Raw genomic sequence first — 103,528 nt, 5'->3', positions numbered from 1 at the left:
ACACAAAAGCAGAAAGACGACAACATAGAAAATCCACAGAAAAAAAGTAAGCTCCCTCTTCCTCCCGTGTGACACAGACCATGGGAATGATGCTCTTGTGGTCCCCCGGGACTGATGTGAGAGCGTATGAGTTGAGCGGTGGGTCATGTGAAAGTCATGTTAACCCAGTACGCCCCCACGCCCCCCCCCCAATCTAGATGTTTGACTAAATAAATAATGCATTTCCTGCTCTTTCCTCAAGACGATGAGTTTAGGATGCAAGTGGCTGCTGTGAAGTTCCTCCCCTCCTTTATTACATGGAGCAGTGACCTTACAATGACCTTACATCCATATGCTGCATGTGTGTGTGTGTGTGTGTGTAGATATCTCACCTCTCCGGACTCTCCCGTCATCCATCTCTGAGTGTGTGAGTGCAGGCGGTGTTCTGAGGGGACAGACATGATCATGCACATTTATACAGTATGTGTGTATTAACTATAAATATAAAATAGATGTACAGGCCTATGACACAAGTGCTGTGCATGAATTACATTGCTTAGAGTCAATTTCATTTAAGACCGCTTATTCTATTCAGTGTCACAGGTGAGCAGGAGCCTATCCCAGCCAGCCAGTCGCACCTATAGGACATTCGGTGTCTTCATTGAACCTAAAATGAAATGTGGGAGGAATCTGGAAAAAACCCAAAGCAGAAAACCCAAGCAAAGAACACGCAAACTCCACACAGAGATCTGAGTGGGACCCCTCCTGGCGATGAGTCCGGCCCCGACGCTGTTCAGTTAATATGATGTTATTATTCTTATTATAGTTTACAGTGGTGTACAACAACTCAACCATTTCTAATGTATAACCCGCAAGGCATGCTGGGTAATCTAACGTTAAATATAATATGTATAATATTATTTTTTATAGATATATATTATATTTTATATAATATTCTCAACATGTAACATTGTCTTGTTATTTCGTATCCCCTCCTGACAGTCCATGCATGTGACATGCAAACCGGTTGTATCAAGTGAAACGATTTTTATTAGATGACAAGACGAGCCGACCACTCGCCTGAAAGTCAGCTGGGATAGGCTCTAGCTTACCTGTCACCCTAATGAGGAGCAGTGCTATAGAAAATGGGTGGATGCGTGGAAGATGAGTCTAAAACTGCACCCATCCACATTCACAGTCACACCTATGGACAGTGCACCCAACATGCATGTTTTTGGAACATGGGTCTGGAGAACACCCACCCTCGCACGAGGAGAACATGCAAACTCCACACAGAGATTCAAACCCCGGAGACCGACATGCTAGCCACTAGGCCTGCACAAACCACGCAACAAATAAAACAGAAGTGTCATGTCTGTGATTAAATAAAGCCAAACAGCTTCAAAGATTTAGAAAAGAAGAGTTTGTGTTGTCGTACCTTCTTGGGAGACGTCAACGGAGGTGTTGGTTGCTTGGTCTTTAAAACGCTAACTATCATCAGCATAGTCAGCATCAGTGTGGGACCCCTCTGGCCTCTGCATGTTCTCCTTATGAAGCAGATGGACCTCCACGCCGTGCATTCCTCCCATACCTTGTATGGTATACTGGAGGGCGGGGCCCCCCCCTCCACACATGACTGATGGGGCAGATGTCAGAAGACCCAAGAGCCGTCAACTGCTGACCTGTTGAGTGTGTCTGGGAAAGACTGAGAGCGACGGGGAGTTAAAACAGAGAAGGGGGGAGAGGAAGGAGGGCTGGGAAGAGGATGTGAGGAGCAGAGATGAAGAAAAAGATCGGGGAGGGAAAGTAAGAAAAGAAGGAGTGTTTGTGGAGGGCATATATTCCTTCCCTTGAAAAAAAAATGACATATTTTATGTTTCTTCTAAATTTGGGCTTTTTCTGCTCAGGCATGAGTGCAAAGCAAACATAGCATGTGGAACTGATTACAAAGAGAGAAGGAAGAGGGTCATTATTTAGGCTTCAAAGCGCACACACACACACACACACACACACACACACACACACACACACACACACACACACACACACACAAGTACTCTTTTAGTCTTTAAGACTTCCAATCAGGACGTTGCAGCACATTCACATTAAAGGTGCTGTCCAAATGACACTTTTTCACCCAAAAGATATAGCATAAAGTATATAAACACTACCACAGGCAAAATGTTACCAATACAGCAGAACCTTGGTTAGCGTCATTAATCCATTCCAGAAGGTCTGCCTCTAACCAAAACCAATTTTTCCCATAAGAAATCATTTAAATTCAATTAATCCGTTCCAGAAAGCCAAAAATATTAACACACAACACATTTTTATAGTTTTACAATTCTAGTTTGACATGCAGAAAACAATCCAAAATGCATTATATGTCATATGCGTATATGACTAATTAAAGAGATAAATGAACATTTAAGGTTACTTTTATCTTCACTGAAGACGTGATTGTTGCCAAAGACACGATGTGGCAGTGAGATCAACACGGACACCACCTTCATGTTTTGCTATGAGTTGCTATTGAATTCAATAGTGTCCCTCATCTCAAGTCTCTGCTTTTCTTTTGATCACGGCTTCAAAATGGAGCTAAAGAAAGATGGAAGTGCCAGCATTTTGATAAATAAGGCAAGAAACACGAATTAATTCGGTAAATAATAATAAATTGCTGATGACATCCTAGACTGGCGACGCAGCTGACTTACGCTTCCTGTTTCCACGTATTAGTAAGCTATTAGGCTGCTAACAGGGACGTTTTGTTGTAAAAATACATTAAGAACACATTATGGGTTATTTTGCAGCCGTGATCAAAAGAAAAGCAGAGACTTGAGGTGAGAAGCACTACTGAATTCAGAAAATAACTCCTAGCACAACACGAAGGTGATGGCTGTGTTGCTAGCGTACGCTAACCAATGTTCCACTGTTTTGGTTTCAGAGAGCAGATCGTACAAAAAATAGCTATATTCTTCACAATTATGAGTTAAACTGAATGAAATTTGTAATTTGAGCCGTAACGTATACAACCACAATCTCTGAGAAGCTATCAACAATTAGCAGTCATGGCTGAGCGGGAAGGAGGCGGGATATAGTACAGTATGTTAGAACGCTAGCGCCCCCATTGCAGTACTCAGCACTTTTGAGCACATTAAAAAAGACAATAAACTATATTTGAAATAGACTATATTGTTTTTATGTTATGTTTTGCATGACAAACTTTAGGTCAGGGCTGCCCAAACCTTTTTCACGGAAAATGTGAAGGATGCAGGTGACTTTGATAGATTTTGTGCATTAAAGATGCAAAAATCTGCCAAAAAATGCCCCCGGCCGTACTTTCCAACACCCTTGCTGTGGGTGATGGTTTCATGCCACTAAGCTTATTAATGCCAGACATGCAGCAAAGTATGTCATGAAGTGTTCGTACGATGCTGGACTTGTGTTCGGTTCCTGCTCTTCTGACCTGTGCTTACACTGATATGCAGTCATCCCTTGCCACTTTGAATTTTGCGGCTTCACCCTGTCACTCTTTTTCAAAATATAGTAATGACTAAATCCTCGCTGTTTTGTGGTTGGCTACGGCTTATAATTAGTCAAAAATATGAATATTTAAGCAAATTTGACATATTTCTGCCCAAATTAATCATTTTCAAGTGTAGAAATGACTAAATGGACTAAAATCCAAATATGAGGCATTCAGAAGACACATTCAGTGACATGTCGTAGGTACTTGTATGTAGTATTCTACACTGGTCACTAGTCAGTAATGTTACACTGATGACACAATAGCCGCCGCAGGGACTAACAGCAACGAGGAATTCTCTCAATGCTAACGTGTGAGTCCATATTATGTCTTATTTTCTCTTATTATATCTACTATATTGGGTAATACGAGTGTAAAGGTGACTCTAGGGGTGTTATTTCATGTTTAGACGGCTTTAATTATGTTAAAAAAAACATATTTGGAAGGTCATAAACAGGTTTTCTGTGCTCGAACGTTGAAAACATTCCATTTGTAACTAAGGAATATTACTTTGGGGAAATTCACTTATCACGAGCCAGTTAACCACCATAAACGAGGGAATACTATAATGAAATTCCGCACCTGAATATAAGCTGTACCCACCAAGTTTCTTTTTGTACATACAGTACAGTATACATGCTGCACTCCATCAAACTTACTTAGGATTTGTCAGATCGAAACACGATCGCTGCATGAGACTGATGCCGAAGCATCATTCGTGCTTCAGTCTCATCCGAGAAGCTTCGCACTCTGCGGCCATCCGCCCCAGTAACCGCTGAGAAACATGTAAACTCCAAGTCGGATTCAAACCAGAACACACTGGCTGAAGTGAGCAAGATATCGAAGCTCGCTTGCTCCTGATTCAGGAGGTGAATGAGGTAACCCTGCCAAAACGCTTTGAGTACTGTAAAGGTAGCATAATGTTGTTAAAAGTCAAGAAAAAGTCAAGTAAAAGCCCATCAGGACATTCAGAGAAGAGAAGAGGTAACAGTTTCTTGATGTAAAACATTTTACTTACAATACAATTCTGTACTATCTGTACTGGTGGAATGCATGCATTTTCCCTTTTGGAGAAATCAAAGATGACCAAATGAGGGTGGAAAGAGGGCTTTTATTTTTCTTTTTTTCAACTACTGACACCCTCGATTCTTTGTCACTTTCATTGTGCAGCACCGTAATACACTTTGTTTGTCATGACAGTGTTGAATGTAGATTGAATGTAGATGTCACTGTTTTTTTGGATGTCACTGGGGTTTTTTTTTCGGGGGGGGGGGCGGTTGTTTTTGAGAACACTGGCAGAGCATTCAAGAAATGTGTTTCAGCAACTGAGAAAAACTGCAATGTTGTGTCCATCAAGAAGCACAAAAAGGAAAACACAACACAATTAATAACAAGTTGGTATTAATGAATGAACCCTGGGATGAATATGACCAACACAGCCCTAATTATTCTCACCTGAACACATCAACAACAGTGAAGTTCCAACACCATATATGTATCTCCGGCTCACCAACACGTCTAGGGAACAACACTTCCTCATTTTCGAGGACACTCCGAACTACGAGCATCACAACATTTTTATGATGCTTGTATGTGTGGTCTAAATAAACAGAAAGACAAAGACGAACAATGAGTGACTATTCTTATCAGCGTTTAAAGGGTCACTGAGATGTATCAACTCTGCTTAAATATGTTCTATATTGTTCTATATGTTCTACGTTGTTCCTTTTAGGAAAGCGAACGGTAAATTCTCAAAAATTACATGACGAACTCCAGTCGCAGAAAAGGGGCGTTTCCCAAGTGACGTCAGGGCAGTCGAACTTCACTCGTAAACAAACATGGCGGTATACAAGACAGAGGATGTTTACTGTGGTTACAGTGAAGATTTGAGCCATGTGTCAATAGTTTTCGAGGAGGAAAACTTGCAAGAACATGGAATTAAGCCGTATTTATTCGAACCACTGACGATGAAACTAGCGTGTCTGATGCGGAGGTGTCCGATGGCGAAGACGCGGAGATGAAGATTGGTCGGCTTCAAAACACAGAATGGTACGTGCAAATGACCTTGGAGTCGCTTATCCTATTGTTTGAAATCGGCTTCTTAATGAACGTGAAGGGGTTTTTAAAGCCTTTTTTATGGTGCATTTCGTCGCCGCCCCGCCTCCCACCATCAACATATCGCTGTGAAAATGTTTTATGACATGTATAACGCTTTGAATGATGGTTGCTATGGTAGCATAGTGTTTAGGATACAATATGTAAATAAGACATGACTTACTCTGTTCCGTGGCCACTTGAGGCAACAACGTTCTTCTTCTCCTTTTTCCTGTGTAGCATAGCATCAGGAATAGCCTCCTACAATCCAAAATGCCTTTATACCGTACTTTCAAGCCAAAATGCTTCTTGTAAAGGTGTCCCTTCTTAGCAGTCTTCAGTGAAATGAACATTTTAAAGAACAGAACGCGAGATGAGCGTCCATTTGTCTCTCGTTCTCGGTAGTTGCTTCGTTCATTGTCGTCTTAAACCTTCGTCTTTTGGAAAATAAAACAAACTTACAGTATCATTCCGACACTGAACAGCCAGAAGCAACACAACATTTTGGCATGACTGCTATTTTGGTTAAAAATCTACCGAACGAAGTCGTCGAGCTACCTGGACAAGCTTTTGTTTACTCTGCTTTTGCTGAGAGGTTCGACTGCGCTGACGTCACTTGGGAAACGCCCCTTTTCTGCGACTCCCGCCATGAACAATAAAGGTAATTTCTGCGAATCTACCGTTGGCTTTCATAAAACAAACAACGTAGAACATAATTACAAACAATATAGAGCACATTTAAGCGAAGTTGATCAATCATGTCCGTGACCCTTTACGTATACGAACAAAACACAACACATACTCAAAACGCGTGAATTCAGCATAAATAAGCCGTGTTCCCTCACATGATAACACGGTCAACCTGCATGCTTTTAGCTTGATTTCAATTTTCAAATAATAATACAAAATAAATAAATAATCATGTCTTAACAAAATACAGCAAAAATTAGCATTTTGTTCGGTTCTGCTGTGTCGCCTCTGTCTTGCTTGTTCACGTGTAGCCATTTGCCATTTTTAGCTACGTGACTACAGGAGGACTTCTTTGTCAGCATGCTGCCTGAGTGATGATGAATTCTCTTTCCACTACTACATTTCTCAAACTTAGTCCATATTAGTCACTTTTGCTGCTTTCCTCTATTTTTCCAACTGTTTCCAGTCCTCCTAGCTCCTGTTCACCTACTCTGTTTTTGACTGAAACCGGCTGGTGTGGCGTGTGGTGATGACGTAACACATATTTCAGACATAGCCGCTAATGGTGATTAATCATGATTAATTAATATGAAAAAGGGGATTAATCTGATCAAAAATGTTTTGTTTTTAGCTCCGATTCGTGTATAGTTTTATTTTGTGTATATTTTTTTACAGGCCAATCAAAATCTATAACTTTGGACACCTCTGTTGTAAGCTGTCTAAATGATCATAAAAGAGGCATTTTTCATTTTTGATCAGTATTTATTGTCATATTCTCTGAATAGTTGATGTATGTGTTATTGGTGTATATGCACCTGTGCATGTTAGTGCCATGGAAATACGCTCATTCATGTAAATTTGTGTATTTGCGTGGCACGTATTTGTATGTTGCATGGAAGAAAGACTTCCAAGTAGACATTCGGGGAGAAGCGAGACAACTTGTGATGGCAAAGCAGAAGAAGAGTGGAGACGAGAAAGGGTGGCGATGTGAGGAGAGAGGAGGGGAGATGTCAAAGAGGGAAAGAATCCAGAAGGTGGATGTGAATGAGATGTGAAAACATGAAGAGGAAGATGAGATGCAAATGTGTGACAATAAAAGTAGAAGCGGGGAACGGTAGCTAGAGCAGATGTCAACTCGCTGCCACTTGATTAGGTACACGTAGAGCTGATGCTTTGGCACCGTCAGTGGTGACCACATATTGTTTGATTGACTTCTACTCGAGTTCAGGCGAAATGGAAAATACACGTAAAAAGATTAGTCCAGTTCATCCTGTTTTCACCGCCATCGTGCTGCTCTCCGTCCTCGGCAAGGTGATCACCGCTGTTATCCACGCATCCCTCACGGATCATCGACATCTACCACTAACGTCATATCAAGTCATCTCAAGACACTATGAAGCAGGTCTAGAACCCCGCCCCCCCGTAGGTAAAGAAAACCAGCTGAACCCATACAGCTATTGTATACGCAAAACTCCCTCAAAGGAAGTAACACCTAACCCGGGTTTGTCCCGACTCGTTCCACCGAGGGCCACATACTGAAAAAGAAAAGATACAAGGCCCACTTTGACATTTAGTGAAGCAACACATACTGTATGCTAGACATGCTAAGAAGTTACATACTTGTATATTTCAAGAAAAAACTACATCTCAGCTTTGTGCGATAGGTGATAAAGCGTATTATTAGTATGAACTTCGCTCTTTATTTTGTTTCTCATATTACAACTTTTAAAAAATAATACGGGTGAAACGATTCATCCATTACGTCAATGTATCGATTTATATTCCTATGATCCAACCACATCGATCTACATTCAGCAAATTGCCATTCCGGACGACATACAGTATATCGATCTGAAGGTAATCAATCGATTGCGTTACTCGTGTAACAGTTTGATTTGCCGTAAGTTGGTTAGTCACGCCTGTTGAGTGGGGTGCACAATAACGTCATGTAAAGGCGACTGTTGTGTTTATGGTGTGGTTGTAGGAATGTTACAATCCCCGGAAGAAAGCGACGGTAAAAATCTGACACTGTGTGCGCGCTTGATTAGGAGAGTCCGTGGGGACGTCTGTGAAAATGCAGCTTTTTCATAGCATATCGGGCGGATTTTCATTGGTATACATGTTTGTTAGGTAGATCACTTCTTCCTCTTCAATTTCGTATCGGATTTATACAGAGTGTTGGACCACATCGACTCATACGAGCGCTTTGAAAGTTAATTCCGACTTTAAGCCTTTCAAACTCATGGATCGGAGCTTCAGGACAAGATAAAAAGATGATGGTGTGAAATATGTTAATTTTGAGTACTCTACTGTATGTACTGTGTACATGCAATTTGTAGTGTTGCGTGGAAACGAATACAGTGCGATGCCTCCATGAACATTATGACACTTGATTTTCTTCCCTGGACTTGTTGATGATCAAAAAAATGTAAATGGCTACTCTGTTGACTTTTAAAACAAATGTCACAGCCCAAGTGATTATATCTTTTGTAGTACGGTTGTACTTGCCAAGGTCCGTGGGTCGATCACAGCTCTTGTCTTGACTGAATGATAAAACATTGGGAACCAAAGACACTATTTCCCAGTATGACATTTGCTCTAACTTCTTTAATACTTGAGGTAGAGAAGTGAATGAGGTATCAAATTAAAGTTCAAGACATGTTTTATCAGATAGAATAAATCACAGACTTGATTTCATTCAACCTGTTCATTCATTCATTGTTAATTCAGCCTGAAGTGTGAAATAAAATGTGAATGCATTTGCCTTTAATTGCTGTTGACGTGTTTGTTTATATCCACGCTGTGATGAATTTATACCTGATTCCCTTACAAAAAACAGTGGGAATCTAGGAAACTTCACCTGCACTGTCCATTATCCGGGTATTTCATTTCACAGTGAGACTGGTTGAATTTTTGGCCAAACAGTTGTTTTATATACGTATATATTTATTGTGCAAAAGAAAACAAGAGCTAATTCAGGTGTCCCTGCTTACGAGAGATCCAAATTAGTCTCATCAAATGATTGGCTGCTTTTACTGAATTGAATTAAACTTAGTGAATTGTTTTGTATCGTATGGAACCAATATCGTCCATGAATTGGATCAGCAACCACGAGTCGTGATATGAATCGAATCGTTATGAAAACGAATCGTCACACCCCTAAGAAATAATGTTTCTTTTCTTTAAAATTTCAACTCTATGCTACTAAAATGATGTTATTTTCCTCATAATATTACAAGTTCATTCTCGTAAAATTGCGACCCTTTTCTCTTAATATTTTGGCTTTATTCTGATAAAATTACAACTGTTTTTGCCATTTCTCTTGGTGTTGTTTTTTTGACTATTTCAACATTCTTCTTGTAATTATGACTTCCCATAAGATATGACTTCATTCTCATAACATAACTTTTTCTGCAACTTAATCTTCCAATTTTTTAAAATTTTTGTTTGTTTCTCATAATATTACTTTAAAAAAATAACGTCTTTTTTCTTTAATGTTTCAACGTCACGCTACTAAAATGACGTTGTTTTTCTTCATAATATTATGACATTATTCTCCTAAAATTACAATTTTCTCGTTAGATAACCTTACCATTTCTTACCATTTTGACTTTATCCTTATAAAATGACTGCTGATTTGTGCATTGCTGCCGTTCTTGGGTATTTTTTTGTTGTTTTCTCGTTAAATGATATTTTTAGAATGTGCCCCGAGCCCATGAAAAAAAAACAGCTTCATGCCACAAACTTTGGACACCCCTGACCCAACAAACCAAAATCAGGCAGTCAGCAGGACAGGCATCCATGCCTTTTTGGTTTGTGTGTGCTTTCACAACAAAACAACAACTACTGCATTGTTATTGTCGGTACGCTGCTGTGTTCCGACACAAAAAGAAAAACAAGTAGAAGGCTCCATGCTTTTGTTCAATACTAACGGAGGTCTGCTGTTTACTGACTGTATTTTAACGTTTGATCTTCGTGAAGACATTCTAGACTCCCGGTTGATTTAAAAAAAAAATTGGTGTGACACGTAGAAGTCGGAGAGGGTCAAGAAAGACATGCGTGAGCCAGAGCAGAACAAGCTCTTCTCTCTGTCTTTTGTGTCTTAATAAGGTAATGTTTGGACATGGTTCACTGTTTACATGGAGCTTACCAGACGGGGCCATTAGAGATGGCAACCAACCATGGACACACACACACACACACACGTTTACACATAAGGTCTTCTCCCTCATATGGACCGCTAACCTTTAAGAACAAGGAAATCTTCTTCTTTCTGTTCATGTGTAACATGATGAGTCTTTCACTAATCACTGTGTGATATTATGGAGCTCCACATGTACACAAGCAACAAGTACTAAAGTACTTTTAGTAGTAAACCCTGGATGATGCTCACATGTACTCATTCTTCCAGGGAGGGATGCAGCAACAAAGGCAGCTAGACAGAACATTTCTTTAGTTGCTCAGCTGGGAAGACTTTTAAAATAAAGGTCACACTCTCAGACAGCATGCACCATATTCCTTCAAGTGTACATCCTTTGTAGGACTCCTACTTCCTCAGGACAACATGAAAACGAACAAGGCCTTGCTTCTTTGGAGTACAATGGAATAAAATAGAAGAGACTTTTGTTGTCACTGACATAACGAAATAGTGGATTTATCTGCTGCACTGCTGTTCTCTGAGCTGAATGTGCTTCGGCGTGGCTCCCTGTGGCCCCCCTTCATGTTGTTCATGCACTGTTTGGACAAAAGTACTGGGACACCTTTGCATTTCACTGGAATATATGAAAACAGGGATCTGGTCTGCACTTTACAGCTGCTGTATAACAGCGTCCACTCTTCTGAGAGGATTATCTACGAGGTGTTTTATGGTTCTTCCACACCAAATTCGCCCCAGGTGCAGTCAGGGGAGGCAGGTGAGGCACCTATCATGATGAAAAATGTAAAAAAAAAAAATAACAACATCGTCTGTCAAGCTGTATTAAAAATGCATTTTCTGATGATTCAAATTGTTTTGATCATCAGTAAAAATGGCTGAATTTGAGTGTACTCAGCGAGTGCACTGAGTTGGATCATGGTGCCAGCCAGTTAGTGTTTGTCAGCCTGTCGCCAATAATGTAATGTTGCACGGACACATTCACTAGACCCCAGGACTTTCTACAGCCTGTGGAATCTCTTTCATGTAAGTGTGACATCATTATTCTTACTAACCACACAATAACATACGTAGAAACGTCATACAGGAGGCACACGCAGTACTCGCCTCATCCCGTGCTTGACCTGGAAGGTGCTTGTTACTGCCGTCCTTCCATAGAGAGGAAAACACAGTATTTTTTTTGGACAGCAGCACCAGCTGGATGGCAGCAAGTCAAATGCATGAAAGATATTTGTATGCTCTCCTCAATGAATGAATGAATTTGACTGCCAAGATGGAGGATTATATACCCAAACTCACCAGAAGCTAATCAGACTTTTACAACAAAGTATCAACAAAGCAATCAACAATTAGCAGCCATGGTTGATAAGCGTACAAGAGACAAAGCGACAGAAAAACTTCAGTAAATATTATTATTGGTGCTGCTTTCCTGTGGTGGAGAGATGGATGGATGCCATGCTGTATTCCTTTTGAACCGGTGTGTAAAATCAGACGTTAGGGTGACCGTATTCTGTTTAGCAAAAACCAGGACACTCACACAGGCCTGGCAATGACACTGGAGGTTTACTCCAATATGCCTTATCGCTAAAATACATTTAAAATATGCCTCCTCTGTGTGGATAGAAAATTGTTAGGTTACAAAATACTATCTATAACCAAAGACACAAATTCCAAAAAAAGAATGAAAATGATTCTAAAAACAGAACGACACAGGAACCTGAGCTCAAATGCTTTGGAATATAAGCAATACGTTGGAGAAAAACTTGCCCTCAAAAGCCCCAAGAACTTGGGAATTTGAATCGCTGTTGTGCCTGATGTCCCCAATTTTACAAGAGTTTCATTTTGGCAAGGGTCAGAGGATGAACTTTGTGCATATGTTTTGCTTTTTCTTTGGCTTTTTGGCAACACTAATTCAATCACGTCGCATGCAAACAATGAAAACCAGGACATTTTTATCACTTTCTGAAAAAAAACCAACATGATTCCAACGACACGACGTGAAAACAAGGCATGTCCTGGGAAAACAGGACTTTTGGTCACCCCATCATACGTTCTTGTAGTACAGTGTTCCCTCGTTTATCGCGGTGGATAGGTTCCCAAAATAGCCTGCAACGAGTGAAATCCGCGGAGTAGCCAACTTCATTTACAATGATTACATTTGCTTTAAGGCTGTAAAACCTTCACCAGACACTTTACACACTTTTATCAGACAGACAATAACATTTCCTCACATTTTATCTTGTTTAAACACTCTCAAAAAAGTTGAAACCTTTGTTAGAATTTTAATGAGCAACCTACAGGTCAGACACAAGGAATTATTTGGTCACTCGCACGTATTTCACTCGGGTGAGCGTGCCTTTTGGTCCTGGCGCCTAATCGCCACTAATCTGTTACTGTTACTGATATGTGACTAAACAATCCTGTCATGGATTCCACCAACAAATTGGTCTTTGCTGTTGTTATGATATGCTATAAATTCAATAATCACTAATTCTAGTAGGTCAAATTTGTCAAATTGCTATCATTAACTAACAACAAATGTGATTAATTTTCCACTCATCTGCAGTGCAATGACCGATGACGCCCATGTTCATATGTCCTTCAATGTTTCCTATTTCTCTACCAACGAAGAAGTTAATGTAATGGCTAGCGTTGCATCATGTAGCTAACACCGGCTAGTAACAAATCCTTTCTTTCAACATTGTACGTGTCATATGTTTTACCCCTGGCTCTATAACTGCAAGTACAGAAATCCCTCGTTTATCATGGTTAATTGGTTCCAACCCCTGTTGTGATAAGTGAATTTCACGAAGTCGGATTCCTTATTTATAAATGGAAATAATAGTTAGAGCATAGGAAGCCTGTTCATGACATTCTAAATGCGTTTTTTAACATTATTAAAGCCCTCTAGACATGAAATAACACCCCTATCGTCACCTTTACACCCATATCACCCAATATAGTAGACATAAGAAGAGAAAATAAGCCATTTAAGACATAAATAAGACTCATGCTCGTGTGTGTTGTTAGAAATGTGTTTTCAAGGGGAGCTGAGTGGGGCGTGGACAGGAAGTGATGTCCGGGGTTCAGAGTTGAGTTTAGCGTTGCGGCCGCAACAGTTGCCCATGTTAGGGATTATTATCCTGTTGTTCCTCCGATCAAGTCTGGTGCTTGTGTGTCTCACTGACACCTAGTGGCCAGTGTGGAATACTACATATCATTCACGGCATCCTTGAATGCGTTATCTGACTGGCTTATATGTGTATTTTAGTTCATTTAGCCATTTTTATCCTTATTAATTATTATATGTTTGACAAATGTGAGCGAGTGAAGTGAGTGATGTGGCGAGGGACGACTGCATGAGCTAAATGGTTGACTAAAGCTAGCTACTCCGTCTTGGGTGCCGTTAGATCAAGTCACCTTTTCCTGCGAGTGTGTGTTTTAAGTGGGGCGTGGCTTGCATGCTCTGAGCAGGAAGAGGGCAGGATATAGTATGTTTGAACGCTATGACTATACAAACATCATATTTGGAATGTATTGTAAAGGTCAGAGCAGAGGATATTAAAAGTGTGGAGAAACAAAGTGAGGACCCAGAAGCTGTTAGCATTACAGGAAGTCCAATGACAGAAGATGGCTGTGGGCAGTTTCACTCTGTTTATATTCACTGACAGCAGCACAGGAATTTGCTTCACTTTAGTGTGTGTGTGTGTGTGTGTGTGTGTGTGTGTGTGTGTCCTCTGTCCTCCCAAATTGTCAAAGCAGGAAGAGCAGTGATGAGTGGAGTGTAAATGAGAACAATGTGTACAGGTGTACTGTCTCCTCTCCTCATGGCTGACAGAACAGGACAGAAGCCATGCGTGTCCAGCTTCAACTTCCTTCTCCCCTTTCTACACATCCTCACGTTCACATCAGAGCGTTTAGGAGCAGGATCCAAGAGATGTGGTGTGGAACTTCCAAGGCTGACCAATTTGTTCCTATTTCCCAACAATTTTAAACAATGGAAATCCTCTCTACCAGGCTCATAAGAGCTTTTATGAACATGTTGATACTGGCAACGTCATGCAAAAACATGTACTGTAAACTAGTTAGCTTTGCTATAATGTACACAACAATATTAACAACAAGAATAGAGTGTGTGCGCTCACCCGTATCTTTGATGACAAAGGGAAGCCCTGTCAGACTGTACTGTCAGGACTTTGACTGTAAACTGGACAAGCCAGCGGTGTTCCTAAATTGACCTCTACCCTACCAGGAGGGACACCTCACCACCCCCCTAGAAACGAGTGAAGGACTGTTACCATTTCAGGATTTCATCACCTTAAGTTCATCCATCCATCCATTTTCTCTACCGCTTATCCTTCCTCAAGTTCTTACTTTCAGTAAACTGTTTTCTTCTAAATCACCTGTCAGTATTGGGAATGGCATAATTGGAATATAAATGGAGTTTATCAACCAGCTCCTCCCTTTTCATTGTGGGTTGCTACCTCACCTTTCTCAAAAAAGGTTTTACCCCACCAGCTGGAATCTTTCATGGCGCTGGAGAGCGAGGGCGATTTGACTGTTGTCTTGGACTTCTTCCATGTATCCATGATTGCACCAATAGTGAATGAAAACAGTGGTGTGCAGTCAAGGCCACCAAGGCGTCTTCTGCTGGCCTAAACACCATCAAAAGCAATGACCTACATTTACAACTTAAAGTCTAGAATTTGTTCCATAAAATTGCATTAATTTATTCCAAACAATCAATTATCTTCCTTTAGTGGCATGTTTCGTGGTTGCACTCCTCCCAGTGGTGTAGGTGTATGTTACGTTTCTTTGTCCAATCAGATTTCAGCTTCTATGTGTTGCCATATCAATGCTATCTGCCTACGGCCTTCAGAATCAGGAGTGCTGGCCCATATCACATACACACTATTAGTAATGGGGCTGTTTCGTTAACCAATCGGATTCACACTGGCCTCGCAGGGGCCCCAGCTGGCCCACAGTGACATCAGCACTTTTCTGTTCTCTGATAGGTTGATCAATGCAAAACTGTTGAACAAGCCAAGTTACGCCCACAATGGCTGACCGAGGAGGAGAAATGGACATCTCTGGTGAGTAGATGTCTGTTTTTAAAAGGTGTTACATTTTTGTCACGTTATTAGATCAAGATTGTTAGTATCACTTTTTTAAATTCAGCGTCGGTTGAAAAAAAATCTTGCCGGTTAAAGGAAAACTGCACTTTTTTTGGAATGTGCCCATCATCCACAATCCTTGTGTGAGACATGAACACACATCGTTCTCTTTTCTGTGCGTTCTAAGGATATAAAAACAGATAAAAAGGTACAGCTGAGGATGCATGCAATGGGACACACCTATTCCGCCTTTCAAGCCTTCTTAAAAAACCTCCAAAAACGGCCAAAAACGCTCCATTTACATCTAATGTGACGTACATATTAACCAAGCTACAGCGACATTGTCACTATTATTATTAACTTTGTTACGCCAAAGAACTACGTTACTGCCATAGTGACACCTTGCCACACCACACCTGCTGCCTACTAGCCGGCTAGCGACTAGCTTCACCACACACTCACAGTGCGTCAACATTCTTTTCTATGTTGCTATGTGAAATCAATGCGATCATGGAAAGACGTTCCGGTAATGCTCAAAATGTCCAAAGCACAGCCTAGCCTTTGTAGGCCGAATAGGTGTGTCCCATTACTTTTTATCTGTTTTTATATCTTGAAAGGATTTTGAGTCCAAAATGGCTGAAAGAGATAACGTTGACCTGTACGTGCCAGTACACTTAAAATGGTACATCTTTTCAAGCGTTGGTTTGTTGTAACTTGATTTTCGACTCAAAGGAAAAACACACAAGGAGAATGTTTACAAAGACCAGGGGCGTCCAAACTTTTTTCCACCAAGGGCCGCATATTGAAAATCAAAGGATGCCGGGGGCCACTTTGGTATTTTTTAATGTGTTTTTACATTTTGTAAAAAGGCTAAAAAAAACCCAAAACATTGTATATATTGAAAGACAAAGTGTTGTTTTATTATTAGTTATTAGTATCAACATTTTAGCTTCTTCACTTTACATTTTGCCTTTTTGCTGTATTTTTCCCATTGTTGGTGGGTAAAATGTCCCCGAGCCGTACTTTGGACACCCCTGACAAAAACGATGCTAATCCAAACAATGCTAGTGTAGAAACTGTATTCTATAACTCAAGCATTGTACTCTACCGCCACCTACAGCCCAGTTAAAGTACGACATCTCGGTACATGGATTGAAACATTGTGGAGGAGGATTAAGGCCACGCTGAAAAGATGACAAAGTTCAAATATTGTGTTTGATATAATGTTAAATATCATGTTTGAACAAGAGTGTGGTGACAAATTGCTCCTCCTTCCGTTGTGTGCGAGCAGTGCAAGTAGCATTGTTAGCACGAGCACGAAGCACGAGGGCACAGTAATTGTGAACTGAATGACAGCCGGTAAAGGCTTATTCCACCCCGCTTGACGTGCAATAGGTGTGTGATGCGTTCAATGACACTCTGAGAAACGGACTCTCAACCAAGGCTTGCCTTTGACTTTGATTACCCTATTGCTATTTATTATTTGTAAAATATTATTTGGGTTCTTGATCAAACAAGTCGGTTTTAAAGACTGAATTTGTTGGATGTTTGTGTTTAACCTACATGACAGAATGGTAAAACATACAATATATACACTATAATTCTTGACACGTAAAGTTATTAAAACATATGTATTTATGAAAGCTAATGTTTACTAAAACCGGGTATGTATTCATTGAAAACAAAGAAAGATAAATGACAGGGCAGGATATATTTGTATGTATTAACTGTGCCAAATTAACTGAAAATTGAAATCAAGTTAAGAGACGGCACACATTCTGAAAATCCATTTAGCTAACACTGGTTTCTTTAAACACAGAATATTTGAATCAGACTTTAACTGTGTTAATATGAGCAATAAGGAGTTGCGTTCAAAAACACCACGTCATTTAAATTAAAACATTTTAATCTTATTTTTCGATATTTAGTTCCTTTTCAGGCCGCACGCTGGGCTAGTGGTTAGCATGTTGGCCACACAGTCAGGAGATCGGGAAGAACTGGGTTCTAATCTCCGTTGGGCATTTCTGTGTGGAGTTTGCACGTTCTCCCCGTGCGTGCGTGGGTTTTCTCCGGGTACTCCGGTTTCCTCCCACATTCCAAAAACATGCATGTTAGGTTAATTGGAGACTCTAAATTGTCCATAGGTATGAATGTGAGGGTGAATGGTTGTTTGTCTATATGTGCCCTGCGATTGGCTGGCGACCAGTCCAGGGTGTACCCTGCCTCTCGCCCGAAGTCAGCTGGGATAGGCTCCAGCATGGCATGGGAGATGGATGGATAGTTCTTTTTCCTTACACAAGGTTCATAGAGTCATTATTTTCCATTCCTATTTGCTTGATATTTTTTTGACACTGTTAAAAACAGAAAGTGAAGCAAATGTAAATGACAAACGTAAGCAAGTGAAATATGCGAATGAATGATCAGTAATAGACATGAAGAAGGGGTAGGATTAAATAAACTCTGCTTCTTTCTACTCCTTTTCAGACATGTTGACTTGTGCAGAAGTAACCAGGTGATGTAACTTGTTAAGCATGTCTGAAACAAACAAACCATACCACAGCATAAATGTTTCGATTCCTGCAATGTGCTTCATGGATGCATCACTAACACTACGTCAGTGAGGCTCGGTAGCTCGTCAAGGCTGGTGTTTTCAGGAGCCCGCTTGTTTTTCTGTGCTTCATGACGTACAGCATCACGGACACGGTGATGCCTTTACTCTTTAACCTTATGGACAACGCACTGTGAAAACAAGCAATGCAAACTTGCTTTGCCGCTCAGCTTGGGGAATCATTAACAGACCTATAACCTTGACCTCATTATGCAATGACCATGCATTTATGAAGCATTCTTTTCTAACATTTGAGTTGAGGACATCTTGGGTTAGATACTCCTCCCATCTATTTGCATGCAAGGTTACATTGACGTACATCGCATGTTTACAGTTTCACATTTCAACATGACTGAAAAGGACTAGGAAGAAGCACAGCTTATTTATTCAGACCCCTTCTCTGTATCACAGCAATTGGTAGACCTCAGCCGCTTATATCACTGTTACGGCTATCAGTTTCTCTTTCTTTTGAGGTTTATATGTGGCATTGCACATATTGTCTAACCCTTAGGTGCTCTCTGAGCTGAAGTCTCAAGAGATGTTGCCTCATGTGATGCGACAAAGTCACGTTTTACTTGACCTCTGAGACAGAAAACTTTAAACATCCGAATTGCATGACATATTTGAATGACAAATTGTTGCTACACAGACAATTCAACATAAGTCATTATATACTGTATGTTAAAAGCAGGCCTACTAACACCCAGGCTTGTTCAAAAAGCATGAAGGGATTCGTGACGCATTGGTTCAGTTCTCAAGCACTGTGATGGAATGAGACAGTGACCATTTCAAAGAGCAGTTTTCTATGTTTTGAGTGGTTGCCACGGGGGCGCTGTAGTCGTGTTGTTCCTCCGGTAACGTTGGTCGGAGATTTTTTTCTTCTGGTGTGGATATATAAAAAAATGTAATGTTCCACCGTTACCCACTAACCTCCATAACCTCAAACATTGTGATAAGCTGATACACGTCTGGGAGGGATTCTCTTGTCGTATTGATGTTCCCCGTGCTGCAGGTGCTGCACATTGAACATTGTAAACAGGAAATACAACTTGATTGTGGGTAGAATACTTGTGACATGGCTGAAAATATTGCATAATGAAATCAGATGATTATTTTTGAATAACCTCGTATTATGTCCTTGTCATAAAAATGAGTGTCAGGCGTGGGAACAAATGTCAGGCTAATTTATCTCAGAAGCTTCTCAGTTCATTGTATGATATTACAAAACAAGACAAAAAGGTAAAAATGACTACTTTATTTTTTTATAATATTAATATATAATGGATAATATGTACAGATATACAGCATGTTGATGTCAGCCAGGCCAAGTCCAACAAATTAATTCATATAAATAATTAACAATTAATAGCACGAAATAAGATTGGACTTATAAGTGCATTAAAAACGATAAATGCCGTAGGTTTCACGACCTCAGTGTCCTAATGATCACATCTTCTTAACTTGAGTAAACGTTCAGGTGAAATACCCCTGAATGTGTTCAATTTCAAGCACTCGACCCTCATTTTGGGATGTCGAATATCACTTGATCATGTAGTTATTCAATTGTGTGTCCCTTTTGGTGTAATGGTACATGTTTCTGCCTTTCATGCGCCATGCTGCATAAAAACAAAGCCAAAACTGATCATGCGATTGAGTCGCTGTGGCGACCTCTGGCAGGGGCAAGCTCAAAGTTGTATAAAGTTACGTTACATTTCAGTTCCTATTTTGGTTGCCATTTGTGCTGCAGGCTGGTTCTAATCACTTTAGCATGACCAGCTGAAAGCACAGAGCAGCAAATTGGTCTGACATACACATGCTCAAAAGTCCTGTTGAAATGTTTGCACAATTACGCAGCTCTCCTCTTAGCTCTGCCGTTTCTGCGATTGCCAGCGTACGTTAACCCTCTCTGAAGCTAATATCACAAAGCAGTGATAAATGGTCTGAGGGGTAGTGAAACGAGGGCAAGCGGTCTGGGCCGATCTGCTCTTCAGTGGGAATATCCAACAGGCAGTCCACCTTCAAAGCCTTGTGGGTATACCAGATATAATCGAGCGTGCTGCAGCTTTCTCCAGTGGGGCGGATCTTCCACGTAGTGTAAGGTGGCTCCGTCTGTCCGTCAGAACTCAGCAGCTTGTAAGCAGAGTCCAAGCCGAGAGGGGATGATCTGAAGCGGCGGTAAACGTCTTCTGAAGGCTCTGCGTTAAAATCCCCACACACCACTAGTGGATCGCCCAGATCCTGGTTGCCGCCACTCCTGGAAGTTATGCTTCGCAGGCTCTGTAGCAGGTCAGCGCCCTGTGCGCTCCTCAGCCTTTCCCAGCCACTTCGAGCTTTCAGGTGTGTGACAGCCACACAAAGTCGCCGACCCGTTAGCCGGCAGTTCAGTATTTGCACAATGGCTACCTGGTTGGTGGGTAGCATCATTGCTGACAGCCGTAAAGGAACTGTGGTCTGTAGGGAGAAACGCGAGAGGCGGTAGAACAATGCGCAACCATCAGGTCCATTGTTTTGTTCTACATCTAAACAAGGAGACCAAGGCTTTGCCAGGAAGCTGCCATGGTAACCTAGGCTGGCCATGATTGGCTGGAAAGTGTCATAGTAATGGTCAACTTCCTGCAGACAAACAATGTCAGGGCGGTGGGTGAGGATCTCCTCCAGGATCAGGTACTTCCTTTCCTTCCAGTTGAGGGCCTCCAGAGGACACCGAATAAATCCATCCTTCCCTTCACCTAGTGCTGCAAAGTGGGACAAACAAAGTGTCACACTAAAATCTTGTGACACCGGGCAAACGGTGCTGTACTGGACTGAAAATGAATAAGCAATGCTGCCATACCCAAGCACACCTCTGCAGGTGTACGGCACGTTTTGGAGCAAGCCAGCTTGAGTACAGATTGCCTAGTGCAGGGGTGTCCCAAGTGCAGCCCGCAGATATTTTTTTTTATTGGCCCGCGGCACACGCACATAAAAACATTACTTGACAAGCAAACAAAAAATCAAACCAAAAAAAAAAGCAAAAATGGAAAATCAGCACTAATTTTATAATAAATCTAAATATAAGATAAAAAAGTTGTAATCTAACGAGAAAAGAAAAAAAAAGAGACTTATGAGGAAAAATATCAGCAGCAGAGATGAAATATTACAGAAAAAAGGCATTATTTCTTTTAAAGTTGCAATACATTCTTCCCTCGTTTATCACGGGTGATAGGATCCCAAAATAGCCCGCAATAAGTGAAATCCGTGAAGTAGCCAACTATACTTTTGTACAATTATTATATGTTTTAAGGCTGGAACACCCTCACCATACACTTTACACACTTTTCTCAGACATTTGATCACATTTCTCTCTTGTTTAAATGCTCTCAAAAATGTTGTTAGAATTTGCTGACAGAAGACATTAACTGACTCTCGCATATTTCACTCCTCCGATTGTGGCTTGTCCTGGTGCCTTTAGGCTGTAGTCGTCCTCCATGAAGTGAAGATTCATTTACGGTATTCCAGCCGCTAACTTCTGCCTTCATTCAGCATGTATGATCGCTAGCTACTAGCGATCATACAACAGGAAACAGGCCGTCCTGTACGAAGGAGATTGATTGACAGTGGTCTACAGCCAGAACGCAGAACACAATGGGCGGGTTCTGCCTTAGCCAATCAGGACTGTTGTGGCTCTATATTTACTGAGACAAACCGGACACGTATTCAACGATCACATGAGTACACAACACGCTCTACTGGTAGCAGTAGTAAATACAACAGACAGATGCAACAGAGCACCGATAGATCGCTCTAATACACTACAAGGACGCAGAACACAATGCGCTGTAAAAAAAAAGAAAAATAAAAAATTTGCTATTAAAAAATATCAGTGGAGAGCGAATCCATGAAAGGTGAACCGCAATGTAGCGAGGGAACACTGTATATGAGAAACAAAACAATGAATAAAATTGTCATTTTTGGAAAAGTACCTTGGGAAAAAAGTTATAATATTATGGAAATAAAGTCAAAATATTAAAAAGGACTAAAGTCATAACATAGGCTCCAGCATATCTGCGACCCCAGTGAGCATAAGCGGCATAGAAAATGGACGGATGGATAAAGTCATAATATTATGAGAAGAGAATTTACAACAAAAAAGGGGAAATCGTTTTTTTTTTAAAAAGAGCAAAATTGGAAGAAAGAGCAAAGACCAAAGTTCATACTAGTAATATACTTTTTCACCTACTGTACATCACAAAACTGAGATGCATCTTTTTCTTGAAATATGTACAACTTCTTAGCCTACAGTATTTACTAAATATCAAAGTAGGCCTTGCATCCTTTGGCCCTTGGTGGAAAAAGTTTGGACACCCCTGGCCTAGTGCATACTTAAATTCCCTGTACATCAACAAACAGTGCTAGGATTGCCTCCATAAATGTCTACCTTGTGCAAGTATATTCCACTGCATTACTCGTATGGAAGAGTGACGGCAGCGTGCGGTTCCCTTGGGATATACCAGATCTCTGTGGGGCCTGGCTGGACGCCTCTGGAGGGCCTCTTCACACTCCCTGAGCAGCAGGTCTGGGTCAAGCTCAACCAGGTCTTCGGGGTTCAGATTCTCTTCTGTTTGGTCCAAGGGGGTGCTGTTCAGCGTCTGGGCCAATGTACTAAACAACCTGCTGGTGTTGTTGCCCATTGGACAGACTGAAGGATATAGAGGAAGACAAAACATGTACGTGTCATGGCAATGAAAGATAGAACAATTGCAAACATAACACAGTGGACCCTCTGTTAGCGTACGCTGTGGTTAGCGTGTGTTTCGGTTAACATGGAAAATTTAGCCTTGGTTTGTGTACATTTCTTGGTTAGCATACAATATGACACTCGTTTGTTAGCATCTTGCTAACAAAATGGAAACAGGAACCAAAAGTCGGCTGTCGCCCCCTTATGTCATCATCAGCAGTTGACGCTGTAGTTCTTTGCTAACTAACGCAGTTACGCCACAAGGCTCCACTTTTCTTTCCATCACGGCTGCAAAATAAGCCACAATGGAGCCAAAGAAAGTTGCAAGTGCTAGCATTTTGATAAAGGTGAGAAAAACTATTAAATTCAAGAAATAACTCATCGCAAAATACAAATATGGTGTTCGTGTTGATCTCGCTACCACATCACTCTCTTTGTCAACAATCAGCTCTTCAATTGACATAAAAGTGAAGTTAAATGCTCATTTATCCCTTTCATCAGTCATTTATTGATAAATCATTTAGCGCCTGGATGACCCTTCTCAGTCCACATTGACTATTGCTACAGAGCATGAAAACACCTAGAGCAGCACAGAACATTCATATCTGGTTTCAAAACACATCTTGGGCTTTCTGTGTGGAGCGTGCATGTTCTACCTGTGATTACATTATGTTTGGTTATCGGTTTCTTTTGAACATGCATACAAAGTTACAAAGGAATACAACAGTTCCACAAGTCAAATGTCTGAAAAGCAGTAGGAAGAAGCACATCTTATTTAATCCTACCCTTTTACTTACTCCTACCCCTGCAGTCATGGTTTTTTCTTTTTATCACTTCCTGTGTTAATTATCCACAGGTGAACCCAACCTGACCTTGTCAACGCCCAATGCCTCAGCACCCCAAACCAGGAGCCGAGCCAAGTGTATGTGATCTATGCATGGATGATCAGATCTCATGGTGCTATTAGAACTGGCTCTATACCAGTCCTCTTCATCACGTCACGTACGTGTCAACATCATGAGTCATGAGTCCAGGATGACACTAGCATTGTATCACATCACTATAGGCTACCACAACAATGCGAGGCGTCAGACAGGAAGCTCCTCCAGGGTAGCAGCCACTCCTAATACCGTCAATACATGAAAGTAACTATCATGTTCAAGTCCTACCTCCTGTCTCCATGTCTCAGCAAATGCCCTATTCTTCCTAAAAAGCACTTAGGTCGTCTCTGTCACGATGCAGCTGTGTCTGCCGTAGTCTCTCCCTTGCTCGTTTACCAATCCCGTGACTCATCCTTTAAAAGGTTTGCATCTTGAAGCGTGTCTGTTTCCCCTCCCCTCCAAACTTGCTGGTTGACAGAAGAGCCGGAAGACACGGTAAGTCTGTCTCAGACATCAAGAGAGAGGAAGCTAGAGTCCAGGGTGACCAATCAGGTTTCTTCATTTGCACAGTCACCATAGTGATGTGGCTGGACAGGGCATTCAAAATATATATATTAATCCTTCTGTTAATAAAATACAGAAAAAAATGGCATATTTCAGATATAGTTGCAAATGGTTATTAATCATGATTAATTAATTTGACTATTTGGTTAATCTGACATACACATATATATATATATATATATATATTTACACACACACACACACACACACGCATGTGTGTGTAAATAGGTACAAAGATGTTGCCTAACATCAGTGAGTGCGAGGGGATTTACTAAAAGGAGCATGTGGTCCGACAGGTGGAGATGACAGGCACATGTGCACACACACTCATGCACGCAAGGCTATAATACATAACCTCCTCCTTTGACAATGGAAACACAAGTAGTCAGGTTAAAATGTGCCCCAGAAACCATGTTCAAAATCTGCGTGCTGCATGGAGACTGGGATGCAGCTCTCTTAGATCAGGTTACAGTGAGGGCTGGCAGAAGATCCGGAGCAATAACAGGGGGGGCCGCTGCCTGGCTCTTTGTTCCGGCTAGCTTTACCCTTAGCTCCACTGCTAGCTGTCAGTCTGGCAGAGCAAAAGGGAACAGTGGCGGACTTTCGGATCTTTGCGGAGGTAGATAAGATCAGTGGATGTATGGTCATGAGCTTTGGGTAGTGACCAAAAGGGCAAGATTGTGGGTACAAGCAGCTGCAATCAGTCCTCTGTCGCGTGGCTGGGCTCTCCCTTAGAGAAAGGATGAGAAACACTGTCATCCATGAGACGCTCAGAGTAGGCATCTGGTCAGGATGCCTCCTGGACACCTCCCTAGGGAGGTGGCACGTTCAGGGCACGTCCAACCGACAGGTGGCTTTGAGGAAGACCCAGGACACACTGGAGAGATTATGTCTCTCAACTGGCCTGAGAACACCTCAGGATCCCCCGGTAGGAGCTGGATGACAGGGAAGTCTGACTTCTCTTCTTAGGCTGCTGCCCCTACAACCTCACTCCGGATAAGCGGAAAAAGATGGATGGATGGAGTTGTATGTATAGAGGCAAAATCACTGTCAAAGTACTTACACAATTAAATATAACTACACTGAGTTGCAACCATTTTGGGAAATACAATTACATTCAATGCACAGCATGATAAAATGTGGAAATAATTGTCTCCCCTCAACATGGATGCGGCTTTAATGGATGTTAACGCTATGACTGATTCATGTAACCACAATGTACCTTGCCCCATGTCATCTGAACAGCAGTTACGCAACCCAACCAGGCCAATCCCATTTGAGTTTCAGTTACAGTTCTGAGTTTCAATCACGACAAGCACCGAAGCTCGTGACATACAGTACAAACACTTTGTTTTTCCTTCGGCTTTCTGTTGATTTAGATCACACATAAAAAACACATAAAAAAAGACGTTCGGAGTGTCAGTGAAAGCACCTTGCATCCAGGGAGGGAGAAATGTGTTTGTGAGCTGGAGATATTTTGATACATACTTGATATCAGGGCTACAACTAATGATCATTTTCTTTGTCAGTTAATCTGAAGCTTGTTGTTTGGCTTTATCAAATAATCAGTTAGGCCTTAGATGGACCAAATCTATATTAACCAAACACAAACACTTAGTGGTTTGGCCCACAAGATATCAGAAAAGAGGCAAAAATGTCAATCACTGTTTTCCACAGTCAAAAATCTGGTGTAAATGTCTTGTTTTGCTAAAACACAAAGATAACAGGTTTGCTTTCATGGATGGCTAAGGGAATTTGAAAAATATTCACATTTGAGAGGCTATCTGAGGATATTTACATTCTTAAATCACAAAACGATTAACCAAATACCAAAATAATTGTCGACTAATTGGATAATTGATTCATCGTCATCATCAATTCATCGATTGGAGAAACACGCAAACTCTCCCTGGCACCCAACAATCACACAAGTGGTTTGGCTCATTAGCATGGAAGCGACGAGCGTGAGTGACGTGATCGCGTGTGCCCAACTTTGACCCCAATATGATGTCAGAGTCAAACGTCTTTATATTATCCTTGAAATAGAATACTTGAACTTATTTCCAAGATTGATATGCGTTTACTGTAAATATATTTCCAAGTAGTTATGTACAAAACTAGTTATTTAAAAAACGTTTGAAGTTTTAACGTTTAAAGTGAAAATTTCTGCGGTCAAGTTCTGTCCCATCACCAGGCCCTGGTCCAGTGGTTGGGGACCCCCGCTTTATTGGACTAACTGAATAACTGGAACAGACATTCCGTCATCTCCCGGCGCTCGTAAAAATTTAACTTATGTCTATCGGTCGAAAGGTGATACCAGCTGAAAAGACAACTGTTGCTGGATGACATTTATGTTAATGTATATGTATATATACTGTACCGAGGACTTTTCCTGTTGTGGACACTCCAATTGACTTTAGATGCCGACCAGTCTCCTTAACACCGGGACTTTGGGACCTTGTTCCCGCCGGTGGTAGAACAGCGGCGGGTGAAAATGCTCTTCTGGCGATGGTTCCCTCCAGCGATGATAAACACGTTTGGCTCATAAGAGCTGAACAACGGAGAGCTGGATTCATTATTCACTGTACTTTGATGAATGAAGGTACTCACGTGTGTCACTAAGCCATTGAAATCAAAATACGGAATGTTCCAGAAATGCCTAAGTTATGACTGTACTGTCAGAAAGCCGGCAAGTGTTACATCATATTCCGTTTGACAATGAGGCAATCGTTTTTTCGGGGGGTGACCAAGGAAATGTCTCGGCTAAGTACTTTTTAACGATAACAATTAAACATGCCGTAGCTGCCGATGGGTTATGAGTACTGTGCGTTTCCCTAAACGTTTTTATATTAAGCTTTCTGTACGTTTTATCTGCGTATCAAACAATGCCTCAACCAAGAAACACCCCTAAAAAATGTTGGCTCAGTCCACATTGACGCGAGGTCGCAACGCAGTGGAGGGCGTGGCCTAGCCATAAATTAGCCAATCACTTTATAGAGCTCTTTTTCTGTCTGCGCACGCAGGAACACGACGCTCACGTCATGTTTTTAATTTTCATTGAACGCTAGATAACAAAACGCATAAATAACCATCTAGTAGAACAAAAAATGCTTTATGTCTTGCTTGACATTTGTCCGTTCGCCTGCTAGTTTATACGTGTAACGTCCTACTTGTTCCTATTTATTTATTTTATTTTAAATGTCTTATTTCAAGTGTGATTCTAGGATCTTACCCTAGGATTTACTCTGACCCGTCTGCGAATATTTGTAATAGCGCCTGTACGCTTGGTATAATGAATTTAAACCAAAAACGATAGACAATATGGTGTTTGCGAATGAGGGCTGGGCGGAAAGATCCAAATATCGATACCAACGGTAATATCTGTATCGGATCCAAGTGATAGCTCGATGAATCTGTATTTTCAGTACTTTTATTTTCACAAATATCTGTTGTTGTTGTTCAAATTATTACATTGTAGTAATTGTTTGTATGTTGTACATAGTGGATGAAAACTCACCTCAGGTAATAAGTTCATGTAGTCAGGAGGGCTTTGTGGGCGAAAAGCCACAAGATTTGAATGAGAGCCAATACTAGTTTTTGCTTTTGTTTACATATTGGCACTATTGAGTCTATTTTGCTTAGAATCCAGTAACTGTGTTGATAGTTACATTGTCTTGTATTTTTCTAATGCAAATATATATTATGTATGTTGCCAAATCATAGATCATCGATAGCTTTTTTCCCCCAAAAATCTGTCATGTATTTTATTTTGGCTATTATCACGACCAACATATTGAAGGAAAAAAAAAATCACAAAATCATTCAAGTATCTTGACAAATAAAAAGTAAAAAGTATCAGAATCTCCAATACTCGCCTGTTTACACTTACCATCGGATCGATTCAAAAATCTGCAGTATTGCTCAACCTTATGTGTCTGCAAAGTGTATTCAACTCTTTTTGCACCTGCGCTTTGTTTATTTTTTTTTATACAATCCATGTACATATTTGTAACTGTGTGTGTGTGTATATAGTGTATATATTATGTTCAGTGTGAATATGTCCTGAAAATAAGGATGGCCGAGAATGAAAACCATTCAAATGTCCTTTCAATAACACATTTCTGTAAAATTTACTTCAATACACTCATAGTACATAGAAAATAATGTATATTATACTTCATGTGTGAAGTACAGTTTTGAGTTCTTTTATTTGGGCGTAGACATCCTTTCACTCCCTTTTTAAATGGCAGTAAAAAAAAAAGACTTTATGAGACCCAATGGTGCAGGGGAAGGACTTTAGACAGCTATGTAAAACAAAGATGAATTTAACTAAAACTCAACCAAACACAGAAAAAAACGTATTTGCTGCGTATCAAAATGCTCTGTACATTTCCATTTATAACAATGTGTTTCAGGCAATTATTATACTGTTTGAATACAAAGAGCAACTGTTTCATTTACAATCTAAGGCTGCCCATCTTGTCCCTTTCATCCTGTGTGGGGTTTGAAAGTCTCCTTCATGAGAACAGCCCGTGACAGTCAAAGAGTGCTGCTGTGTAATGGGTGGGGGTGGATGGGGTATATGACTTGCTTTCCAGAGGAGCATTTACAGTCTGTCATGTTCCCCCACCCCATCCCAGCTCAAGTTTGAGTTCTCAGGAAGCTGAGCTTTCTTCTGCTACTGCTGGTTGACTGGTGGGGGGCGGACCCTCTGATTGTGTTGCTTCTGACGGACTCCTGGAGGACTTCTTTAGCTGGGGGGGACTTTGGACATGCTGCACAGAAAGCTGCGGTTTGGCTAGGATGAGCTGTGGCACCGACGTGCCCGCTGCTAGCTGGACCATGGAGGTGGTGGCTGCTTTGGTACCAGCCTGAGTAAGATGTGCGGTGACAGGTTTGGCCTGTACGAGCTGAGTCACCTGGCCTGATGGATTTGCCTGCATTAGCGTGGCTAGCTGGTTTGCTGGGATGGTGATAATTGTTATTTTCTCCCCTGCTTTGGAGCCAGTAGGCAGCATGGTGGGCAGGGCCTGAATGACAAGTTTTGGAGGGGCGCTAGCACTGGCTACTGTAACTGGGGCTCCTGTAGCTGTGGTTAGTACTGGGGAGGAGTTTAATGTTACCTGGCCAAGCGAGTTAGTCATTACCACAGGCATGGTGCGAATGGACCTGTCAAAGAGAAAAACATGGATCAATAAGCACCGTGTAATGGTTCAACAACATACTGATTGCTGAATCTCATGTTTTCTGATAATCACAAATATATTAGCCAGTATTCTACAAGACAGCAACCAAAAGGTTTAGATCAGGGGAGTCAGCCCGTGGGCCGGCTCAGGCCCGCAAACTGGTTTAATCTGGCCCGCGAGATGATTTTGTAAAGTAGAAAAATGAGCTGCAAAATGTTTCAATAACATAAGCTGCTGTTCTAATTACCTCCACCGGATGGCACAATAGCAGCTGTGCTAAGCAAGCAAACTGGGGTGGAACAAGCAGCTCAAGCAAACACAGCCAGTCAGGATGAGCTACTTTGTGTTTTGCTCGCGCTATTTATTACGGCTTCTACTCTTAACATTCTGTGCTTTAGCACCCTCATTACCCTAATATGTAAAAGAGAAAAGCGGACACAGGAGAAGAGAGAAGGTGAATGACTGTTGGCGGGTCTTAAGAAACTTCTGTTTCAGTGACGGTGCAGTGAAAGCTACCTACGTCGTTGCTAATGAAATCGCAGCGGTTTTAAAACCTATTTAGTGAGGGTGAACTTGTAAAAACTTGCATGATGAAGGCAGCAGAGATTGTGTGCCCTGAAAAGCGGCAAGCTTTTGCAAACAGACTGACAAGAAACACAGTTGCAGACAGGATTTCCAATCTTTCAGTGGATTTGGACAGCCAGTTAAAGCACAAGACAAAGTCATTTATTGTGTTTTCATATCTTTGTGAGCAAGTTTGTTCTGTAATGAGCATAAATAAAACAAAGCTGCGCTCAAGGCTCACGCAAAAGCACTTGAACCACACCGTGAAGTTGGCTGCCACTGAGGATGTGACGCCTGATATTGATGTGCTGGTGAAAGCTAAAAGACGCAAGGTATCAGAAGTCAAATAAACAGTGCAACCCCACTTGAAGTGCTGCATGAGACACCCCGATATAGTTCTATGATCTGTGATATGGTTCTGTGAATCCATGAGGCATTGTGTGTTTGTGTGCTCTTCAGAATTTTCAAAAATCTTTGGACCGTATTAAAACAAAACAGATTGAAACATGATGCATAATATTTACCATGATTTTACCCGTCTAGCCCACTTGGGAATAGACTTTCCTCCTTGTGGCCCCTGAGCTAAAATGAGTGTGACACCCCTCGCTTAGATGAACAACAAAATATTCTTTACATATACTCAAGATGCAGCAAGGTTGCATTGAGACAGTAAACCAAGGGAAGTGAATCATAATCATATTACAATCATAACTACTGTATTACACAATGAATACAGGAGGAGTAGGAGCCTTACTTGTTCAAAGTAGAAAAACACATTATTTTCATTAACTAGTAGTCATGATTTTTTAAATGACTAGTTTGAGGCAAAATGTTTAAAATAAATATGGCACTTTTTCTAGAATGTGTATTGCATACTGCAGTGTCTTATTTCGACCAAACAGTGTTTATTTGTGAAAAGCATGTGGTGGCATCACAGTAAAAGAAGTATAACGTGTTCTTTACATGACATTAGTTTGAGGGAAGAGCTGCTGCCTATATCGCTATCACTTGATATCGCTAATGAAGTGCTCGACAATATTGGTACATCCAATATCAGTAAAAAGCTAATATCAAGATTTTTAAAATGAAACATAAGAAACAGCAAACGGCTGGCAGTCCAATAAATACAATTATCAAATTAAAAATACAAATGTAGATAGAGTGTACAGAAAAACTGAAGGATGTGGGGGGGCCACTTTGATAATTTTACGTATTAAAGACGCTGAAACTAATCCAATGTTGGTCATTATATGCTAACATATCAAACAAAACATGCGCATCTTAGCTTTGTGTTATTAGTGTTTTATCTAATAATATATCTCATTAACAATGAATTAGGGTGTACTTACATTTGGGCAATCGTTCAGTGCCAGGGCCCTTTTAACACCTAAAGCACGGAACATTTGACTAGTGTGAACGCACTCAATGGTGACAATAGTCAATATTTGGCTATTCTGTTTTTAGAATATGCAGAGGGCCAATAAAAAAATGGCTGTGGGCCCGACATGGCCACCAGGCCGCACTTTGGACATTGAAATTGTTTCTTTGTCGAAAACAGAAAAGTGCAACAGCAGAGAGTTTGAAGAGTGTGAATGATTATTGTATTTATAGTAAAGTTCCTTATTGGCTGAAGTGCAGCATTAATAGTTCCAAGTTGGAGCCTCTTTCCCCCACACTGCTTCGTCTTATTCCCTTGTCTTCGTCCATTTCCGTATTTCACCGGGAAGACCCGATGTTCCCAAAGAGGAGACATTAACCACGGAATAAAGTCTCCAAGCTCTGGCTTCTCATGGGCACTATCTATTGTCTAAGGCTGGACTGCACTGCATTTGTTTACTGAGTACACGTGTGAGAGGCACTCAAAGGACTTTGACACTGCGATTTACTACTCATCAGCAGCATCAGGAGCAACTGGGGGTTTCAGCATCTTGCCCAAAGACACTTCGACACACTTTTTATGATTAAGGGCGCAAAACAAATCCAAACCTAAATGGACCTGTGTGGGAAAAGTGATTGCCCCCCCTGTTAAAACATCTATGAGTCTGGAAAAGGTTATAAAGCCATTTCTAAAGCTTTGGGACTCCAGCAAACCACAATGAGAGCCATTATCCACAAATGGTGAAAACATGGAACAGTGGTGAACCTTCCCAGGAGTGGCTGGCCAGCCAAAATTATCCCAAGAGTGCAGCGACGACTCATCCAAGGGGTCACAAAAGACTCCACAACAACATCCAAAAAACTGCAGGCCTCACTTGCCTCAGTTAAGGCCAGTGTTCATGACTCCACCATAAGGCGGCCTGCATGGCAGTGTTCCAAGACGAAAACCACTACTGAACAAAAAGAGCATTAAGTCTCGTCTCAATTTTGCCAGAAAACATCTTGATGATCCCCAAGACCTTTGGGAAAATACTCTGTGGTCTGATGAGACAAAAGTTGAACTTTTTGGAACGTGTGTGTCCCATTACATCTGGGATAAAAGTAACACTGCATTTCAGAAAAAGAACGTCACACCAACAGTAAAATATGGTGGTGGTAGTGTGATGGTCTGGGGCTGTTTTGCTGCTTCAGGACCTGGAAGACTTGCTGTGATAAATGGAACCATGAATTCTGCTGTCTACCAAAAATCTTGAAGGAGAATGTCCCGCCATCTGTCCGTGACCTCAAGATGAAATCACCTTGAGTTCTGCAGCAGGACAATGATCCAAAACACACCAGCAAGTCCACCTCTGAATGGCCGAAGAAAAACAAAATGAAGACTTTGGAGTGGTCTAGTCAAATCCTGACCTGAATCCTATCGAGATGCTGTGGCATGACCTTAAAAAGGCGGTTCATGCTCGGAAATCCTCCAATGTGGCTGAATTACAACAATTCTGCAAGAATGAGAGGGCCAGTTATCGTAGACGCTTGCCTGCAGTTGTTGCTGCAAAGGGTGGCCCAACCACTAATTAGGTTTAGGGGGCAATCACTTTTTCCACACAGGGCCATGTAGGTTTGGATTTTTTTTCTCCCTTAATAATGAAAAGTTTCACTTAAAAAGTCCATTTTGTGTTCAGTTGTGTTGTCATTGATTAATAGTGAAATTTGTTTGATGATCTGAAACATTTAAGTGTGACAAATAGGCCTGTCACGATAGTCAATAAATCGAACGATAAAAAACAAAGCCGGTCATTTTGTTGGCCTCGATAAATTGACATGTGCGTGCATGTTTGTTTTCCTCTTTCCTCTGTTTACCACACAGGCTGGATGACAAGAGGGTTCACTGTGCACGTTGGTGAAGTTAGTTTCATGTTGGACGTTGGATATTCGTCTCCGTCGCTGTTAATTTTATGTTGGCAGTTGGATATTCGGCTCCGTAGCAACAGCGGTAGTTCCCCCTCACTGTGCACGGACTTCTCTCTCATGGTACGGTGAGCTTGCAGAAGAGTGTGTGGAAATATTTCCCCAGCGGACTGCTCATTCACAGTCGGCTAAGTCAGCAAAAAACCTCTCACACTCTCTCTCGCCACCACTAGTAAGTCAGCTATTGCTATTCCTTATACAGCAATAGCCAGTATCAGCTAGCTGGGTTAGCTTGGTTTAGTGGAGCCTGCTAGTGTCTGTGTTTGTGTGCATGCCACTCAGGCTGTGCAAGTTGCGCTTTAGTGCTTGTTGATGTAACCCAGCGTTTTAAGTTGGCTGCTGACTCCGTGCAAGTTGTGTGTGAAATAGGGACATCAACCACGGCTTCAAGAGGCACTCGATAGCTATCTCACTTAGCCATACTCAAAACACATTAAAGGTGGTGGCGGACACTCCCCAAGACATTAGAGCAAGACACTACACTGCACAGGGATTACTTCAGGCTGCAATAGTACGAGCCACAGATGATCGTTTTGTGATAACAGACATATGACAATTACACGTTTTCCGCACAGTTTCAATGCGCGTTCTTAATGACTTGTATTTGTAGCTTACTTCATTTTATGCCTGAAAATGCTTAACTTTATAACATATTAACATATATTTTTGAAAAACTGTGATGGAGTGAAGCCGCAAAATTCGAATCGCTAAGTAATGAAAGATTACAATACAGAGCTAAATAAAAATCTAAAAAAAATACATTTCAGTCAGTAGGGTTTATAAATAAAATTAAATGAAGGAGAGTAGTGTCAAACCTTGTGGTGGAATTACTGGGGATGATGGTGACATAGGTTTGTTGAGAGTGGGAGGCAGCAGGAACGTTTGTGCCCAGGATTTCTGGACCCTGCTGGCTGGACAACATGCCCTCACTGTCTTCGCCTTCATCATTATCATCAATAACGCGAATGTTCTTTGGCATGTCCTTAAACTGGTAGGCCAACCTCTGACCCTCCACTTTTGCAAGGATGCCACGCTGGTAATAATATCTGCATAAGGACACACAAGATTGATCATATTCTACAAAAATGCTTATATTGAACAGAAATGCTTATTCTACGTTTTTGTTTGTGTTGAACGGCTGACCTTAGGGCTCGACCCATTGTTTCATAGTTCATATCAGGCTTGTTCTTGTGTTTTCCCCACAGTTTGGACACCGCCTTGGAGTCAACCAGTTTAAAGATGCCCTTTTCTCTCTGCATCCACTTGATGTATCTTGGACAGGTGTTTTTGTCCTGCAACAACTCCAGTAGGAACTCCCACAGGTAAGTGGTATTGCCTGGAAGAAGCAAACAATGTCAGCCAATCTAACACTAATTGCTTTGATCTGACACTGAGATTTAACTAAGCACATAAGAACAAATATTTTTTCTGGTGATTTAAGGCCCGATTCTAGGAATATTCAATCCAGTTTCAAGCAGCTGTAGCTTTTTTGATGATGCACAAATCAATACACAGTACCTCACAAAAGTGAGTACAGTATAGCCCTGTAAATTAGATGATTTTTCTTAAAATCTTAAAATTACAAAAAAAAAATTCTGGAAAAAGACGCTCTTTCTATAATATGCATAATTAGGCAGTTTACTAGACCACATATTATTAGCCCTATGTTGGTAAAGCTGGAGTTGCACAGAAAAAGTAGTCAAAGGCAAACTTCAACTTGCTTGAAGGTGGTGTTCTTTATAATTGGCTTCATGTTTACATCCTTGCTCAAATGACAAAAGTCTGTCTTACTTTAAACCTAGGGGACACACTACATTCATTGCCATGATCATTTCAGAAATACAGGCGGTCCTCGTGTTTCGTGGTTACGACGCACTCCCATAAATGAATCATACTGTACACAAAGAAAAAGAGAACTAACTAGATGATGCAATTTCAGTAGAAATTGTGTGTGGATGCTGAAAAGCTGCAGCTAAACTGAAATAAATGTTTAAATCTAATATACTTGAAATCTATTCACCGATTGAGGATCGAACCAGAAACCATCAGGTTGGGAGACGACCTCCAACCTGAGCCACGCCACCGTGCATACAATAAGCAGAATGTCACATGTAATGTTAAATGTAAAACTAATTTCCACCAACAGGATGCGAAATTTAAATTGTCCATTCATTTTCAATGGGGAAAAATGTCACAGAATATAGTGAATTATGAAAAATGTGGGAATATTTAGAATAGTTCTGACAGCCAATGTGAAAGTGAAAATGGAGAATGAATGTTGAAATGTATAAATTAAGTTGAACGTTTACAGTGGGATCAAGGATCAAACCGCCAACCATCGGGTTGGGAAACAACCACACAAAAGTCCTGATAGACAGCCAACGTGTCCTGAATGAGCTGAACATATTTACGTTGAACTGGTTTGAATCGGTTGGGAAATGTGGGAAGAGTTAGCTGACAAAAAATGAGGCGGAATAAGGCGGAGAGGAAGTAGAGGAGTAAATATATGAAAGATGGTGTAGAATTCTATGTGTGTGAATGGTTGTCAGCATTCTCTCGAAGCCTGTCTCTCCCTCCCTTGCAACGCCCCATCTAGTGTGCAAGATAACCACAGGCATAAAAGTAAGGAGTAGTTCTCTCCTTTTTTTAGAACTGTTGTATTAATTCTTGTATTTAGTGTTTCAGTATTGTATTTTATATGTCCTTTATGTGTTCTGTGTTCAGTGTGAGCGACTTAGGTGTTAATGTAGGCATCATTTAATGTAAGTTCTGACTCACATCGCTGTCGAAGGAACGGAACTTGTATGTACTGTAGACCGATGATCTCCTGTAAGGCTATGAAGTATGACTTCCGGGTCAACTTTTTCTAATGGTAAAACTAGTGTTCATCAGAATTTTTCTGACATTTTCTGCATAGAAGTCACATTAACTCGTTTATTTTTTGATTTGACAATTTCAAAGATAAATAAAAACATATAAAAGGCAAATGTCCTACCTTTTCCCTCCCTCGGTCTCTTTTTTATCCCCATGTCAAAGGAGCCATTGGATGGAGGTTGATGCATCTTTGTCTTACGTCCACCTAAAAAAAGGTTTATTTTATATTATTATTTTCTAACTTTCTTGGCACTCTCCCTCTGCAACAGTTACACCCAACTAGTCTGCTCATCACTGCATATTCTGACATCAAATATCAAACAGTTACTATCGAGTACGAGTGTTATGACACAGACCTCCTCTCTTCTTCTTGGCAACAGGTTCACAATCAGGCGGGATGGGGAAGGATTCCTCCTCCTCTATGGATCCACACTCTGTAGAAACCTCCACCACTGTCTCCATCATCACATCTTCTGCTGGGTCCAAACAAATAACATTCATTCCATTTTCTCACTCCAGAATGTCTGGCCATTTATGCCCCCGCGACGAACACTGAACCTTTATTTCAATGCGTGTAGATGTGACGCACATAAAGAGCTTAAAAATGACACATGAAAGTACTTTTCTAAACCATCAGATTGGAGTTGAAATAGAAAAACCTGTTCTGATATTATTTCTGGGTTGCTCCTCCCATTAGTTTAGTATGGTGCCATCACCATCTTTTTTTATATTTAATTATTTTTATTTAATTTTGTTATATACTTCATGTTATTACTATCATTTTATTTTTAATTTATTATATTTTAAGGTTGCTTTTTTTGTCTTTGTTTCTCGTTCTTTACCAGACTAGTTTTGTTCTCTCATTCCCATATGACTTTGCAAAAAAAAATAAAAAATAAAAATCTGTACGATCTGATGTGTCGGGTTAGCAAAGCTCCACAAATATTTATTGAGGGATATTATCTTTTGAAAACAATACATCAGGACCTAGTTGCAGTATTACGGAGGAAATGCTGATACACACTGATGGCTGAGCTTGCAAGAATGCAAGTGTGTTTACGAGAGGTGCCACAAGATCTTGTGTCAAAAGATCTTGCGAGATTAAAACGTCAAGATTTCTCATTCAGAAATGGGCACTAGGCCTGGGACGATAATAAATAAATTAATCACACAATAAATGAAAATGAACTTGATCATTTTGCCTGCCTCAATACATTGCCATGTGTCTGTTTTCCTCATCTCCCGCCTCCAAACAGGCAGGAAGAGGGGTTCACTCTGTGCATTGCTTTCAGCACCTTGGCACGTTTGTTCCATAGGACAACGGCATGAACGGAATACACCCAATCTCGTGTATCACCTTGTCTCGTCTAGTGACACCCCCAGTGTTTACCTGTATTGCGGCCATGTAGTCCTCCAGGAGATTCCATATGCAGAAGAGCTTCAGCTGCTTCAAAGGTTTTATCAAAACACACCATGTCCTGACCGGACATCTCCACTAAAAAAGAAACAAAGACTATATGTTCAATGTGCGGTTAAATGTGTTATTTTTTTCTGTAATTAATTCATCGTAATGAATGCATTGAAGCCCTGGCCCTAATAATAATAATATAGTCTCTTACCAGTCTCTGCCACTTCTGTGACCACCTCCTGCTCCTCAGCCACATCCTGCATGATGTAAGTTTCGTCATCATAGACCAGAACCTGCGCAGAGTAACACTCTTCCACCTGGGCACCAGGCAACTCCTCCACAATCACTGCTGGACAGCCATCATCCTGCACTTCCACACCTTCCTCTTCCTCCACCTCTTCACCGCCATCCACAATTACTGCTTCTATCTCCTGCTGAATGACTTCGTCATCCTCCTCCTCGGCTGGCTGCTGCTCACACTACAGTTTAGAGAGATGCAAAAAAGGTGAGAGGTATAGTTGGTAGGTCACTGCTGTACTGTACTGTACTATGCCCTTTTCCCACATTATACAAACACATTATTTGTTTGCAGTGATGTGGAAGCACATATTCATGCATGTAGACTAGCCTGAGACTAAAAGCTATTTTTGTTATAATTAATCTTATAGCCTTAATTTTGAGTACTATGGATTTTGCAGATTTTACGGTTTTACCATGTACCGTTCAGTCTGCCCTGCACGGGACAATCCGCCCTTATGGACCGCATTTTTGCACATTTTCCACTGTGTGTGTGTGTGTGTGTGTGTGTCACATGTGCATGTCCAGGCTAACGAAAACAACTGAACGCGATGTAATGTCCCATTTCCTACACTGTACATATTTCAAGCGAGGCACGGCCTGCCTACAAGCAAACAAAGCAAAGAGACAGTATACTGTATATGGGTGACACCAGCCAGTATTTAAGAAATACAACGGTTGATTATTTAAAAAAATTAAACCAATTGGTAATTCATTATTTAGTGAAATGTTTTATTTTCTCGTGTATTTATAATGGTGCTTTAACCAAGGAAAAATGTGTTTTTTCCAATTATTTGATTCATCAAAAACATTTTCAGTAGAATAGTCGATTACTAAAGTATTCGATATAGCTGCAGCCCTAATATATTGTCATATATTTTAAACATTTTTTCATTGCACTTTTCTTAAAACATAATGTTAAAATCTCGTCTCGCAGACCCAATCTCGTGTATCGTCGTGTCAACTGAGTGTCTTGTGACACACCTAGTTTATACCGTTATACTCGACTCCTGTCGAGTTCTGAATCACATCGCCACATTTTGTGACCCTCAACGTGAGTAATATGTCGACCGACGGCGCAACTCAGTGCTAACAAGGCGGCTCATGCCGGTGCTATCTATGCCCGACTTTTGGCAACACAGCACACGCCTGTGACTTCAACACATCGAAGCCCAGTTCCGACGGCGAGGAATAACACGGGGCATGACAATGTATTTCCACATAGTGGCCGCGCTGGACCTCCACTTTCTCCAATACCGCATGACGGTATGACGGATAATTTTAGTGGTTTTGAAATCGTGACTTTTTCATACCATACCTCGAAACTGGTAACCAGCCCATGCCTAAGCACTATAAAAGCAAGTTTTAAAAATTTTAAGCGCCAGCTCGTGCTCTGTCGTACATGTCTTCATCACTGTCATTCCGCACAGCAAGTTTCATCTTCCTCATCATCGTTCATTTTCATTCATTACTGGCGAGTACCTACAGTATTTAAAATGCTTTAATGCGTCCATGAAGCATAATATAGGGCTTAAGCTTGGATTGTGCTTCTATGCATTTAGCTTGTTAGTTTCCTTCATCAAGAGTGAACAACGGCAATTAAAGAGATGGGAAATGTTATTGTAGCTGTATCTAATCTAATAATTACAACAATCACTTTTATTGCAAACATTTAACCAAACACAGTCAACCTCAAGCTAGCAGGACGGTTTGGACAGCGAGGCGTAGCACAGCACACGGTGGCACCTAAATGCTAGCAGCACAACCCAGGCTTTATTACAATTAAAATAGACTTTTAGAAATAGATTTTTATGGGTCTCTCAATTACTTGCATTTTTGTGCTATTTGCGGGTCATTTCAGAATGTAACTGTAACTAACTGCAGTATCATATAATCTCATTAATAATGAGTTAACTTTATGTTTAGAATATGCTAAGGCCAAACCCCCCCCCCAAAAAAACGAGCCGAAAACGGACGGGGTCACACTTTGAGAGCCTTTGGTTTACTGTGCTTCTTTTTACGAAAGTGCAACAATGCACTGCAGACACTGCAACAGTGACAGTTGAAACAGTCTGATTTTATTTCTCGTCAATTAAACTTCCTTATTGGTTGAATAGTTCCAGCTTATAGCTCTATTATGGAGTCAAATCGGTGCCAAAATCCACACAAATAAAAACCATAATCAACACGCATAATGATCACTCTCCTTGCGCTCGCAATCTCCGAATAACCGCTTGCTGGCGCTTCCTACTCGCTTCCTCAGCGCACGCTGACATGAAAGAAAGTATCGCTCTTCTCAACAAGCAGTGGGTGCTGCTGTAGGCCCGTCCTCCGTCTCAAATCACTCACAGGCAGTTCAGTCTTTGGAACATTAAAAAAAAAAACAAAAAAAAAACAAGACGAAAGCATTTTTTAACATTTATTTTGCTTTCCATTATTCTGTTGCTCCTACAACATTATTCATCTCGCCTATGGTGGCCATTAAATTACATGCATATGCATCAAGGCTAATTATGCAAATTCGACAAGGACGTCATTTCATTTTCCTAACATCTGATGGCCCAACATGGCATAGAGCTGAATGGACTGTACTCTGTTAATCTCTCAGAAATGATTTGCACAACTGCTCATTTCATACCGCCCTCCCTCCCAAGAGCGCATCATGACAGCAGTTGTGGGGTCTTACCTGTTGTGGCTCCTCCACCATGGTAACATACTCCACAATATTCCCACCGCCATCTGACACCACCACAGAGGTCATCACTCATTCCTAAGAAAACAAAAGATGAAATGTCTGGCTGGTGAAGACTGGCGCTACTTACCAAGGGTAAAGAATATGTCAATTGGAACATCATTGATATTCAGGTTTGTAAACGTTGGTGTGTGTGTGTGTGTGTCACACAATAAAAAGGTGTATAGTGTATCTAATAGCCCTTTGAATGCTTTTCTAATACTATGGCAGAGTATATAGATAGGGATGAGTGATATGGCCTAAAATCCATATTGCGAAATTCAGTTATCCCTTGTCATTTTGCGCTTCGACTTTCGTGGCAAAAAAAAAAAAAAAACATCGCTGTTTTGCGGTTGACTTGGCCTATTACTGGTCGCAAATATGCATATTTGAGCAAATTTGAGGTGTGTCTAGCCTAAATCATGCATTTTCAGTGAAACCTTGGTTAGCGTCATTAATCCGCTCCAGAATATCCTACTCTAACCAGAACATCCTCTAACCGCATCAATCTTTCCCATGAGAAATAACGTAAATGCAATTAATTTGTTCCAGAAAGCCAAAAATGTTAAGACAAAACACTTTTTAAAACAGTTTTACACTTATAGTTTTACATGCAGAAAACAATTAAAAAAGCTTGTACATTAGGGGTGTCACGAGGCATTCCGGAAACCAGAAATGGCTAGCAGGGACAGCTGTTGCCAAGCAGAAGCTATAGTAACTCTACATTTGGTCAATGTTACTTAATATTAGTCAGATCATCATTTTTTTTTTAACGTGAAAACAATGTGACATAATACAGTGTATGAATGGACGTATATGCAATACAAGAGGTGCCCATTACGGCGATCGCGAAGGTAGCGTTGGTCGTGTGTCACCTACTTCATAACCATCACTTCGATGTCATATGACACCAGTCAGCTGACATTATGCCCCCTCCTGATTCGCTCTAGTGCCACAGCTGCATAAAAAAGCGGAGATGATTTGAATTACTGAACAATATCAACTATTTTGATGACCTGTAAACTTTGAAACTGTGAATGTGAAATACTAATCGTTAGTATTTAGTATAGTAGTTGTTTACTGCTTAGATTTGATATATGCTATATGTCTTATAGTAAGATGTAGATCATTTTCAATGTACATAAATACTCATATTTGTAAATAAAATAAATAAATAAATATATACGGTATACATTCTCTGTTTATAGTAGGAGGTAGATCTTTGGGGCACGGTAGCCCACAGGCTCAAAAAGTGTGAGCACCCCTGTGCTATATAGATACTGTACATCTATAGCCTATTAGCATACTGACCACAATTAATTTGAAATCAAATATCGATCAAATATCATAAAAACGTTTCACTGCACTTTATTTTGGAAAAACATGCACCGGAATCACCTGTCTGCCCTGTTGGCACTTGACAGAGAAGGAGTGGAAGAAACCCATTTACAGTTAATTAATGCATTTGATGTTCAAGCCTGTGAAAACGACCCCAACGTTGACATTATTACCGACAGTAAATTTGAATATTTAAAAAAAAAAAAAATCTTGCCACAGCGACACAGCAGCGGCAGCAGTCCGCCTCCCATGCAGGCCACCACCACAGCTTCATAAAATCCTAGGGGAAACCCTGTTACCCAGTGGCTGAGTGCACTTTACAAGCACCAGCGATCACCGCTTCATAACACATCCGTAAAAAACACACACAAAGATCTCGCAAGATTAAAATGTGGCAAGATTTCAATTTCTTTGCCGGCCTTAATATATTGCGATGGTTTTCTTTTGATCACGGCTGCAAAATAACCCAAAAAGGAGCCAAAAAAAAGCTGCAAGTGCTAGCATTTTGATAAAGAAGGTGCGAAACACTATTGAATCCAAGAAATAACACAGCTAGGCCTGTTACGATAACACATTTTGCTGGTTGATAATTGTGCGACAAATTCTTATCGATATTCGATATTATGGCAACATTTTTATGACAATTTTTTCCATTCATTGTAGTCATGAGAAGTAAATTTCCCCCAGTTGAAAAAACTGTCCGTGTCGGTCGTAGGTGTCCATGCGCTCACCGTGTTCATTCTGTTTAAAACCTACATTTTCCCACACTGTGGCATTCACTTTTGTGCTGTCATTCATGTTAGCGTATGCTGGCTCACGGAGCTAACTGCAGCTAGGGTAGTAGCCATCGGCATATGCCAAAGGTAGTAGCGAGCATAGAGCAGCTACTGTAGTAGCTGGTAGCCCCGCCTTCACAAAGAGGCTGACGGGCATTGGAGCTGACTTCCGCTTCCTGTTTCCATGCATTAGCACGTTAATAGGCTAATACATGAAGTTCTGGGATGAAAATACATTAAGAACACAGTTGCACTCAAGCAGTGTATTAATAACAGGACGTGCACCATATTGTACACTAACCAGACAATGTACACATGACCATGTGACTACACGTGCCGCGACTGTTTACTGGAGGTGGGCGGATCAATACAAATATTGATATTAAATATACCAAAATATTATATTATGAGGTCAATACCAATATTATTGTAATACAAAAGGGAATAAGGGCATCATTTTTATTATTTTTTGATATTGTAACACTATCTTATATTTATATATCTTTTATATCTTATCTATCAACTTCTAAGTGTGTGCATAGGGCTTGCCGAAATATTTGTCCTGTGTTTTATTGTCATTCTCACCAAAAACTCACAAATCGCTTCAATGATCCTGAATATTTTTAACGGGCCGGGTATTTACTCGGTATCGGATCGATCCCAAAATCTGTAGTATCGCCCTCCTCCACTGTTTACTGTATAGGAAAATTACGTGCATATATTATAATACGAAACTAATTAACAACAGTATACCAAACTTCAATATATCGCTAAAATAACGTATTATTCGTGTTCACGACCAATTGAGTACTGCTAGTAAAAACTATATTTTTACGGTCGCATCGCAGGCTAATGTTTACTTTCTGTACGGGCTGGCTCGTCAGAGTGCGGTTTACCAGACTTCCCGCAACTCAAACATCAGCTAACTAGTTAGAAAATATTAATACCTGTTGGTCAACATAGTTACAAACACTGAAACAAAGACGCATTTTACACCGCAATATCTGACAGGGTAAAGTTATGTCCTGTGCGTAGCTAGTTAGCATTAGCAATTAGCTTGCTGCCACGCTATTTCCCCTTATATAAGACTCAAGTCCATGGTTGGCAAGTAAAGCAAAGTGCACGGAAAGAGTTTATTTGGGGGAATTGAAACGTCCAGTCGCAGTATATGTACACGTTGGTAGAATTAGTTTCCACATCTTACCTTGTGTTTCTGTTAGCACAAAGTTAGCTCCACCGCTACTGCTTGCTGGGCCCAATGTTAGCCTAGTAGTTGACAAGGCAAACCCGCTAGTTTCACTGTGATCTTTGGTCAGCAGGTCCTCCGTCCCTTAAACACCTTGAAGGCGATGCTCCAATCTGTCTGTGAATCCGCACAATGAGGATGAATGCATGCCGCACAGATGTTTTGATTTCACCAAGTTCTTTGCTATCGTGTAGCTTTTCCGGCGCGCAGTCTATTGGGTAAACGGATACCGCTGGCCAAAGCATCGACCGCCATGACGTCACCAGGACAATCCCCATGAACAACGAGCGATATCGAATGAACTCGTCGCAATATGGGTTTAATTAAAAAACACAGCCAAATTACTCAGTAAATTTAAAAACCTCGATTCAACCAATTCTGACAAATTTAAATCAATTAAATAATAAACTGTCGTAGTAATACTGTCGCTGTTTTTCAAACTGGTCTAAAAATTTGGATCCGGAGTGTATTTAGAAAGTGGTAAACAGGTTTTCTATGCTCAAACTACACAAATATTCATATAAATAAAGGAATTCTACTTTGCGTAAATTCGCCTATCACAATCAAGCCTGGAACCAATTTACCCTGATAAATGAGGAATTACTGTTGTTACTTTGTCTTGTATTGTTAAAGTGTTCACAACTAAGTCGGCTAGGGGTCGTCTATTTTTAGCTTCCACCACATCAAAACCCACTTGGGGCACCAATATCTATTTGGCCACTACATTGAAGGGAACGCTACATACTGTAAATATTTACTAAACACATTGTGATGTTTACTTCCTGTTATGTTCTTTTATTTTGTTACTGTTTTCTTCCGTTGCCTCCCTAGGTTCCCTTCCTTGGGGTCGAGGGGTGGATTATTTATTAATAAATAATCACTGTTTCGTGGTTGAACGCGGCCTATTATTAGCCTAAGCATATGCATAATTCAGCAATTCTTTGCCTAAATTAAGCATTTTCAATCATAACAATGGCTAAATTAACTAAATTACAAAAAAAAGGCATTCAGAAGATGCGTTCAAAGAGGTTGTGATGATATGTAGTGTTCTACACTGGTCAGTAGGTGTCACCACGGGACGTACTGTACAGAACGGGAAGTAAAAAAAGAACAACAAGGAACTCTTCCAACGCTAATGTGGGAGTGTATATTATGTATTATGTATCACATATCTTATTTTCTCCTATTATGACTACTGTATTGGGTAATACGAGTGTAAAGGTGACTATAGGGGTGTTATTCCATGTCTAGAGGGCTCTAATGGTGTTAAATACTGTATTTAGAAGATTAATAAACAGGTTTTCTGTGCTCTAACTATAGGAAAAGATTCTATTTATAAATAAGGAATGCTACTTTGCGAAAATTCACTTATCAGATGGTTGGGTCTGGAACCAATTAACCGCGATAACCGAGGGATTACTGTATTCTTTCCTGTGCCGTTGTGTTGCCAAACATCTCCTTCTCGTTCACACATGGAAAAAATTCTAACCTTACTTATTGTGGCGACGCAACTGTTCGACTGTGTTGATACAACTCGTTCAAAGGTCATACGGCCCATCTTCGCAAACGCCTCCTCCAACGATTTTGGGTCAACATTCGCTACTGTTGTAGCACATCAATTCGTTCCAGTTCCAATAACACTCGCCGTCTCTCTTTAGTCGCCGTTGTTCATTAGCAACCAAAGAAGCTAACAAACTACTGTAAATAGCTGAGCGGTGTCATGGTGTCTCGTGAAGTTGACTCAGTGCAAAATACTGCCCCTAGCGCTTCGGTAGAGAATTGCACAGCGCGCGCTCAACGTCGACGCAGAACGGCGTCAGAAGGGAGAGTGTCGGTCGTGACTACACAGAAGCATAAACCGTCTGACGCCACAGCAGATGGATCAAACAGAAGCCGCGGATTGGAGACCCCTGGTCTAGAATCTTTGTCTCATGTTTTATTAAGAGCCTGCAATCACACTCATACTTATTATTTCTACTTATATCTTATTCTCCGGCAACTAAAGCGGGACAAACCATGCAACCCCCACACGTTATATCACTGGTCTTGATCATCGCTAATGTGTACATTTATATTATGTAACATTCTGTGTAACCATGGCAATGTCATTGGCGAGGAAAGTTGAAAACAGGCCAGTTGATTAGGAACCCACGGTTCAGGCCATATGGTGCCTATGGCATGCTAGCAACCTGCAAGGACACAACTCCGGGCCAGAAGTAAGGAACAGGCAGGCCCGTTAAAATATTTTCTAATTCTGATTAGAACCATGATCAATAAAATTGCAATGAAAACCATAATGATCTCGAACTATTTAAGTCAACTACATTGGTATTGGTAATACTGGACCTGTATTTGCTTGATACAGATCAATACCAAAATTTGCAGTATCGCCCAACCCTACAAGTACTATTTCTGGTTCAATGCGTGTTGTGCAACAGAACCATACAGCAGAGTTATAATTTCATTTGTCTTGATCATAATCAGTACGAGAAACATATAGATCAATCTCAGCATCTTTGTTTAGGTATTATATATTTTTAAAAAGTCCAAAGCATGTTTTCAACCCGTCTTTATTCTGTGACAAGAAAAGAAGACATGCTGTGTCTTACTGTCAGCTGCCTATAGCAGCAGGGACATAATACACGTAAAACAAGTAAAAGGTGGCATCAGATGCAAAATATGGACACGTGAGACATACAGTACAGTATACTGCGTTAACACAGCTGGGACTTCTCATTCAAGATTGTTTCCATTCACGTTTCCTGTCACGTGAGCACATTTTAATCTGCACGTCTTGCAATCATACATCAACATGTTTTACACCAGCAGGATGTTTTTTGACGCTCCCACAGCACCGCAGTCACTGATGGCGAGTATTAATCAGCGCCCCTTATCGATCAATACCTTCTGCTAAGAAAGCGAAGCGGACAGGAAGGTCAAAGTTTTTTATTTGAATTGTTGAGATGGAAAACATGCAAAAAAGCACGTCAGTTCAGACAATGAAGATTTCTAACAGAATGTCTACAAAAAGTAATGTAACCCAATACTGAATATAGGAAAGGAGATGGAAAACAGACGGCTTGCATTCCATTTTTCAATGTTAAAAAGTGTTGCTGCAGGAAGTGAGGAAGAGACTTCCCCATGTGTGATTGTCATACAATATAAAATGCCGCCATCATCATGTGACAAATAAAGATGAGCACAGCTTACGGTGACGTGCGGTGAGGATCATGGCTGGTGAGGTGCTGACTTCTTTGGAGATTTTTAAAAAAATGTTAATACAGGTTGCTCGTTAAAAGGATAACAAGAAAACCAATAATTCATTTTGGGGGTTTTTTTTCCCCAAATACTTCCTAGTCCCATGTATTTCTGTATTTTTATTAACTGAAAAACATTTGTGGTCTTACCTCCTGAATATAAAGTACATGCACCCTATCCTTTCTGGTGGTTTTAGATGTATAACGCTCCATCTTGGCAGTCCAAATCATTCATTCATTCATTCAGCAGTGCATAAAAATATATTTAAAGCATTTGCTGTTAAACAGCTGGATTTTCCTCTCTATGGGAAGGACGGCAGTGACAAGCACCTTCCAGCTAACGCCCCTACTGCCTCGGGATGAGGAGAGTACTGCAAGTGTGTGACATTTCTATGTATTTTATTGTGAGATTAGTAAGAATAATGACATCAGACTTACATGAAAGACATTACACGAGATGTAATGATGTATAGAAAGTTATGGTGTATAATAAATGCTCCTGCTGCATTATATGAAGCCAACATGCTGACAAACAAACTGGCAGGCGCCATGATCCAAGTCGGTGCACTTAGACAACACTAAGCAGAGAAGAGACGCTGGCGGAAGCCTCATCTTAGGTTTCTTCCCTGTATTTGATGAGGGAATGTGCAAATTCAGCAAATTTTACTTGAGAAAATGTCAAAAACGATTGCTCAATGGACAAATATGTCATGTTATTTTTTGTTTTTTTAACTTTTCATCATGAGGCAGAGCCTCACCAGCCCCTCCTGACCACATCACTGTAGCTTAGTGTTTTGTTGCTTTCAAATGCGAATAAATGAGGTCTGTGTGGTCTAAAGGATGAAAACACAGGGAACATTTGAGGTAGGTGATTTTTTTTTTTTTTTTTTTTTTTTTGCTGTTGAGCTCCTTCCACCCCGCTTTCATTCGAAAAAGTTACAGCAACTGCTCAATTTCAAACCACAAAAGCAAAGTAAACTAGTTTTGAGATTGGAATGCTTTGTGCGGAGGGTGGAGAACACTGTACATTCACATCACAAGGAACCAAGGATGAACATATAACAGGAGTGTCAGGAGTTAGCAAAGCTTGTAACAGCCAGGTGAATGACTCAGAATGGTGCACAGTAAACCTTGAATAAAGCGTTCCCTTTAAGCACTGACTCGACTTGGAGTGTCACATTCAGGTAATAAGGACTATTGCATGTACTCTTCACATTGGAAATACACCCTTTTTACATCCCATTTGTGCATAAAATGGGGGGGGAAAGAGTTGAAAAAGGCACATCCCTCTTCTATTTCGCAGGAAATTGTCATCCAGGAACTGTTTACTGTGAGAAAGAATAAAAATGGTTATTAATAGCATTCACACGATCAATTTCAGTACATTTTTTCCAGTAAAAATGAGTTCAGTTTTCATTACAACCACTTTTTTCAATTTGATTTCATGGCAAAAACATTTAGAAGCTCAGTACCTTTGAACTATTGCATTTGCATCCTATGGAGACGCCGCTTATCCTGAGTACCAGAAACATAAATACATCAGTGTGATTTTTCTCCATTACCAAAGATGTTGTGATATGTAGTATTCTACACTGGTCACTAGGTGTCAGTAATATCACATTGATGAGCTGAACAAAAAGTAAAGAAAGAACAAGGAACTCTCACAATACTAACATGTTTAAGTCTTATGTATTATATTTTCTTATTTTGTCTTACTATGTCCACTTTGGTAGTACACGTGTAGTGTAGGTAGATATAGGGGTGTTATTTCATGTCTATAGGGCTCTAATAATGTTAAAACCGTATTTAGAAGGTCACAAACAAGTTTTCTATGCTCAAACTACAAAAATATTCCATTTAAAAATAACAAATCCTACTTTGCCGACATTCACTTATCACAGTCGGGTCTGGAACTAATTAACCGTGACATGAGTGATAACTGCACATCAAAAGTCTTAAGAATGTGAGGAATTAAAATTCAAGGGTAAATGAATACATGAGCATAATGTGAAATGTAAGTATATTGAAACATCCCACAAACATCTTTCTCTGATTGTCTAAAATCTGTAAGAGTGAAGATAATGTAAGAATTGTCAGAATTCTGAAAAGGGTTTATATAAAGGTTTAAAGTAGTCGCTGCACTGAGTCTTTCATCAATAGGATTGGCCAAGGTAAGGCAAAAACACGTACCTCATCTTCTGGAGCTGCAATAATTCTTCCGGTCATTGGTGCCACTCCGAGCACCTTAGGTGATTTGTCTGGCTTAGGTGTTCCTTCTAGAACGACAACAATGTATTCCCGCTTGGGATGTTCTTCTCCGGTCTCCCCTGGAGCTGGCAATGCTTCTTCTGCTATCAGGTTAGGTAAGTCGACCTTTGATTCCTCTGCTGGAGGAACACCCTCAATTGCTGGTTCAGCCTGTATTGGTGATGTGGTGTCCTCAACCACTGATGCAACCTCTACTGGTGTCAGGGCCTCAGGTGCTAAAGGTTCTTCAATCGCTGGTACTGCCTCCACAGTCAAAGGGGCCACAATTGGTGCGGGAGCTTCCCCAATTAAAGGTTTTTCCACCGATGATTCTGCCTCTACGATTGTTGGGACCTTCTCAACCACTGGTGCAGCCATAATTGGTGCCTGGGCCACCTCATTTACAGGTGGAACATTGATCAGTGTAAGATCATCTTCAACAGCTTGGGACATCACCACTGGTATTAGGGCCTCTTCAACCACTGATGCAGCGTCTTCAAATGCGGAGGCATCCTCAGCCTCGACATGTGCAACCTCTTCTGCAGGTGCAGCCTCCACTAGTGTAGGGGTTTCCTCAACTGCAGGTGCAGCCTCCAAAGGTGTTGGGGCTTCATCAACTACTGGTGCAGCCTCTTCTCCAGGCGCAGCCTCCGCTAGTGTAGCTTGTTCCTCAACTGCAGGTGCAGCCGCCAAAGGTATTGGGGCCTCCTCAACTACTGGTGCAGCCTCTTCTGCAGGCGCAGCCTCCGCTAGTGTAGCTTGTTCCTCAACTGCAGGTGCAGCCTCCAAAGGTATTGGGGCCTCCTCAACTACTGGTGCAGCCTCTTCTGCAGGCGCAGCCTCCGCTCGTGTACCTTGTTCCTCAACTGCCGGTGCAGCCTCATGAACCACTAGTGCAGCCTCTTCTGCAGGCGCAGCCTCCGCTAGTGTAGCTTGTTCCTCAACTGCTGGTGCAGCCTCCAAAGGTATTGGGGCCTCCTCAACCACTGTTGCAGCCTCTTCAAAAGCCAGGGCATCCTCAACCTCAACATGTGCAAGCACTTCCTGAACCACCGGTGAAACCTCTTCTGCCGGCGTAGCCTCCACTTCTGTAGAGTGTTCCTCAACTGCAGGTGCATCCTCCAAAGGTATTGGGGACTCCTCAACCACTACTGCAATCTCCACAGGTATGAGCACTTCCTTAACCACTGGTTCAGGCTTTAATTGTGTTGGGAGCTCCTCCAGCACTTGTACAGATTCAACTGGTTTTGAGGCATCTTCAGCTGTCAGTGCAGCCTTTTGTGACGCCGTGACCTCGTCGTCCTCAAGGATTGCAGGTGTATTTACCTCAACAGATCCGTTTTCTTCAGGTGGTATATTCTCGGATGCTGCCTCATCAACACAGACCACTTCCTCCATTACTTCAGTTATCTCCGGTGTAGGGGAAAGCGTCAGCAGCACTGCAACATAAAATCCAGCCATCGGCCAGACTTTAAAATATTGCAAATATTTTGGAATGTTGTTCTGGTATTAAACAGTAAATCCCCAATTGGATACCGGTTAAAATTGTGATGGCTTAATAGGAATTTACCTACCAAACATCTGGTCATATTTGTGAGGATACCATCCCAAAAAAAATAAAGCTTTGTTTATAATTCTAAATGTTACAAAACGAACATATACAAACTCAAATTAGTTTTGTCTTAGGGAAAATATATAGGACAATCATAAGAAACACCAATTCAAAACAATTAATGACAGTAGTAATCCTTTGTGGGATGACAGCAGCTTTATTTCATGGCTATTCACAGTGCTCATTATTCAGTTATATGCAAAATAAATATATGATCACATATGAAATGGATAGAAATTGAACATAGAATTTAGATTTGCCTAAGGAAAAAAAAACAATGTTGCAGGGCCTTCTATTAAATAGAGAGGTAAATAAGCCTACCTACCCCCACCTTATTGTGGAAATAGGAAAAAAAAACATCACAGGGTTTGTCAGTGGTAGACAGCTTCACATACGGTGGTGAAAATAAGTTTATCCCCTGCTGAGTTGATACATTTACCCCCTTATGAAGATACAATAAACCTACCATAAACTGTTTATAATGTAACAGACAGAATATAAGAAAGATGCAAACAAATAAAAGGTTATCAATGTATTTGATTGAAGGAAATAAGTCTTTGATCCCCTACCAACCAGCAAGCATTCTGACCCACACAAATCGATTGTGTGTCCATGATACACACAAATGAGTCCTGTTCCTTTAAGAAAATACTCCTGTCACACAAACACTCTTACATTCAAACCTCTCTACCACCATGGGCAAGACCAAAGGCTGTCAAATGCCCTCAGGGACAATATTGTAGACCTGCACAAGACTGGAATGGACTACAAGGCCATCAGCAAGAAGCTTGGTATTAGTGCAATACTTGACAAACGGAAGAAATCCATCCATCTTCTTGCGCTTATCTGAGGTCGGGTTGCAGGGGCGGCAGCCTAAGAAGAGAAGCCCAGACTTTCCTCTCCCTGACTGCTTCATCCCACTCCTCCTGGTGGATCCAGAGATGTTCCCAGGTCAGACATTTTCTCTCCAATGAGTTCTGGGTCTTCGTTGAGGTCTCACACCGGTTGGACGTGCCCGAAACACCTCCCAAGGGAGGAGTCCAGGAGGCATCCCGACCAGATGCGCAAGCCACCTCATCAAGGAGCAGCGGCTCTACTCCGTGTTTCTCCCAGATGAAAGTGCTTCTCAACCTACAGTATCTCTAAGGGAGAGTCCAACCACCCATCCGCTTGAAGAAATACAACAGTCAATGACCCTCCCTTTGAGCTCCATGCAAGATTTCACCTGGTGGGGTCAGGATGATGGAGAGAAAGGTGAGGGAGCAGCCCAGAATGACAAGGGAGGAGCTGGTTGATGATAGTGAGTTGGAAGCCCAGTCAGCAAGAAAAGTATTAGTAAAGCACTTTGCTGTAATGGAATGAGCCCTAAATTGAACTCTTTGGCATCAACTCAAACGGTTCTCAGTCGCAAAAAGGGTGGATTGCACCCTTCAGTTTAGAAGTGTGGAGGAGTTCAATTATCTCAGGATCTTGTTCATGGTTGAGAGAAAGCTGGAGCCTGAGATCGACAGGCAGATCACCGCATCGTCTGCAGTAATGCGGTCATAGCGGACCGTCGCGATGAAGACAGACATGAGCCAGAAGGTCTCAATACCAGTTGATATATGTTCCTACCCTCACCTATGGTCGCAAGATTTGGGTTGCGACCAAAAGAGCAAGGTCACGGATAAGAGCGGCCGTAATGAGTTTCCTCTAAGAAATAGGGTCCAGGAGGAGCTCAGAGTGGAGCTCTTATGGAGAGGAGCCAGTTGAGGTGGCTCGGACATTTAATCCGCATGCCTCCCTGGAGAGGTGTTCCGGACATGCGGGTAGACCTACGACAAGATGGAGGGATTACTGTATGTCCCGGCGTCCCACCGGTGTAACTGAAGGAGGTGGCCAAAAACTGGGAAGCCTGCTGCAACTGCGACTCGGACCCGGATAAGTGGGGAAAAAAAAAAAAGGATGAATGGATGGCATCAACTCGAGTCGACTTATTTGGGGACAGGGAAATGGTGACTATGAATCCAACACCACAAAAACCCCAACATCTGACCTCCGTGCTTGCCAGCAAAACTTTCTATAAACAGTACTAAGTCACCTTTTATATTGGGATCAAATACTTATTTTAATCAATCTAATACAAATTAATTAACAACCTTTATTAAATGTTAATTTATCTGCATTTTTTTTTAACACACTGGATATCTCTAACAATAAACCTACAAAAAACATGAAACGTTTATCTTTGTTCAGGATCAACTTAACAAAATCAGCAGGTGATCAAATACTTATTTTCTCCCACTGTACATAAAAGGACTGCAACTAACAATTCTTTTCTTAGTTGATTAATTTGAAGCTCGTTGTGATGAGCCAGATGAATATGAAGCAAACACAAACGGTTAGTGGTTTGGTCCGCAACATATCAGAAAACATATCTTGCTTTAATAGGTCTGCTTTCATGGATGACTAAGGAAATTTAAAAATATTTACATTTGAGAGTCTGAAATCGAAGGATATTTACATTTTTTAAAAAAAACAATCCAACGTCAAAATAGTTGCTGATTAATTGGATAATTGATTAATCGTCGATTGTGTTGCAGCTCTCGTACATAAGCCAGCGATTACTATTAAATGTACTGTGTTTATTTCAGCTCATATTCATTCCTACTAGGCCAAATTTGATATTCTCCCATAGCTTCATGTCATTAAGTAGGGAAGTAGTTATTACAGAGAATATAACCTCAACTATAAATGCAACACTTTTGTTTTTGCACCCATTTTTCATGAGATGAACTTTGAGTTCTAAAAGAACTGGGATGTTTTCAGCTTCCAGGAATGGTGTACAGATCCATGCAACATGGGGCTGTGCATTATCATGCTGCGACATGAGATGACGCTCCTTGATGAATGGCACAACAATGGGCCTCAGGATTTCATCACGGTTGGCTCTGTGCATTCAAAATGCCATCCGTAAAATGCAACTGTTGTGTTGTGGATGGAGCAGCCCATGTTGGGGGTGGGGTTACGGTATTTTGAATGCATAGAGATATCGAGCATATCTGGGATGCTCTGGCATTTGAGGCAAATGGTGGTCACACCAGATACTGACTGGTTTTCGGACCCCGATTTGTGTATCAGTCTGTTTTTCCATTTGACACCATCACTAAAAAAGTGTTTTTTCATAATTCGGCTTTTAAACAAAAGGGAAAAAATGAATGTTTTGTTTTTCTTATTTTACATTTATGAATTAAATCAAATATGAAGAAGATGGATAATTAAAGTATAAAGTTCATCTTTACGATTACGTTTGGTACGCTGAGTCCACCCGAAAGCAGTTTTACATGGGCGTGGATGGTAAACAAACGCAGGAGACCAGGGAGGACCGGTAGAATTAAGAATACACAGAATGACAAATTTGGAGGATTTTGCTGACATAATTACAAGTTTTGAAAGCGACAAATGTATAATATAATTATGCACTGACGGTACGGCGCCAACGTCCTTCCCCTGCAAACCTCTTGTGGGTGAACTCAGCTCAACTCAAAACGTCACAAACGGAATCGTAAGACTAAAAAAACTACTTTATACTAGGGCTGTCTAAGTTAACGCATTAATCCCGAGTTAACAGAAACTCCCTTTAACGCCTCTATTTTTTTTTTACGTGTGCACGTCATGTTAAGACGCTCGACCCACCCCATAGTTTGAGGTTTGGCAGTTGATGTGGAGCCACAAGCGGGAACAAATATAGAGCAGAAATGGACAAAGAAAAGGGTAATTTGAATGATAAGTTTAGCTGCAAAGCCCTGGCAGATGGATCTCTCGACAAGACCGCCCTGCAACCCGACCCCGGATAAGCGCAAGAAGATGGATGGATTTTTTCCATTTGTCAAGTTATTTTTATCTACTGCTGTCATCAATCGAAGTTCGTTGACTCTCAAACGCCAGAGAGAAGAGAGAAGGTACTGGAGCAATGCGTGCATTTTTTTATTGTCCTTTATACAGTGGTACATTGAAATACGCGTGTCCCGACTAACGGGTGCTTTTTACATACGAGCAATCACTCGGCTGATTTTTTGTGAGCTGCAAACTGCGAGCTAAAATTTGGGTTACGTTCTGAAATTTACCGGCAGGCATAGCTGAGCACATCTATTTGGGGGCTTGCGTCAGTGTGACAAAGGCAGAAGTGAGTGAGCAGACACAGCGCTCAATGAGATGGCAGTAAAGAGGGAATTTATTGGCGTCATTATCGATTTATTAGCCTTCGCGCTTGAACTCCTGTGTTTGTCAAAGATGACAGAATAAAAGTTGCATGTTGAACGACGCTAGGTGTCATACTTCCACATCGTTAAAGTCGCCAGTCCTAAAAAAAAGTGTGAGAAAGTGTGTGTAAAAGAATGTTTGGAAGTGAAGTACAAGCTATGGCCTGACTGCACTGCAGTATATGGGCACAGTCCTAGCTCTGTAAACTACTAACTCTTCTTGAGCACTCTATTTTTTGCAAGTTGTCAATATTTATTTTTCTCCCACCCCGTTTTCATTTCATTTGGTGGGTGTTTTTGCAAACCTTTACTTTTAATGTTAGTCACAATTATATTTTCTGAGATGATTTGCTTGAAGAGAATGATATTTCAATGATGGGCACTTTACCTTACCAATGGCTACTTGTTGGACATTGTGTTTGTTTTTTATACATTAAGGTCCATTTTGTGTTGAGCCGTTTAAAAAAACAACAACAGAATGTTTAATAAAGTAGAAAAGCTCACACCGTGATTCACACCGAAATAATAATCCTACATTTTGTGGATCAGTCTTTAATATTTTGTAGAAACTGTTGGAAACTTGTCCTGTATTTTTTTGTGGAGTTATATGCACAAATGCCGAAAATGGTCCTAGCTCGCAATGTTAAAGAATGCTTTAAAAACTTCCTGGATCCAGACGGTGATCCGGAAAACACCCCCAAAATTTAACTCCTGAAAATTTCATCCAAACCCATTCAGAACTTTTCAAATTATTTTCAACACAAACAAACAGACAAACGCCGGCAAAAACATAACCTCCTTGGCGGAGGTAAAAATTTGCATAAAGCAAACATATTATGCAATCTCATGTTGATTATAGACGTCTTAAAAACTTTAAAATGATCGTTCAAAGGTACACTGGTTGTAGATAAAAATGGTTGTTTACCTGCATGCCAAAGTCCATGCGTAATACTACTTCTGGGTGAATACATCAAACAAAATGGCAAAAATTAAGTTTATATGCTTATTATCCATCCTTTTCATATCAATAAATCTAAAATAAAACTTTTTGGTTTTACGGTAATTTAAAATATGAATCATGAAAAAACACCTCATTATTTGTTACTTGCGTCGGTTTGAAATGGAAAAAAAATGAATGAATGATACACACCCAATACAGTTAAACTGCACATTTTGGAGACGCCTTTTATTGTGGCCAGCCAAAGGCACACCTGTGCAATAATCATGCTGTCTAACCAGCATCTTGATACTATGCCACTCCTGTGAGGTGGGTGAATTATGAATGCTCACTCACAGATTTAGACAGATTTGTCAACATTTGAGAGAGATAGGCCTTTTGTGGACATGGAAAAGGTTTAATATATCTTTGAGGTCAGCTCAGGAAAATGGGAGCAAAAACCAAAATATTATATTTGTGTTGCTTGGAAAGTCAGTCAAATGTTGATTACGTTTAGCGTAATCGCATTTATTTCTCCCACAACTGCAACTGTAACTTATCTGTTGGATTATAAACCAATTTTTTTTTTTATTTATCGTTTCAGACAATTTAGCGACGGGGGAAAAATACTGCCCTGTCTTCTCCCTTCCCTCTCACACGCAGTTCAATAAATAAAAAAAAAAAATGGGTGGGATGAAAAGGAAACACGACACATGTGAATTGAGGTGGTTTGAAGACAGTGACGAGCTAGCAGCCATTAAACCCTGAGTGTGTGCGTTTGTGCGCGTTTCCTCCTGAATGTGATGAGACCTCAGGCCTCGGAGGTAGCTGTAGCCTCATGAGATGAAGTCATACCATTGCTTTCAGGCTCCTCGGCAGCAACTTGTTTGGCGAGGGCATGGGCAGTCTCCTCGCAATCTTCTGCTACTTGGGCCACTTCATCAGCAACTGACTGCACTTCTTGGGCCACCTCTGCAACTTCCTCCGCCACCTCAGCAACTACCTCGGCACCCTCCGAAACAACTTCTGCCGCTGCTTCGACGACAGCCTCTAACTCAGCAGCCGCATCGCCCACCTCTTCTGTACTGGCATCTTCAGCTGCTTCCCCTTCTCCCCCTACAAGGCAAGAGTGCTTTTATTTAATCATTTAGTTCGCTCCATTATCGGCTGGTTGTCATATTTTTTCCCACTCAAACAGGGTGTTGGAGCGGGTAAGGATGGCAGGTGAAATCCTTGAATGTGGACATGCAGATTTTATCGTCTCTGGCAAATAAAGCCATAATAACATGCTGAAAATTGCATCAAAATTATTGAATTGTTCAATCTCACTCCCCAAAAAAAAATGTTTACAAAACCAACTGTTTGAGTAAAAATATTAATCCCTAGTTTATTGCGGTTAACCTGTTCCAGAACCGATCGTGATACGTACATTTCCACAAAGTAGGAATCCTTATTTGTAAATGGAATATTTTTGTAGTTAAAGCACAGAAAACCAGTTTAAAGCCTTCTAAATATGTTTTTTCACATTATTATTATTATTATTATTTTTATTATTATTATTGCAGCCCTGTAGACATTAAATAACATCCCTATAGTCACCTTTACACTCCTATTACCCAATATAATAGACATAAGACATAAGCCAGACATAAATAAGACATAATAGACTCACATGTTGGCACTGGGAGAGTTCCTTGTTGTTTTTCTGTACAGTACCTGCGGTGGCTATTGTCTCATCAATGTAACTGACATTTAGTAACCAGTATAAAATCCCGATATTTGCATTTAAGTTCATTTAACCATTTTTATGCTTGAAAATTCATAATTTAGAAAAAAAAATAAAAAATTCTAAGCGGCAAGTGGCGAGGGATTATTATTGTACATATAATTTAGGCCAGTTTGGAAGACCGAGTTACAAGAAATTGGCATTTATGGATATACAGTACATAATGTTGAGATTTGCATAGTTTTAATTAAGGTGTGACTTTGGAATTTTTCAAAACCCCCTGATGACGACGTCTTATGCATGTGTGTCTATGCTAGCAAAGCAAGTGAAAAGTACATACGGTATTGTAATGTTAGATATGAATGTCCACCATCATTTCCAATTTCATGCAAATTGTGTGTATTCAATGCATAGCGACGTCTAGTCTAGCTGAAATCTACAAAAAGATTAATTGCAAGACCAATTAGGGGAGTACCGATACAACTTTTTCCACTTCCGATCCGATACCAATATTGCAGCCTTGAAAATCGTCTGATACCAATCCGATATCAGCATGGATCACACACACTTTTACTTATTTTGTCGTGTGGAATGTTGGAAAAAGCTTGAAAAGAGTGATGTTACTCAAACACAACAATAGTCAGCAACAGTAGTTATGAGAAAAATGGACCCATTTACTTTAGTTATGCATCTGGAGTAGAGTTTTATCCACTGTGTAGTGGCAGCTATGCTAGTGGTTGCCAAACTTTTATACTGGGGATGTCCCGATCCGATCTTCAGGATTGGGATTGGCTGCCGATCCGCTGTATTTGTGAATATCGGATAATATCGGCTTCCGCCACGAGATCGGGGCGATCCGGTTGCCGTATCACGTTCGTAACTCTAAGCCACACTCCAACATGGTAGGTGCAGTAATGCGCCTCAAAGCTGTTTGCCACTCGACTCGTGCCACCCACAAGAACAACAAAATGCAACACCACCATGCAGACATGTCCGTGATGTACCGTGGTGAAGTTAGTTTTACGTTGGATGTGGAGTTCCCTCTCACTGTGCCCGGACTGTTGCGTCATGGTGTAGGGAGCTCACACGGGAAGTGCCGCTCTAACTGCTGGTTGCTTATAAATGGGACCGCACAAAACACTACTAAACATGCCGGAACGGCAGCGACAACCCTTGGAAACTCCTCTGTTACGGAGCGTGAATGGAAGCTAGTGGGGTTCGCTTAGTTAAGCTAGTGCAGCTGTTTGTTTGTGTGTGTGTGTGTGTGTGTGTGTGTGTGTGTGCGACTCAGACTGGAGAGTATATTTTCATCGTGTTGTGTTTTTACTTCTTTAATGAAGGACAATTTTACAATGAGTGAAAAAAGACGAGGCCTGGTTATTCTTTCACCCAGTGCGTATCAACAGTCAATTGCCATTCTCAACACACACACACGCACAACACTTTCCGGCCTTCAAAATAAGAGCGCTCTTTGTCGCATTTGTCTAACTGTGTAAACAAAATAAGAGTGTCATTAAAATATCTTTAACAGCGCGATTGGAATGACATCTGTGACGATGATGTATTGCATCAGTAAATGTAAGGATTTTTGCATTTTATTCACTAATCCAAATAGCACACACTCTATGCTGGTAAAATAAGTGGAAAAGGTAAAAAAAAAAAAAAAAAATTAAATTAAAACGGAATTTAGGAAAAAATAAAACAGATTTCATAGGGCCCTGAGAGAGTTTGTTTTAAAAAAAAAAAGTCATTCTAAAATCACACCACAAATTGATTTATAACCATGTCAAATCATTTTGCCTACCCTAAAAGTATTTTGTACGCCCATTTTTATGTTTTTTTTGGATGGACTTTTATTGGATTAGGGACCTGACTTGAGGTTTGTTACAAAAGCCAAATAATATTGTTGGTCATGCTGTGTAGTAAAAAAGTAAATTCAGCAATACTTTGGTTGCATTATTTTTAATGCTTTGAAGAGCTATTTTCATAACCATATTCAGTTCCCCAAATTCATGTTTGTAACAAAAGCTTATTATTATTTAAAAAACAAATAAACAAAAAAAGGAATAGCACCGGATCGGTTCGGCAAGACTATAAAAAAAAAATCGTATTGGACAGGAAGCCAAAAAATGTGGATCGGAACATCCCTACTTTTTACAGTCGCGTAACCCCTCAGACATTTGACCTGAAGCCATGTACCCCCTACTGCTGCACACTTAAAAACAAACCATTTTATCTTAATGAACATCAAAAATCGTTTAGTTATTTTCAAAAATGTGTATTTTGTATGGTCACATTTTTCACAAAGTTTCACATGAGCACTGATAAATAGATAAGCTGTCATCCTACATATCTTTTATTCCAGTCTGATGTTGGCATACGTCCGTTTGAATGGGTTGAATTTGAGCATCACTTTTTTGTTCACTCATGATGTTTACGGTTTAAGTCTGCATATAAATTTAATACCAAATTGAAGGGGAAAGTCTAGCAGTCACGATAAAGCAGCATCCACCGTACAAAAAAGCCTAATTTTCCGGGGAATCCCCACTCAGTGACAGGTTTTCACCGCTGTGCCGTGAGGGGATTGGAACAACAATATAACGGAAATCTTCAAGATTAAAGATTCTTAATGCACAAAGTAATCATCAAACTTACTGATTTGTTCATCAACTTCATGCACTGCCTCCTTTCTGCTGCGTTCCTCTCACAGGCACACTCGTAATTGTGAGTGTTAGGCGCTGAATGTTTTTCATTTTTATTCATGTACCCCTTATCGCAATTGGCGTACTCCACTTTGGGAAGGCAGCAGCTAGGCATGATATAGCGAGGTTTGAATTTCAAACCGGCTCCTGTAATTAACAGGTAGCCAGTGTAAGGTGTATGTTCCTGTTTAGTACCAGTTAACAGACGGGCAGCTGTGTTTTGAACCAGCTGAAGACGATGAATAGAGGACTGCTCCAGACCACAACACAAAGAGTTGCAGGAGTCCAACCGGCAAGTGATGAACAAGTGGATGACATGCTCGAAAACATCAGCGGGAAGGTAAGGTTTCGCCTCAATTGGTTTCACCAATTTTGAAAACTGATCCTTTTTCATCTCCAAATGATTACAGGTGTACTACAGTCATAGTGGTTACAAGCCGACAGTGGATTGTCAAGGGTTGAAGTCCAGGACCACAAGACTGACAAACAGCTTTTACCCACAGGCCATCAGGCTCCTCAACGAAGCACTCGCACACGCCGCACGCAACACACGCACACACTCATAGCACTTTATTTATTTATTTGTATTATTTATTTGTATTAATGTCTCTTCTGTTGTTGTTGCTTAATTTATTGGTATATATGTTTATGTGTTTATGTTTCTTATGTTCTTATTCTTTCATTTGTTTTCTTTCTTTTCTTGGGAGAATGAACAGAATAAGATTCTCATTGCATGGTATAACTGCTGTTGTACTATGCACATGACAATAAAACTCTCTTGAATCTTGAATCTTGAAGAAATAACGCATGGCAAAACAGACAGGAAAAATGTACGCAAATCGAGGCAAAAGCTTGCCGTAAATTTTCAACGTTAAACGAAAAACACGCTAACCAGGGTGTACGCTAACCGATGTTCTACTGGATTCACTTACCATTCTTTCCCGCTGTGTGTAGTGCAATAATTCATATGAATTCAACATCCATCCATCCATCTCAAACACAGGCAGTGACTTATATACACACCTGATAAAAAAAATTAAGACCAGTTGAAAAATTTGTAAAAATTACATTTTGCAAGGTTGGTTCTTGAGGAGGTTCTAAGTAGCGCTTCAGAATGCAAAAAGAAGACATGGGAGTGAGACGAAAAAAAAAAATTGAGAAAGTCGTTTATTGCAAACAAGCATTAGAGTGAAATAGGCTGTTTTTAAGACCACAGCCTTAAAAAAAAAAAAAAACTAAAATCTTGACTAAAATGTTAATTCAATGTCATTTTCTGTCAGGTATTCGCACTGTCATGATCTGTTGATGGCAAAGGCAAAAAAGCTTTCTCTTTGAACGTGGTCGGATTGTTGAGCTGCATAAGCAAGGCCTCTCGCAGCGCGCCATTGCTGCTGAGGTTGGACGCAGTAAGACAGTCATTTGAAATGTCTTAAAAGATCCTGAGGATTATGGAACACAAGAGTCAAGTTGCAGACCCCCAAAAAATGTCCCTGGACCTGACCCAGACACGATGAAGCCAAGCCAGCCAAGACACGGGATGATCCTTGGCCCAAATGAAAGTTGTTTTGAAAGTTATTTTCTTTTGATGAAGTGATGGCCAATTTTAAATTAATAAACCAAAAATCAAATTCATTTGTTGCGCTAAACGTAATTTAAGGTGTTTTTACCCACCTTGTTACAACTCCATATGCAAATAAGCAGATTCATCGAGCGACTTCTAGGACAGCCAATAGCTACTTTTTTTACTGAGGAGTTAGCAACAGTGAGTAGTTCGCAAACAAAGGTAGTCGCTAGCTAGCTTGATCAAGCTAGCCTGGCTTGGTGGTTCCGTTGTTCTCGCTAAATCTGGCAACGTTCCAAACCCTTTTGGTGACCTATTTCATCAAAAGCGACTAGCGATAAATGGAAAGACTTTTCCTGACGTCTTTGGGAGATTTTTCTGGTATGTGGAGTCGTAAAAGTGAATGCGCATATTGTTCAGAGTAGCGAGTGCACCGTCAGCTCCCGCGGCACACTGTCTGCCTCTCCTGTCGTCATCCCCTCTGCGATTAGCGTGTCACGGGCTCAAAGCACAGAGCTACAGGGTGCTTGTCGTTATAAAACAAACAAACTTGTTTTCTCCCGTGCATTGAGACTCACTGCATACACTAGCCTACCTCCCCCTCCCTTGCACATCCAATCAGCAGTCAGATCGCGGTCTAGATGCATTTGAGGCAGATATTTCACATTCTTTTCGAAAATGCACGTCACCGCGCTCGGCGATGGGAGCAGCAGCAAGGAGGCTGAAGAGCCACATGCAGCTCCAGAGCCGCGGGTTGCCGACCCCTGAAAAAAAGCAGTTGGTAAGGGCAGTACGGGAACTTATACACGAACGACACAGACGCAACGACACTGCTGAGGTGGATTTGTCTCCGGTAAGTACGCCTTTCTCTGCAGAATATTCTCACTGAAAGTTTCGTCTTTTGACCCTCTCTGTCAGAGGCTGAAGATCATCACTCTGGACTGTCACTGTCAAAGATTTTCGTCCTTAAGAGCCAACAGTGCGAAATGTAAATTCTTCCAATTTTTCAACTGGTCTTAAATGTTTGATTTTGTTATCACGAGTATATGAGACCTGGACGAAGTTCCCCTGACGCAAGTTCAGAACATTAAGTCGTCAGGTAAAGACAAGCGACATGTGACAAAACATTTAAATCAACTCACCATCGTCATCATCCTTGCCTGGAAACAAGAAAGACAAAGCGTCAGTGTTGTCATTCGTGCAAGTTCACTTCTTTTCATGACACAAACACATCTTTTCCAACATGTGTTGTATGTCCAGTGCTGGAGTACGCTCACGTGCGTGTGTTTGGATGGGACTCTGCATGCGCAATACAGAGCAGAAGACAATTGCAAACGCACAACAATGTAGAGACAATATAGAAAATTCACATCAGATTAACTTCGACGGCAAGGAGGTAGCTGGGGAATCACTGCACACTCACTGCAATGGCTGCCTATTTAGCAATTTAACATGCAACCAAAGTCCAGACCGTGGACATACTGAGCTGGCACGCTTGTGTGGAGCACGACATCACAGCAGAAAATCTGTTATCTCACTTTTATGCCAGTATCGGTCATCCATATTATCCGACACCCGCAACATCGCAACGTAATCGCAAATGCAATTAGTCGTTCAGCCCTAACAGGATTGTGCAGCCTATAACTGACTTTGCCAAGCGGCAAGCTTCTTTCCTGCTCCGTTTCCCTGATCTCAAAGACTTACAGCTCCACAGTCGATTCAATTCGCTCTCCACTCTGACACTAATTCATGACAAAAGATGAAAGCACTAAGCTAAGAGGAAGGGTTCTAGCGAGAGCTGCAACAATTAATTGATGCTCAACGATTTAATCGTTTGACTTAAATATGTAAATATCCTCTGATTTCAGGCTCTCAAATGCGAATATTTTTAAATTTCCTTCGCCATTCATGAAAGCAGACTTCTTTGTGTTCTAGCCAAAACAAGATATTCACACATATCAGCTTTGATTTGGAAAACAGTGATGGGCATTTTTCTGCTATGTTGCGGACCCAAACACTAACTGTAGGTGTTTGCTTCATATGAATTTGGTCCATCTATGGCCTAACCGCTTATTCGTTCATTGAAACAAGCTTCAGAGTAATCGACTAAAAAAATGATCATGATTGTACTTCTGTGTACATTTATTGGCATTTATATTTTTTATTATTTATGATTATTTTAACAGAATACTCAAGCAGCAACCTGGTGTTTGTGCACTTATTTGCTCTATCGGCTAAAATCTTCTATTTCTGAATAAAAAGGCGGAAATTACAATTTTTAAAAATCAAAGCCATTCATTGATTAATTAAAAAAAAAAAAAGACAGATTAATCGGTTATTAAAATAATCGTTAGTTGCAGCACTAGATCTACCACTACGTGCCATTATTTTTGGCAAGTTTCAGCAGTTACTTACTCTTCGGAGGCCATGGTTTGGGCACCCATTCTTTCTTGTGTCTGACACCGATTTCCGCAAAGCGATCATTGTACCTGGCGTTGTCAGTGGACACCGTGTTGAATGCCTGAGGAGAGAAATCATAATCATCTCCATGTTCTAATCTTGGACAAGATGTGGATCGGTCTAGCAGGAATCTAATTGAATTGTTTTAGTGGTTAGTGTGTTTTTCGGGTAACATTAAAAAAAAAATGTGGGCCACACGGTGGTCTCGTGGTTAGCATGTTGGCCACACAGTCACAGTCTGGAGATGGGGAAGACCTGGGTTCGATTCTCCGTTGGGCATTTCTGTGTGGAGTTTGCATGTTCTCCCCATGCGTGCGTGGGTTTTCTCCGGGTACTCCGGTTTCCTCCCACATTCCAAAAACATGCAGGTTAGGTTAATTGGAGACTCTAAATTGTCCATAGGTATGAATGTGAGTGTGAATGGTTGTTTGTCTATATGTGCCCTACGATTGGCTGGCGACCAGTCTAGGGTGTACCCCGCCTGTCAGCTGGGATAGGCTCCAGCATGCCACTGCGACGCTAATGAGGAGAAGCGGCATAGAAAATGGATGGATGGATTAAAAAAAAAAATGTATGCCAAAATTTTGCATACATTTTCCTGTCAGTATATAATACGGCACACATCTTGTCATGTTTATAATACACTGCATGAGTGCAATTGTCTTCTTAATGTATTTTTCAAATCACAAAACATCCTTGTTAGCGGCCTATTAGCTTGCATGGAAAAAGGAAGCGGAAGTTAGCGCCGTCTCCACCGGTGGACTCTGTAGTTCTGTTTTCATGAACTTTGTTCATGTAGAAAGTCTTTTGTGTTAACATTTTTGAGACTTCACTGTGTTGGTTAGCAAAATAACTCCAGAGTCAACCGCTGATGACATCATAGACCGGCGACAGAGCTGACTTCTGCTTCCTTTTTCCACGTATTAGCAGGCTAATATGATGCTAACAAGGACCTTTTGTGATAAAAATACATTACACGTACAGTTGGACAGACAGGCGTCTGCCATATCGTAAGCTAACCGGAAAATGTACACAAACAAAGGAAAAATGTTAGCGTAAATTCTCAACATTAACCAAAAAGAACCAGGGCTCACACTTACGCTACAAGGTTCCACTGTATACGAGAACTTTTAAAGCTGGACATCCCCAGGGGTCTTACGATTCATAATTTGACCTAAATGTTTGAGGAAAAATAGGATTCAAGTCACACAAAACTTTGGCGTTGGAATTGCAGTCAAGCATGAGGTCAGCGTATCATACCTCCAGATAAAGATTAACTAGGGCCCGGTTGCTTTTTCTTTCGTAATATTTATTCCCAAAGTACCGGCCTGAAAAAGGAACAAGTGAGCATATCGCGTAGGTTGCGTAAATGTGTAAGCAAAGAGATTCTCATTCAAAGCTGGTGGAGCAAGTAGGGTTTCTGACATGCCAACATCTCCTGTGGAAGAAAAAATAAACTGAAATAATAACAAATCAAAGGTTATAACATATTTTTTTTATTAGATTGGAGGTATGTGAACATCCGGAAAGTAGTGGGCCCTGACAACTAGGCCGACTACTCAAGGAATGTGCTGACCAGCTGGCTGGTTTTTCAACAACTCGCTGGACCAGGCTGGTGCAGTCATGTCTAAAGAATGCCATAATCATAACCCCCCCCCCCCCCCCCCCCAAAAAAAAACACTCAATGACTACCTGTTGCACTCACCCCCATCATGATGAAGTACTTTGAGAGCTTCCTGTCTCTGTACAGGACTGTAACATTACTGACAACTAATGACACATTCTACATTATCGCAACATCTTTGAATACGTCTTCTGATCGTCTTTTAGGCTATATTCAACCACAAAACTGCGATGATTTATTAATATATATTTTTATAAACTTGATGGAGTGAAGCCACAAAGTTCGAATGTCTTTTGCCCAAGCACTAATGTTTTTGTCTGGATTTTTTTGTGTTTGTGTGTGTGTGTGTGTGTGTGTGTGTGTGTCACTGTGTCTCTCTCGGTTCAAATAAACCTACCCAAAATATTCTGGACTGTTTATATCTTTGTAAGAAGGTCAACTTTCAAACAAACCAAGTCAGCAGGGGATCACTCTATGTGTGCATATGGGCGGGGTCTCTTAAAGGGCTTTTAACACGCGTGGGACGGAACAATACTCCTTTTTCATTCATTCATTCATAACATTGAAGATATTCGTATGGAAGTTCAAGTATATTTACACTTTAACGTTGAAACGTTACTAAAATAGCGTCTGTACAGTTAATAAAAGATGTCCGGAACTGATTTGGTGTGGTCCCCATGCATCCCGGGGGTAGATGTCCCACTGGATGCATTTATTCGCAATCTGAAAAATTTGGAAATCGACCTGCGTCCCAGATTGTGTTTGACTTTAGAGGTACCAGAGGTACTTTATTTGGCCTTAAGCAAATATGTTGAACATACAGATCAAGAGAATCCTATAACTCACATATGACACAGCACCAACAAAGGCCCCGCCACACAGTACAGCGTAAAGTATGTTTTCTCCAGAGCCTCCGGGCACAGACGACATCTGCCTCCGCTGCAAACCTGAGAAGCCAAAAGACACAAAATAAAAACTACATCCACAACCAGATGAAGCAATTCCAGTAGAAATTGTGGGAATGCTGAAATGCTGAAGCTCAACTGAAATGTAGAATGAATGTTGAAGTATCCGAGAAATGTGTCGAAATTCACAGACTGAGGATCGAATCAGCAACCATCAGGTTGGGAGACGACCACTTTACAAGCTGAGCCATGCCACCATGCACAGAATAAGCAGGATGCTACATGTAATGTTAAATGTCAAATGAATTTCCACCAATAGGGGGAGAAATTGAAATTGTCCATTCATTTTCAATGTGAAAAATGGCACAGAAAATACTGAATTATGGAAAAAAAAAAAAAAAAAAAAACTCCTGATAGACATCCTACATGACCTGAATGAGCTGCCTGCAAACTGCGTAATTTGAAATGTTGGAAAGTAAAAAATGCAGCCTGAATAATGAAATGCATAAATGATTACAGCGGGATCGAGGATCAAACCGGCACCCGTCGTGTTGGGAAACAACCACTCTACCTCCTGAGCCATATCACCCTGCAGAATAAACAGAATGTTACAGTAATAGAACATTTGAAATGATTTTCCACCAGTAGGGGGCGCCAAATACACTACCCATTCATTTTGTCACAGAAAAATATGAAATTACGGTAAATGTGGAAGTTTTGGAAAAGTTCCGATAGCCACCGTGTTCTGAATGAGCTGAACATTTGACGTTAGACTGGTTTGAAATGGTTGCACAGGAAGAGCGGGGAATGTGAGCAAACAGTGCCATCGAGTCATGGTGTGGCTTTAGCCGTTTGCGCTGGGGGGGACTGGGTTTAAGTCTGCTGCTGACAAAATAAAAAATTCCAACTCGTTGTTGGACAGATGCCGGTTAGTCTGCTTCCTGACTAATGTTGAGGCCTTGACCAAGGCACCAAACCACCCCCGGTCTCAGCTCAGGGGAACAGTCCCCGTTTGTGCGCCATCTCTGTTTGTCACCTGCATGTGTGTAGTGTGCAACACAACACACAGCGGATATTACATTGGATTTGATGGACTGCAAATGTATGCTGTTCATTGAGAGATGAAATCAGATCGGTGGAAAGCCTACAGTACGTATAACCGCCACATATCCTCAGGAACTAATCTGAGTTACAGCATTCTGACATGACTCCCTAACACGCTTACATAACGGCTAATCCTCTCAAGTCTAAGGTTGTGCGTGGGAGATAAGGTGATGGCCATTGTGAATAGTAGAGGAGATTCAGGCCACAAGATTACACCATGACACCCTGTGTTTTAGGCCATGAATACAGTGGAACCTTGGCTAGTGTTTCTCACCTCAAGTCTCTGCTTTTCTTTTGATCACAGCTGCAAAATAAGTTTGGATGCACAATATATTTTTTTCAAGCCTTGTCAAGGCTGATACCGGTAAACTGTGGCTCCTTTAACAATGGTAAAGGGCTGGTACCATCCAGCGGCATCTTTTCCATGATGAAAGCACAGATCACTTAAAGGGATAGTTGGGATTTTTTGACATGAAGTTGTATGACTTCCCCATCAGCATTGTAATCCAATAACAGCGATTTACGCCCCTCCCTCACTTGGTCTCATAAGTCCAGTTCTGGTCAGATTTCTGTGATGAAGAACTTAATTCCGCGTAGTTGCTGGGGACAGTTAAGTAAAAAGTTTGGCTTCTAAAAACAATTTGCGTTCAAAAGATGAATACATTTGCATCACAAAAATACCTTCTGAAAAAAATAAAAAAATCAAACCTCACAAAACGCTCCGTGTTATATTTGTCGCCTGTGCGTTCATGTGTATGTGACGAAGACACTCGCATCTTCTTCTGACCAGAACTGGACTTAGGAGACCGAGTGGGGGGTAAGTTGCTGTTAATGGATTACAATGCTGATGGGGATGTCATACAACTTCATGTCAAAAAACCCCAACTATCCCTGTAAGCCTTCAGGTCATCTCTGGCAACCTTTTTCACACTTTTCAAATGCTGTGGCAATAGGAAGAAGCCCCAGGCATCATAGCGATGTTGGCGTTTCAGGTGGCTGATCAGGTTTGATGTGTTGAAGCGCAATGTTTTTCCCCCTCATCGCAAAGCCTTTAGCACCCCTAAAAATAAAACTTCATAAAAATTGGCCCTATACATTGTTGCTCGGCCTGAATAAAATAATTGGTCACTTGCGGCTGTCATGTTCGTAGCGCATACGCAGTCATGTTGTTATGATAGCTATCACTGAAGGTATAGCCTAACGTTAGTAGCTAAACTTAGCCAAATCACTATCATTAGCTAAGAACAAACATAACTAGTGCACATGTTATGTCGGCCGTAGTTTATGTACTTAAAGTATGAAGAAGGTGGGTCTAATGTTTGCAGAGTGTTCTACGCAAACACTCTTAAAACAGCTGTTTGATACATTTCTACCCACCAGGGATGTGTTCAGGCGTCATGGCACAGATGAAAAGCGTCTTCTTGTAGAACATTTCTAAGTAGGTTGGTTGCTGAAGCTAAAGGGAATCCAAATAAACTAAAGTGTCCTGTCTAGGGGTGCAACGATCCCACAAGTAATTTGTGTATCTTGATTACAAACAAAATAATCAAGGATTTTTTTTCCCGCTTCGAGGAATCGTACTGCGCTTACGTCACCCACGCGGATGAAGAAGCGGCTGTTTAGTTGAAGGAGCGGGAGGATTAAAGAGGCAAGAGAAAGCAAGGCGACGAAAGAGAAGGAAAACGACAACAAACACAGAAAATGTGGAAAGTGTGGGAGCATTCCAGGCGAAACAGCAAGTTTAACATCACGATGTGTATCCGTTGTAACGTGGCACTTTCATACCACAATAGCACATCTTCATTGTTGCATCAACTCCCAAGACCCCCACAATGGAGCGGAAGACCCAAGACAAGGTCAATTTAACGTAGCGCAAATCAATGACATGAATGTCAATGTACATTAAGAACATAACGTTAGCCGTGTGTCGGGCTAGCTTTCTGTTAACGATGACTGGCGAATGTGCGGCTCGTTTATTACGATGGGAAGATGACTTCACACAGGGTTTATTTCATCTGCAAAAAGACGGCGCTGTGAGTTAAAAAGATGGAAAATAAAAACATTTTAGCGCAATAATCTGTAGCTGGTCATTTCTAGCAGACAATACTGTGCAGTGTGTGAAGGAAATGTGTGTCTCACTCTCTTGGATGATGGATCAAATATCCTAATGTGCTCCACTTCGGTAGGTGTCTTTATTTTAGTTTGACCTGAGGATGCTCCGATCAGGGTTTTATGCTGCAGATGAGTGAAATCGGCCGATACCGATCACATAGATTAAGTGTAAATTGTTACATTTCAGCTATGTTGTTTTTGGGGTTTTTTTGTGAGAGCTACTTTTACAAAATGAAAATGGCCAAGAGCTACTCATTTTTTCAGCATTTATTTTCACAGATTATTCAACCCAAACAAACTGAATGTGCCGTTTGACCAGAACATGAACAAAATGCTGGTATCCGCAACTCATATTTTGTATTTCAGAATGCATTTTTTTCTACTGTTGTCACATTATTAACTGAAAATCTAAATGAAAAGCAGGCTTGCAGGCGCCCCATGTGGTCGTGGGGGGCTCCCTGGTGCTCGTGGGCACCACGTTGGTGACCCCTGGGCTATATGATATGAAAGGGCAACCATAAAATTTAGATAAAAACATATTAGACTTACTTTTTCAAAATCACTGGTGAAACTTAAGAGGATCAGGCGCCTTCTTTACAGGAGAATTTCGATACGAGAGCAGACAGCACACAAAAACCAGGATTCCTCCACCGCCGCCGACGGCCGGCAATCCAGTCCGACAAATCCAACCACTTCTCGGGCTATCCGCCTTAGACCTCAGACTGCCACGCACACGTTTTGGCTAATTAGCCGTGCTTTTTGACAGAAATCGGCCGATACTGATCGGTGGCCGATCGATCGGTGCACCCATAGTTTGAACACTGCAAAATCTTCTAAAAAGATTTGTCTTATTTCTTTCTAGTCAGCCGGTCTAAGTTTAGTGTTCTTAAGTGTAGTCGTTAACATAATGTAATATGTAATTTAGTCTTTGTAATGTCAATTAATTATAATTTCTTTCCTTTTCCAGTAAATTATTACAGTCTCAGATGGATACATGCATCTACAAAGCATCATTATGTAGTCCCAAGCTAACAAATAGCATTTTACATGATAGTCCAAGACATGGGCCCACTGAGCATGGTGGATAAATACAGTTTGTTCCTATGCACAATGTCAATTTAAGAAATAAAACTGTTAATTCTCAAAAAAAAAGAAACCAATCAAAACAATTCATTATTAACTGAAATTTCTCTTGCATATTTATAATTGCTCTTTAAACAAGCAAAAATGCTTTATCCGATTGTTCGATAAATCAAAGGAATTTTCAGTAGAATACACGATTATTCAAATATATAATAATATATGTGCATTCCGCATACGAGTCCACAGTCGCACGCCACGTGACGCACGATGGCAACCATGTTTCTACATAGTTGTGTGCTGAAGGTCACACTTTAACCTCCTGCAAGGCACGCTTTACTGTTTGCATGCGCTATTTTAAATACTGTAAAGCCTCCGTGCTAAAATGGATCCTAAGACTGTAAATATATATATTGATTAAATGTAACATAATGCATTTGCAGTGCATGACATATTTATGCTAGAAAAAGGTCGTTTTCTGTTTAATGGATGCAACATGCGTCCCCAATTCGAAGAGTAACAAATCACTTTCAACTAGTTTAAATATTATCGCGACTCTTAAAGACGTTCTCAAATGACATTCGCGTTTCCACATGATTGCTTCGCGTACACTGGTAAGCAATAAGAAGACTAAAAGAATTGTTCAAAACTAACTCGCTTATGAAAAACCAAACCATGAGTTGTGTCGAGAGACTCACCTTCCCGTGGCAACTTCAAGGTTGCTCTCCTTGCCAAAGGTGCCCACCTTTGCCAGGCCGCTCTGCAGGAGAACATTTCTGCGTTAAATGTAAGTTCGGATGTCGTGTCGGAAGACTGGTCTGGACCGGTGTGTGGATGGTAGAAAACTAGAGACGTGAGAGTCATAAACGAGTCGTTCCAAACTCGTGACTCTACTACTAAATCGTGACTCATAGGTTCTCGTCTGCGTCAACTTGTTTACTGACTCACACCTCCTACCGCTAACTACATTTAAAAAAGACACCAGGTAACATGTTACTAATTATGCAAATGTTATCGGAACTATGTTAACTTTAGCGGTTGTAACTATATAGGGTAGGAGACTTCGGGGGAAAGAAAACAGTGGGTGGGTGAAGATTCTGCGCAAAGGCTTGTGGACGAATGAGGAGAATGAATAGACTACCCAATTCACTAAAGTGAGTGATTCATCAGAACCCGAATCAGTATTAGGATTGGAGTTTCCCATCATTTTGCCTGAATGGATGGAACGTAACACATGTAGTTTGTCGCCACCTGCCGCAGCGGAGTGTGCATATTCCTACCTTTTAAATACTCTACATTACATAACTGAAATATACTGTATAATATGCACACATTGAAATAGTACTGAAGCGAAATGTCTGATTTTGCAAAGAAAATAATACAGGGGTGTCCAAGGTGTGGTCAGGGGGCTATTTTTGTCCAACAGCTCAATGTTTATTGGCCCTCAGCACATTGTACAAGGGGGGCTATTTTTGTCCAACAGCTGAATGTTTATTGGTCCTAAGCATATTGTATAAGTAAAACCAATGCATCACGAATGCATATACTATTAGATATTACACTAATTTGATGTCACCCATAACACAAAGTCAATGTCTGAAAATTTCCATGAAGTAGAATTCCTTATAAATATTTTATATTAATTTTTTTTATATTTTTGTTGTTAAAAGCACCGAAAACCCGTTTACAACCTTCTAAATATGGTTTTTAACATATACTCATATTACCCAATATAGTATACATAAAAGAAAATACAACACATACACAATATTGACTCACAGATTAGCATTGGGAGAGGGCCTTGTTGTTCAGTGCTTACAGTGCTTCCTGCGGTGGCAATTGTCTTTTATCAATGTAACATTACTGACACCTAGTGACCAGTATAGAATACTACATATCACCACATGTTTTTAAAGCGTGTTCTGAACGCCTTATATGTGTATTTTACTTCATTTAGCCATTGTTATGCTTAAAATGCTTAACTTCTGCCAATAATATCTACAATTTGCTTAAATATGCATATTTTAAACTAATAATAGGTCATAGTCAACCTCAAAACAGCAATGACTTCATATATTTCGGAAAACCGTGATAAAGTGAAAGCCGCGAAACTCGAAGCGGCCCCTGCATAGGCCAAATGTAAATGGAGCCCTGAGACTGGTGGTGGTACGTTCAGGATGTAACTCGCCTGTAACCCACAGACCGCTGGTTGAGCTCCACAGGATGCTACCACCACCATGCTAAGCTGTAAAACATGAGACGAGTTGCAAAGGACAAGACCGGGGGCTTTGAGTTGCTTCATCAAATATTTATCACAGAACTCAGTGTGACAAATCAAGAGGAACACAACAGATGCATCCTGAAGGATGTGGGCCCATGCGCTGCAAAAGAAAAGAAAACGTTTTAATGGCTCATCCATTGCATGTTATTTGTATACAAATCTCTCATATAGACATGTAGTTTGAATATTTTATTAATTACTAATGATTCCTTTCAATAAAGTAAGTATTTTATCTTTCCACAAATAATAAGTTAGCAACACGAGTTAAGGGAAAATAGTCTCACTTGGTTCCCAGGAAGTCAGGATCTTTCTCAAAAGGTACAGTATGCTCTTCAATAAAATGTAACCAGCAGGGAATAAATGGTTTACCCCATTGCAAGTACACACACTCCCCCACACACAATATATATAACAATAACTTACCAGATTTTATTCCAGATTGTTCCTCACTTTATACTCATGGACATCTGTACTATGCTGCTTGAAGAGCTGCAGGATAAACAATCACAGTACATTAATTCACATTACATCACAATCTGATAAACAAATACAAGAAAATCAGATACTACAGGTGATCTTTTCTCCTAGTTGGACAAATTCAACCTTAAGAACAGTCATAAATATCCGGCCCAAAGTTATCCCTATAATAGTGATCAATGTTATCCCAATATTGTTGAAATTTGCTGATAATTCCGGCACTTTGACTACAGTCCTCTATGTAGGTGCAAATATGTATTCATTGTATTTTGTTATTGTGAACCCCATGACTTAGAAACCTAGCACACATGCATATCTGACTTTTCTTGTGCAGCTAGTTGACAACATCTGATTGTACACCAGAACTTGAGACACTACATATGAGGGATGCAACCGTACACGGTAAAAAAACTGGACCGTTTGGTGCGCCCTGCATGGGACAGTCCACACTAATTGACCACAGGTTTCCAATACATTTTGCACTGTGTGTGTGCGCGCACGCACGTGCCGGTCCAGGCTGTTGTAAAGCCCTACCCACGACGTAATTTTAACATTAATAGTTTTTGTAATATATAATAATAATAATAATAATAATAATAATAATAATATGCAATGATTGCTGGCGCTTTAAAAAAGGATGCACTGAGATTTAACATAAATAGACCAAAAGCAAAGGACTTTCTATGTACCAGTTAAGAGTTATTATGCTGATTAATCTTTACCCATTTTCCCCCTACTTTCTGTTTAAATGAGATAAAATTTGAAAACTGCACTCTCTTTTTCCAACTGCAAATATTAAATCATAAATGGCTGTGAACTAAACAGTCTAAAAAACAAGAATTGTTTACATTTTCGGGTTCCTCGTGTAAATGCTAATGCTATTTACCAGGCTCCACAGGAAAATCGACGATCCAAAGGCAAGACCCACTCGTAACCAGTTGGGAGAAGTCGTGTCACGCTTGGATGATGTAAATACAGCCCTGGATCCAGCTGCAAACAATTGCAATGTCATTGCAAACATGTTTACATTTACACTGTTTATTCCCCAAACTCAAGGTTGCAATCACTTTCATCAAAAGGTCTTCACCAAGAACATGAATCGTTTACTGAAACACAGAGCTTTAGGGTGCTCATGACACCAAAACACATGTGAATCTTATTTTCGTAGTGAAAAATAACAGTGTAAGGCGTATTTTAAGATGTGTGCGCGAATGCCGACATATTCACGCCACCCCTTACAATGTTCGTCACTGAAATGAGTCTCCGGAAGGTGTTATTACGTTTTAAATAGAACAACGACGTGTTTTGTATTACGAGTCGTTGTCCCATGCCAATGCAGTGTTTACGCTAAAAATGCTAGGCTAAGGTCACACTTCAAAGGGAGCACTCTCGTAGTACGGAATGGTCGATTCAGTCCAAATCAAGACCACCTATAATCTTCTCACCTCTGGTGACAAGGGCAGCTCGAGCAAGTACATTGTTCAACGTCATTTTCTCGCTGGGCTCTTTCCTTCTGCTGTAAGCTTAACACTTACTGTGCTCGATTGGATTTCCTGGCCAGGCTTGACTAGATGAGCCTGTCCGTAACGGAAATCAGTTTCTGCGCATGTGTGAAGCCTACCTCACTTCCTTTAATACAATTTTTTTTTTTACCAAAGGCTTTAAAGTGCCGGGTGAGAACTGCATATTCAGCCGAAAGTGCATGCATTACCGAGTAGCACGCAATGGCGCAGTGTCCGCCATGTTGGTAGAAAGCAAAGTTTTTATTTTGTCTCTTAGTCTCTTTGGACAGGTATAAAAAAACGGGATTCTCTTAAAATAACTGACGTACCATCCCCTCTTACGTCATATTGCTTATTACATATTACATGTTTATTACATCGTTTATAACACGTAGTTCTAGAAATGACTATGTGATTTTTCCGGCGCTGAAAAAACACAAACAGACGAGACATTTGCTGGGAAGACAGGCACGTGCACAGACATTTTGGGAGATGGCACTATGCCGTTTTCTATACCACTTTGGACACATTAGGGTCACGGGTAAACTGGAGCCTATGCCAGTTTACTTCAGGCGAAAGGCGGGGTATATTATTCACACGCAGACATGATGACAAATGACGACAAAATAGCATAAAGACAATGACCGCACTGTTTGAGTGGAGATCTGCTTTGCAAATGAAGTACAATTTAAATGTTACCATTCATATAAATAAAACACAAATAGCTCACCTCTCCTTTGTTTTTTTTGTCGAGGCAGCCCTAAGAAGTTGCATTTGCTCGCTCACTTGCACCACTGCAGGGGAGAAATACGCCAGCACGTGTGTTACTTGGATTTTATTCACATGTCATACAATGACAATCTCACAGGTTACTAGAATACAATATGTCATAATTTACATAAACACAAATTAAACAAATCTGTGATGACGTATCACTCTTTCACTTGTCAAGTTATTCTCCGCTCTACTCCAGGAACTCACTCCTCAAACTCTGCTCACTCTCATAGAAGGTGATCAACTCATCTTCTTCGTCTCTCCCTTCTGTCTCGGGTGACACCTGTACCTTCCCATCTGCTCCCTGATTTCCTCCCAGTTCTAAGTAGCCTTTCACCGTTTGATTGGTTGCCCCGGCACTCTTCATCCCAATTCCACCTCCTCCCTCATCTTTACTTTTGAGAGGCTGGACCAGAAGAATGCCCTCTTCAATAATTGAGGTCCCGTCAGGGCTCACGACTCTCTCTGCTGCTTGGCTGTCACAGTCTGCACGCAGTGTATGAGCACAAGGGTCCACGGTGACGGTGGTCTTGCTTGTGCAAAGACCCATGACAAATGACTTCAGTCTTTTCAACTGGTTGACTGTCTGACGTATAAAGACGTTGCTTTTCGAGATTCTTCAATATCTTGGATGTGTGTCGAGCAACTGCTTCGTAGTGATGAACAGAAGGATGATATCCATGGACAAAAAGTAGATTCCTTCTTTGATTTGCAGTTCTTGCTTTTTCCAGTTGGTTGATCCAGGAAATTCACTGTCCTGACTATGAACCTTGCAGCGAAAGAAATGTTCAAGTGTGATAAAAACCAAAACGACAAAGAGCTGATCCGTGAGAAAACAGGTTATGAACACATTGAATGAATAGAATCTCTATCAATCATTTCAATGTTCTGGTGCTGATGAGAAGTGAGGAACTCCCATTCAGGCCGCAAGGTAAATGAGCATGCCAACTGAATGTCAGAACCAGACCTCCCCCGATACCATAGAAAATCATGCATAGAGAAGGCTACCCCACTGCCTACAAGATGTACATATTATACTAAATACAAATAGAGTCTTGGTTAGCAGCATTAATCTGTTCTAGACGGTCCGACTCTAACCAAAACACTTTTTCCATAACAAATAATGTAAATCCAATTAATCTGTTCCGGAAAGCCACAAATATTAACACAAAACACGTTTTTATAGTTTTTATAGTTTTTATAGTTTATAGTTTTTATAGTCACCTTCATGCTATGAGTTATTTCTTGAATTCAATAGTGTTTCTCACCTTCTTGATCAAATTCCTGGCACTTGCAACTTTCTTTGGCTCCATTTTGGGTTATTTGGCAGCTGTGATCAAACGAAAAGCAGAGACCAACTATACAGCAATGGAAAATGCAAAATGATTTCCACCAGTAGGAGGCGTCAAATAAATTGCCCATTCATTTTCAATGGGAAAACTATATGTATGTAACTATATGTGTGTATATTGTATTGTATAAAATTACAATAAATGTGGGGATATCATATCAGCAGCCAAAACGGACCTAAAAGGTTTAATATCTTAGGCACAATGTTGTATGTTTCCCACGGTCATGAGTCCAATTTTAAAACCTAAGTCTATGTGGATGGTTCACGGTCCTTGAGCGCAAAAGGTTTTAGCAGCTTGCATTATCCTTTCCATCTGATGTGGTCATCTGAGGGCCCTTGATGTCAAATCACACAAACTCAATGGCTGTCAGTGGCAGGTTGGCATCGTTGAACAGCTCAAGTAACAGTGATTTACAGTATATCTTGTTTATATTATAGCTTTAAGTTACACATTTAGATGATTAAGATAACAATTTAAGGTTAAGATGGAAAAATCTAATTCTGGAAGCACTTGGTTTTGGATTAGGGTGTTGCGTGTCCCTGACTAGGCACTGAGCATAGTCAATAAATGATTATATGATCAGAGTCCGACCCTCATTTACCTCACACTTGTATCATTTTTTATGCTTCCGCTGCATCAGTACCATCTGCTCATTCTCACAAAGCCTGTGGGAGTAGTTCGTGAAAATACGGCCCCTGGGTCTGCGACCTGAAACAGATTGTTCTAACCATAATATCCGCATTCTTGTGTGTTTTCAAACATGGGTTAAGCTGACTTTTTTGTTCATCCTATCATGACAGGCGTGTCCACCAGGTTTCATGTCTGGTGGCAGATTGCAGGAGCAAATGTAGCAAAACGTGAATATGGCCTGGTTCCAAGTGAACACAGACCACCAAAATATCACATTTTTCACCCGTACTGGCACACCTGCAAATTTCGGTGAGTTTTCGTGCATGTTTAGCATCCCAAATGGGCGGGGAAAGATGACAAACAAGCACAAAGGATACACCTTCGCACACATATTGTGCTCGGGCCCTAATAAACAGAGCAGTTTCAAGAGGGCCTTCACACGCTTGTGCTCGAGCCCTAATAACAAACACAGTCGTTTCAAGAGGGCCTTTGCATGCTAGTGCTTGGGCCCTAAAAATAAACACAGCGGTTTCAAGACAACCTTTGCATATCGGTGCTCGGGCCCGAATAGGAAACATAGCAGTTTGAAGAGGGCCTTCACACGTTGGTGCTCGGGCCCTAATTTATTTAAAGAGTTTTCAAGAATAACAAATGTGTAGGCAAATGGTTTCAATTGGTAAAAAGGTCTGTTTAAAGCAAAAAACACTGTAGCGTGACAAAGATTACATGCAAGAGTGTCGTCTACAAGACAAAATATATAAACAATTACATTATTTACATTATGCCAATTACACTTATATGGTCATAAGGTCACGTGATTACAATGTCCCTCCAATACACACACACAAAGACACACATCCTTCTGAACACGTTGTCACAGGGCGGTCAGGGCATCATGTTGCCATAGTTACAGCAGGTTGGGATACTTGCAGCAGAATCTGTTGAATGCATCATATATGGCCTGCCTAGAAAGAAAACATAAGTCAGCACTTCAGATACAACAAATAAAGAACCCTTTCCACCATTAAAAGTATAAAATGCTGAATATAAGAATAAAGCCACTGACGGTGTGCCGGTTCACTTGGCAGACTTTCAAGCAGTCAGTGTGGGATGACTTCCCCCTCTGTATGTGGCTGTGAATGCTTTTGTGTACAGTGTATGCTAGATACTAGATGTAGTATATACTCGGTAGTCTGACGATATTGGCATTAAAATGAGATACCAGATTATATTGGTATCGTTTTTTTCTGCTGATAATATCGGCTTGCGAGTGAGGACGTGCGCTACAGAATAACAATCTCAGTGTGCCTGTGGTGTGGAATTATTTCCAAGTTTGTAAAAATGTATAATTGTTGTAAAGCAAGGGTCTCAAACTCAATTTACATGGGGGCCACTGGATGTAGAGTCTGGTGGAGGCAGAGCCACATCAAGTATTGGGAGTGATGCCCGCTCCCAGCATGCTTTGCGGTATTTTTTTTTGCAAAAAGTTGCTAAAGTTACATGTTTAGAGTTAAGATAGCTGTTTATTATTCCCCACACTAGCAGTTGCCCTATGTGTGTTTACTTACCTGTTACAAGTTATGCTGTCATTTTTGTGTTGGCACTGTGATTGTAGTTAGTGTTCAGTCTAGTGACCCTCTAGTTCATTTACCATGTCACAAGCTCCCTGTGAGTTCAGTGTTGGCTTGTGCTTGCCCCTGCTCGTGCCTCTGAACTTGCCCAAGCTTCACAGGCCGCACTTACACTAACCTCTGATGTCAAGTAGGGGGCCACAAAATAGTATGTCCCGGCAGGCCGCAAGTTTGAGACCCCTGTTGTAAAGTGTTATGTTTTGTTCTGTTGTGTAATGAGAAACAGGTACCGCTGCAAGCGCTTTCGAGCAACCACTAAGCAGCTGCACATCGTGACAAACAGGAACTAGAAAACCAAAATAAGAGCACAGCACAGGAAACGCGGTGAAAACCAAGGAAACGCAAAAAGTCCAACCTGTCAGGTGACACATGACATAAAGCGCTGGTTAAACTAGGGGGAGTAAGCCTTCAATGCTTCAATTCTAATATCACACAGCGTGTTGGTACTTTTCTGCAGTTTGTATTGTATATTGCTGTATTTGTCTTATTTTGTGCTTGAAATGTTTATTTGTGAAATGCATCCAGTAAAAGAAACATAACGTGTTCATTACACCACATTAGTCTGCTGTCTAAATCTGTATTGTTAGGTACTGGTATTAATCGGTATTGATAATGATGTGCGGGACAATGTGGGTCAGTCAGAAAGCCAATATCAAGCATCTCTAGGGCACAGTAATCCCTCGCCACGGTGAGCTTCCAATTTCGCGGCTTCACACCATCATGGTTTTTCAAAAATATTTTAATAAATCACACTGTTTTGTGGTTGAATACTGCCTATTATTAGTAAAAGTCACACACTTAAGCAAATGTTACGCATTTTTTGCCTAAATTAAGCATTTTTAAGCATAAAAATGGGTAAATGAACTAAAATATAAATATAAAGCATTCAAGACGCATTCAAAGACGTGATGCTATGTAGTATTCTACACTGGTCACTAGGTGTCAGTAATGTTACTCTAATGTTTAGTGAAATACTTGATTGCCAGAACAACAGGCTTTTATTGAAGCTTTGAATTATCTCACAACAGGCAGGATAATCCCGAACACGGGTTACCGTTAAGGCTGTAAACTGAACTCTGAACCCCCAACATCACTTCCTGTCCACGCTGGAACAAATTTACATCAACACACACGAGTATGAGTCTTACTTATGTCTTATATGTTTTATTGTTTCGTATTATGTCTACTATATTGGGTAATATGAGTGTAAGGGTGACTATAGGGGTGTTATTTCATGTCTAGAGGGCTCTAATAATGTTAAATACCATATTTAGAAGGTCGTAACCAGGTTTACTATGCTCTGACTATGATAATATTCCATTTATAAATAAGAAATCCTACATCGCAGAAATTCACTTATCAAGGTTGGGTCTGGAAACATTTAACCGCAATAGATGAGGGATTACTGTATATCGGATATTGGTAAGCAAGCCAATATGAAGCATCTCTATGCATGTATGTACATACTATACATATACGTACTGCAGTATCCAGAGCTCGTGTACAGTAGTAGGGTAAGCTAAGCTAGTGTAATTTCTTTACTTGGAGGTAAGGTGCAGAGGAAAGGGGATTTAGTTATTTCAAGTCCAATGTTGTAATTCATACCCGTGTAAGTTGTTGTCACAAATTCATGGAATGTAGCTGGCCATAGAGATGGTTTTGAGTACCTGAAGACATTCTGTTTAAAGAGATAAGCACTGATATGTCCTCCTTTCAGAAAGCGAACTTCACACCCAGGCCAGATCTCCGGCAGGCTGAGGACTCCCGTACGAGGGATGTAGGCGTCTTCTGTGGCCTGCACCACGATGATGAGACTGGTGTCCACAGGGACTAGCAAAGAAACAAGTAGGAACAGCAACATGAAATGTAAGTGGTGCTAAGTATGAATGTAGACTAACCAGAGAAGTTGGCCATGTGTGTACACTCGTCCATCACTCCCTTCATGAAGCTGATGGACTCCCTGTGTAATGACGGTCGACAGCTTTGGACGGATTCTATCCCACTAAGTAGTTTGTTTGCTTGAATAGCACTGAAAAGCAAAAATACGTTGGAAGAATCAGTGTCATAGAAAAGTGTATCTTAACATTACACCATATTGACATGAACACCTTTGTGGGATGTCTGAAGGTGTCTTAGTGTTTTCCACTGATAAGAAAGGCTCTACTTGGTCTTCACAACATCCACCAATCCACAGGCCTGCTCCACGCTCCATCTTTCTTCCTGTTCTGGAGTGGCGACCTACTGACCCTCTGTTTTCTCTTGGCAGTTGCAGAAGATGCTCCAAAGAATCCACTGAAGACTCTCTCACAAATTCCTCTGCCATCTTGAAGGAGTCAGCCTGATGGACGGACACACCAAACATTGTGTGCAGATCATGCTTGGAAATACAAAGATGCCTTGTTACCAGACCAGGGTCTTGCTTCTGCTTACATAACAAATCATCGAAAATAGAATGAAATAGAAGTGTGTGATGTGCAAAAAGGAAGACAACAAACCCCACAATACTCCAACAGCTTGATGATTTCTTCTTCATATACAGAATTGACAGCATATTGCTTCTCTAGCTCCATCCAATTGACTGCTTTACTCAGCACACCCTACATAAACACACATACACACACAAGAAAAACACTTGTTCAAACATCATTGCACTAAGCGGGTATTTCTAGAGAAACATAACAAATTCCACATGCAAAACTAGTATTTCCCTTCATCTTCACATCGTGTGTGGATATTACCGTTGTGAAGACACTGGAGGCAGTGGACCAGGACAGGCAGGGAATGAGAGGGATAGGCTTTGGCCAGTTAGTCACTGCTAAAGATGACATCTTGAGAAATACAAAGGATTTCAAAAATAAGTATGTAATTATGGCTACAACATTTCTTGTTGTTTCTGTCCACATGATACTGCATGAAAACATCATAGTTGCTTTTCAACTTCATGACCACCCATCTAATGTTACTGTACTTTTGATTTTGATTGACACAGTCAGATAGGTTAGATTTAACAATACAGTTGCATTTAAATAATAAATCAATCCAATTAATCCATTCGAGACACCCAAAAATATGAACAAAAATGACATTTTTATAGAGAACAGTTTTACATGTAGAAAACAATGTGAAATCATTACAAACAAGGAATGAAATGGATACATTAACATTTAACATCTTTTTACATTTATTGAAGACTCTTTTTGGGAAGATGGGAGGAGGGGGGAGAAAAGAGGGGATGCACACCAACAACTTCTCAACAACTTCCATCGTTAGTGATCTGTTTTGTTAACACTTTACTCCTTTCGCAACATTAGCTTCCATTATTTCTTCTTCTTCAGCCACTTTGCGCTTCAAGTATTGTGTCTTCCCTCTATTACGCTTTTTCAAAATGTTTTCATTAATAAATCATCACTGATCACTGTTCTGTGATTGAATACGTTTTATTATTCGTCAAAAAAAATGCACATTTAAGGAAATTTCACATATTTTGGGCCTAAATTAAGCATTTTCATGTTTTAAAATAACTGAATTACAATACAAATACAAGACATTCAAACGGCGCATTCAAACACGTGATGATATGTAGCATTCTACAATGGCCACTAAGTGTCAGTGATGTTACACTGATGAGACAATAGCCACAACAGAAAGTCCTTTACAGAATATGAAGTAAAAAAGGAACAAGGAACGCTTTCCAGTGCTAACATGTGTGAGTGTATATTATGTCTTATTTTATCTTATTATGTCTACTATCATTGGTAAGACAAGTGTCAGGTGACTATAGGAGTGTTATTTAATGTCTAGAGGGCTCTAATAATGTTAAAAGCCGTAATTAGAAGGTAGTAAACAGGTTTTCTATGATGTACGAAAATATTCCATTGATAAATAAGAAATCATACAGCTTCTAGCAAATTTTTATTTTTATTTTTGCCTAAAGCAAGCATTTTCAAGCAGCAAAATGGCTAAATTAACTAAAATACAAATATGACGCATTCAGAAGATGCATTCAAAGACATTGTGATGATATGTAGTGTTCTATGCTGGTCACTAGGTGTCAGTAGTGTTGCATTGATGAGGCAATCGTCACAGCAGGAAGTACTGTACAGAACAGTAAGTAAAAAAAAGAACAAGGAACTCTCCCAGTGCGAAACCTAATACAGTCAGTATTAGGTCTAATTTATGCCTGTATATGATGTCACATACATCTTATTTCCTCGTTTTATACTATATTGGGTAATACAAGTGTAAAGGTGACTATAGTGGTGTTATTTCAAGTCTACAGGGCTCTATTAATGTTAAAAACCATATTTAGAAGGTCGTAAACAGGTTTACTACGCAAATATTTGATTTATAAGAGTCGTACTTTGTAGAAATTCACTTATCACGGTGGGGTCTGGAACTGATTAACCATGATAAACGAGGGACCACTGTACAGTACTGTGTATGTTTTCCATTGCAGGTAAATAGCACAATAATAAGATATTCAATTCTACTCAAGTCAAGAATAAAAATCACTTCCAGGTATCCCTCAGTCAGGAATTATACAACGGAAGGATGTAAAGGTTGTCACTATATTACCATGCTTTATAAGACTGAATGAACCGATCGATAACCCTATTGATTGCAAGTCATTGAGTCCAATGGTCAATGTGGGTTCATTGCAAATGACGTTGACTGACACATGATGACAGACTTACGTATCCTCCCATGGAGATGCCCGTCATTCCAAGGGGGGAGTAACCCTCACTTTCCAGCCAATGAAGAAGCACAGACGACTCCAAGATCAGAGCTCCTCCCATCACAAACAGGTCTGAGACATTTTTTAGACAGGATCGCCTGGAACATATCATGTGATTCTCATTTTCAACTCATCTTTGTCTTTTAACAACACAAAACACTTGCAAATGCAATGAAAATGCACACATGCATAAAAAGTCACTTTTCATGTGTGTACCTGTATACTGTATATGTGTATTGTATGTGTATATATGTGTGTATTTATATATGTGCATGTGTATACAAACAGTATGTACTGTATGTGTGTGTTTGTATGTATACAGTACATACAGTATGTATGTATTAGCAATTGATGTGATACGAACAGGGGGTAGGATTAAATAAGCTCTGCTTCTTCCTACTCCTTTTCGGACATGTGAAACTGAGACTTGTAACATGAAGTATTCAATGTATACTGTATGCATGTTCGAAATAAATTAAACCAAACCAAACCTTTACTGAAAAAGACAAGGTGAGAAATTCAATTTCAATTCCCAACAGCCAGAAAAATATCGAGCAACACAAGGTTATAAAAAATAGATTTTGCAATTTTTTTTTTTTTACAAAAAAGATTTCACGCATCTTCAGTATCTCTCAAATGTCTCCAGGTGGTCGTTGGGTTCCATATGAGTTAGTGATTTAAGTTGGGTTTTAGTCTAAGTCGAATCGTACACCTAAATTGTAGCTAAATTAACTCTTAAGTCACTCCCACTGTACATAGAACACACAAAAAAACACATAATACCGTAATAAAACGCTAAATACAGTCATCTCTTTATTATTGCGGTTACTGATTAATTCCAAACCCATCAGTGATAGGTGAATTTCCGCGAAGGAGTACACAATGCCTTGCCAAATGTCTGTCTATCATCAGCGTTTCCATGTCAGCTAATTCATCTTCTATATTTCGTGCAATGCGATCAATATAGTTCAGAAGTCTTCTTCCTCTGTATGGGCATAGTAGCCTCAAGAAAATACATCAGATATGAGATGTTCTTTGGCACGAAAACAGTGACCAGCAAATCGTGTTCTACAACAGGCTTCAATAGAAGAAATAGGTGCAATATCTCCATAGTGCTCCTCTTTTGTTTTGTGCTGTCTCCAAAGGATATTCTGCACTCTCAAAAGAAGCTGGGTGTATGTGCCATCGAGCCGGTCCTGCAGGGCCTTTTTCATGGGCCACGTCTCAAATTGTCTCATCAATCTAACATTACTGACACCTGAGTGACCAGTGTAGAATACTACATAAACGCCTTTCAATGCATCTTCTGAATGCCTTGTATTTGTATTTTAGTTCATTTAGCCACTTTTATGCTTTAAAATGCATTTATGTATTTTTCTTTTAATAATTATAGGCCTTATTATTCTAGGCTGTATTCAGCCACAAAAAAGCAATGATTTATGAATTAATATATTTGTTAAAAACCGTAGTAGACTAAAGCTGCAAAATTCAAAGTACAGTGGCGAGGGATTACTCAACAAAATTAAATGAAACGGTAATAACAAAAGCCAAAACACTAGTAACCTGTCCATGTCAATAATAAGATCACCACACTGCTCTGTTATCACTGTCGCTTTCATAGAATCAGTGACCTGGCACTTATGTGTAGTGTTAAGAGTTTTGTGATTTTCGACCATCTTTGAAAGTGCCATGAGTCCTGGCTGTGTGTATGTGTGTGCGTACGCGGAGATGACAGCTGAGTTTGCTGATGTCAGTCTGACCTCCAATACCAACATGACCCAGTCCAGTGTTGAGAGCGTGGCTGCATGTGAGCCGTACATCGTGTATTCTTCCACAGCGCACAGTGCTATAACTAGTTCTCAAGCGAGTCTTGTGTTTATGGACCAAAGTTAAGGTTTCAATTAACCATTAAACACTAAAACTCGGAAGGCCATAAATCGTGGACCACTTGTAATACATTTTACAGGCAACCATTTTTTCCAATTACATCTTCATTTCTCAGAATGAAGTGCAAAAATATTTACACTACTAAGCCTTTTGGTTGATCAAAAACCACATCTGCACAGAAAAGATGGATGTGTTGGTGTTGTGGCATTTATTTTTGCGGTCATTATGTACCAGCCGTGTCCAAAGTGCGGCCCAGGGGCTATTTACAGCCCGTGGCTGTTTTTTTGTTTTTTTTAAATCCAACCCTCAGCACGTTCTTAAATACAATGAAACAAGAAACATTTAAAAACTGCATAAAATGGAAAAAAGAGCAGTAATTTTTACAGGAATAAAGACAAAATATTAGGAGAATTAAGTCATAATGTTGTGGAATGTACAAAGAAAAGGTTAAGACTTAATAATACGCTTTGTATCCGACCCAGGCTGTTTTTTCTTTCAATATAAAAAACATGTCAGCATAGCTACATGAGTTGGTTTAAAAAATTTAAAAAGTGGTGCCCGCATGCTTTGTTTTTTTCAGTATGCAGACCTTGGGTGGGAAAAAGCTCTGAGAAGACGTCTTTCTGGCTGTCCTGGACACTGTGGACAGAATTTCCCACAAGCTTGGAAAAAAGTTATAACACTTTCACTGGTTAGCTTTTTTTGTAACTCTCAACTCTTGGTTTATTGCTTCCTTGTTTGTATTTTACTTTCCAGCACCTTCATATATATACACTGTATACCTGTATGTATGTATGTATGTATATATATATATATATATATATATATATATATATATATATATATATATATATATATATATATATGGGCACATAACTTCCTGGAAAAAAGAGGTCGTGTAACTTTTGGTGGAAAAGGGGCTAGATTGTAAAAGACCTGTGGTTGTTAGTGTGAATGGTTACTTGTGTGGCAGCGATTCAGAGTTTTCCCACTTACTTCTGGTCTTTTGGTTTACGATAGCCATGTGAAAGAGTTGTCAAGGTTTTTGCATTTTGGAAGCAGACAGCAAGACAGAAACACAGATGGCACAGTTCAGATAGATGTCATGCTACAATGATCTGGTCAATTAAAAAATGTTGCTACGGTATGCGGTGCAATACTGTTTTTTTGGTCTTCCCCTCACAGGACTATACACCCTTATGGACCGCAGTCAAGTTTTTGCAAATCCTGTGAAGTTTGTCTCTGCACTCCATGCTTCCACATTGTTAATTCTTGTTGGACCGCCACTGTTAAATCCACACCATGTTCGATAGCTGGCTCCCAAATTTCCTCAAGTTTAGTAACTTGACGTCCCTTTGTTTCTTGCTTTATTTCCCCTGGTCATCCATCCATCTTCTATGCCGCTTATCCTCACTAGGGTCACGGGTATGCTGGAGCCTATCCTTGCTGACTTTGGGCGAGTCAATCACAATAACAGCCAGTCAATCACCGGGCACAAATAGACAAACAACTCACATTCATACCTATGGACAATTTAGAGTATCCAATTAACCTAACATGCATGTTTTTGGAATGTGGGAGGAGTACACGGGGAAAACCCACGGATGCACGGGGAGAACATGCAAACTCCACACAGAGATGCAATCCCAATCTCCTGACGGTGTAGCCATGCTAACCACTCGGCAACCCCGAGGCCCTCCACTGGTCATATGCTCCATAATCTCAATATGATGCCCCAATGTTGAGGTCCTGGGGGTTTATTTCACGCTGACTCACGTGGAGCCAAAAGCTCAACCCGCCATCACGCTCTGCAGCAAACTGGAAGTCACACCTCACAAATGTTTGAAGTCAAAACTGTGCCTTGAAAATACAGTCAAAATGAACTTATATCAAAGCTAGAAAAGAAGATTTGTGTGGTACCAAGCTGTACTGTGTTACAGTGTTACATTTAAACATATGTAAATAAAAAGAAGGATATAATAAGGGTTCTCCAGAAGCAGGGAAGCCATTCCTGCCTCTTTGACCATGGGTCTGGCCATTAGGGTCCTTCGACGCCAGAAAAACTACAACACAGATACGAGATATTAAAGTGGAGTAGCTGGACATCAACTGAGCACCATGCAATGTTAATGTAAATGCACAATACAAGATAAGTATAAATACGCAAGGTGAATATAAATGCAGAATAAAACGTAAATATAAATATACAATGCAATGTAAATATAAATATAAATGCACAAAGCAATGTAAATAATACACGATGCAATGTAAATATAGATATGAAACATGAATATAAATATGCAATGTGAATATAAATGCACAACACAATGTAAACATAAATTTGTACAAATACATGATGCAATATAAATAAAAATACACAATGTAATGTAACTATAACAGCATTTACATGAACTGTAAATAAACAATGCAATGTAAATATAAATATGCAATGTAAATATAGACACACAATGCATTGTAAAGGAGCTTACATGGTCTCCCGTGCCAGCCAAGTGAATACATACTGGTCTGTTGCATTGCCATTTCTTTGGAACTACAAACTGGAACCTGAAACATAATACAAGTACGGGTTGGACTAATTAACTTCATCCTCTTTACAAACGTGGCACTTTTTATACACACATTTGACCACCATAAGAGTAAAAATAATACATTCATGAATACATTACAGATCATTTATATGCCAGTGGACAGTGTGATATAATGTCCTTTGTAGCATGTATCTCACATACACCCTTTTAGTCTTTCACTAAATATAATGTACAGAAATATGTAGAAATAGATTGTATCTGTCTGTATTGCAAAAAATGCTTCAGTCTTTAAGTAGAGTTCTTTTTGTTTGTCATGTGATGTGTGTGGACCAAAATAATTCAACAATGGCTACATAGTTGTCTGCTCAAAATGCATAATCTTACAGCCCCATTAGCATGTGGATAGGCTAAAACTGGCAAGAATAGTGAAGGGCTCGATAAGAAAGAATAGCCCTGAAATTGAATTAAAGATCTGGACATGACCGCAGGATTTAACGGCCAAACGCGCCGGCGTCGTGTCCAAAGCTCATTAATACCTTGCTTTTACAGCCTCCGGAGGCAGAATTCCAGGAACCAAGTGCTCGAGTGGAGAAATGAAGACACCGTCATGGATGTAGCAATCTGTATGCTCCTCTGTCTGTTCACAAATACAACAAAAAAAAAACCTCTCACACATACAGTCTATTACAGCACACACTATGGTTGTACACAATATTTGAAGACCGTACTGGTCTACCTTGTTTATGTACACGGGATAGTCCTTGGGCACCAGAGATTTACACCTCTCTCTGTCTGCAATGACCTTACGGAACTCAAAGATCCTGCAGAACACAAGCACCAATTCATCATCAATACAAATCCATTTATTCCCATCCTGATAAGAGCACCATCTCAGAGAACCCATCTAATAAGTGACACTGTTTCCCCTACCACTATATTACAACTTATTTTGATCAAATGACGTGCAAAATTCCCAAATTACATACACAACATAAAGTGGCAAGACACACTTCGGTTCTGAATTAAAAATACTGTTCTTCTGTGTTACCATATCTGAGATATTGTGTGGACATGTGATATAATAACCACAAAAGTACACTGATTTCATTAACTCAGGGGTGTCCAAAGTGCAGGCCAGGGGCCATCTGCAGCCGGTGAAACATTCTAAAAATATCATTTTATAAAAAACTAAAAAAAAAAAAAAAAGAAAAAAGTTGGAATCTAAAGAGAAAAATTCCCAAGTGCGTGAGTATAACGTCATCATATTATGAGAAAAGATCATTCCAATTTAAAAGCATAATGTTGAAAAATTAAAGAGGAAAGACATTTTTTCAAAGAAAATTAGGTTGCGAAAAAAGTTACATTACGAGAATAAAGTCCAAATATTATGAGAATAAAGTCATCATTACGAGAAGAAAATGTGTTTATTTATTTTTATAATTTTATAATTTTACCATCCTTTAATTTTTCAGTATGTGGCCCTCGGTGGAAACATTTTGGACACTCCAGCACTAACTCTACTACAAAACGGGTCAGTTCGGATTCTTATAAAAGTTTTTGGACTGATGAAGCTCACCTCTATATTTTTTGGCAAATAACACCCTGGCCTTCCCATTCTTCTTGCTAATGAGTGGTTTGCATCTTCTGGTGTAGCCATTGTACTTTTGTTCATAAGTCTTCTATGAACAGTAGATAGTGATACCATCACTTCTGCCCTCTGCAGGTTGTGACTGATGTCACTAACAGTTGTTTTAGGGTCTTTCTTTACTCTCTCACAATGTTTCTATCATCACCTGCTGCTGTTTTCCTTGGTCTAGCTGTTCAATGTCTGTTACTTAATGTCCCAGTGGTTTATTTCTTCTTCAGGACTTTCCAAATGGTTGCAGCGGCTACGTATAATCAGTGTTTGAGCAATGGTTCTGATTTTCTTTCTTCCCTCAAACTCATAATTGCTTGTTTTTCACTCATAGACAGCTCTCTGGTTTTCATGTTGTTTTCATCTCTAAATGAAATCCACACAGGCAAACACCTATCCTACCCAATCTGAAACTTAGCACAGACATTCAGTGCTATTTATTGATTGAGTAAGCAATCTTATAGGACACGCCTGGGCAACAAAACACACCTGTCAGTCACATGTTACAATACTTTTGCTCACGTGAAAAATGGGCGGGTACAAACAAAAGGTGCTTTCTTCTAAGTTGTGCATCCGATCCAGATGTAAATACCTGGGAAAAAAAAGCTGGCCTCAGTGTTCCAATACTTGAGGAGGAAGTATGTGGAATATGGAACGGCTTGAGTAAAGAAATCAAACAATCTACCAATACCAGCAATTTCAGGAAACCGTACAAACAGTTGAAGTTTGCAAAGTACAGTGACACCTTGGCTTGCATATGCCCTGATTTGTGTCTTTTTTGGTTTCCGTCAAAAATTTACACCAAAACTTTGCCTCCGTTCTCATACATTTTCATTATTCCTCGCAGTTGGAACTGGTCTTCCATGTGCTTAAACCACGGGCATGTGCTGTGTTGCCAAAAGTCGGCTACTTAGCCGCTAGAAGTGACATTAGCTGCCTTGTTAGCATCAAACGGTGCCCGTGTAGCAAGACATGTGCCCTCATAGAGTTTTGTGTCCCTTAGCATGTGGATTTAGTGTCTATTTCACATGGCTTTGCAGCTATCGAACTAATGTGTAAGCACACAACACTATTTAAGTACATTTTCCATATGTTAACGTGAATATCATAACCCAATAAGTCGCAAATGTCATCGTTTTATTGCTTCTGGTGTAAACAAACACGTATTGACGCTACACGTTGCACCTGAAAATGTATAAATGACAAAATACACTCAGGGGGTATTCTGCGAAAGTGGCTCAATCAACCCAGACTTTGTGCTAAATTCCTCAAACAGAACAAAATGGTACTGCAAGGGTGGTTATCAGCTAACTTTATCAAGTCCGGTTCTTTGTTCTCAGTGCGTGTTCACATGAAAGGGGGCGTTTGACATCATATTATTCTACTTCCGCTGAAAAATGTAGCCATCCCGGCTGGTGTGTTTTACAAAAAATGTAAAAATGTAATTATTATGTAGTGTTATGTGGAGTTCCCAAAAGATGACTGCTGTCGCCGTCAATAGAGCGAGGGAGGAGCGCTGACAGAATAATGCTGAGCATGTAATGCACAAGTTAACACTGATTTATTACACTAAGTATACCCTACTAGCCTTTTCATTTATCAACACTTAACATTGCACAACTTTGAGATATTAAAAAATAAATACATTGGAGCAACAATTGTCTTATTTCGTCTTTGAAATATGTCTTTTTGTTTAATCCTGTTTCAATTTCAAATTCTAATCTTGTGATCTCCTTTACTTCAGAACTACTACTGATTGTTTAAATACTGTGCCGCTCACAAGTCACTGAGGAAACAATAACTCTTTCTTTGGCAAGAACCAATCACGAGCTATCTGTGCACTCACAACAAGCTTGTCAACCCATTGGAAATCACAGGTCAGTATGCATACCAGCATACCAACATAACGGTCTGACCCATGGCGTCATCTTTCAAAGGACACTTTACCAACGACACTAAATTCATCACACAGCAACTTAACACTCACAAAATCTATATACAAATATATAAACATGTCCCAATATGAGTTTCCAAAAAAAAAAAAACTAAATCTTGTGGTGGAAGCCGACATTAACTGATCTTCACAAATACAGCGGATCGGCAGCCGATCCGGATCCTGAAGATCGAATGGGAACCTCCCTAATCCCTAACCCTAAAATCTCTTTGTGGTAGACGATTTGATACGCACCTCTAGATACAAGTGTTACAATACGATTCAAACACGATATATTTGAAAAACTGAATGATTCGATACGTGTACAAACGATACGATTCAACGGTTGCATTTGTTGATGTAGACATTAATCTTACATTATAAAATAAAGAAGTGGCATTCTTACAGTATTTTCAAATGTGTAAAAGAGCACATCATATCCCCAAGCATGCTGGAACGCAGGGGTCCCCAACCACTGGGCCGTGGGAAACATTCAGGCACAATAAAAAAAAAATAATAATAAAAAAAATCATTTGTAAATGACATAACATTTTATGTAAATGGTTATCAGTTTGGGAAATATGGGCCATTATTTTATTACAAAAATAATAAACAAGCAAAAACAGTGGGATTTTGAACTGTATAAGTTGTTGTTTGCGAGCGGCGACTTGAACGCACCATTTAACTTTCTCCCACGCTGCACAGACAGATTACTATACTGTACTATACTCCCTTTTTCTTTCACCTCATCTTTGGTCCCAAATGCTGATACTATGTGGGGATGCATAAAGGTCAGATTTGATGACCTTATTGAGTGCTAATGTGCACATTAGTTGGTGCACATCTCTGTTAAACATTCCAGTCTCGTACTGGTGGATGGTGGGTCTGTATTCATTTAGTGCTTTTAACTTGATGTTGTTCCTGCCTTAGTTTTACACAATACATAATAAATAAGCTAAATTAGATCGCTATAACGTATGTATGTTTTGCTGATGTGTTGAAAAGCTTTCCCAGTGACAAGCTAGCGCGCTGCTAATGCTACATACAGTACATCCATTCTCGTCTTCAGTCATGGTGATCTACGGAGCATGCGCGACAATCTTTTCACTGGCAGACCAGGCATTCGCGTTGTTTAAGAGACGGACTGTCAACCGTTTGCTAGTCTTGCGATACCCGGTGTGTGTCTCTACAATTGATTAATCTACGGATTTATGGCTGATTCTTCAATCCGGGGGGGCTGCTACCGTTGCAACTGCATCTCTCGCCCACTTTTCCTTCACAAAGCCAAAACAAGCATGTACAGTATGCACGTGGGACCCCCTGTCGTTGAGAGAGCGATATAAGTTTTGCACCCTGCATACCACGCCTTAAAAAGTTTAGGTCGGTGATTGGGGGCCAGGCACTTGGCAGGGTGTTTTTGTCATCGTCGATCAGACAGCGGCTAATTAGCCAAAACGCAGTACACGCACCCGTGATAGCCCGTACAGTGGTTGGATTCGTGGGGGCCGGATGGCTGGACGTCGTCGATGGTGGAGGAAACCTGGTTTGCCGACTGCCTGGCGTCCTGCTGGATACTCTTGCATCCAAAGTCTCCTTAAAGAATTGGCCTGAACCTCTAAGTTTCACCAGTGATTTAAAAAAAGTAAGTCGAATATGTTTTTGTCTCAATTTTATGGTTCCCCTTTCATATCATATAGCCCAGCGGTCTCCAACGTGGTGCCCGCGTGCACAAGGGAGCCCCCCACGACCACGAGGCGCCTGCAAACCTGCTCTTCCTTCAGGTCTTCAGTTAATAATGTCAGAACACTAGAAAGAATGCATTCTGAAATACAATATGTAAGTTGTGGATACCACCATTTTGTTAATGGTTTGGTGAAACAAACATATTAGCTTTGTTTGGATTGAAATAAGCTTTCAAAATAAATTTTTTAATGAAAAAATTTACACTTAATCTATGTGATATGGGTAGCATAAAAACCTGATCGGAGCATCCCTAGTATATATACTGTATATGTGTGTAATGCAATAAGCACTGCTGTGGTTTCTTGTGTAATGTTCACGTCAGGTCATGTTTCACTACCTTTTGAGGTCTTCAGGCTTTCCCCAACCCCCAATAAAGAGTTTGGTGAGGAGCAGCCTTCTGTAAAATACATCCAGTCGACTCACACCCATGGACCAGCACCAAGCATCTAAACAACAAACACAATATCTGTGAGCTAGCATCATTATTATTATTATTGTTATTTCAGCCTTTTTAAGTTTTCTGAAAAGTAAATCAAATGTATTATTAGTAGTAGGTGTGTTGAGTGCAACGTCAGACTTGGCTGTTCAACAAAGGTAGCTCTCTTTTAAAGCAGCTATATCACCATGGTAACTTAGGCTAAACTCATATGCCCAGACTTTCAGCTTCAAATCGGTTATGAAAGCGCCGATGTTACACTGTGTAACTCATTCAGTGATGGTGTCACCATTTCTTGAGAACCTGGTGGACGTGGGAGCAAGAACTATTCGGGCAGCGCTACGACAGGAGTGGCTACTTTGAGATCGCACTGATTTGCTAGCATTCCCTGATTAAATTCTCTATTAGAAGTAGGGGGTATTCTGCGAAGCGAGTTTAGTGAGCTAGCGAGCTGTGTTGAGCGGAAAGCCGGACTTGCGTGTTCAGCGAAGGTAGCTCTCTTTTAAAGCAGCTATATCACCATGGTAACTGAGGCTGAACTCATAGCCGGGTTGGGACCAGGTTTCAGCTTAAAATGGGCTATGAAAGTGACAGTTTCACTGTTTAACTAATTCGGAGATGGCGTCACCATTTATTTAGAACCTACGAGGTTCCTGAAGGGACATGGAATTTTTTTTTTTGAAAGAGCATTTCTTGGTAATATTATTCATCTATAAGTGAGATAGGTTTTCAGCCGAGGGAACACGCTAAATATGCTCACGTGAGCACCATAAATACTATGCAGTATGAAATATTAATAATTAATGTTAGCAGATGTAAATGTCTTTGCGTGAGTATGAGCCTGTTAGTCTTCTTATATTACAATATTTGCTGGGAAATAAACACTCTGCGGCATCCATCTACTGCATTAAAACACTTAAAACGTAAAAAAAAATTGCAGTCGCCACAAAACACGTCGCACGCGAAACACTGCCATCTAGTGGTCACAACGAGATCCGGCAGATTAAAATATTTAATGAACTTAGAACTTCAGAAACGAAAGTTGTTGCTCCAATGTATTTATTTTTTAAATGGATAAGTGTTAATGCGTCAAAGTTGTGCTATGTTGAGCGCTGATAAATGAAAAGACTATCAGGGTATTGTTTTTATAATAATCAGTGTTAACTTGCGCATTCACACGCTGCATGCTGGCATGCCAGCAGTTCTCCGTCGCTGTATTGGCGGCGACAATGTTGCTTTTAGCAGTCATAATATTTTGGGAACTCCTCATAACGCTCCATAATAATTACGTACTCAATTTTTGTAAAATACACTGGCTGGGATCGATTCACTCGATTCACAGCGGAAGTAGAAAAATTAAAAGTCAAACTCCACCTTTCATGTGAATGCGCACGTAGCAAAAAGCCGAAAAGCGGACTTGACAAAGTAAGACGAGAACCACCGTCGCGGGACCAATTAAGTCAGATTGCGGATGTTAGGTTTTGTCGAGTTGCATCTTGAGCACAAAGCCTGGGTTTGCGGAGCCACTTTTGCCGTACACCCCCATAGAGATTTTCAGCCGAGAGAATACGCTACATTTGCTTACTTTTTGAGCCATGCATCAGGAGCAAAATGCAATATGAAATATTAACTCGGCCAACGCTAGCAAACAAATATGTGACAGCAGTCCTTGCAAGAGTACTTATATTACTTCTTCCTGTATTACAATATTTGCTGGAGGAATAAGCACTCTGAGGCATCGATCAACTGCAAAAAAACTCACTTCTTTATTCTAACAAAAAGGAAAAAATTATTACAAAGGAAAAAGTTCGCTACAAAACATGTCAACACTACCACCTAGTGGCCACAACGAGATACAGCATTTTATAATTTAGAGCAGTAAAATTTGACATATTTTAAAGATGAAAAAAAAAACAGTTGTCCCTCCAATTGATTTCTTTTCTAAATGGATAAGTGTCAATATGTCGAAGTTGTGCAATGTTGAGCGTTGATAAATGAAAAGACTAGCAGAGTATAGTTGGTACAATAATCAGTGTTAACTTGTGCATTTACACGCTCAGCATTATTCTGCCAGCGGTCCTCCCTCGCTCTATTGGCGGCAACAGTGTTGCTTTTGGCAGTAATATTTTTCGACTCCTCGTGACGCTGCATAATAATAATTTGTTCATCTTGTGTAAAACACACTAGCTGGGATGACTTCGCTTTTGAGCGGAAGTAGAATAATATGATGTCAAATTCTCCCTTTTATGTGAACGCACACTGAGCACAAGGCCCAGAACCGGACTTGACAAAGTAAGTTGATAACCACTGTTGCAGTACCGTTTAACGTTGTTTTGGGCAGCTTAGGTTTTATTGAGCTGCATCTTGAGCACAAAGGCCGAGTTTGTTGAGAGACACTTTCGCAGAATACCCCCTTTGTCAACTCCCACACCAACCACAACCAGATTGTATCACAAATAGGCTGGGCCAAATGTTTGCTGTGTTACCGTGCCAACAAAAAAATGCTGACCTTCAGCAAGCCCGGCACAACACCATCAAGGTCGTCAAATACTTGCTGTCATATCAGCAACCGGACGCAATGCTTTACAGTACACTGATTACAAGACTTGATGCTCAGCAATGCCCAAAACTTTTCAGTTAATTTAGAGAAGCACGCTGTAATTATGTCATAACTGTTATAAACATGTCCATTATAGACCTTACTATTATTCGCTACAAGTGGGCTGTAAAAGTAACGCAAGACTGACGTGTGCGCGTTTAGCAAGTGACCTTTGGTCTGAATATGAGCGTTGCGTTACCGTAATTACGGTGCGCACGGCAAGCAGATCCCACATGCGTAGAAATAAAAAGTATGCCTTGAAGCAAATAAACAAGAACGTGTTTAAAATATTCAGGGCGAGATTCACTAAAAGCAGTACATTCCATGGCTGCTGTACAATAATAGCTGGAAAAGTTCACGTTCCAAATGTAAGTGAAGAATCTGGTTAATTATAAAAATGAAATGTATTTCCCTGATATGATACATTTGTACAGAAAACGAAAATATTGCTTCGTTTAATGAAAACATACAAGAAGTTTAACTTTCTGCTAGCATTAGCTTAGAATTTGTCATTCATTCATTATGCTTTTCAGTGAGTCCGGTGGTGTGGGTTAGACAAACGTTTGCTGGTAGAAAGTAATAATTTTAAAATAACATTTACATATTACCTCACGCTGTGCATGAACGTTGTGGTTCCTCGCTATGAATGAGTTGGCAGGTATTTTTAGGACGTCATAGGACGTTCACCACTGCTGTGCCGAACTTCTTCTTCTTCGGTGTGCTTCACGGACATTAGCATCACTTTGCTGCCACCTTCAGGCCTTCCGGAGAACTTTATTTTTGTTTTTGGCTTGATGCCCCATATTGCTCGTGCTTATTTTAGTACAGTATGTCTTTTCATAATCCACGTAAACACAAAGATGGATATTTGCCTGTTTATTGTGACCAATCAAAAGTCACTCCAATGCTTTTGTTTATCAACACAGTGTCTGCAGTCACTTAAACGATTTACAACTTAAATAAGGTTTAAATGCAGAATCTCTTACATTAAATAATGTACTTACCAACTTACCAACATATATCAAATTGCAATGGTAACAGAGTGAAAAAAGACAATTACACAATTATTTTTCTAATTTATTCTGTCATAGTTTCAGCGCTTCCATCTCAGTTTGGGACAAAATTCCTCGCCAATAGATAAGAATGCAAAAAACAGTACATAAGTATATGCAGTAAACAACTTGTTCCAATAGAGTCCTGATCAGATCAATGATTTCTTGGTTTAAAGTCACTATTGGTGAAAATCCTGAAAGTCTAGAATAGTAAAGATTTGTGCCTTCGTGGGATCGTGACAGTAAAAATAAACACGTTTGAAGAGGACTGATTGTAAAAGTTGGCAGGAATATACAGTATTTTCAAGAGCATGTTGCACTTTTTTCATAGTTTGGCTGGTTATTTTTTTTGATGACACCTAGTAGCCGCAATAATTCATTGGGTTGTGATGCAGTTAGACACAAACAGAATGATACATGGCATTCAAGACGCTTTTTGTGAAGAAATACTTTTTAATACACTTCTGACTCTGTGTCTGTAAGTAATGTGCAACTACAATTATATTTATACCTGTGTGAATTGAAAAATGTGGTATTTTAGTCAGCAGTGTTGTTTAAATAGAACACTAATTATGTCTAGCTTGGACATTGTAGATGCTGTGTCAGCCACTGACTGACTAAATGCACACGTACGAGTTTCAGTCTATTTTCATTAATTTGTGAATACAAAAATGAAGTTTTGGTGTTAACACAGGACTTTTTTTACATTCTGACAGTTATTAAACAGGTTTTTGACTTATTTCAGCTTGTGTACTTTAGTGTGTCTCCTTGTTGCCGTAAACGTTGCGCCCTCCCTCTGGCTTGGTCTTCTTTTGTGAATTTAATGTTATTATTAGGAGCGGCGCCATGACACTACTAAAAAAAAAACCAAAACAAAACAAAACCCTCACTGTGATAATAGCTGATAAATACCGCTAAATGCCACAATGTCCAGTTTGACTCAAATACGCTTTTTTTCCTCTTCAAAACATTTTTTTTTTTTTGACTGATGTCACTCATACTCCGGAGAGACTTATAGTCCGGAAAATACGGTACTCGGCGTGTCCGCAGAACCAAGCTAGCCCATATTGTGGCGGTTTCCATAACCTCGGCGATGATCGTCTTTCCAGTCGTCCCACTGTCTGGCTTTCGTTAAAGACTCTTCATCATCCTTTTCAGCCTTTGTCTCTTTTTCTTCTTCTTCCCTCTCCTTTGCATCACTGTCCTCTTCCACAGCCACCCTCCTGGGAACGCCCTGATCGGGTAGAACACCATGTTTCCTGTGCTGCTCGTACCAGTCGTCCACCGTCATGGTGGGCAGGCTCGGATAACCTGAGCCAAACACCTGAGCCTGTCAAACACACACACAAACACACGTCCATTCAAAACATCACTTGCTGATACTTCTGCTACTCCAACACACAAATACACACACTATACACTTGGACACGTGTGTTAGTAGGCGTTCACTATACGGGAATAAAAATTGACATTGCAATTTTTAACCCTGTGATATGAAACTTCACTAGATGACATGAAAACACTTTGTTATGCTGCACTACTGCCATCTTGTGGACAATTAACTTCATCTTAACTCGTTTTGTGTAAGAGTATAGCTTCGGTATGTAGTTTATAGATTCTGTATTCTTATTGTCATAGTTAGAGCATAAAAATACTGTTTATGACTATCTAAATACGGTTTTTACCATTATTACAGCCCTGTAGACATGAAATAACACCCCTATATATCACCTTTACACTCCTATTATGCTTTGTTTACGCCACAATGTGCAGGCTACAAAATCACTGCAGGGACATAAGAGGCGGCCCTCGATCATAGTTTATAGCAAGCTACCGAGCTAACTTGTTAGCCTCCAATTTATTGGGGAACAATAATAAAGTAAGAAGCCAAATGCATGGCACTTCCACACGGAATGGGAGCATGTCGGACATGCGATGGCTGACTCCATTCAGTGTCAAGATAATGTAATGTGGCATCAATGTAACATTACTGACCATACTAGATGTCTTTCAATATATTTTTTTTTACTAATTATAGGCCATAGTCACCCACAAAACAGCTATCATTAATGCATTTTTGAAAAAGCATGACAGCGTTTGAATCCGCTCCCTCACTCTAAAGGCTATGTCCACAAAAACCCAAACACATGCACAGTGGAACCTTGGTGAGTCATTAATCCGTTTCAGAAGGTCCGACTCTAACCAAATCATTTTTTCCCCATAAGAAATAATATAAAGTAGTTTAGACATTAATGATTGTGTGTAGAATTATTTTGAAGGGACAGTAAATTTACACAAGCTCTACACTGACTACTTTATATTGTATCAAACAATCGTTTCTTCAGTGTTGTACCAGGAAAAGATCAACCTAATAACTTCTTTGCAGAAATGTGAGTGGTGTACTTCTTGTGTGAACATGCATGTTAACTATAAAAGTTCTGCAGCTCTCTCTTGCTCTCGCGCAAACAGCAAACACACAATCTCACCTGCATAGCATCCTTGGTGAGGATGAAAGTCTTCATGGGGGGCCTGCTCGGTCCAGCAGGCTGTGCGGCACCCAGCTGACCATCCATGTTCTTCAGTATTTCTATCTCCTGGTCTATGCTCTGGATTTCATCCAGACATGCAAACACCCACTTGCGAACATTTAGCAAATAAAAATCTCGGCAGGTTTCCTCGTCAGCCTGTCCGCCTTCCACAGCTTTCTGCACGTCTGAGAGTCTGGCCTCCAGCTCTTTCTTCTCACTGTATCGCTGAATTTTAACTTGTCTTTGTGCGGCCATGGCTGCCAAACTTGATGCCGTGGGCATTGGCTGGGGGAAAAAAATGATATTGTTAATGAGTTGCTTTTACACACCATAATGTCACCAACAGTATGGTGCTAGGGGGTAGCTAATAGGGCTGTTTTAATGTTATCTTAACTTAAGATAATGCTGAAAAAAGACAGAACTTGAGGAGTTGTTTACCTTTACAAATAAGTAAATAATCATGATAATAAATAAATTTTCCCATCAGAGGGCTCAAGCTGGATATTTATCCAATTTATTAAAAACAATGGAGATAATTACAAATAATATTAAAAATAATAGATAAAATATGTGTATATTGTAAACTTACCTTGCAGGTGGAGGGGACATTTTGTTCTGTGCTTTCACTGACGGACTCCGGCAGAAGAAATTGCGATACGTTATATTCTTTGCATCTCTTCAGAAAATCCATAAAGTAAACCCGGGCTGTTCGCACTATCTCTAATCGTTTGTCTCGACCGGTCTGCTTCATTGTCAGGGCTCCTAAGAGTGCAGGACACAGCAGATATTTCAGGTCTGCTGTAGCAACCTCGTCCAGTTCTTCATTGGGGCTAAACAAGTCCAGCTGAGCCGCCATTCTGGACGTTTCTTCTAACATGTTGATTGCACGTTTAACTCGCACCTGAACACTGTTACAAGCAAGAGGATCATTTGTATTGTCTATCTCGGCAAATATCTTCCACCCGCGGTCAAATAACTCCGATAATTTAGGAGGGTCTGTGTCTAAATTCGGGTCCCGTCGACCACTGTTAGTGCTTTCACATTCCGCCATATTGGCTCCACTTCCGGGTTCTGTCTTCTTCGACTTATTTTGATTTCCGGCAGCCTCGACGCAGTTTGGACGTCTTGCTGCCCTCCATAGGTGCTTAAGGTTAGTGAGTCAGCACCTGAAAATCTATCGTACAAGCCAGTCAAATGAAGACATTTTAAAACAGCTTTGGCTGTTTTATGTCGATCCCATCTGATTAGTGTCTTAAGTGAAGTGTCTTTGCCCTTACTTGGATGGTCCGCTCTTTGAAAATATGATTTATCCAGTTTACTGTAGTATCCTTCCTCTAATTCCGGGTTCATACATCTTTACCTCGTTTCCGTCCACTAATTTCTCCCACATTACTCAACCGATTCAAACCAATCTAAAGTTAAAATGTTCACCTCGTTCAGGAATTCTCATCTTTTTTTTCTTTCCATGTCCCCTCCGGGGCTCCTTACATAATTGCATATTTTCTGTGGCAATTTTCCCATTGAAAATCAATCGGCAATTTATTTGGCGCCCCCTACCGGTGAGAAATAATTTTGCATTTTTCATTCCTCTTATTCTAAAGGGTGACATGGCTCAGGTGTAGAATTGTAGATTGGTCGTCTCCCAACCTGACGGGTGCCTGGCGTAATCAACATCTTTTTACATGTTAAATTGTACCGTTTTTTTTTCTGCTAACTACTCACTTTTCTCAACCACTTCAAACCCTTCCAACATCCAAATGTTCAGCTCATTCAGGACATGTAGGGCATCTCTTGTGCGTATTTAAGCAAATTAAGCATTTTTGAACAGAAAATGGCTAAATAAATTAAATAATTATAAGGCATTCAGACGCATTCAAAGAAGTTGAGATGATTTGTAGCACTTTAAGCTGGTCACTAGGTGTCAGTAATGTTACACTGATGAGACAATTGCCACCAGAGGAAGTGCTGTACAGAAACCGCAAGTAAAAAAGAAACAAGGAACGTATGTCTACTATATTGGGTAATACCAGTTTAAAGGTGACTATAGGGGTGTTTTTTCATGTCTAGAGGGCTCTAATAACGCTAAAAAACATATTTAGAAAATTGTAAACAGACTTTCTATGCTCTAAC

The 103,528-nt window shown here is 40.4% G+C and overlaps 6 protein-coding genes across 12 annotated transcripts; all 6 read right to left on the bottom strand.

Moving 5' to 3' along the window:
* Positions 1–19,334: 19,334 nt before the first annotated feature.
* Positions 19,335–27,044, bottom strand: nocta (nocturnin a). 2 transcript variants are annotated; one of them, XM_054792923.1, is made up of 3 exons: positions 26,707–27,044; positions 22,582–22,842; positions 19,335–20,899 (listed from the first exon to the last, which is right to left on the bottom strand). In XM_054792923.1, exons 1-3 carry the CDS (start codon positions 26,900–26,902, stop codon positions 20,061–20,063), a joined length of 1,296 nt encoding a protein of 431 aa, XP_054648898.1. In that variant the 5' UTR covers positions 26,903–27,044; the 3' UTR covers positions 19,335–20,060. The 2 variants fall into 2 exon arrangements, with proteins under 2 accessions (XP_054648898.1, XP_054648899.1); XM_054792924.1 differs by lacking the exon at positions 26,707–27,044 and adding an exon at positions 24,051–24,477.
* A 708-nt stretch (positions 27,045–27,752) lies between these two features.
* elf2a (E74-like factor 2a (ets domain transcription factor)) lies at positions 27,753–44,374 on the bottom strand. Of its 3 annotated transcripts, XM_054791449.1 has the most exons (10): positions 44,044–44,374; positions 41,605–41,683; positions 40,681–40,764; positions 37,909–38,176; positions 37,680–37,784; positions 36,646–36,765; positions 36,411–36,494; positions 34,559–34,751; positions 34,231–34,461; positions 27,753–29,495 (listed from the first exon to the last, which is right to left on the bottom strand). In XM_054791449.1, the coding sequence occupies exons 3-10, from the start codon at positions 40,753–40,755 to the stop codon at positions 28,982–28,984; spliced, it is 1,590 nt and encodes a 529-aa protein (XP_054647424.1). In that variant the 5' UTR covers positions 40,756–40,764; positions 41,605–41,683; positions 44,044–44,374; the 3' UTR covers positions 27,753–28,981. The 3 variants fall into 3 exon arrangements, with proteins under 3 accessions (XP_054647424.1, XP_054647423.1, XP_054647425.1); XM_054791448.1 differs by lacking the exon at positions 41,605–41,683 and having other exon boundaries at positions 27,754–29,495; positions 44,044–44,367; XM_054791450.1 differs by lacking the exon at positions 41,605–41,683 and having other exon boundaries at positions 27,756–29,495; positions 36,646–36,762; positions 44,044–44,362.
* A 1,519-nt stretch (positions 44,375–45,893) lies between these two features.
* mgarpa (mitochondria localized glutamic acid rich protein a) lies at positions 45,894–72,505 on the bottom strand. 4 transcript variants are annotated; one of them, XM_054791446.1, is made up of 9 exons: positions 72,352–72,499; positions 67,875–67,946; positions 67,299–67,399; positions 64,784–64,889; positions 63,511–63,528; positions 57,235–57,495; positions 49,533–51,028; positions 48,815–48,857; positions 45,900–48,670 (listed from the first exon to the last, which is right to left on the bottom strand). In XM_054791446.1, the coding sequence occupies exons 3-8, from the start codon at positions 67,380–67,382 to the stop codon at positions 48,822–48,824; spliced, it is 2,001 nt and encodes a 666-aa protein (XP_054647421.1). In that variant the 5' UTR covers positions 67,383–67,399; positions 67,875–67,946; positions 72,352–72,499; the 3' UTR covers positions 45,900–48,670; positions 48,815–48,821. The 4 variants fall into 4 exon arrangements, with proteins under 4 accessions (XP_054647422.1, XP_054647421.1, XP_054647419.1 ...); XM_054791443.1 differs by lacking the exon at positions 67,875–67,946 and having other exon boundaries at positions 45,902–48,670; positions 72,352–72,505; XM_054791447.1 differs by lacking the exons at positions 57,235–57,495; positions 67,875–67,946 and having other exon boundaries at positions 45,894–48,670; positions 72,352–72,505.
* A 1,427-nt stretch (positions 72,506–73,932) lies between these two features.
* On the bottom strand, positions 73,933–76,004 carry ndufc1 (NADH:ubiquinone oxidoreductase subunit C1). Its single transcript, XM_054792401.1, has 4 exons — positions 75,857–76,004; positions 75,298–75,401; positions 74,358–74,423; positions 73,933–74,034 (listed from the first exon to the last, which is right to left on the bottom strand). The coding sequence occupies exons 1-3, from the start codon at positions 75,900–75,902 to the stop codon at positions 74,364–74,366; spliced, it is 210 nt and encodes a 69-aa protein (XP_054648376.1). The 5' UTR covers positions 75,903–76,004; the 3' UTR covers positions 73,933–74,034; positions 74,358–74,363.
* A 3,255-nt stretch (positions 76,005–79,259) lies between these two features.
* On the bottom strand, positions 79,260–95,225 carry abhd18 (abhydrolase domain containing 18). The gene is made up of 13 exons (XM_054792601.1): positions 95,121–95,225; positions 90,208–90,292; positions 90,008–90,108; positions 89,412–89,487; positions 88,901–88,985; positions 87,919–87,946; positions 84,995–85,133; positions 83,039–83,128; positions 82,796–82,897; positions 82,409–82,638; positions 82,199–82,329; positions 81,968–82,130; positions 79,260–79,634 (listed from the first exon to the last, which is right to left on the bottom strand). Exons 1-13 carry the CDS (start codon positions 95,210–95,212, stop codon positions 79,577–79,579), a joined length of 1,380 nt encoding a protein of 459 aa, XP_054648576.1. The 5' UTR covers positions 95,213–95,225; the 3' UTR covers positions 79,260–79,576.
* Positions 95,226–98,871: 3,646 nt separating this feature from the next.
* On the bottom strand, positions 98,872–102,491 carry igbp1 (immunoglobulin (CD79A) binding protein 1). The gene is made up of 3 exons (XM_054792600.1): positions 101,988–102,491; positions 101,357–101,683; positions 98,872–100,200 (listed from the first exon to the last, which is right to left on the bottom strand). The coding sequence occupies exons 1-3, from the start codon at positions 102,447–102,449 to the stop codon at positions 99,928–99,930; spliced, it is 1,062 nt and encodes a 353-aa protein (XP_054648575.1). The 5' UTR covers positions 102,450–102,491; the 3' UTR covers positions 98,872–99,927.
* Between the last annotated feature and the right edge of the window lie 1,037 nt (positions 102,492–103,528).

Source organism: Dunckerocampus dactyliophorus, chromosome 11 (genome assembly GCF_027744805.1).
Source record: "Dunckerocampus dactyliophorus isolate RoL2022-P2 chromosome 11, RoL_Ddac_1.1, whole genome shotgun sequence".
Taxonomy (NCBI): Eukaryota; Metazoa; Chordata; class Actinopteri; order Syngnathiformes; family Syngnathidae; genus Dunckerocampus; species Dunckerocampus dactyliophorus.
The sequence above is the reverse complement of the archived record's forward strand: the minus strand, read 5'-3'. Positions and strand labels throughout refer to the sequence as shown.

Bases quoted from the DNA above. Each gene is read 5' to 3' on its own strand.
- ndufc1 (XM_054792401.1), bottom strand. From the start codon at position 75,902: ATGACGTTGAACAATGTACTTGCTCGAGCTGCCCTTGTCACCAGAG. The intron at 75,402-75,856 runs GTGAGAAGATTA...AATTGTTTGCAG, and splicing joins AGCTGCCCTTGTCACCAGAG to CTGGATCCAGGGCTGTATTT. The intron at 74,424-75,297 runs GTAAATAGCATT...TTTATCCTGCAG, and splicing joins CGATTTTCCTGTGGAGCCTG to CTCTTCAAGCAGCATAGTAC.
- nocta (XM_054792923.1), bottom strand. From the start codon at position 26,902: ATGAATCCAGCTCTCCGTTGTTCAGCTCTTATGAGCCAAACGTGTTTA. The intron at 22,843-26,706 runs GTACAGTATATA...TATATCCTTCAG, and splicing joins CACAACAGGAAAAGTCCTCG to TCTGTCCAATGGGCAACAAC. The intron at 20,900-22,581 runs GTAGACATTTAT...CCCACTTTGCAG, and splicing joins GTGGAATATACTTGCACAAG to CACTAGGTGAAGGGAAGGAT.
- mgarpa (XM_054791443.1), bottom strand. From the start codon at position 72,427: ATGTTCTCCTGCAGAGCGGCCTGGCAAAGGTGGGCACCTTTGGCAAGG. The intron at 67,400-72,351 runs GTGAGTCTCTCG...TTGGCTTCTCAG, and splicing joins CTTGAAGTTGCCACGGGAAG to GTTTGCAGCGGAGGCAGATG. The intron at 51,029-57,234 runs GTATGACTTCAT...TTTATGTTGCAG, and splicing joins CGAGGAGCCTGAAAGCAATG to TGCTGCTGACGCTTTCCCCT.
- abhd18 (XM_054792601.1), bottom strand. From the start codon at position 95,212: ATGGGTGTGAGTCGACTGGATGTATTTTACAGAAGGCTGCTCCTCACC. The intron at 82,639-82,795 runs GTTTGTTGTCTT...TCCGTCCATCAG, and splicing joins AGCTGTTGGAGTATTGTGGG to GCTGACTCCTTCAAGATGGC. The intron at 82,131-82,198 runs GTTAGTCTACAT...TTTCTTTGCTAG, and splicing joins ACACATGGCCAACTTCTCTG to TCCCTGTGGACACCAGTCTC.
- elf2a (XM_054791449.1), bottom strand. From the start codon at position 40,755: ATGACCTCTGTGGTGGTGTCAGATGGCGGTGGGAATATTGTGGAGTAT. The intron at 36,766-37,679 runs GTAAACACTGGG...GTTTGGACCCAG, and splicing joins ACTACATGGCCGCAATACAG to CAGAAGATGTGATGATGGAG. The intron at 29,496-34,230 runs GTTTGACACTAC...TCTCTTTGACAG, and splicing joins CCCAGTAATTCCACCACAAG to GTCCATTCGCACCATGCCTG.
- igbp1 (XM_054792600.1), bottom strand. From the start codon at position 102,449: ATGGCGGAATGTGAAAGCACTAACAGTGGTCGACGGGACCCGAATTTA. The intron at 101,684-101,987 runs GTAAGTTTACAA...TTTTTCCCCCAG, and splicing joins ATGTCCCCTCCACCTGCAAG to CCAATGCCCACGGCATCAAG. The intron at 100,201-101,356 runs GTGAGATTGTGT...TGTGTTTGACAG, and splicing joins TCACCAAGGATGCTATGCAG to GCTCAGGTGTTTGGCTCAGG.